The 101,123-nt window shown below is 44.7% G+C and overlaps 2 protein-coding genes and 1 long non-coding RNA gene across 4 annotated transcripts; 2 read left to right on the forward strand and 1 right to left on the reverse strand.

The window, feature by feature from the left end:
- Nucleotides 1–6,286: 6,286 nt before the first annotated feature.
- LOC135898466 (transmembrane protein 248-like) lies at nt 6,287–38,194 on the forward strand. 2 transcript variants are annotated; one of them, XM_065427394.1, is made up of 8 exons: nt 6,287–6,499; nt 8,541–8,706; nt 12,032–12,368; nt 14,281–14,431; nt 17,101–17,266; nt 18,444–18,566; nt 35,354–35,391; nt 37,546–38,194. In XM_065427394.1, exons 2-7 carry the CDS (start codon nt 8,551–8,553, stop codon nt 35,372–35,374), a joined length of 954 nt encoding a protein of 317 aa, XP_065283466.1. In that variant the 5' UTR covers nt 6,287–6,499; nt 8,541–8,550; the 3' UTR covers nt 35,375–35,391; nt 37,546–38,194. The 2 variants fall into 2 exon arrangements, with proteins under 2 accessions (XP_065283466.1, XP_065283467.1); XM_065427395.1 differs by lacking the exon at nt 35,354–35,391.
- LOC135898467 (uncharacterized) lies at nt 14,450–38,850 on the reverse strand. Its single transcript, XR_010563340.1, has 3 exons — nt 38,788–38,850; nt 32,917–33,015; nt 14,450–15,230 (listed from the first exon to the last, which is right to left on the reverse strand). It is a non-coding gene; the product is annotated as an uncharacterized lncRNA (long non-coding RNA).
- A 475-nt stretch (nt 38,851–39,325) lies between these two features.
- On the forward strand, nt 39,326–95,141 carry LOC135898468 (max-binding protein MNT-like). Its single transcript, XM_065427396.1, has 9 exons — nt 39,326–39,578; nt 41,103–41,280; nt 54,244–54,285; nt 61,575–61,686; nt 62,493–62,670; nt 64,152–64,271; nt 74,151–74,518; nt 83,726–84,308; nt 91,669–95,141. Exons 1-9 carry the CDS (start codon nt 39,512–39,514, stop codon nt 92,007–92,009), a joined length of 1,989 nt encoding a protein of 662 aa, XP_065283468.1. The 5' UTR covers nt 39,326–39,511; the 3' UTR covers nt 92,010–95,141.
- Nucleotides 95,142–101,123: the final 5,982 nt, after the last annotated feature.

A 101,123-nucleotide genomic window follows, 5' to 3' on the forward strand; every position in this document is an offset into this window, starting at 1 on the left:
TCGTGTTAGTCATATTTGGTGCGCTTGATCGTTTTGAACGCCAACCGGCTTGAGTTCGCGGGCACGCGAGGTTGCGCGCGATAACGTGATTACGAAATTTGTAAGATTCAGCGCAGTCCTTTTGATAAAATTTCAGTCTCGATCATGAAAGCGCCTCAGGAGAGCAACTCTCTGCCTTTGGTGGTTACTTACTAGCCTTCTTTAGATAGACTAGCTTTGTTTGCCACATTTGTTCGTGTTCCTCGTTGGCGGTCGCCCGGTGGATTTGCGATACAGAGGCACCGATGAAAAGCGTGCGTGCTCTCCCGAAACAGTGTTACGCGGTGCGTTCGTCGTCGAGCGACCGCATCATAGGTAACTGAGACGTATGTGCTAATTCGCGTGAGCTTTAAAGTGTGCGAGGCTGAAGATGCGGCGGTGCAGCACTCGCAAAGAAAACGTGCGGTCGCCCGCCCGTTCCCTGGCTGATTTAGTCGTCGTTCGTGCTTAGTTGTTTGCTCGTTCGTTCGCACGCTCGTTTAGTCGTTTGCTCGCTCGTTAGTTCGCGCGCTCATATAGTCGTTCGCTTGCTCGTCTATGCTACTATTAGTTTCTACAGTCACTATGCCTTATTGAGACGCGCTTGCTGTAGGACTCTTAGGCTGGTGCGTTTATTTACGCAATGAGACAATAAATGGTGCACATGGACTTGTGACTGCAAAGGCAAATCTGTAATGCATCTATGTAAAAATAAACTGTTAACTTGCAACTCGAATGCCGTTTCATATCATTTTAACCTATGGATAAAACCATTTCACTTGCCGCAATTTCGGCCGCGTCATGGCGGGGGGATTCTTTGCGCGATCATGACTTCACTAATAAAGTCATATCTCGCAAATGTTACTTCGAAGGGAGTTCAACCGTCCTCAATGCATGCACCTCAGTGCAACTCGGTTCGCGACAAGTACGTCACTTAGTAAACGGACGAACCAACGCAAGATGAAGTGTTATTCGTGATAAGTCATTAACCTCAAAAAATTACTGAAGGCCACAGTAGTCTTGTTTGAGATTGGGTCAAGCATTGTTATCGCGCTCCCGCTTCGCGCACGAATGCTAAAAACTCATTTTATTTTCTTGTGTACGCACAGTCCCGACTCGATGATCGGCCGCGGTATTTCTGTCGGCGTTGAGACACGAGAAACATAATAGCACCAGCGCCCACCTCTGAGGCTTTGCGCGCGCTTAGATTGGCAAGCACGCACGTTGGCGGCACTGTAGCTTGTAATACACTTTCGAGCCTCCAGAGCAGTGATCTCCGTCAGCCTTTGTACGTCATAGCTGATACGCGCCGCGAATTCACATGGTAAGGGCGGCGCGGATTCTTTAGGCTGAGGGCTTGCTGGAAGCCAAGAGGTTGTCATTCGATGGTAAACGTGTTATTTACAACCATTCGCAACAATATCTTGCGACACGCCCTTGACAAATGTTGCGTACCTAACTGTAGGGCACGCTATACATTCGCAGTCGTCAACGCACAGCGTTAACACTCCGTCAGATACTTTTTAAAGAAATTGTTATCAAAAATGAAACAAAAGCTGCCGTTACCGAATTTGTATAAGCATCCGACTAAAGATTCTATGCTGTACACGAAGTTACGCGGAGCTGGAAAGCCAACGTGAACGCCTAAAGAGCACTACCTTGCTATGCGTGCATTCACTCTGCGAAAGGTCGTCTGCTGCGCTCGAGCAAGTAGGCGGTGCCATGGTCGAGGAGGGAGCGTGAAAGAGAGGGGAAACGAGGAGAAGTGAAGGCGGAGGAGGAGAGTGGCACTACTTTACGAAGTTTCAGGGGCTTTAAGCATGAGCAGCCCCCTCCTTCTCCAGCCTAGAAGTGGATTGCCAGTCTGCGAGGCAAGACCGCAGAGAGCCGCCAGGTGCGACACCGCGACACGGGCGCCTACCATTGGCAGAAAGTGGCGTCATCGGAGCGGACTCTCCCATTGGTGAAACATGACGTGACTTACAGTGCTCGAAGGGTTTATAAGAAGCCTTCCAGAGAGACCTGAGGATTCTGGGATATTCCCTGATTCCCTGATTCACCTCTCTCGAACTTCTTGCCGCGGGCCGCAGCGTCCGAGTTGCTGCTGGCCCGTAATGACTGCACAAATGTTACTTGTCGCTCACCTCCCTGTACATAATGTAGAATAAACCCTCCCAAGTTTGGGTTTTCATCCCGGAGTCCGTCCCTCAACCCCTACAGCTGTAGCTGCCAGCTATAGGTTGCTGTTTCTTCAACTGTTAACGTTGGTTTCTGCTGTGCACAACGGCCAACATGCGCGTCGAATGGTGTCCCATAGGGAGACAACTTTGTTGGAACACTGTCCGATAGATGCGAGCTTCGGTGAAAGAAATAAAAAAATGAAACAAAGAAAAGCGGGTTGCTATATTTGTTTCAATGCTTCACTTTCTTTCTTTTCTTTTTAAAGCTTTCACGTAAATTTAATTACTACGTACCACACGCTTTCGAGTTTCGGTGCTACATACCTTACATACGGGCGGAAACAACACGGACTAATATAATGTAAGGATTATTTTCGCTAGATCTTATAGTTTCATCTCCATACACCGTGCACGGCCTGTCGACTACGGTGAAAACGTTGGGCGAATATTTATAACAGATCTGTTATAACGATCTATTCATCGCCTTTTACGCTGTTTCGCAACTACGCGGTTAATTGATTCGGGTTAGCAACTAATATATATATATATATATATATATATATATATATATATATATATATATATATATATATATATATATATATATATATATATCAGACACGCACCGAAAGGGGGGCCCGGGGAAAATAGGGCCCCCCCCCCCCCCCGAGATTAAAATGCATACCCCCCCCCCCCTCCCCACCCACGCCACAGCTTCTCCCACACATTCCTAAAGTGCTGCCAAATTAATGTTGACACTTGACAGCTATTCGGTGGTCAACATTCTGCTGCCTTTTTCACTCCTTTTGGATGGCGGTAGTCATCGGCATCTCCTGGGGTGTGAAGGCCAGTTTCCTCATCGATTTGGTGCCCACGCGATCAACTCGAGCTGCATTCAGTTGTCACCGTCTTTTCGACAGACAGACAGACAAAGAACTTTTATTTTGGTCCTGAGAAGACGATGAGTGTCCCCGTTAGGGGTCAGCGTCTGCGGGCCGCACCCACGACGGAGCCGGGAGGTTGAAAATCTTGGCGATATCGCGGGCTCTCTGGACAGCCCTGAGTTGCTCTTCCTTGGCGGAGCTGGTGACGAGCCGGAGCCAGTCTTCCTCCGTAGAGGGAGACCCTGAGCCCCCGCACAAGTCGGGGCACTGCCAGAGCATGTGCTTAAGAATGCATCTGGGATGTCCACAGCGCGGACAGCCCGGGTTGATGCCACCTAGGAACTTTGAGCAAATAAATGGAGACGGATACGTCTCCGTCTGCAGCATCCACAGGGTGATTGCCTGTGGTCAATCACGTGCTTATGGTAGAAATCCCAGCATGCCCTTGTGGGGTCTGAGGTGGGATTCTCACCCCGTACTCTTGGGACAAAGGAACGTCAACACAGTAGTGCAAACAATCACAAGGGCATTTATTGCACCTTTCATACATCAATGCCTGCTAGCCGAGTTGCTATCCACAAAACATGCCGATGGGCGCGCGACAAATCTAGAAGTCCGACTTACCGCGACCGCAAGCGAGCGAATGTGTTCGCCCCATGCTGGATCCCAACGCCTGGTCGTTCGCGTGTATAGTCACGCGAATCGCGGCGCGTTCGAAGGCGGCCAAGCGAGACGGTCTCGCCGAAGCATCGGTCGGCGCGCACGCGGGAGACGTCCCCCGCCGTGCGCCGACCCGCCGGGAAAGAGGGCCGCTGCACGTGCGGCACGGCACGTCCGTCCCGCTGGCTGTCTGGAACCCAAGAAAGCAAGCGCCTTCCTTTCGGCGCCCAAGTAACCTCGCGGCCCCGCTCACCCAGGCGCTTCCTCCTCCACCCCTCCTATCGCCCCAGCCTCCTCCGCTCCCCCATTGGCCAATCTGTGTCACGTGAAAGGATGCCCCGCGCTTTTGTATATTTTTTTCTTTCCGGCGCAAAGCAGGCGCCGTGCTTTTGTATATCTTTTCTTTCCAGCGCGCTGCGACCCCCATTCTTGGGCCTACGCGACGAAAGTACGGCAGGCGGTTTGAAGGAGCGCGGTAGTTTTATACAATGTGTTAGGGCCGAGTGCTTAATTGCGATGCTGTGCTGCTGCGTCTACGGTTGCCACAACAGACCCAGTGACGGCAAAAAGCTTTTTGCTTTACCATCCGTCGGGCGCAACGCAAAACGAAGAAAAGTGTGGATTCACAAGATCGGGCGGGCTGACTTCGAGCAAGTGGCAAAGAACGCGCGGCTTTGTGAAGTAAGTGCCACGGCTCCTCCAACCTCTTCCTTTGACGCCCGTGTCAAAACGGGCCCGTGTCCAGTGCACTGGGGGCGCGTTAAAGAACCCCAGCTGGAAAAAAATTAATCCGGAGCCCCCATTATGGCGTGTCTTATGAGATCGTGGTGTTGGGATGTAAAACCCAAGAATCAACTTTTTTTCTGTCTTGTGTGCCTTGACTGTTCCAGTTAACGCAACACTGCTTCCTTGTGAAAACTTACAACGCAAAAGAATACAGACGCACGTAGTATACAGAGATAAAATTAGCACTTCAACAAAAGTGTTGCTGGTGCCAATGAGGGGAGGGGGATAATTATTTTTTGAACCTCTTTCCAGTTGTCCCATCAAGTTCCTTCTTTTTTTTCTATCAAATTCTAACCATTTGCACTGTAATAAATAAATAACGATTTCATATGCTGGTACGTTGTTCAAATTATCTATACCGCCTATGTGTGAAAACGTTGCTCATGGCCACCACAACCTGTGCATGAGCTAAGTACATTTGTAAAAGGCGCGGAACAGAAACGGCCCTGCTGCCAGGCATTGCTGACCGCAGACAGTCGGAATCTCTCACGCGCCGGCCGAACAAAAGCATCCTGCAGGTACGTAAATTAACCTACGAAACCACGTGCACATACTTTCGCGCTGTCAAAACCTGAAACTCTGGTAATTACTCGCGTGTCTGAGCACACCGCGTGCTTGTGTCGTGCTTCAGCAACACGAACTTTCAACGTGCGCGCGCTTTACGCCTTAAATACGCCTTGAATAATGGTGCTTTTCTCTATTTCTTCCGCAAATCCGACACGACATTCTTAAGGCCAGTTACCGACGGACAAAGAAAGATCTAGATTGAAAAAAATGCTCCGCAGGACTCGAACGAACTTTTCCGCGGATTTCCTCCCGTAGCGTGTTAGCCGTCGTCTGCTACGGCAGGCCCACCGCCGGCGGCGCCACCGTCGAGGCCGCGCCGAGCGGAGGAGGAGGGAAGTGAATGGCGCTACTTTGGGAGATTGAGGGGCTTTATTAGCAGCGCAACACCCGCGCCATCTCTCGGAGTGCGCTTCAACCACATCGACCGCGCTGACGTCACGCAGGCCACGCGGCGAAGCGGGACCACAGGAGACGCGCTATGCGGGAAAAACATCAGGGGAGGCGCGAGGGTCGCGCATCCCCACACTCTTTGAATTTCATCATTTCTTCTACCTTTATTTCTTTCTTTTTTTTCGTGGCTTTCGACTTATATTGTTACATGACGCTCCCTCGTATTTCTTTACTCCATGCATGTGCTAAAACTTCGTTTTGTACTAAGAGGTTATATATACTTAAACCTTCTTGGTTTTGTACCATTGCGTACTCAGCATCGTCTTCTAGCTTTATTAATTACAGTTAATATGTGATCGACTTTTGCGATGCTACATGCGCGCTCTCCAGAAGCGACGTGCGCGGCACCAAGCACGCTCAGGAAGGAGTTCGCTCAGCTTCAGGGCGGGTATTATAGGTGATGTGTGGTGCGTAATGCTGCAATTTGATATTGCATGTGCGTGCGACGCATGCAGTACTGTGGATCGACGCTTTGGGCGCCCTGTCGAGATTCAAATACCGCGCTGCATCGATAACGGTGACGGCAACGCTGGTTCACTGCAAGATACCATGCAAGAGACAATCGTCGGCTACGGGCATTGGTTGACTTTGCTAAACAGCATTCGGGATAAGCGTGCCTAGAAATATAATACCATATGTTGGACAGTATTGTATTTATCCAAATCTACACAGCCATACACAGCACAAACGAAAGCTCGAGAGCCCCGAGACTTGAGAGTCCAAATTTACATGAGCCATTATGAGCCATTCCAGTGTGAAGTTGTAGCCGATTGCATCCAGATCAGCATCGTAACAGTTCGCTTTCTGTTTTCGTTGTAGCGTAGTTTCGGGCTTGCTTCCCACCTTTATTGCTTTCGAGAAGTTGTGAACCAACTTTCTGGGCCTAGCACGTGAATTAAAACGAGCATGTGAGACCGTGACATTTCTGTTTGTGCTTGGAAAACTGCTCGCGAGGTAAGCCCTTGCGCGAAATCATATAGCGCGCTTTGGTTATCTGAGATCTCGGTTGTGTCCAGCAGCGTAATATGCTTTTAAATTAAGCTTATGTAAACTCTGTTGTATAAAAACTCTGCGACACGGCATCTGTACTAGCAACGAACCTGTCGAGACGAGATGCAATCGCGAAACTTCATCCGTTTGATTTACACAATGAATATTTGCACTTTAGTGATCAAAATGTCGCGACAAGTTTCATTGCACTTTCCTTCACCATCAAACAGTTTTGTCTTACCAGCAACGCAACGTTGCTCTTTGTGGTAAATTCAATAGCACATAGGCGCAGCTCTGGGTTACATTTCGTTCACTTTGCATGTGAGCACTGAATGCATGGCGTGCGGGCTCAATACTGAACTTAACAGACTCGTCTACCATGTGTTTATTGGGAAAGTGCGCAGTTGTGCTCATTCTCAAGTGTGCTGGATTCGTTACCACGTCGGAATGGAAGGCATCCTGCAGATAATTTGCCCATGGCGTGGCCTGACTATGAACATATTGTAGTATTCGTAACATAATTGCACAATTCAAGCTAAAGCCATCTTGTTGATCGGCGTACCGTTATTGACGTGTTTTGAATTTTTAAATTTTCTTTGACATTTTATTAGAGGCTTCTTTCCCACATGACAAACCCACAACTGCTTTTTTCAATGTACAGAATGCAACACCGGCAACTAAATTCAGTTATATCTTTACTCTCTATGCAAGCGTATGTGCTGCATGAGCATGGGAATACAACTGATGCTCAAACACATGCTTCTAACTGAGTTTTGAGGATATTAGGTAGCATTGCCAAGATTCAGTGAAAGAAATCCACATTCTTATTATCATAACATATGCACCTTCCTAGCACCGACGACCGCATAGTTACTGCATGCACTCAGCTTGGCTTTCGCCTTTTTGTGAAAGGAGGTAGCAGAGAGACGAAATTACGTTCGTTTGTATTTCCCTTAAAAATATACTTATAGAAGTGCCACAGCTTATGTGAGTTGTGTTGAAGTCCTGTACACACAACATATCTTTTGTAAACAGGCTTCTTATACCGAATTATTTCAGTTTCCCATGCTCCAGAGCTCCCAATGCAGATATTTAGTGTACTGAACAATGGATTTGCAGAAGTTGTAGCAGCTGCCAATATTATATGGTTTAATTATCAAATAGTGATGTATGGTTCTATATTGACCTACCTTCCCCTGGTTGTGGAAAGTACACCATAGTCTAGTATTACAGTTAACGTTTGTGTGTTTGTTTACATTTCTGCCGCCAGTTTTTGGTTTCATATTGTTGTCTACTTGGTGAGTTCTACCACCACAAGGTACAGAGCAGACAGGGTATGCAGCATTCATGGTAAATACCCAACTGCAGCATTTGCATTCACAGTCTTCACGAGTGCAAATTACACACCTGTAGACTTTCAACTGCTTGGTCTAGCTCACATTATGCTCACATCATCAATTGCAAATGGGGGCGGGGGGCTTCTTAGTGGCATATTTCACACCCCAATTTACATTAAATAATTATGTACTCAATATTACCAGCAGAACATTGCAGTCTGCATTTTGGTGCATCTGCTATATGTTAAAGTTTTTCAACACCTTAATCAATTACCAGTCCCGTTAACTAAGTCGCAGTTGTGTTCCACTGCTGAGCATGAGGTCCTAACTTCATTTCTTGGCTGCCACAGCCACATTTTAATGAAAGCATGCTTGTATGCATATAATTATGTGCACGCTAACTCCAACATAGTCAAAATTAATCTGAAACAGGCCACTGTAGGCATGTTTCATAGCATAGGTGTAGCTGTGGGATGTTATATTCAAATCAGTCATCTCCTTGCACAAAGTATTTTTGTAAAGCAGTTACTCAGCTTTCTCCCACTGATTATGATTACTGCAAATCTTATCTGGACTTTTCTAGAATATAGGTTTTGGCCATTTGTATAATGATGAAATGCTGGCATCATTTGTGACAGTTCTTTCCCTTTTATTTTATTTTCTTCCAGCTTTTCAGCTATGACTGTAGGAGTAGTACAAAACCTGCGGGGCTTTGCCCAAAGTCATCCACCACTGCTGGTGTTCAGCTCGTGTCTTTTGGCCTTTGGAGTCACAATGATTGTCCTGGCCTACATTATTGGAGGCACAGAGCTGCCCAATCCAGACATCGACATGGTGACCAGTATTATATATATATATATATTTTCTAAGAGTCAACTCGACCATGCAAAGAGCTCGGGTCTCTTAGTAAAAACACAGTTGTGCATGCACAGCAGCGCCTTATGTGCATTTTCTCAACAACTGCTTGTACAGTTTGCAAGCTTATATGCTGCAGGCACTGTGGCTCAGGGTGCATTCCATTTGGGCTTGGAAGAGATGTGCTGCATCACCAGAGCTATGCCACTAAGCTGTTGGAATACCAGTAGAGCTAATTTAACTCCTTCACTGCCCATGACAAGGTACCTCAGCATCACAATGAGCATACTCTGGCGCCAATGACAAATTCACTCGTCGTGAACTTTCCATAATTTTTGCACACATGCGTATGAGCAGTTTCTTGTAATTTTGACAAATAAATAATGCGCTATGACTTTTGCTATTTTTTCAACTATACCAGTAAAAATGCAATAAGCATTACTCGTACCATATTTTAGAAAAAAAAATTATATCAATATGAGCAGGTCTAAAAAAAGAAGCTCTGCACTTTCAAATGCTTTTTTTTTTCAGAATTTGGCACAGCAGTTAAGGAGTTAAAGAGATTTTGTTGTCATGAGTGCTCATGCAGCAGTCTTGATGCAGTCGTTTTTGTTAAGCTAAGGATTTTGCTGAGTAGTATGTTTTCCTGTGAAATTTTGTTGTGTAGTGTGCTTTGTAGTAATCGCCAAAAGTCTGAATTACTTCCATTATACCTCCAATTCTTTTCATTCAGCCTTGTTTTAGGCTATGTTCACACTTGTTGTCGAAGCAGGCGAAAGAGAAAAAAAGCCCCTAGAAATCTAAAAAGCGTTTCTACCTGAACAGGTGAAAAACTAGGCGGTTAGCCAGATCACTCTGGAACCAAATTTGTTGCCTGGGTGAAAGCGTTTCCACATCACCGGAAGCTGGACCAGCATGTAAACATTTAACATGGCACCCAAAGTGTCAGCGGCAATGCTAATCGGTGCAATCATAAATTACCCTGCGCTGTGCGATAAAACACACAGCCTCTACAAGAACACCTTCCACAATAGTGACATTTGAGCAAAAATTGCTGAGGAGCTGGGGATTAGCAGAAGGTGCATCAGCAAAGCGCAGCATTGCCCCGACTTCTTGAGCTTTTGCAGAGCCGAGCAAATCTATAACCACCACTTTCTGGGCTTCTGCTTCTTCAGCTGCTCCTTACGCATATCTGAAAACAACAGGCTAAGTGGATTAAAACTATTTATTTGTCTTCTATATTCATCATTAGAATCAGCGTGGGTGAAGTTGCATGCAATCACTCCTTTTGATAACCAATGGATCAGTGGATGAACATATTGTCTGAAATGGCATAGTGTCTGGTGTTGCACTTCTAAGCCTGAGGGCACAGGATCGAATCCCCGTCCAGCCATATTTTGATGGGGGTGAAATGCAATAACACCTGTGTACCATGCATTTGGTGCATGTTAAGAACCCCAGGTGGTCAAAATTAATACAGAGTCCCCCATTACAATGTACCTCATTATCATATCGTGGTTTTGGCACACAAAGCCCCACAATTTAAAAAAATTAAATAAAAAACGGTGTGGTGACAAGTGCCGCCAAGTGGACAAGTGTGCTCACAGTAGGTGGATTTGGGGAAACAAATGTGGACATGTTGGACATGTGTGGAAAACAATGTCCACCCGCTTTCGCATTTTCACTCTCTTTTTGCTTACCAAGTGTGAATGAAGCCTTACACAAACTTGTGCACTCCCTTTTGGAAATATTCGCATAACGTGAGGGTTGCCACGGAGTCAGATTTTCTGCTTACAAAGCACGGCTGGAGATAAGATGGAGTCAAATGGATCAAATTAAGGAGCAGCATTTTACCATGCTAGTGACAATCCAACACCATGGTGACCATGATAGTATGTATAGGAGGGTAGAGTTTATTTGTAGTAAAAAATAAACCAAAGTGTAAATTAATTTTATACATAATTTCCCAACTTATAAATGCATATCTTCCTGTGGATTGGCACCTTTCTAATACCGTTCTCGTAAATAGAAGTAGGTTGTGTCAGTAGCCGGTTGCTCACTTACTCCACTGCATTGTTGTCGTCGAATTACTGCCCTCTCAAAGCTTCTTTGAGTGGCCCAAAGAGATTAAAGTCATAGGGCGATAAGTTAGGGCTCTTGGGAGGATGTTCCAGTCATTTCCAATACATCTCTCATAATTTTACACATGTGACAGTGGCAATGTGGGGTCTAGTGTTGTAATATAGAAGAATCACTTTATGTATTGGTTAATCACACCTTTTATAGTGATAAGCAGCTTAACCTCACTCAAAAGTTCACAGCATTTATGGTGCAGTGATTGTGCAAGAACTAAATATGCAAAACGCTTCGCTGGTCCTAAAAAACAGTTGCAGACACCTTGCCAGCTGACAGCCGAGTCTTGGCTTTGACAAGGGCTACATCACCTTCTTTCTCCACTCCATGCTTGCTTGTTTCGAATCAAGCATGTAGTCATGTACCCAAGTTTCATCATAGGTAATCATGCTATTCCAAAAACGCATTCCTTTTTGCTCAAATCGCGCTGGGAGCTGCGGACACATGTGCAAACATGCCAACTTGTGTTCTGCTGTCAAAAGACATGGTGCACACTGGGCTCTCGCTTTCTGGAGTCCTAGGTCCTTTGTGATAATGTATAAAGTGCTTTCATAATTTATGCCTATCTTAGAAGAAATTTTGGAAACATTCAAATGTTGGTCACCCTTCAGAATATCATGAACGACTCGAATGTACTGCTCCATAATGCTTGTCTGGGGTGATGATTATGGTCCTTGTTTTCAACCTCTTCAAGGGCTTTCATGAATTCCTTATGCCAGGTGAACACACGTGGCTTTGACAATGTTTGATCCGTGCTGTCAATTGTACAGTTTCGGTTGGTTTTACATCCTCATGACAAGAAACTTCATAATATATGTTGCGCAGTCAACAAATACTTCTTTGTCAGACATCGTATGATTGACTACTGAAGGTGTGTACGAGACCGGCCAGCTGCTCACGTAATTCCTCACTCGCCTACCTAACACGTCATCAAGCAGCAGCGCACGTAAATCGATAGAATGCGCTCTGCAATAAAAGTCTCATTTATATTTGATCCACCCTTGTATGCCATCACTGCATCTTGTGCTTCTCTTCTTCGTGTATCTGTGCTGTTGCTAAAGTAGACCTATGACAGGGGTCTTCATTACTGCTGGAAAAATATGCAAGATATAAATTGTTCTTCACTGGTGTTGTCAGAGCTTTTTGTTTATTTATTTCTTGTCCTTTCTAGGATTGGAATGTGTTTCTTACACATCTCTCCGAGTTGCACTACTGTGTCGGACCTCAATCAAACCCTGGGAATGAAGGGCTACAGTTTGGAGGTGGAAAGCGCTCTGTGCCACCACTTGCTGCTTCTAATGTAACTGCTGATGTGCCCGGTGTAAAGGCTGTGGACAGGGCGAAGAGCCTGAGCGCACTGCTTCCAGACTTGGGCTCTGGTGACCCCAAAGATGACAGCCCCAATGTCACAGTCGCCGTGGCAGTGCCAGCGACTTTCTTTCGGGAGGCCCTGTCCAGCCCCGTGTTTTGGCATGGCAATGCTCGGGGGTACATGCTAGGTTTTTCAGGTGAGAATTTATTTTTCAGGTCAGTGGAGTAATCAGTTTTAATTTTCACATTTCAGGTAGCTGTAGTAAAGAGCTTTTGTTATTTTTAGCTTTGTTTTGGTGAATAGCGTAGGTGCGTAAGTGTATCACAGACTCCCACCATAGTGTGTCTGTGCAATACGGGGAAGCAGAACCTCAGGAGAATCGAGGGTCATACAGGGAATGCTAGTGTTAGTGGATGCAAGTGAGTCAAGTTTCCCCACACCGTGCACGAACACATTATTTTTTAGTAAACACCGCAAGCACAAATATGGGAGAGAATAAATATAACTCACAGTTTGGTACTCCTAGATAAACTGTTTGTTTACACCTTGCAAACGTGCAAAACTATTTCACTATAAATTTTTTTTTACATAACCTTGTATACTTAGTTTCTACTGTCTCTAGAAGTGAAGTTTTCGAGTGAATGCGAATATGTAACCAGATTCCAACCTTATGGCAATGAAATGCACTTTGCAGTGTCATGAAGATAAATTAATGATATTATGTTGAGAAAAACAAAAATACATGAACGAAATCAACATATTTGCATTAAACTTGATGCAGAACTACAATATAGCTGGAATGTGAAATTTTTTTTCTTAAAATGCTCCCATCAGTTGTCACACACTCCTAAAGCCTGAATCCAAAACTTCGCACACATTCTGCTGTTTCGTTATGAATTCAGGTTATCACCTGATTTTGGAGGCCTTGAGGTTGTTCGTGGTCATGCAGTATTCTTTAAAGCAAACCTTTTTTTGCATATCTCCCCAAGATTTGTCATGTCGTTGTAATCATAAAGGTGGTGGTTGTTGTTGGCTGTCTCTCATAGTAGAAGCTGTCGCTATCATGGATATAATCACTTTTGCAAGGTTTTACATGACTCAGCACTGGACACTTCGATGTATAGAGCCGAGAGCATTTTTGGAGCTCTGCTAAGCTCTCTGGCTTCGCACAGTGTCATTCCTAGAACTCTTTAGCCGAGTCATACGAAATCTTGTGAAAATGATAGTATCACCGAAAGGGATCACTTGAGAATATTGCCCTAATTTTGCCTGGCAAAGTGCGCCACTATGACTGATGGACGCATTCATCATCCAAATCTGCTGTGCATTTCTTATCATGATGTACCATATTGTGTTTCCAGCTCATGAAAGCTTCATGCATACTGATTTTAACAATGCATGGGTTCTACATGACTTAAAAAAATCATTTTTTCCCTGTCTTCTCTGCACCCCAGTTGTATTACACGAAGAACATGCAGTGATACTCAATGGTATCCTCTTGTCAGAAGATATGTAGTAGAGCACATTCTCATAAAACCAGGCTTGAGACTTAATGGCCCTGTAGATGGGAACCAAATCATAAACTTAGACATACTGCTTTACAGCATTCGCACTGTTGTTGTACAAGAGGCCAGTCTTTGAATACAGGTTCATTTGCAAATCAGCACTGTGCATATGTGTATGTCTCTTCTTTTTTCCTGTTGTTCTGCACTGCAAGTTACTGAGCATTAACATTCAGCCAAGGCTTCAGAACAGTCACCAACATTTTATCAAATACACAGTACTCATTTTCACTGTTTTCTGCATTTTCTTCAATAATGTCTTTAGTGCTTCTGCAAAAAATTTTTCTACTGTGCTCTGTTGTTTGTTTATTTTTTTTAGATTCTTTGGGTTTATCCGAAATGCTACAAATATTGCATTATCTCATAGCCAAACCAACCTGAAACACACACACATGTATCTACATTCACTTCAGTAAAAACTAAATCACTCAACAATCAGCTCTACTTTAGTCTATTTTCTTGTTCTTTCTGCACTTTTGAAAGGGAACTGACTTGCTCAATTTTACAATTCTTCTACGCCTGTGATGTCGCTCTCTCCTTGTGCAGGGAAACGAGCGAAGGAGCAGCTCCTGCTCACCATGATCCTGTGGCCTCGCATCAACGACACCATGGCAGCCTGTGCTGGGAAGCACTGCCATGTGGATACAGACACCTGCATTATTCTGCAGGGACCTTCGCACCTCCTGCCCAAGACTAAGTAAGCTCAGTAGCTAAGTGAGGTCTTCTACCATTAGTTCCCTTAGCACATTGAGCAATTGAGCACATTCTGTGATTCTCATAAACAGGCCTGAGAAGATGGCACAAATATACAAGGGCAGATGAAGAGGACAAATAAAACGCCGTGTCGGCACTTCGTTCGTCCATCTGGTTTGTTTTGCTTTTGCGCTGTTTTCTTGTGTATGCAAGATGTGCCAATTAATCTTTTACAGATTATCTTCATAAATATAGTCAAACCTTCTGTAACTATCTTTTATCTTTTTGCATGTACCATCTGCCCTGTGTATAACCTGCACATGCGCTTACAACTCTTGGATAAAAAACACTAGTCATTGAATATGATTGTTAAAGTAAGCAAAGCTTTTTCTGCATTATATTACTGTGCTCTTCTTGGTGTCCTTTATTTTCTTGTCTGGGTGAAGTGTTGCCGTTCTGTGTGGTCGTTGCTTGGCTGCACCTTGCAGTCTAGCATAAGCTTGACAGCACATATAAGTTATACAAACAGCCGCGTACAGCATTGAAATCAGCACAAAAGCAACTCGGCACTGTTGTTGGCAGGAAACAAAACATCAAAAGCGCTCTGATTTTGCATGTTATGTACCACTCTCACTACTGCTTTTGAAGCATGATGCACCTTCACAACAGTGCCACTTGTATTCTGATGGAAATGTCTTCATGGTTCAACTGCAGTGATGATCTTGTCTGTTTATGTGGCTTGCGGCAATTCAAGTTGCATTGCCTGCATGTCGTCTTTAAGGTGGGATCATTGTACTGATGCACTGAAAACGAGAAAAATTCAAAGAAAAAAAATTCAGGACGACTTGTGTTCTGTGTTTGCGTTTCGTATGCACTGATAAAATGTACATGCTCCGATGTACCTGATTTGCCCTACTTCTACAACTGAAGGCAAAAGTTATGGATAACTTCGATTCTAAGATAGAACTTAAATTCTCAACACACTTTTATGCACTCAGAAGTATGTATCATTTATCATAGTTTCAGTTGGCTTATGTGGGGTCTCTCACCCGTACTCTTGGGACAAAGGAACGACAACACAGTAGTGCAAACAATCACAACGGCATTTGTTGCACCTTTCATAGATCAATGCTTGCTAGCCGAGTTGCTATCCACAAAACATGCCGATGGGCGCGCAACAAATCTAGAAGTCCGACTCGCCACGACCGGATAACGAGCGAATATGTTCGCCCCATGCTGGATCCCAACGCCTGGATCCCAACGCCTGGTCGTTCGTGTGTACGTTCACGCGAACGGTGGTGTGTTCGAAGGCGGCCATGTGAGACGGTCTCGCAGATGCATGGATTGGTGCACGCGCGGCATGTCCGTGCTGCTTGCCGTCTCGAACCAAAGAGAAAGCATGTTCTCCCTTGCGCCCCCAAGTAACCCTGCCATGAGGCGGCGATAGCAGCGCAACACTCACGCCATCTCTCGTACTGTGCTTCAACCACGCCAGCCGCCGCGGGTGCCAGGCCATGCGGCGAAGCCGCACTGCAGGAGACGGAAGCTTTGCGGGAAAAATGACATATCAGGGGACTCGTGAGAGTCGCGCATCCCCACACTTACTACTAGTATATTGTGGTCCTGCTGCCTCATTTCCACTGAGTGCGAACTGGTTAAGCAAAGTGGGTTGTCTCTGCAGCACCATGAAAGTCACGTGGATAGCAGATTTTCTTTTTTGAATATTTCTTGAGCTTGTCAATGTGTGTAAAAATTATTTGTTTAACCATTGATACAGTTCTCAGCATTCTGAGTTAACTAACCAACCGCTGCGCTGCCAACTATTGGCTTTATTATTCTTACATCGCTTAGCTACGAAGTGCAGTAGCGAGTTGGGCCGCGGGTACATGTTTCAGCAAATCGCACTCATGACAATGAGCCATCATACTGAGTAGTGGTATGTCAGAAGCAAAAATGTTCAAATTCAGTCATAAGTACTTGTTTCAAAACTATTACGTACAGGAGGTTGTTCAAGACTTGATGGGGACGCCTCATATATATTGAAAGCGTTATTTGACATAACATTGGTCAAGAAGTGTACAACTAGAAAGAAATTCAAGACAATGTAAGCGAAGTAGCTAACGAAAACTTCGAAGGTTATGAGACTGATGAGGAAAATATAGAATTTTTAAGAAAGTGTGTTGATTTCACTTTTGAACAGGTTGCCTGAAAAATTGTACTTTATGAAAGCACTGGAATTCACATTTTATTTACCTATTTATTTATTTAGTATATACTGCAGTCCAAAGACAAAGCAGGAGAGGCGTAAAATGAATATAGTGTAAGAAAAAAGTGTAAAGTTATGCGGCTAAATATAGCAACATTTCTGCAAAAATAAAAGCTGACATTTGCTCATGATGGAGCGAGAGGAAATGTAGTGAAGGAAATCAAATGAGTTTGGCTTTTACAATTCGATTTTAAATTTGAGGATACGGTGCTGCATCAATAGAAGTAAATTCAGTCAACGTAGAATTAGCCTTTATTGCTTTGGACATGGAGCTATTGGAGCCAAAAAAATTTGTGCTAGCAGCTCCAAAGTATGTGTCTTGGGTTTGCAGCACTTTAAGTACTGGGCATTCTCGCACTATTCCTCCAAGCCTGATGTAATATTTGCGTTTTGTCCCATACCCACAGGCGGCCCCCTAAATGCTTTCTGGAGGCTGTGCCGCCATCAGTGAGCCGGCAGGTGTTTCTGCAGCGCTCAGCTGCTGACACGGGAGGCCGAATCAACTGCAGTGGTGGCATCTGGACTAGCTTCTTGTACAAGCCTAATCCTGAGCTCACTGTCATGCTCTCTTATGTAAGCAATCACTGTGGCCCAAGAAATGCTTAGACAGTTTGAGTTGGTGCAGTTTCTTTTGACTTACATCACTTTTGAACTGTTAATATCAAGCTGAATATGCTCAAAATGAAACACTGAATATACTCTCATGGCAGCTTATACTGTTTCTTACATCTTAGATAATGTGATGAGCTTTTTACTCGTAGAGTTATTGTAGTTATAAATGTAAAGCATAGTGCATGTTTCCATGCTAGGACTTGCCATAAAGAATGGTGAAACTTGTTAGTTGGGAAGATTTGCCATGGTTGTCTTTTCTGCCACCTGTAAGGACCCCACTACAAAGCACACTGTAAGGAATTGAAGACATCCCAATAATTCCACAATAAAAAAACGAAAATTTTTGTTAAAGATAAGGTAAGAACACTATTTTAACACTATAATCTTATGTGGCCCACACCACAATTATTACAGTTGCAAAAGGACAAAGAAACCTACACATATAGCCTGCTCACTGCTTATATAACTGCATGCAGCTATGTTCAGATATTGATAAAACTAAACCACCCGCATTCTTGACGTAAAACGAAAAATATTGACAACCATTTTTGCTGCTGCTTCCTGTTGGTGCACAGTGAGATTCCATGACAATGGGAAGCTGATTTTGCCTCAAGTATTGCTTCACAGCACTTCGACACGTTGCGATCTGCCCCGGCAGGTGCCGTATCAAAATGATCATTTTGTGTCTTGTGGGAAAGAAAAAGAAATGAAGGAAATGTGTGTAGTAGCTTACTCTTGCGCACAGGCTTGAAACGAAGGCCTCAAAGAAGGTCACCTTGAGCGGTTGCATCATGAGCAGTCTTGCCATAAAGTCATACCTAAAGGCAGTGTTTGCATATAATTTGCGCTCCCAAATTTTATTGAAAATTTCAAAATTTTTGCTACAGGTTATATGCAGAAGCGTTCGATGTTCCTTTGGCGGTACTGTAGGCAGAAAAAAGTGTTTAGTCATCGTACTAAAAATAAATGTTGCATTTTATCTTTGCACTGGTCTTGGCAAAATGTCCACTGCAGCTTAGAGGAATTAAAGAGATACCAAAGACTGCACAACATTTGAGATACATATATAAGCTTTTATGTTGATTAGTGGTGGCCACTATTTTGTTTTTTCCATTTTTCTCTCCCTTTCTTTTAACAGGGTGATCGCTCTCTAGTGAACCTACATTTGATCCACACCAGCTACTTCCTTTTCTTCGTGGTGATGACACTGGCCTGCTATGCCATAATTCGTGGCCGCTTCCACAAGGTGACCATGGAGAAGGTGGGAGGACTTCCTTAGCATCTTGTTCTGTGTGCTCTGCTTAAATTGTTGTCCCTGATAGAGAAACTTTAGTGTTGAACAACTTTTGGGCTGAGTCATTGCTATTGAATAGTGCTGAGCCTATTTGCATGTCTGGGTCCATTGACATGTTGTAAGAAGGCCACCATTATTGGCAATACTCTAGGGCATGGCCCTTGCTGCAGAGCGGTCCAGTTCTTTCACGTATAGGAAAGAAGGGAGGGTGGGATGCTTGAGTGAGTTAAATAGTGTAGAGAGTAGAGTTCCACAGGAAAGCCCAGCTCATATTGCTGGGGGAATACGAAGAGAGATGCATCATTTGGTTACCAGCCCACACCTTCTGTGAGTCCACCGCTCCCAACCTCAATGAGGAAGCCCACTGCGTCAGCGAGGCCTCACTTATCACGCTCGCAAGGAAGCTTCCCCTGAAGGAACGGGAGGGAAGGCCTTAAAGGAGAGGGACAGAATGTTCAGATTCTGTGATGTCACCTGCTTCTACCAAAAGTCGAGGTGCAGATTCCCACATCCTAGCTCCAAATTGGACAGATCTCAGGCAGTTGACTGGAGGCGACTTCAAACCAGAACCTTCACCAACCTGGTACATCTACATTGCATCTACCCCGAACTGTATCCAGATGACCTGTGTAAACTATGGAAGACAGAACATGCCACCCTAGAACATATTTTATGGGAATGTGCACATGTACAGGATAAAAATGCAGTCTCCTCAGAACAGCTTGGGGCGTGGTGGAAAGCCATGCTGATCAGCTCAGATAAGCAAGACCAACTATAGGCCATGTAGTGAGCTCGAAAGGCGGCTGCGAGACAGGGTCTTTCTACTGCTCCTGGCATGGCCTAGACCTCAATCTGCTGGTTTCTTCAATAAATTTGCTTCATTCACTCACTCACTAGAGTGCATCAGCAGTAAGTATGGAGTGCGTCAGTTTACCTTGTCTGTTTTCAGTGCGGTGTTAGCATTGTTGGGTAGTGCCTGGCTTTAGTGCCTGGCAGATCAGTACAGTGTCCTCTATAGTATGTGTTTGTAATGGGGATGGTAAGATGATTCTGTTGTGTTTGGAGTGCTTGAGCGTATTACGGTGTTGTTCTGAAGGCAATAGGTCTCTGGCCACTTCATGGGGCTGCTTACCCCCACCCTCACCTCCCTCATATAATAGAACATTGCACCACTCAACCCTCCACCTCGACTCAAGGGAGTGGATGGCAGCACCGCTTCTCGACAGAAGTGGTCACTGCTGTTCATTGACGCTCCACAGCGATTTTTGAGGAGCGAAGAGTTTTTTTCAGTCAATACGCGATGCTGTGCTCAAGTTGTTTGAGTGGAGGATCATATAAGAATACTGTGGTTAGTGTCGCACAGCTTGGAGTGTGCACCACCAGTTTTTTAAGATGGACATAGCGCAGCTTCTGCACTTTTGTGCCCTGTCAGTGCATTTTACTCTCAATTTTACTTATTTCTTCTGTGCCTCTTGGAAGCAGTTGCACCTGAACTTTATGCAAGTTACAGAAGAAAAAAAAAAAGAACTTTTGCACCATTTCACAGGGCCCCATGTTTGGCTCACTTCACAGTGTGTGCACACTTGTATGGGCACTTGGAAATGCTGCTTCTTTATGTGAGGTGCAGGAAAATATTTTGTACTAGTTTATAATGCAGTATAGTGTACAAGGTGCAATGGCTGTGAGGAAAAACTTGCCAAGCTTGGAAAAGAATTCATGGTTTTCGAGAAGTAATTGTGTAAATGCAAGGTACATGGATTAAAAATTTTGTTTTAATGCATGTTTTGTTTAATTTCCCTTTGCTACAATCTGACTTCATGAGTCACACATTTTAGGGGCCAGTCCACAAACGTCAGGATTAGCCACCGATTATGCCTCAAGAGCTGTTGTGTTTCCCACATTGTGAGGGGAAGGATTGCGGGTAGTGCCCTTGACGTGCGATGGTGCTCACTTTTGTTGAGATTTGTGCTTCCATTCTTCGTTCACCTTTACCATACCAAAACATTGCCTTGCAGTTTGCCATCTTTTTAGCAATCTTTGCTTTCTGTTGGAGGCTTTTCTCTCTGTGCTCTTGTATTTGGTTATGGCGGGCACATGCGTCACACTTACTCGTATTGTTTTTAAAAGTGCCCTAAGTTATACTATGTGAAAATCCATTACATGCATGTGATTACATGGCACTGTTTAGTGAACATCCTTCTGCAGGGTTTCTTGGTATACAAGAAGTGATAGCAGAACTATAGCACTTTCTTGTAATTGGGTGCAGCACTGCATTCACCAACAGTACCTCTTGTAATGTGTATCCCTCTACCAATCTGACTGCACTTGTTAGCCACTGAAAGTGAATGGAGAGGTGCGAGTGCATGCGATAATTTGTGCTATTGTACTGAGCCTTTTCTTTCTCTTTTCTTGTTGTGTGTTGAATTACTCTGCTGGTTGTAATAAGTTTCTGAATTGGCATTGTCCTTTCACTTCCCACAAGTAGTTACCATGTAAGAAGAGATACGAGGCGAGATGCAGAGCATACAGGAATACTTTGCTCATAAAAGACAAAGTAGATCCCATGGACGTCCACGGGTCACATTGATTGCTTCACCAAGGATAAAATAAAAGCATACACTGTAAGGATCTGCTATATTCAACCAGTGGAATGTGCTCAAGGCCTGGAAATCTTACAACTGTTTGTTTTTGTAGATCTTATCTTTCTATATTTAAATTCTGGGTGTAGAAGTGTGCTATAAAGAAGACAGTACACAAAGTTGAGATTTAGTTAAATCTGCTACATTCTGGTGGTTGAACTTTTGGTGCATGGAGGACACAAACACTGTGAAAACACGGCAGATGCCACCTTGATTCATAAAGAAAAGACTAGTGCTGGTACCAACGGGAGTGAACAGTCTTTCTTTTTAAGTTTGTGTGCTCATCATAACCTCCGAAGTTAGAGTATTCAGCAAGTATATGCTTCTGTGCTTCTTAATTAAAATATACCATTATGTCGAGGGTCCTTTTGGGAAAGTACACATTGGGAGAAGAACTTGTGCTGAGCAGTGCCGCTCGATCCCTACAGCAATAGCCGAACATTTTGTGGATCGAACATTTGCTTTCTTGCATTGATGTAAATGCATTTTCTTGCCTTCTATAAACAGGGGCTGTGTTTGTAAACTAAGTGCAGGCAAAAAGTGCAGACAGATACGTTGGCATTTTTCTTCCTGTTTGTTCTTTGCTGATTTAAACAATAATATTTGTTAACTAACTCTTAAAAACATGGCTATGTGTGTTGATCTAGTCGTCAGAGAAAATTGACACCAGTAAAGCTTGTGTGATGTTTTTTTTTTTTTGCATGGAATGCTGCATTGTCACAATTTCTGACAATATGCTTGGCAGTGTGTCTATATGAATAGAGTTTAGCTGCTGGGAGGGTTTAGAAACACGACTGGTTCATGACAGAAGCAGGTTGTGTTCATGGAGCAATATGTTGTATGCGGACCAAGAAAAGTATGCTGGTGTCTTTCTTTTCTTTGTTTGCATGTCTTACATTCACATTTACCAATATTGATGCACACGACACTGGCAGTGGCATGACACTTTGGGCACGAAGCCATGCTGCACTGTTTTACGTAACATCTTTGAAGCACCCAACACTGCTCTGCGTTAGTGCACCTGGCTGGCAAGCAGTGGATCCAGTATTAAATATTGAGGCTGGCCTGTATTCGTTTTCAGCCTGCAGATGGTTGGCTTCATTATATATAATTCTGTATATAATTCTAGTCCATAACAGCCAGTGGCGTTGCCAAAAAATTATTTCAGGGGGAGGGTTCCGCCGACAACTACCTCTCCTTCCCTTCCTTACTATCTGTCTGTGTGTGTGTGTGTATTGTACTGCAAAATAAGGAGCAGTGGGGCTGTGGCTGTGAGAGAGACGACGACGAGAGAGAAGAAACCTTATTTCGGTGCTCGATCGGCGGTACTACCTCTTGCTACTCTATCGTTCTAGTCGCGAAAGCTTACTGCCCAAATAGCTTCGCAACATTTGGTGGAGGTACTGGACCTTTTGCAAGCCTGGAACTCCGAAGCCGGACGATCCCTGTCACATCTCCCGTGCCTGAGGAGACTAGTCCTACCGAGCCACCCATGGCACCGCCTCTGGTCATCTGTCCTGGTGCACCACGCCAATGGGATCCTCCCATATTCAATGCCACTGACGATCATGACGTAGAGGACTGGCTGTCATCATACAACCAAGTGGCTGCCCACAACAAATGGACTGAAGCTGACAAGCTTGGTTACGTACCATTCTACCTTTCCGGGGTCGCCCATCTTTGATTCCGCAACCATGAGGCTGACTTTTCCACCTGGACAGCATTCCGAATGACACTTCAAGAAGTCTTCGGTCGCCCTACTGTGCGAAAACTTTGGGCTGAACAACAGCTTCGCTGTTGCGCCCAACAAAAGGGCGAAACCTTTACCAGCTACATTGAAGGTGTAGTTGACATTTGCCGGCGTATCAACCCAGATATGACCGAAGATGACAAGGTCAAGAACATATTGAAAGGCATAGAAGATGACACCTTCCAAATGCTCTTGGCAAAGAATCCTCAGATGGTCAACCACCTCATAACGCTTTGCCAGAGCTATGAGGAGTACGAAAACAACGGCTTTCTACGGCTCGCTCCGGACGCCATGCTTTCAGCTCTGAGTGATGGTGTCAGTGCTACTCCTTGCATTTCAGCAATCTTCGAGCAGAACAAGCAGTTTGTACGAGATGTGGCACACCAACTCTCTCATCTGCCAGTCAGTCCAGCCTCAGAGTCGCCCTTGTCTCCTGATCTCAGTCAGGTGATACAAGAACAAGTCACTAGCTGAGTACCGCTTGCTCATCAACCGCCTCTTACGTCTGTTCCACTTACGTACGCTGCCATTGTCGCGAATCCAAGGCAGCTATTCAATCCAGTCTTACCAATGCCTTTCCCTCACCTTTGCAAGCAGCTGCAACATATGCGCCTACCAGCAGCTACTGGCCGCCACAGCAGCCCGTGCGCCCACCTCGCCAATATTTCCATCAATCTCCACCCGCTGTTCTCAATCCATGGCGCACCCATGACAACTGGCCTATCTGTTATTTGTGCGGCCTGCCTGGGCATGTAGCATGGTTTTGCCGCCGGCATGGATGGTATCCTTCGGATTCTCCGAGGGCACAAAGCAATGGTTTCGACTCTCCTCCCCGTTCCGCTACTGCCGCTCAGCCCTTCGAAACACCGTCTCCTGCTTCCCGAGCCTTCAATACCCGTCGGTCTTCGTCTCTTTGTCGGCGTTCTCTATCGCCGCTTATCCGTTGCCCTGAAGCTATCCGAGAGGAAAACTAAGGACCACAGTTCTGGAGGCAAGAACTGTGATCTCAACGAACTCCTCAAGACCTCATTTATTTCCTGCGAACGTCCATGAAGTTTATGCAGAAGACATTGCCGTTCATGCGCTTGTACACACGGGAGCAGCAATATCAGTGATTTTGAACCAGCTTCGTCTTAACCCTAGAAAAGTCGCGATGCCATATTCTGCCATTTCATTACGTACAGCAAGCGCTGCGCCAATTGAACCCTTAGGGAAGTATACTGTGCGTGTTGTTATAAGCGGCACTTTATACGCTGCTCCCATACCTCCCATCCATCGCTGCTCCCATGCCATGATTTTAGGATGGGACTTTCTGTCCTCTCATCATGCCATTATAGATTGTGCCTGTGCTGAACTCGTGCTATCGATATTCGACCACAACGTTTTTGGAGATACTGATGACGCTTCTGGTCATGTGTTTGTCACCGCCGACGCCGAGATTCCTCCATACTCTGCCGCACTTGTACCCGTTTCCTGCGTTGGGTTTTCCGACTCCACAGTTCTTTTCACGCCGTCTAAGCTCGTTAGTCGCCGACATCTCTTCTTGCTTCCTTTTTCCCTTCTTGCCATTCGACAAGGTTCCAGTTGTGGTGTTCTCGTCCGCTACGCTCACAGCGCGCACGCTCCGATTCCGCGCGCGCCGGACGACCACCGCGGGTTCGAGCACTCCGAGCCGCCATGCGTGCAGGGCACCGTGCGCCCGCGCCTGCTCCGGCCCGCTCCGTGTGCCGACGCGCAGCTGCGCGCGTACGCACCCCGCCGGCCCCACAGCTTAGGGGAAGGTGAGACCGCGCGCGCAGCAAGGGAGACCCTAGGCAAATCTCTCGATAAGTCACAAAGAACATTTATTACGGTTGGATTCAATACAGACACACGTTTTAACATAACACAAAACATAGCCGAATGGTCGCCGGTGGCCGCTAGAATGGCGCACCGCGACAGAGAGAGAAACAAAGAACAAAGAACCCCCAGCAGTAAGAATTTGCCTATCCTTCGGTCAGCGCCTGCCATCGTGCGCCCCCACAGCAGAGAAAAGGGAAATAGAGAGAAACGACAGACGAACAGACGGGGGCACGATCGGCAGACGCTGCCTCAGGACATCGAGACGACGGAAGAGTACGCGCACGCCCGCGAGGCCGGGACCCCGACGAGCCGAAGTAACCATCGGCCGGCGGCGGACAAAGGGGGCCGCCGCCGGCAGAGAGGAACACGTACGCACCTTCCGACGCCCCGATGTGGTCTCCCCGGGCCCCGTCTTGCGCGCGCTTCCCCGGAGCGCGCGCAAGCTGGGCCCGAATCCCGCCAAAATGTCGGCCAATGGGGAAAGCCTGTTGACCTTCCCGTGGGCGGGATGACAGCAGAGTGACAGTGTTTTATGACCCTCTGCCACCCCGTCCAGGCAAGGGGGAAAGGGACACGGAGCCCCCGGCAACACAACACAACGGCTTTACACAACCACCGCGAGAACCGAAAACCCCACACAGTGCACTTTACGTATCGAACCTGTTTCCTTGCCCTGCTAGCCTGCTCCACGATGAGTGTCTTGGTTATGCTGACGAAATCGAACCAAACTTCCTTTACGATGTGCCTGACGATCCGGCTTCTCGTCTGGTTGATGCTCTGGGCCTTCATGTTTCTCCTCCCACGCCGCCGTGTGAACCAACATTTTCCCAGTATATCGATCCCAACCTCACTCCAACACAGCACGCCCAGATCGTTGATCTCCTAGACCGCTTTCGCACGTCATTCGACCTCCAACAGTCTTGCTTAGGCCGTACTTCCACTGTTGTCCATCACATTGACACCGGCAACCATGTGCCTTTACGCCACAGGCCGTATCGTGTATCCGCCACGGAGTGTAGCGTCATCGCCGAGCAAATCAGAGACATGCTCCAACGCGGCGTTATACAACCTTCGCACAGTCCCTGGGCTTCTCCTGTAGTGCTGGTCAAAAAGAAAGATGGCACAACCCGCTTTTGCATGGACTAGCGGCAACTCAATAAGATCACCCGCAAGGACATTTATTCGCTACCCCGTATTGACAGCACGCTAGACTGCCTCCAAGGCGCTGAATTCTTGTCATCTTTAGACTTACGATCCTGGTACTGGCAAGTGCCAGTGGCTGAGTCACATCGTCCAAAAACTGCCTTCATCACTCTTGACAGTTTATTTGAATTCACCATGATGCCATTTGGCCTGTGTAATGCGCCTGCCACATTTGAAAGAATGATGGACAACATCTAGCACGGCCTCAAATGGCAGATATGCCTGTGTTATCTGGACGACATCGTTATCTTTTCACCGGACTTTCCTTCCCATTTACTTTGACTTGAACATGTCCTCAAGTGCATCGCAAATGCTGGCCTCCAGCTTAACCTGAAGAAGTGTCACTTCGCTGCCTGGCAGCTGGTCATCCTCGGCCTTGTCGTGGCGAAAGAAGGTGTACTCCCTGATCCGGTGAAACTATAAGCTGTTGCCCAGTTTCTGCGACCAACGACCTTGAAAGAACTGCACAGCTTCATTGTGTTAGCGTCATACTTCCGCCGCAATTTCACCACCATAATAGCACCTTTAACGCAGCTTATTCGTGGTGGCCGCAACCTCGTGACCGGGTCACCGGACTGCGATGCCGCATTCACAAAGCGGCGTCATCTCTTGACGTCCCCACCAATCCTTCGCCATTTGGACCCAAGCGCTCCAACTGAAATACACACGGATGCCAGTGGCATCGGCCTTGGTGCTGTTCTCGCTCAGAGAAAGGCTGGCTTCGATGAGTACGTCGTTGCCTTCGCCATTCGTGCACTCATTAAACCTGAATCGAACTATTCTGTAAGAGAAAAAGAATGCCTGGCTATAATTTGGACCATAACTAAATTCCGTCCGTATTTCTATGGCCGCCCATTTGCCATGATAACTGATGACGATTCGCTGTGCTGGCTGTCTTCTTTAAAAGAACCATCTGGTCGTCTTGCTCGATGGACCCTTCGACTGCAGGAGTACGACATTCAAGTGCTATACCGTTTTGGCCGAAAACACTTGCATGCGGATGCCTTGTCTCGTTCGCCACTAACAGACGAAGTTAGCTTCCCAAAGGCCTCATTGTCCAAGTCTTCCCTTGCTGCCACAGACATTCTTGAGCAGAAGAAAGACCCATGGATTGTGTCCATGCTGAGTTTCTTGTCCACCCCATTGACACCCACTACCACTGGTGCATTACGTTGCCAAGCACATCACTTCTCTATTTGCGACGGGCTCTTGTACCATCGTAACTACCGCCCGGACGGCTGCAAATGGTTGCTTGTCATCCCCCGGCATCTGCGTTCAGATATTTGTGTGGCGTTCCACGACAATCCCCAGTGCGCACATGCAGGTGTACTGAAGACATACGCGCATCTACGCCTTCGTTACTACTGGTGGGGGATGTATCAATTCATCCATCATTATGTCCGCTCCTGTCTCGTTTGCCAAAGCCGCAAAGATCCCCCTCATCGTGCAACCGCCCCATTGCAGCCTTTGCCTTGCCCAGTATGTGTTTTTGATCGAGTAGGCATCGACATTTATGGACCTCTGCCAACCACATCAGACAGCAATCGCTGGGTAATCGTGGCCATCGACCATCTTACGCACTATGCGGAAACTTCCCCTTTGTCCAGTGCTTCTGCACGTGACGTCGCCTGGTTTCTCCTGCGCCACATCATATTTTGCCACGGAGCTCCCAGGGAATTACTCAGTGACAGAGGCTGCGTGTTCCTCTCCTACGTCATTGAGGCTCTCCTCAAATAATGCCGCATCATTCATCTCACCACTACTGCGTATCATCCGCAAACTAATGGCATGACCGAGCGCTTAAATCTCACTTTTAGTGACATGCTCGCCATGTACATTGTATCTGACCAAACCAAATGGGACCATGTTCTACCTTTTCTGACCTACGCTTACAATACCGCCACGCAGACTACTACGGGATTTTCGCTCTTCTTTCTACGGTCTCTAGAAGGTACGGTCGCGAACCTTTTTCCACAATGGGTACTTTCCTTCCATACCGCCCTGACACCACAGAAACGACTACATTATTCGAAGCTGCTGCACACGCAGAAGAGTGTCGCAAGCTTTCCCGTATATTTACGTCACAAGGCCAGCAATGCCAGAAGCACCATCGAGAAACTTCCCATGCTCCTATATCCTATGCTCCTAGATCGCTAGCGTGACTTTTGGTTCCAGCTCCTTCGCCTGGACTGTCACCAAAACTTGCGTCAAAGCACCAGGGCCCATACCACATGATCAATCAAATGTCTCTAGTCAACTATATCGTGGAACCCCTCGAGCTACCTTTGGATCATTGCCGTTGAGGACGCGAAATTGTGCATGTCCAGCGTCTCAAGCCGTAGCATGATCCGCCTGTGTTGTCCTACGCTTAGGTCGCCGGGACAGTTTCCTTTTCCGCGGGGGAGATAACTGTACTGTAAAATAAGGAGCAGTGGGGCTGTGGCTATGAGAGAGACAACGACGACGAGAGAGAAGAAATCTTATTTTGGTGCTCGATCGGCGGTACTACCTCTCGCTGCTCTATCGTTCTAGTCGCGAACGCTTACTGCCCAAAGAGCTTCGCGACAATATATATATATATATATATATATATATATCATCAGCCTGTTTTATGTCCACTGCAGTATGAAGGCGATCTCCAATTACCCCTGTCCTGTGCCAACCGATTCCAACTAGCGCCCGGAAATTTCCTAATCTCACCGCTCCACCTAGTCTTCTGTCATCCTCAGTTGCGCCTTTGTTCTCTTGGTACCCATTCTGTAACCCTAATGGTCCAACAGTTATCTAACCTGCGCATTACATGACCTGCCCAGCTCCATTTTCTTGATACCAATTAGGATATCGTCTATACCTGTTTGCTCTCTGATCCAAACCACTCTCTTTCTATCTCTTAATGTTATGCCTAGCCATCTTTGTTCTGTTGCTCTTTGCGTGGTCCTTAACTTATTCTCAAGCTTCTTTGTCATTCTCCAAGCCTCTGCTCCATATGTCAGCACTGGTGAAATGCACCGATTGTACACCTTCCTTTTCAATGATAATGGTAAGCTTCCAGTCAGGAGCTGGCAATGTCTGCCATGTGCGATCCAACCCATTTTTATTCTTTTGTGAATTTCATTCTCATGATCAGGGTTCCCTGTGATTAATTGACTTAGGTAGACGTACTCCTTAGAGGCCGACTGGTGATCCTGAACTTTTGTTCCTTTGCCCGGCTATTCATCATTATTTTTGTCTTCTGCATATTAATCTTCAATTCCACCTTGTCTGATCCCTTTCTTTATAGGTATTTTCCTGCTTTTCTTGTGTAGAATTAAGGTAGCTGTAGAACCTCTGTAGATATTTTTGAAGTTAATCTACATAAGCGTTGTATACTCCTAGATTACGTAATGCCTCTATGACTGCTGGTATTTCTACTGAATCAAATGCCTTTTATTAATCTATGAAAGCCATGTAGAGAGGCTTATTGTACTCTGTGGATTTCTCGATAACCTGATTATAATGACATGGATGTGATCCATTGTAGAGTATTCCTTCCTGAAGCCAGCCTGTTCCCTTGGTTGACTAAAGTCCAGCATTGCCCTTATTCTATTGGAGATTATCTTGGTAAATATTTTATATAATACTGGGAGTAAGCTAATGGGCCCATAATTTTTCAATTCTTTAACATCTCCCTTTTTGTGGTTTACTTCACATAAAGAGCCGGCAGTTTTCCAAGCATTATGTCTTCTCCATCTTTGATTAAATCGACTGTTATTCCATCTTCTCCTGCCACTCTTCCTCATTTCATGTCTTGCAAGGCCCTTCTGACCTCATTGCCCGTTATAGGAGGAGTTTCTTTATATATTGTGGGGATGCGCGACTCTCACGTGTGCCCTGATATGTTGTTTTCCTGCATAGCTCCTGTCTCCTGTAATCCGGCTTTACCGCATGGCTTAGTGCCATCAGCAGTCGGCCTGGTTGAAGCGCAGTACGAGAGATGGCGCGAGTGTTGCTCTGCTAACGCCACCTAACGGCAGGGTCACCTGCGCGCAAAAAGAAGACTCTTCCTCTTTGGCTCGGGCTTGGCAAGCGGCGCGGACGTTCTGCGTTGTGGGGTCCTCCTCCGTGCTCTTGGGACAAAGGAACGACAACACACTAGTGCAAACAATCATCATCATCATCATCATCAGCCTGGTTACGCCCACTGCAGGGCAAAGGCCTCTCCCATATTTCTCCAACAACCCCGGTCATGTACTAATTGTGGCCACGCCGTCCCTGCAAACTTCTTAATCTCATCCGCCCACCTAACTTTCTGCCGCCCCCTGCTACGCTTCCCTTCCCTTGGGATCCAGTCCGTAACCCTTAATGACCATCGGTTATCTTCCCTCCTCATTACACGTCCTGCCCATGCCCATTTCTTTTTCTTGATTTCAACTAAGATGTCATTAACTCGCGTTTGTTCCCTGACCCAATCTGCTCTCTTCTTATCCCTTAACGTTACACCTGTCATTCTTCTTTCCATAGCTCGTTGCATCGTCCTCAATTTGAGTAGAACTCTTTTCGTAAGCCTCCAGGTTTCTGCCCCATAGGTGAGTACTGGTAAGACACAGCTATTATATACTTTTCTCTTGAGGGATAATGGCAACCTGCTGTTCATGATCTGAGAATGCCTGCCAAACGCACCCCAGCCCATTCTTATTCTCCTAATTATTTCCGTCTCATGATCCTGGTATCAGCGACCTCGCGAGCGAATATGTTCGCCCCATGCTGGATCACAACGCCTGGTCGTTCGCGTGTACGGTCACGCCAACGGTGGCGCGTTCCAAGGCGGCCACGCGAGACGGTCTCACAGAAGCATGGGTTGGCACACACGCGGCACGGCACGTCCGTACCGCTTGCTGATCTCGAACCCAAGAGAGAGCGCCTTGTCTTCCGGCGCCCAAGTAGCCCCGCCTGTCGGTGGCGTTAGCAGCGCAACACTCGCGCCATCTCTCGCACTGCCCTCAACCACATCGACCGCCGCGGGCATCACGCAGGCCACGCGGCGAAGCCGCACTACAGGAGACGCACTATGCGGGAAAAACATCAGGGGACGCGCGAGAGTCGCGCATCCCCACAGCGTGTGCACCGATCCATGCTTATGCGAGACCGTCTGCGAAGCCTACCCCGGGATGGACGAACACAATCGTTCGAATGCGCCACCGTTCGCGTGACCGTACATGCGAACGACCAGGCGTTGGTGTCCAGCATGGGGCGAACATATTCGCTCGTTATCCGGTCGCGGTGAGTCGGACTTCTAGATTTGTCGCGCACCCATCGGCATGTTTTGTGGATAGCAACTCGGCTAGTAGGTGCAATAAATGCCCTTGTGATTGTTTGCACTACTGTGTTGTCGTTCCTTTGTCCCAAGAGCACGGGTGAGAACACCACAATATATATATGGAAGTTGTACACCATGCAATGACAAACTCCTAGCACTCCCCCGACAGGAATGCCTTAAAAATGTGAATGCATGTTTTGCAGCCACTTCACATCAAATTATGCTATCATCCTTACGCTATTTTTAAAAACGATGATATTAAAGAAATGAAAATTCTGTTTACGAATTGATGCATTCATGAATGTATGTCGATGACTTAGCTGGCTCATGACTTGGAAAAATGAACAGTGCTGATAATGGGGCCATTCAAGAACAAGACAGCACACTATCGTGTGTCTTTTCGTTTGCAGCCCAGACTTCTCGTAGCCCGGCTAACAGTGGAGATCCCCGTTTCTTTCCGGCCAGACCATCTAGTACGTGGTATGGCCACGGCTACATACGGGGGAGGGTGGGCACTATTTTGCAAGTTTTCTATCACGTAATCTCGCTTTTTGTGTTGTGGGCATGCGATATTATTCTAGGTTTAAAAATGAAGGAATGAAGCCTTGCACTAGAATTTTGATAGTATCAAATGATGCAAGCTTCATTCACTTTTGATGACCTGGTGTCCGACTTGTTTGAAGAAATGTTTGGTAGTAACTTGCGATCATGGTATTGTAATCATCACGCGATGCATATTGTTATTTGATCACACTCAGGAACTGATGAGGCAGACAGTCCGAAGCAAAGCTACTTCTCGTTTAGAAGCCATCGTGAAAATTACAGCATCCGTTGTTCGCAGTAAGATAAGGGCTAGTAGCTCCAAGATATTTGAAAGCATTGTGCCTCCTGACACCCTTCTATTATGAAAATTACTGGGACGTTTAGTTAGGATAGGCTCTCCACAGCAAGTCGCACATGTTACAACGTGGTAGGTGAGCCTCAGCTAGGCGACTGGCCATGGCCGTCTGCTGCTGAACGATCGGGCATTGATGAAACGCTCTCCCTACGTCCATAATTATCTGCCAACTTCATTCTTGACGCCTCTTATGCATCTCCCCCCACTCCTCGTATTCATTACACCACTCCATTCCTTGACATTCTTTTCCATAAGATACTGTCACATTCTTGAATATTCACCGGTTTGTTGAACAGCGCAGCAGCCACTAACATTCCTATGTTTCTGTTTCTGTATGGACTTTGAGGCCATTCCCCTACCTGCCCTGCCATCTGTTAGTTCCCTGGCCTAGCACTCCCGTCCTTGATATATTTTGCCATGCGCAAATCGGCATTCTTCTAAAGCGAAGCTTTTTCTTCTTCTTTCTCGAATGTTTTCCTGCATCAGGAGTGGTGCAGTGCGTGTATATACATGGAAAGAGCGTGGCAGATAGGAAAGAAGACACCCGAAACTCATTTGGACCTGTACATAGCGTTGAATGTGCGCAATGCCCTCTGGAGCTCCCCTAACATTGATCGCCACATTAGCCTCTTGGCAGCTGTAATTATCTGTAACCCCCACAAAACTACCGCATAAATTGCAGCACTTACCTTTTTACAATACCCAAGCCCAGAAGGGCGCTAGATATAATGGGGGGCAGAGAATGGGTAGAACCAACGTAGCCTTGCCACTCTTCGCTCGCAGTTTTTCTACAGGGGGGGGGGGGGGGGGGGGTAGGGTAGAAAGAAGGTGATGGGAGAAGGTAAGGAAACACTAATACTATAGACATAACAGTGATCTCGGAAAAACTGGATAAACTTTTCTAAGCACGGTAACATGACAACCCCCTCCTCCCCCTTCTGACTGCCACAAGCCGTCGCCTTGCTTTCACATTCAAGCTTTCCCTTCATACATGTCACCCTTTCGGAGCCCATCTCCTGAAACTTTCTGTTCCATGGGAAAGGTGGAGGGAAAGTTTCATCAGAAAAGTTTGGGGGCAGCTTCGACCCCCTCTCCCCTGGCTACGCCAGTGATAACAGCTATCACTGTAATATGACTAGCATTAATGGTATAGTGGCTTGCTTAGCAAAGCTGCACTGCAGTGCAGAACATTATGAACTGAACTTGAATCAAATTTTTGCATTGAATGCACAAACCCAATTTCAGGCAGAAGTGAATGGTGTAAATACCAAAATTTATGTTTCTCGTATTATATGCCAGATCTATTATGGGTAAATTGTGTCTGTCTCTTTTAGCTTTTAGTTGGAGAAGTGCAGCTGTTACAACAGGTGCTCGGGATTTTAAGGGTGTGCGAATTTTGATTTTCAACATTGAATTGAACAATGATGACCTCAGATCGAGTGCAAGTGAAATAACTTTTCAGTCCACTTCTCAGTCATACATGAATCTTTACAAATTCCTTGAAAACTTCAAAATTGCAAATGTACCTGCAAATTTATTCAGACTAACTAAATCTAGTGAAATATTTTATTCTATATTTGTAATTTTCATCTGTTTGTGCCATATGTTGGATGTTTTTCATTCACATGTTAAATTTCTGCCTCAATAATGGTCTGTCTGTGAGATCGGATGTTACACAAACTTCTTGCACCATGGTATCTTCAAGGCATTTGTCATTGTAAGATCTTAAAGGGGCCCTGAACCACTTTTTACCGAAGTCAAGAAATGCATGTGAAGTTAGATTATTTCAAAAATACTTTGCCGCAGAAAGTTCTTCAATGTTTTCAGCAGACGCGGATGGTGGAGCAGGGTGTGCCCACAGCACTGCACCTACTGGACTTCATCACGGCATGCAGTTCAAAGTAGATTTTGGATGTTTACATAGATGCCATTATTTCCGATTTTGGCGCCTACGACACGCCAAACGCAGTTGTCCTCAGTGAGCCACAGTGCACTCAACCAGTGAACTCGTCACGACACCTCGCGGTGGCCACAGTATGTACTCTACGTAGCAGACCGCAACTACATGTAACTGCAGCATTTGCTTGTCCTGCACCAGCTTGACTGACGGATAGTAGCCACATATAACTTGCACATTTTGAAGCGCTATCAACAGCTCGATCATTATGAAGCAAAGTCTGCCAAGGTGTCTAACCAAAAGTGGCGAGGAGCGAGCATGCTGGCAAGCGTGCATGTGGTCAGACCTTAAGGTTTGCATGGTTTGAAGCTTGTTTAGTGTTCAAAACTAGTCAAAATCGGTGAGACCCGATGGCTATGACACCGATAAGCAAGGTGGCCAAGGTATAATTTCTATGCGGGTGGCCGCTGCATAGCGCGAGAAGACGATAGTCGACCTATTCCAGAAGTACGTAGTTATTATCAAAATTCGAAAGCAGATTTGTGCTTACTTCAGCCTGTTTATTAAACTGCATCAATAAATGCATGCAGTAACAGTAGGAAGAAGTGCACTGATCTAAACATGCTTCTCAATTGATGTAAGCTGTTGGCCAATAGCAGCTGCGTATAGGAATCTGCTGTATTATGAAGTAAAGTGTCCAGGAAAGAGTGAGGAGCAGACTTCTGTTGAAAATAGAGCGTTTGAGAGAAGGGTGACTTAGCACTCCACTTTCAAGATCCACACATCATGCACGACTGCAACATATGGCTGAGATGTTCCAAGATTCACGTACTATGTTTTTTCACCATGCCTGGGGGTGTTGGTTCAGGGGCCCTTTAAATGTACATGAAAACATTAGCGTTTTATGAATCATCGGTGCACTGCACAGACTCCACTCTATAAAATACATTAATTATGCATTTGCAAGGTAGCCTTAAGAGCTTGGTTCGTGTGCTATGTCTAAATTCCTACTTTGTCTTTTGCAATCTCACTAAGATCACAGCACCTCTACACAATCTACATAACATCTAACAATCAATCAAAATGACAACAGCTAATCAGCTTTGAAAAAAAAGAAAAAAAAAACAGTTAGTCCCTTGCTTTATTTAAAGTTTCATATAGAAGCAACAATTTTTGTGTCTGCTGTGCTGTCTGATTAGTGTTTACTGTCTGAACATTTCTCTTTTCAGCAAAAGGTTCTTCACTTTTAGGTACCTATCCAAGACATGTTAGTACACTTCTCTTTTTGTAAGAGCAGATAATGCATGCCATGTGTAAGGGTTCATACTTTCATACATTTTTTAACTCCTGATAAATTTCATAAAGAATGTAACGATGCTGTGTTTATATCATGCTAAAACACCCTTGCCTTCGAGTGTTCAAAACATCTTAAATGTTAAAAGTTTATGATGAATTGATCAAGCATCACGAAACTATATCGCCACTTTCCCTGTTCTTATGTACAAGAATGCACATTTGATGGTCTGCAGTTAAATTCAACACATCTGCAGCAGAGAACATAATTGTTTATTGCTTTATGATGTAGAAATGTTTTGTGCAACCTAAATTTTGGTCTCAAGAATCTTGCTTGAAAATGCATCATGTGCACCTGCCCATCATCCCCCCATGTGCAACTGCCAAAAATCTACAAAACTTTATGGCCTTAGTGTGAGGACTCATTAGAGTACTTCTTAATTCCATGTTGCATCCATAGACTGTAAATTGTTTCAGCTTTTAGTGGCAATAGCCATTCTACAGATCACTGAATAACTGCTGTGGTGGGGGTCGTATAATGCATGATCTAAAAAAAAAAACGATGTTTAGAAAAAAAAAAAAACTCATCTCTGGCAGTGTGATGTTCCAGCATGTAGAGATGCAAACACTTAGAAAAAATAAATGTACAGGACTACGCTAGATTTGCTGGACTACCTGCTGGAACCATCGCACTGTCATTGTTCTCCAACTAGACCAGAAAACCACTTTACTCATCTTTGGGCGGGGTTCAAACTCGGCTTCGTTTGTGAGCACAGGCATTCTAACCATTACACCATGCAACTCTGTTGAAGCGACAGAAAGATGGGAGCATGTTATGCAGCTCGACGCATGTTTGGCAAGGCATATAAATCACCATTTCCACATGCTTTGCAGATGACTGTAGCTTCACTAAAAAACACTCAATCATATGTGAAGATACTTCCCCTAATGTGCATGCTTTGGAGAGAATGAAAATCTGTAGTTTCAAGTATCAGTATGCTTAGTGTGACAAGAAGAAAGACTGCTTGGAGCATGCAGACAGGTTTTTGATGTGGTGATTGACAATCCTGAACACATGTCAGATGGAATACCAGTGAATAAGCAGCCTCTACTCTTTTTAATATGGTGTTGGCATGTTGTAAGTGACATGGTTGGCGGTGTGCTTGTGTAAATGCATTTGAAAGAGGAAGCATGGGTCCCCATTACATCTCATTTGCTCTCAAAAAAAAGGGTTTACTAGCTTTTGCAGTTTTCACATTCAAAATTTTTTTATAGGCAAGTGTAGTTTTAATTGTACCTTTAAGTGATTTTTATTGAAAAGTGAACATTTACAAGGTGCCTTTAAAGAGCACAGAGGATGTACGTACACTAGTGACTGTGTTCATTGCATAGCATTAATGTGAGTGATGCGATATTAAACCATAACGTAGTCATGCCTAATGCTAACAGTGAGACACGGAGGCTAAAAACTGACTGGTAGATCTTTTCATATATCAGATTATCAGTCTTGCATTATCAACCAAGCAAGAGTTTATCAGCTCTAATAACTTGGTGGGATCATCTGTTAGTGCTTTTCTTTTTTATTTGTACTTTTGTTGGTGTTGCTCTCCATTTATTTTTTATGCTTACGTGAAGGAAATCTGTAAATAAATATAATTAGGACTATTGCACAGTTTTGGGCTCTTTAATTGGAAGAATTGTTCACAGCTGGGTAAGGATTTAGTATGTGATGGAAATGCAGCAAGGACACGCTTGCAAATAGGATAGGTGTTTATTTGCAACTCATATAATTTTAAATATTGCACCTAAGAGAACATATGTGCCAACAGCAGAAAGATGAGGGAAATTGACTTTTTGAATGACTGTATTACTGGAGCACTAACAAGAAACCATGACGATAGAGATATGAATTTGTCTGCGGTTTCTAGCTGCTCTGCTCAGTGCATGCCATTACACCTGATGTTCTGACAGCAGAAGCGTCTGCCATGTGTGTTCCTGTTTTAATGAGCAGGATAACTTAATCCCATTGGCTACAACATGGCAAAACTCTCATATTAACAGCCCATTATGTTGATGTAGGTAGTGCCTATATGAAAACTAAAATGGTATGTATGCTGCTTGCCTGCAGGTTGTACATGCTTGACACACGCTTCACCTACCAAGACACAACTTGCAACATTCCAAGGAGCAGTGGAGCACTACGGCTACTGAAAGATTATCGAGTGCTGCACCGGTGAAAGCCGCACACCTCGCCATGCACCAAGTTGGCTTGTCTGTCAACGGTAGCATCGCAGAACTGTGGATATCATTGCTTTGAGGTGTCATCTTTACTGAAACTACCTAATCATCACATGTGGTTGCTGCACACAAATGCAATTTGGGCATATTGCTGAGCTGGTCATTTTATTTGTGAATAAAGAAAGCAAGAAGCCAGCCCAGCACGTAAATTTTCGTTTGCCGACAAAATGGTGCTGTGTTAAAGTTATGTGCTACTTGCATGGTGCTGAGGACACTTTGGACTCCTGTGGATGATTGCAGACATTGTTTTCTCAGTCGTCATGAGAAATGTGGCATGCTTAATTGGCATGCCCTTAGAGAGCCACTGTGTAACATGATTGACAGAAAATGCTGCATCAGCCTGGCTCTGCACTGCACCGGTTTCCAAAAGCTAAGAAAAATAAATCCTGTAAATAACTTCATAAATCGTTGCCTTTTCTGGTCTGTATGCTGTCAAATGTTTGTTCATGCGCCAGAAAATAAATCAAATAAAAGCAGTGGTACTGTTGCCCGAGTCCTTGTTTGGCGAATAAAGCCCTGCTATATGGCTTGCAATGTAACGAGAAAAAAATGAATAATAAATCGCACGGCTGACGTAACGGGTACTATGGGTTGTGCGACCGCAAAAGCAGTAGACTGATTCACAGGCAGAAAAAATAATAAAAAAGACGTGCTACGTTTGCCTCCGTTACAAAAAATATCCGGCATGACTCCGTCCGGACGATACGAATTGCCACGACATCGAACATCTAGCCCTAAGCAGCTGAGGACGCCCCTATTTTATCGCAAAGCTGTTGCACTAGGAGCACTAAACAGGGCAACAAATCGGATGCATGAGCTTACACAAGTGGCCACATAAAGTGCTAACGCGCTAACTTGGACGTGTTCTCTATCCCGTCCTGAATCTAATTACAGCTGCAGCCTGCGTGTCATATCCCAAGCGCAACTTTCCGGTTAGGGTTCATGACCCCATTTAAGGCGAGCTTTTCACGCCGTGGACTCACTCCTACGCTCGTATGGCCTTACACGCTCCGTTCGCCCTTATCCGCGGGTACACTGAATTTGTTTGATAGCCAAAAAACCGATTACTGACGGGCCGACAGGAGAAATAACTTCTGTTGAGTAAAGGTCGGCCAGTTGTCATGCTCGTACCGCGGAAAAAACATCCACAACAACACGTGATTTTGTAGCTCCACCCACTAGCTATGTTTTCTCGGTACACGATTGGTCAACACGTGACGTATCAAATGTTTCATTTCAAGTGTCCTAATACCTATATCTAAAGAGCATGCACACTTTGGCTGAATATGGGGCAGTAAAATTATATGCGTGTTATTTTTCACGTGAATTGTACAATGTTTTTCTTTTCGTGTGCGCAAAAAAGTTATGTCGACACTTTGCAGCTTTTAAACGCAGAAGTCAGAGATAAATCGTAAATTAGACATTGTTATAACCTTAGTCTATAAATTCTCTTTTTTAACTCACCACTCTTCTCTAAAAACATTGCAGACCACATAAATCTACCAGAAACTAGCAAACAATGCGTTTATTGTTTCACACGCGCAAAACAATACATATTTGCGACTCGTGAACTGCGATCGCGACATAAGGCCGCGCTCGAGTGGCACGTCAATCACAGTTACCACGTGGTGCGTCGGCATACTACAGGAGTGTTCTGCGAGTGTTTTGATGAGCTCCCGCCATCTTGGGAGGAAAGTGTTCTACTTTGGTGCAGAAAAAAGACGTGTAGCTCGCCAAATCCACCTCCGAGATTGTCGCCAAAGGTGTGCGGGATTCATCGGGAACTGCTCTACGACATGAGTTTAGATACCCTGCTTGAAGCCGCCAAATACATCGAATATAGATCAGAAGCAAAAGCACGTGGTAAGGATATTTCGTTCCGGATTACCATCGCTAGCCTCGGATGTGTGCCTCGATGATCGCGAACGGGTGCCCCTCCGGCGTTTCTCGTTCCGTGGGCGATCGCGCTGGACCCTGGCCTCGAATCAGGCACCGGGTGTGTCCGCGATCGGGCCAGGAAGCGAGCGGATGGGAGCTCGTCTGCGAACAATGTCGCTCCTTGTCTGCTGTCGCGGCGTCGATCTAATACGCGGTCGGCCGAATAAGGGTCGCATCGGGTACGCATGTGTCAGTGGACTCGAAAACAACGTCCTCTAAGCTCTCGCGGTCGTATCGGCTTTGCTCGGACCCGCTCGGGCATTCGTAGGCTGCGAAAACAGTGGCCGTGTGCAGGGCGAAGGTTGAAGATGGCTTCGGCGCACTTTAATGTAAATAACCGGATGAGAGAGCCGTCAGTGACTATTGGGTGGGGTGGTGTTTGCTGCTCAGCGCCGTCGTCAAATGCCTCGGCTGTTTCAGGACAGCCTCGCAGATGCTTTCGTGTGTGCTACGAGCCAGTTACCGTGGTAATTATCGCTGTGCCTTTTTCTGTTTGCAGCTCTTATGTGTATATTCTTTTATTTGTGGCCCTACGTGTGCGCTGCAGCGCGGTGCGGTTTGTGACCGCTCGAGCACAACGCGTATACGCCTGGCGGCCCCGGGCTGCGGCTTTTGTCTTATTCTAGATTTAACGTTTTCGTTCTGCTGCCCGTTAGCACACCCGATGACGCAGACGCATCATTCCTGCGTGCAGTGCAGTAGTAATAAAAAAAGATGTTGCGAAAATGTGGAGCGTTTGCGAGCCCGCCTGCGCAGGCCGTTGGTACTAGTTGTGCGCTGCCTATCACGTATCTTTTGCAGTGCATTGCCTCAATCGTCATCTCTGGCATACGCGTGGTCGACGTGCGTGCTTCAGGAGGGCACCTCCCCCTCTCGCGAGCGTGACGCATTGAGAGGTCCACCTGACACTCCTCATTGGGCTACAGCGACCGCCGTGGCCGCTGTTTTTGTTTCCTCCCTCCCCGCGCGAGCGTTGGCGGGCGTCGTGCGCGTGTGCCATGCGCGGCGCACATGCGTGAGAAGAACGCATGCGGCCCCTCCGGTTGGGCGTGCGTGTGTGACGGGGTGCCCTCCCTCTCATCCTCCGCTCCTCCTCCCCATCCGAGAAAGAGAGAGAGAAATAAAAAAAACGCGTGGGGTGTCAAAAAAATCTGCGCGCATGGGTTTCATGAACGGGCAGCGATAATTCCGTTGTGTCGGGGTAGCTGCACTGTAGCGCTTTGCGCACGTAGTTGTCGACTGTCGGTCCAAACGCTAGTGCGAATGCGCGGTGCGGTTGCCGCTCATTCGGCCACGTAGCGCTCTGTGAGCCGCCGGCCCCACGCGCGTGTTCTGTTGTTGTTAAACACGCTGTTCGGCCTCCTCTCCCTCTGCTCCTGACTCGCGCCTTGTCTCTCTCCCGCACCCTCCTCTGTCCTGTGTGCCGGCCACCGTGCGGGGAATTCCCAGGCGAGATCCCGCAGGATTACCAGACGTTCGCTCTGCAGAGCAAAGCCATCGCAGCGGCGGACGAGTTTCGGATCCAGGCGAGGCAGCAGCTGCACAACGCATCTCGGTGTGACAATTCTTCGGACTCCTACTCGTCGAATCACTGCGACGATGGCCGAGAGAAGAGGCGGTCGGGCGGGTGCGTAAACCGTCCGCCTCCTCCTCTTTTGTTTCAGTTTTAATAAAACGCGAAGCTCCTTACTAGGTTGGACTGCGATGCAAGTGAAATTTTATTCCGCGCGCCTGGAACTGCCATTATACGCATGTTCCCGGAAAAAGTGGCCATAGATTTAGCAGAAGAAAATAAAGAAAGTTTGATGTATTGTAAGCTCTCTCGTGATTATTATTGGCGGCGCATGAAGTAAAACGTGCTCTTGAGAAGCCTCAAATGGCTGGAGCCATGAGAATAAGGCGAACCCAGGATCTCAAGTTTTAGCGAAGTCAGCATGCATCAAATCTAGGGAAAGTGTAATGTTGTAGTTGACAAGACATTACTAGCTCACATTACAATGCAAGTGTTGGTTGATTGTCACAGTCAACACTTGAGAAAACAAATGAAAAAAAAAACACCTTCGTTGGTTATTTGACTCGGGAACAAAAAAGGGCCTCTCGAAGAGGTTAACAAGCTAGTATAAGTGCTCATATGGAGTTAATACAGTCAAAGATGCTTATTACCTTGCAAGTCGATGACATTGTTTGAAAAATTCAGCCTGCAATTTTATTTGCGTGCTCAAGCACTTTGATTGATGGCTGCAGTAATCTGTGGCATGGGAGCATATTGTTTAAATGCAGTGGGAAGGTTAGGATGTATAGAAAATTGCTACACAACTTCCAAATCTGATTTGACTCCGACTTAGTCGTTTGGAGAAACTATAGTTCTGCATCTCTGTCCCTTGCCTGGGTGAGGTGGCCAGGCCAGACTACTGCAACCACAAATTTGTGGCGAATATTCTTAACAAGTCTCATTGATGAATATTTGATTAATGTTACAATTAATGTAATGGTTCATGAGGAGACTTGTTTCTTAGACAAGGGTCGTGAAACTAGATCATGGGTGGCAGCATTATATCTAAGCAGTTGCCAGCGCATAATTGACTCACTCAAGTCTAGGTTGTAGGTAAGGTATCAGTAACTTGCAATTTAGCTGAAAGACAAAAGTTACATATGGTGAATAAAAATTCCCTGTGATGTCTGTCTGAAATAGTAACTTAATGGGTGACTGTGAAAAAGTGCACATATTTCCTTTCGCTGCCTGCTGTTGCATTTGAATGTACGCAATAAAATAGTAAAATGGAGGAAATTTATTTTGATAGGAGCTAATGTGTTACCAGTGCTATGTAAATCAATTGATGGTGTAATGTAAAGACATCTGGAGTTCCATCTATCGTTAAAGAAAAGCTGCACTATTCATGGAGTATCATCTAGAACTTCAGAGTAAGCTTCAGTTTGATTTCTATTACAAAAACATATTTATTAGCAGTTTCAATTGGTTTCTTGATAGGTTGTGCACATCACAAAAGAGCAACCAAACATGCAGTTTATTTTAGATGCATCAGATTTTTAAAAATTGCCTGTGGCAGATAGCAGAATTCTAACCCTCGAACTAAATTATTTCATGAAGCGGTCATTAGTTCCATGAGAAATCGAAACGTTTAATTGGATAATTAACAAAATTACATTAATTACTTTTAAATTTATTTACTTCATGGTGCATGTTTCAATCTACAAATCGTAGCAACTGAGCTTGCAAGGCGTATTAATTTGAAATGAATTCTGAAGCTGGCACTAGTTTTGAGATATGCACTGTGAAAGTTGCAGTAAAAACGCACTGGTTCCACTTATTTTTTTTTAAAAATGCTGATTTATGCATTGAAGCAATGCTTCCATACATAAACTGAAAAATGACTGGAACTCCAATTCATTTCATCAGACACTTTGAAAATGAATATCTCAAGACTGGTGTACTCCCGAGAATTAGCTCATTAGTTCCAAGTGGATATATTGCCTTGCGAACTCGCTGGCTATAATTCTTAAATTGAAATATGTACGTACAGTAATTAATTAAACGGTTAATTCATGTAACTGTGTCAATTATTCAATTAAGAATTTTGATTTCACAGATGTAATGGGTCGTCTCATCATGAAATTTAGATCTAGGGATAGAATTGTGCTTTCTGCAACAGGTAATTTCTCGAAATATGGGGTAGCTAGGGAAGAAGAAAAAAACTGGTATAATAGTATGCAGTTGCTCGCAAAAAGCACTGTTTTGTTCGACTTGCAGCAAACGGTTGATGAATTCAAAGACTTCGCATATGCAGGGTAAAATAATTCTCCCTGCTTCACTTGCCTCTGCTATATACACTTGGAGAAATCCAAAAGATTGATTAGCTCAAACACAGAATCTGGAAGTAATTACATCTTGCCTCATACATAGCAGCACACTTATAACACTATTGACAAAACACAAGTATGTGTTCACTATAATTGATTGTCATTAGAGAGTTTTAGTTTAGGGGACGCAAGGCATTGGGGCCCTTAGCGCTTGGGTACGTTTGCTTACGCAAGCAGAAACACGTTATATGTTAGTGGCCCCAAACACAAACCGCAGTGAGGTCGCATGCGCTCGCAGTGCCTTCAACGTCTGATCGATGCTGCGTTATCACTTTTTAAAATATGAAATCAAGCATATGAAGTAAGGTACATAAAACTATTCTTAATAAAATCAGTTAATAGAGAGGTTTAGCGTGTCCGGTATTTGGGTAAATGCAGGCGGACGTAGGTTGGGGTGTTGTGGCGGAGCCGTAAATGGTGAGCGGCCTGCATGGTGCAGCCACCTGGTAGCGCAAAGCTCAAACAGAAAAAAAAAACAGCTAATATTGCAGTAACCAAGTTTATTTTACTTTGCTGCAGGTGTAAATTTTTGGCAGCAGCACTATTATGCCAGTGCCAAAGATTTATACAAGCAGCGAAGTAGTATAGACTTGGTTACAGCAATATTAGCTGTTTTTGTCTGTTTGAGCTGTGCGCCACCAGGTGGATGCAACGTGCAGGCCGTACCCGTTTACTCCCCCGCCCCAACGCCCCGGGGCGTCCGCCTGCATTTGCCCGAATACTGGACACACTTGGAAAAACGCTAACATAATCCTAATCCATAAGAAAGGGGACGCTAAAGACTTGAAAAATTATAGACCGATCAGCTTACTGTCCGTTGCCTACAAACTATTTACTAAGGTAATCGCAAATAGAATCAGGAACACCTTAGACTTCTGTCAAGCAAAGGACCAGGCAGGATTCCGTAAAGGCTACTCAACAATAGATCACATTCACACTATCAATCAGGTGATAGAGAAATGTGCAGAATATAACCAACCCTTATATATAGCTTTCATTGATTACGAGAAAGCATTTGATTCTGTCGAAACCCCAGCAGTCATGGAGGCATTACGGAATCAGGGTGTAGACGAGCCGTATGTAAAAATACTGAAAGATATCTATAGCGGCTCCACAGCCACCGTAGTCCTCCATAAAGAAAGTAACAAAATCCCAATAAAGAAAGGCGTCAGGCAGGGGGATACGATCTCTCCAATGCTATTCACAGCGTGTTTACAGGAGGTATTCAGAGACTTGGATTGGGATGAAATGGGGATAAAAGTTAATGGAGAATACCTTAGTAACTTGCGATTCGCTGATGATATTGCCTTGCTTAGTAACTCAGGTGACCAACTGCAATGCATGCTCACTGACCTGGAGAGGCAAAGCAGAAGAGTGGGTCTAAAAATTAATCTGCAGAAAACTAAAATAATGTTTAACAGTCTCGGAAGAGAACAGTAATTTACAATAGGCAGCGAGGCACTGGAAGTCGTAAGGGAATACATCTTCTCAGGGCAGGTAGTGACTGCGGATCCGGATCATGAGATGGAAATAATCAGAAGAATAAGAATGGGCTGGGGTGCGTTTGGCAGGCATTCTCAGATCATGAACAGCAGGTTGCCATTATCCCTCAAGAGAAAAGTGTGTAATAGCTGTGTCTTACCAGTACTCACCTACGGGCCAGAAACCTGGAGGCTTACGAAAAGGGTTCTACTTAAATTAAGGACGACGCAACGAGCTATGGAAAGAAGAATGATAGGTGTAACGTTAAGGGATAAGAAAAGAGCAGATTGGGTGAGGGAACAAACGCGAGTTAATGACATCTTAGTTGAAATCAAGAAAAAGAAATGGGCATGGGCAGGACGTGTAATGAGGAGGGAAGATAACCGATGGTCATTAAGAGTTACAGAATGGATTCCAAGGGAAGGGAAGCGTAGCAGAGGGCGGCAGAAAGTTAGGTGGGCGGATGAGATTAAGAAGTTTGCAGGGACGGCATGGCCACAATTAGTACATGACCGGGGTTGTTGGAGAAATATGGGAGAGGCCTTTGCCCTGCAGTGGGCGTAACCAGGCTGATGATGATGATGATGATGATGATGGACACACTAAACCTCTCTAATATATATAAAAACGATGTCTGTTGACCTTGGTGAAAGATTTATCAGATTATTTACTCTCTAGCTACTCGTAAGTTCTTGTACATAGCGAGAGTCACGTGGGTAACGTGACCGCTTAGGGGCAGCAATGTTTTCGGCCGCCCCAACAACCCCAAGGACGCAAGTAGATGTAGTGGTCTGCTCGTGCGCAGTACCGTCGCCACTAGTTATTGCGTATGCAAGCCGCTTGCGTCCTCTAAACTAAAACTCTCTAGTATACCTGAACTGACCATAAAGCTGCTGCCCATGGATACCAGCACACTTGTGTAAGGGCAGCAGTCCGCTAACCTAGCATCACACAATATCTAATAAGTATATTTTTTGTGATCTCCGAGTACTATACCAATCTGCTGCTTTGTGGAACTCAAAAAAAGAAACATTGCAATCTTTAAAAAAAAATAAAATTGTGCGATCAGTGTTAAGCAAGCTCAGCCTTACTTAAAATCAGGAGTTGCTTTGGTAGCAGGCAGGATGTGATCGTACATACTATGTAGCAAATATGTGTTTTATGTGCACTAATGGTTGATGTTGGGTCTCTATACCATTGCTTGGCTATAACATCGTCCTTGATAACCCTAGCCCATGTTGGCTATTGACCCAATATGTATGATGAGAATATAATTAAATCTAGATTATTTTTTGTATGCATCCAGTGCAGAAGTTGGTAATGTTTGTTAGTCATTTTGAGCAGCGCATCATTATATGCGGTATCATTGTATCTATTTTACATTGTCCTTTTGCCCACTGGTCTGCATACTTTGCAGGCTTCTTTACATCTGCTGCAAAGTATCATGTACAAACTTTGAACGAGAAGAAAGGGGGGTTAACCGAGGGGCCTGATTTTTGTTAGTCATATAAGAAGCCAACAAACACTGACACAAAGGACAACTTAGGGGAAATTACTTGTGCTTAATAAATGAAATAAAGAAACAATAAATTAATGGAAATGAAAGTGGATGCAAAAAAAAAAAGCTTGCCGTAGGTGGGGAACGATCTCACAACCTTTGCATTTCTCGTGCAATGCTCTACCAATTGAGCTACTGCGGCGTAGTTTCCCCATCCACTTTCTTGGGTATTTATGTTTCCTCGTAGAACCCTGGGAGTGTTAGCCAGCGCCACCACTCACAGACCTTGGCGGCGGACATGGAACGTCCTTTCTGCCGCAGGCTTCACGAGAATGTGACATGATGCATGCTCACGTGACGTAACGTTTCTGCCGCAGGCGTCACATTCTCATGACATTCACATGACATATCCCGCCTCCCTTACTACTATTATTTTTTCCCTTCTCTTTCTTTACTGCTGTATGGTGCATTTCCAGTAGCATCATTGTGCATTCAGCATTGGACGAATAATCGAATCTTTACTTACAGCGCGAACGAACCAACAAGGACAAAAAAGAAAGAAGTAACACGAGTGCAGACTCACTACAGAAAACTTATTTTTTACAAACACCACATAAATAGGAAAACTAATGCATGCGTAAAGATGCAATTGTACCGACTCACCCAGCTAGCTGATCAACCGAAGTCACGTGCCATGGTCAATGACATTGCAAGCAGTGCGTCTTGTGCAGAGGCATCTGTGCATGTGACCTTGGCTCCCTTGAGATTGAAGGCGCGCATCCTTCTGTTTGACATTTTAATCATTTTCATGCCATGCAACCGTTTCATACTTTACAGACACGGTCACCAATGCACAATTTACACATTGCGCTTTTTTGTTTGCAACGCAATGCCCAAACCTGCTGAGGGGTCCTTTAAACTGTGACATTATTACAGGAAGACTGGGTTATCATGCAGCCATCACCTGCAATAGATTAAAACATGCTAAATGAGAAGCTAAAAGTGCAGTGTGTACATATATATATTTTAAAATGTGCCCTAAATTATCACATTTATGTGTGTAAAATCGGTACAAAATTTGAAGCCTTTTTCTAAATTGTAATGCTAGCTTTGCCATGATGCAGTTTGTCAAGCTAATGTAGACATGGCTAACGTGATGAAACAATGTGCAAGCGGTAAGCCCCCGCATGTGCAGCTTGCGTATCACCTGCATTTGAACCATGACCGCTGCCATCATTAGTTGGGCAAATGTGCAGTGCAGAGAAACACTTGCGAATGAGTAAATGCATCTGATTTTGCCTTCAGGTGTGGCTTTACAGCAGCACACTCCAAAATGGCGTGAAGCTGCGCCTCACAAAATTATTGTTCATATCCGGGCTCTGCTTCAGGCTTAGGCAGTGGGGAGGTGACAGCTGACACTTGTAATAAAGCAGACATGATATAATCAAACCTTATTACACACTGCAGCAGGGGATGACATCGTCACTTTTTATTCTTGTCTTTCCAAGGACTGACTAAGCCCATTGCTGCTTAGTTTCAATAATCTGACAAGAACCGGCATATTTAGCATTGCATTTAATGTGCTGCACTTTTCTGTGAAGCTGTGTCATACTTCAAAAGAGAAGAATAGTTAGCTGATTTCTGAATGTATAAAATAAGACCACCTTTGGAGCTCTGCCCTGTTGTGCCAAGTTGATTTTATAAAGATTTTAATACTGTTGAATGCAGTGCAATAATTATTTCTGGAATTTACAAGCAGAGATTGGTTGTACACACGAAACTGGTAATGCACTGTGTTTACTCACACACTGATAGTTCAGTTAAATAGCTGTGGAAATGCTCACGTTCTTGTGCAGTTTCTTTGTTTCTGGCTCTTCTGTCCTCGGAATGTAACAGTGCTTAAAGGGACCCTGAAACGCTTTTGACGATTTTCTACAAACGTACTGAGTCGTTAGAGTAGGTCCTTCTGATCATTAATTGACACGTCTAAGTGCTCTGCGTAAAGCGTGTAATTTATTATAGGGTTTTAAAAATGCACATCGCTGCCGATCGCAGCGCACCGCTCGGCGGAATTTTAAGCCGCCCCTACCCATATGACCGAAATCACCCATATGACGTCAGTGGGGCGAGCTATCCGATTGGCTGACCAGGGTGCGTGATCGATAATTTTTCCACCCTTATGGTAAACAAATGATCTTCGTAATAGTTGGAATGTTAGTTAATTTGTTTTTATAAAGAGAAAGTAGCAGAAAGAGAATGCACAAGAACAATTTTTCAGTACACTTAAGCACTTCCGGCACACACCAAGTGTCGTATGCTTGTGTTACAACGTACTCCATTTTGACGAGAGCTCCGCGGTCAGAGTTGGTCTCAGTCTCTTCGCGAGCACTATGATTCGACTTTGTTGCCTTGTGGACTGCAAACGTAGCGACTGGCAATATGTCAAGCTGCGACATAGTGTCCCTCTGCAGGGCAGCGTACGAGCGAACTGGCTGCTGCGCATCGGACTGCCGCTATCCGATCGGCGCCAGGATTTGTGCGTTTGTGGCCGTCACTTTACACCGGCAGATTACTAACGCACTAGAGTTTCGCGAGTCCCGTATTAGGCAAACGTAAGCGCAAGGGGACAGGGTGTGGCCGCTTGACTGTGCCGTAATGGGATGAGCCGAGATGAGCAGAAGGGCAAATGCGAATAGTCTGCACGGTGCAGCCACCTGGTGGCATAGAGCTCAACCATACACAGTAGCAGCAACGAAGCGTATTCTTCTTTGCTGCTGGTGCGTATTTTTCGCAGGAGTGTAATCATCAACACGTTGTTTTTATAAATGTTTAAAATGTTTTAAACTTGGTTAGAACAATATTAGCGCTTTGTTTGGCTAGTTAAGCGCTGCGCCAACAAGTGTCTGGACTGTGCAGACCGATCAGGCCGCTCACGTACGTCTACGCCAAAGTTCCTTCATCAGCTTGAGTTTATGCCTCCAGTCATTTGCCGATATGACCAGCTTGCCTTTGGCTAACGGAATACCAGACACGTTCGGCGCTACGACAGAATGCTCGCAACGCACGCTGCTTCGATAGCTCTCGCTTGGGGTCGACAGCCAAGCGGCTAGCGGAGTGGTTTCGCGCGGGCGGGGGCAGGCGTCAAAACAACCGGAAGTGGACGATGTGACGTCGCATCGTGACGCAGGAGCAGTGAAGGCGGAGCTTAGCCCCGCTCGCTCGGCGAACGAGTTGAGGAGAAAAAGCATGGCTGGGGAGGAGGGTAACTTCTAATCGCTTGTAGCTCCATTAATACGTAACGCTTCACTTAAATTGTGGTGCAAATGTTCTACTTAAGCTGTACCCTACGCGTCTACAAAATTTGTCCGAACCGTTTCAGGGGCCCTTTAAAGGGACACCAAAGAGAGGGAAAAAATATGCAAGTGCCCCCTCCTTTTTTATGATTTTCTAAATGATAGCCAAAGTTAAAGAAGTATGCTTAGATCTCACGCAAGTTTGCATCAACAGGCTTCTCCTGTGCACTTAACATGCAGCCAAGATTGGCAATCCTCCACTGATAAGCACTCTCGAAGCTAATAGATGTGTTTCGAAAGATTGGACCGTGCGAGGAATGAAGGACAGCAGGGATGGCAGCACCAGTCCACATATTTCTAGCCTGAGGTCCTCCATGTTGCCTAGCTCCCGTGAGGTGTGCAGAGAAGAGCACTTGCAGGTTTTGCATATTGTTAAGATGCTATTGTCATGCACATAGCTCATATTTAGTCTGGACGCTTTAACATCAAAAATAAATATAGCTGCGTCTTTAAGTTACTGCTTAGCAACATGGCACTCACTATGACCACTCTGTCACTCTGTACAGAAACTTTCGTGCTGCTTTCTCAGCTTCTACCCTTGCTGGCCCAAATCTAAAACTACTTGTCCTCCTGTTCTGTTGATTGATTTATTAAGTTTAATGTCCTGAAGTTAATGTCCTGTGAGAGACGTAATGGGAGACTCTCAATTGATTTTGACAACCTGAAATTCTTTATGTGCAACCATAGTACAGTACACAAGCATCTTGCATTCTACCCCTATTAAATTGAAGCCACTGCGGTGAGAAATTCAACTCGTGGCTTTGGACTTCAGCAGCGGAATGCGATAGCCACTGAGTCACTGCTGTAGGTTAAGTCTACTTGTGACACTGCGCTTCTTGAAAGAGACCTTGCCTTGCCACACACTGATAGTCCAGTTAAATAGCTGTGGAAATGCTCAGGTTCTTGTACAGTTTCTTTGTTTCTGGCTCTTCTGTCCTCGGAATGTAACGGTGCTTAAAGGGACACCAAAGAGAGGGAAACAAATATGCAAGCCGTGTCAGTAAATTACCCTTCTACACCGCCAAAAAAGCCACTTATGGCCTTGCAAGCAAAAAAATAAAATAAATGCAAGCACAAAATATCTGTGGCAACGCGTCCTTGATGTTCCCATACCAGCTTGCTGTGATGACATGGATTTCGACACCATCCACTTCAGCCTAGTTACGTTTTTGTTGACAAATATTGACTGCACTGTGTTCTAGGATAGTGAAAAGCTGAACTTCACAGGTTGTGAGAACCTTTACTGAGCCACAATTCCAAATACAAAAATACATTAACTAGCACCAGGGTTCTGACATGAAATTTTAAAAATTGTAGTGTGACCTTCATTTTCAGTTTTAATAATTGACCTATTAATGCAAAATGATCAAATCTAGATGTTAGAGAGAATACCTTATCAGTCTACACTGATTTAGTGTTTCTGTTTAGTGTCCCTTTAAATGAGGAAAAATATAGTTGTTGCAAAGTAGATTGTACTTTGTCAGCTAAATCTGGATGTGGAAGAGATGTTGGCCCCGACTTTGATATAGAAAAATGCTAGAGTCAACCCTCACAGAATTTTTAAAAAGGAAGCTTTGTAGTTGAATAAAAATTTGTCCTGGTCACTGAATTAAAAGACGTCATCCATGTTTCCTATCTGATCTGAGAATAATACCCCCCCATCGCCTGTTTTTTTTTATTCTTAGTTGCTTACACTGCTTGAAACTGTATCTGATTTTGCTGTTTTCTGACATTGAAGAAGATTGAGTTATGTGGTGCAATCTTGTCAACTACTGTCCACATTAAATTATTAGCTCAGCAAATGGAGTTCCATGTTTTAATGCATATTTGCTGTTGTTTTAATTAAAGGTGCACAAACATTGAACTGTTACAGTACTATACGAATACATTTTGTTAATTTATGTTCATAAAAATTGATATTTAAGTTTCTAATATTTCCCTTTGGCCAAAACATAAGGGCGTACTGTACTATAATTACTTGAGCAGGTGTTGGGCAAAGACTTTAAGCTAGTGGTGAATGGGTATTGGTCACTCTGTATAACAGCTGCTTAAACAAAGCAAATGTTTTTTGTGGACTCGTACTGAGTAGGGAAGTCTGATGCTTAGTATTTTGCCCATTACACTGTCGCAAGCAAATGCATTGGCATATGCTGTAGCAATTGAAACTGGCACAGAGTGAAGCACCCTGTTAGTGGCAGCTGTCTAATACGATGTGAAAAAGTACCGTACCCTGAATCTTGCTGCTTAATCTGACTGCTCTAAATACCGGCTGCCTAGTATGAGTATTTTTTTCTAAATTTATGCTCAATAAGTCTGATACACTGTATCTTTATTTGAAAGCCGCTGAATAAGGGAAGGTATTATACTTGTATGGGGTAGAGACTTGTGAATGGAGGCTGTTTACTTAAAGGGCCCCTGAAACGGTTCGGACAAATTTTGTAGGCGCGTAGGGTACAGCTTAAGTAGAACATTCGCACCACAATTTAAGTGAAGCGTTACGTATTAATGGAGCTGCAAGCGATTAGAAGTTGCCCTCCTCCCTAGCTATGCTTTTCCTCCTCAACTCGCTCGCCGAGCGAGCGGCGCTAAGCTCCGCCTTCACTGATTCAGCGTCACGATGCGACGTCACATCGCTCACTTCTGGTTGTTTAGGAGCACGCCCCCTCCCGCGCGAGACCTCTCCGCTAGCCGCTTGGCCGTCGACCGAGAGCTATCGAAGCAGCGTGCGTTGCGAGCATTCTGTCGTAGCGCCGAACGTGTCCGGTACTCCGCTAAAAACAGGCAAGCTGGTCATTTCGGCAAATGACCGGAGGCATAAACTCAAGCTGATGAAGGAAGTTTAGCGTAGACGTACGTGAGCAGCCTGATCGGTCTGCACGGTCCAGACACTTGCTGGCGCAGCGCTTAACCAGTCAAACAAAGCGCTAATATTGCTCTAACCAAGTGTAAAGCATTTTAAACATTTTTAAATCAATGTGTTGATGATTACACTCCTGCGAAAAATACACACCAGCAGCAAAGAATACACTTCGTTGCTGCTACTGTGTATGGTTGAGCTCTGTGCCACCAGGTGGCTGCACCGTGCAGACCGTTTGTAACACAAGCAGACGACACTTGCTGTGTGCCGGAAGTGCTGAAGTGTACTAAAAAACTATTCTTGTGTATTCTCTTTAAGTTATTTTCTTTTTACAAAAACAAAGTAACTAACATTCCAGCTATTACGAGCATCATTTGTTCACCATAAAGTTGGAAAAATTATCGACCACGCGCCCTGGTCAGCCAATCAGATAGCTCGCCCATGTGACGTAATATGGGTTATTTGCATCATATGGGTAGGGGCGGCTTAAAATTCCGCCGAGCAGTGCGCTGCGATCGGCAGCGATGGGTATTTTTAAAACCTTATAATAAATTACACGCTTTACGCAGAGCACTTAGATGCATCAATTAATGATCAGAAGGACCTACTCTAACGACTCAGTACGTTTGTAGAAAATCGCCAAAATCGTTTCAGGGTCCCTTTAATTCAATGCGTACCTGTCATTAAGCAAGCCCTACCAGGGATATTTCGATAATTCTTTAATATCTTTCCAAATGAAGCGTACATTCTGATGCACAAAGGCATAGTCCCTGCGTGTTTACTGAACAACCACGTGGAAAGAGAGAATTTTATTACGTGGTAGATAGCCTGACTAAAGAATGAGAAATCTTGACTTGTGCCTCTCTGCAGACTTAATTTGTGCATTTATGGATATTCACATTTGATTTTCGTGGCTCACATTATTTCTGTAACAAGATGCTTGTGTGTGGCATTTAGATTATTATAATTTCTTTTTTGTCACAGTAACTTTCAATTTTGTTCTAGATATTAAGAACTGCACTTCCTTTGCACATCTATTCGTGTGCAGTTCTTCTGTTTCATTGCTAATTGTGTTCATTGCACACCCTTGTGGCTTGCTTAGTACATCCAGTTTACTGCACCTTTATTTGACTACATTTGCACATGTGGAATGCCATATTTTGAAACAAACATTTTTTTTCTTTTTTCACTTGTTTGCCTATTCTTTCTTTGCCTACATTATTCAAACAGCAAAAGTTTAGTGCTGCATGACACTATAGTGTTAACTGATGTGCTAAAGGGATCATCATTGGGAGTAGAAATATCTGTATATTATATAGCCTCAATTTAATAACTTTTAACCTTGTGCTTAACGTAGTTGTCCATGTAGCGAGATGTGAAAATTAAATTCTCATTAGATTATTGTTTGCTGCTTTTAAGTCTTAATTCATTCACAATGCCTTGCCAAACTGATTTGAACATGCCAGTGACCTTGCATTATTCATTTTTTCTTCTTTGCTCTTTGTTCCTTTTCTCACTCAGGGCGGGCACACGTGAAGTCCACAATAAGCTTGAAAAAAATAGGTGAGTGCTATTTTTGCAAGCTTTTTTCTTTTCATTTGCTTTTCCATTGTTAGGACTACACTCACTTTATACGAAAGCAGCGCACATGCTGCAATGCCCTTCTAATGCTAACAATAAACCTACAAATATTTTTTTATGCAAGGCTACCCCTTTCTCCCCTCTTTTCTTTCCCCCTTTACAATGTTCAACTGCTATAGGGTTGTCGTCTTCTGTCGATAGGAGCTTCAAACAGTGTGATCTCAACTAACACATTTTCACTGTTCTCAGAGGCAGGGTTCGTAGTGGTTGTTGAAACCATTTAAAACCCTTGAATGTGAAACTGACATTTTCAAAAGCCTTTAAGTTTTACGGAGCTTTTAAAAATGCTTGAATAAGTTGTGTACAAATTCAGCGTCCAGCATCAGCGTTCTTGGAGTAACAGAAGCTAATCGCGAAGGCGATGCTTTCATGGATTAGATGAGCTGGAAGCAATTGCAGAGCCGGGAACATGTCATGGACGCCACATTTTAGAAATTGCCTAGTTTGCTTGCTTTCTGCTGAGCTTAGTGAATATTATTTGTCTATTTGATCACAAGGTCTATATAAAGCCAAAAGTAAATCCAATCCAATCCATTCAGCCTTTGTGTGGTAGGGAGCTATTTGGTTTGTGGCGGCAGGTGATTGTCCATGCAAAAAAAAAAAAGAAAGTAACATAGTGAGCATCCATGTGCAATAAAAAAGATTTGCTCTTTTTGCCGTAAGGCGGCATCGTGGTGCTTCATTCATTGAAAATGCCTTGTCAAAGCCTTCTGAGCCCTCAAAAGCCCTTGAATTTTTTTCCCAAAAGCTGCACTGAACCTGCACAGAGGCAATTGTAAAGTAGATTTGTATATTGTGAATAAGTGAGGGTATTGATGATCACATACAAGCAAAACAATTTGCAAGAGTATGCAGGTATACACATCATGATCAGTGTGAGCATGATCGAGGTCTACACCCGTGAATTCAATGATAAAGAGAGAAGTAGACACCAGAGGTGCGAATGCGTTAGTGTGTCAGAGTCAGCTATTTGCAGTGACACAGGGTAACATGTCTACAGCCTGAATGGACAGTTTTAGTTTAGTGTGCGCTATAACATAGCGGTTCATCACTGCTCATGCGCAGAACGCTAAATGACGCATAGCATATAGCGTACACGTGCTATTTCTCAGATTTAGCGCTACAATCTTTGCATTGTTTACATAGTTTACGTAAAACGTGGTGGTGGTCCCGGCTGCCTGCTAGGAATTGAATTTGGCATTGCTTTTGTAAAATTCACTTCTTTCGAAGCAAATGACTGTGTAATCTGCTTTAGCTTAGTCAACATCACCTCGCTTATGTTGACATGTCTGCAATGCTTTTGCATTCATCCATGTAGGGATAACTAAGTGTCCCTTGAATTCTTTTCTTCAGAATTTCCACTGCTGAATGCTTGTTTGTTGTTTTGCTGGCAACATATTTAAACAAAGGCAGCGGCCAGCCTAGCTGTGAAAAATTATTGCCATCAAAACAAAAATATTTTGACATTGTAACACATCTTTCTTTTGCTTCGGTAGGCTGGTAGTAGCAGGCAACTAAAAGCCTATTATACTGCTACTGCCAACTAGCCTGCCAATTATGCAGCCTATAGATGGCATAGTGAATTATCATGCATCTTTCAAATTTGCAATTTTCCGGCAGGTGGCAGATAATGCAGCCTAACACCAATGTCTTTGCTTGCGTGGCTGGTATACATTTAGCCGTTTTGCAATGACACAGAACTTATAAATATTATTTAACAAATTTTGGTGATGAGTCTTTTAGCTGGGTTGGTGCAGTGCAGTAGTTTTGCCTACTTTCTCTTTAACATATACAGTCGAACCCACTTATAATGATACCAGTTTTAACAATATATTGTCACATGGTGGTGATGTTGAAGAACACAGTAGTAATACTGTGAACGACAAAACTAACTTTTATTGGGTGAACCTGTGCCCACAAGACAGGCTACACTTAATAGCACAACGATAGCGGCGAACACGGTCGGTGATCATCGAAAATCTGATCAATGGGTCAAGCACGTCGGCTTTTATACAGTAGTCGTCGAATGTTCCAGACTAATTGTTGGGACCCGCCGTGCCTTCCAGAAAGTTCTACACCATTCGCGTCACGCGATGAAATTAGATAACACAAGGTTTGGCGACAACAGACAGCGGATAGAAGCATCGATAACTTTCCAGAAACTTCGAATACATGCAGGCGCGTCCCGCGCTGTGCGATAACATTCGGTAGGCGGCGAAACGTGGTTGCCCGATAAAGATAAGTACACGTGTCAATATCAGGTATAACAATGAAAGTTGCTGCACCGTCAACTTTTGTATGCTTTTTATGGGGAAATAACCCGCTTACTACAATGCCCCCATGGCACATTATTGGTTATAACGATGAAGTCTGGCTGCTGGGTGTCCATGCTGAAAGGTGATGGAATGCGAAATCCTTGAAAAGAAGCAAGAAAAAGTGAAATACGAGCCACTGCAAGATTGCCCGCCATCCCAACTGCTACCGCGCGCTTCTCTCCATAAGAGATGCATGCCAGCCTCGCATGCATCTCTCTTGTCACTGTTCCATCCCTCCGAACACGAATGGGCTGCGCCCATAGCTTTGTGCTGTGCCACCTTCTGAAACATGAATGGACCGTGCCACTGCGCTTACAGCGCTGCTGGCGCTGTAAGCTCGCTGCTCGCTGGGCCCTCATTCTGCGCAATTCTGCTAACGGATGAAGTCATTTGTGCTTGTCTTTGTTCGTTGCATCAAAGTCGCTCCTTACCGCCTGGTTTCTCTGCCTCGTTTGACTCGCCACCGAAATGGAAGATGGCTGATCCACCCAATAATCATCGGCATTGCATGACGTTGCCGGTAAAACGAAAACGCATTGCTATAGATTTGGAAACAAAGTGCTTCTAACTGATAAGACAATCATCGCAAATGTGCTGGCATCGGATAGTGACAGTGACGGCCACAATGGCAGCGCTGACGCGGTAGGGCAGGCTGCCTCAATTTTGTTCCCACAGGAAGCCCTGTCGATGATTCAGTCCCTCAGAGGCTTGTTTTCGCAAAGGACCTTTTGCTGCACTACGTGGAGTATTTGGATGTCTTGGAGAAGGATGTTGGCAAGCTTCGTGTAAAGCAAGCAAGGCTGCTGCACACAGGGTTTTCTCATACAACCCAGTGGGAAGTATGTGGCAAGACGCTTGTGGTGATCTCGTCCCAGCCTTTCTTTTGGATTTCTCAAGCAGAGACGCTGCTGCGGCAACATTCCCACATTCTTTAAAAGGTGCTTTTTGGAGCCTTCAAAGCCATGCCTCGGTGGAGCTAGTATGTCATTTGCCGCCCGTGACCGCTCTTTGCAGTTGTTATAGCAGTGCCATTCTTGAATGCCGACAGCAGCGGCTTGTTAACGACATGAGATCAGAGTGCGCAGGAAGGAGAGTTAGACAGTTAAATGAGTCTAAACAATCAGAAGCTGGATGGAGGGAGGTGGTGGCTAGAACTGGCCTCCCCGCCATTATAGTTTTCTCGGAACAGCTACGCCGTCCCCCATTTTGATTTCTTTTTTCGTGCAACCCAGTTATAACAATTACTGGTTATAACAATGGAATGGAATGGAAAACTTTAATCACTCTTTAAAGGTTTTAGCGGGTCGAGGCCGAAGTCTTCGTTCTTGAAGCTTGAGTCCTCTTCAGCCATGGATGGGCCCCTAGTCCAGGGCTCCACTGAGCCGGGCCGCCTCGCACGCGTGCGCTATTAGAGCTCTTTGAGTCTCTAGCTCGCGGCTGGTGAGCCAGCTCTCCCATTGCTCCGCACTTGGTGTTTTGTGTTTGTGGAATGCCTGGTTTCTTGTACACTCCCATGTAATGTGGTATAATGTTGGCTTAGCTCCACACCACGGACAGGTTGCGCTATACTGCGTGGGGAACATCCTACTTAGTATGTGTAAGTTTGGAAAGGTGCCCGTTTGCAGTCTCCGCCATCCTGCGGCCTCCTCCTTTGTTAATGCTTTATGTGGTGGCGGATATTGATATCTTAGACCCTTATAGATGTTTAATAGCTCTGAATAGCTGTTCCCGCAGTTGATCTGTGGCCCCTCTGGGGCGGTTGACGTTCCTGCTCGGCTGGTCATCCCTCGAGCTAGGCAGTCCGCCCCTTCGTTGCCCCTGATCCCTGCGTGGCTTGGTATCCAGATAATGTTATGTGTGGGTTGTCCCTCAGCGATTGGAACTCTGCTGAGGATCTTGAGCGCCGTGTTACTTATTTTGCCTCTTATATAGCTCCGGCACGTCTCTTGTGAATCTGTTAGAATATCGAGCGATATTCCTGTTCTATAACCTTCTTCCGCTGCCAGTGCGACAGCAATTTCCTCTGCCTCGGTTATGTTAGCCACCTCGGCCGTGAGTCCTGTGATTAATTCTCCTTGATTATTTACTACTACCGCTGCCGCGTTGTTTTTGTGTGCGTGTGAGTATAGGGACGCATCGGTATAGACTGTATTGTCCCGATGTCCCATCGTCTTTTCGTAAAACTCTGCCCTAGCCTGTCTCCTACTCGCATGGAGGTTTGGGTCCATGTTGCGAGGGATAGGTTGTATGCGTAGTTTCTTTCTTAGTGGGTCTGGTATTGTGGCCCTGCTACTTTGTGATTTTTCTACTTCCCGACCTAGCTTTGTCAGGAGCGCCCTTCCCGTCGTTGTATTGCTGAGTCTTCGTACTTGTGCGTTGAGCTGGCATTCCCTGAGTTCTTCAAAAGTGTTGCTGATTCCAAGTTGCATGAGTTTGTCGTTGGATGTGTTCCTTGGGAGGTGGAGAGCTGTTTTATACGCTTTCCGGAGGATGGTCTCCACTTGCTCTTTTTCGGTTTTGGTGATTGCATGGTACGGCAGTGAGTATGTGACCCGGCTGACTATCAGGCTGTTGACCAACCTGAGTGTGTCCTCCTCTTTCATGCCATATCGCTTGTGTGCCACTCTGCTAATCATTCGGCCCACCTGTCCTGCTGCTTTGTTTAGCAGGCAAATTGTGTGGCTGCATTTCCGGCTTCCTTGCAACCACATGCCGAGGATTCTAATCATCTTTTGTTCCGGGATGTTCTGTCCTTCTAGCCTTACTTCGAGCGGGGCATCAGTGGGGTGTCTGCCCACCCTGAGGAGTTCAGATTTCTCCGTGGAGCATCTGAGGCCTCTTTGCTTTGTGTATTCTTCGATGCAGGTGGCAGCTTCTTGTAGTGCCTCTTGTTTATCCCCTAGTGAGCCTTGAGTAGTCCAGATCGTTATGTCGTCCGCGTATATTGCGTGACTGATTCCTTGGATCTTGCTAAGTTTCTTGGTAAGGTTGACCATCGCTATGTTGAAGAGTACTGGCGAGATTACTGAGCCCTGCGGAGTGCCCTTGCATGGCGTTTGAAAGGCGTCACTCCGTAGGTCTCCTAGGCCTACTGTCGCTGTTCTGTCGGTTAGGAAGCTTCTGATATAGTCATGGACTTTCTTCCCGCAATTAGTGGTGTTAATCCCCTCCATAATGGCGGCGTGGGAGACGTTGTCAAAGGCTCCCTTGATGTCGATGGCCATGACCACGTTTTCCCCGTGTTTCGGCATTGTCTCGAGTACCTCTTCTTTTAGCTGTAGCAAGATATCTTGGGTAGACAAGTTTGCCCTGAAGCCGAACATGGTGTTGGGGTACCATCCTCCGTCTTCAAGATGCGTTTGGATTCTTCGGGTCACTATTCTTTCGTACAGCTTGCCTAGGCATGATGTAAGCGAAATTGGTCTGAGATTTTCAATTTGGAGTTTTTTGCCAGGTTTGGGAATCATCACCACTACGGCGTGTTTCCACTCCGCTGGTACTTTGCCATCCTCCCATAGTTTGTTGAGGTAGAGGGTGAGCTGATCAATTGTTTCGTCGCTGAGGTTTCGAATTAGCGAGTTTCGGATTTTGTCCGCCCCTGCTGCTGTGTTCTTTGTTGCAGCCCTTACAGCCTCGACGACCTCTTCTCTTGTGATGGGTCGGTCCGTAGTTGAGTTTTCATCACCCTGGTAGTCGCCTCGGTAGCCTTCTATCGAGATCTTTCCGTAGCATTTTTCCCGTACTGCTTGGAGCAGTTGTTCTTCTGTTCCTTCATACTGGTGGATTAACCTCTGAATGGATTTGCTGCTTTCCGCTTTGCTCTTGCTCGGATCCATGAGTGTTCTGAGGATATGCCATGTTCTGGCTGTGCTTAGGGTGCCATTCAGTGAGGTACTAAACTGCTGCCACCCCTGCCTTGCCAGCTGCGTTGCATACTCCTCTGCTTGGTGAGTTATTTCGGCAATTTTCTTCTTAAGCTTTCTATTTAGCTTCTGACGCTTCCACCGCTTGGTTAGGCCTCGTCGTGCCTCCCATAACCTGAGGAGTCGTTTGTCCACTTCTGGCGCTTGTTCTGTTCGTTCCACTTCTTTTGTGTAGAGATCTCTTATTTGTCTGAGTTGATGGCTCCAATCCTCTGCCGACGTTATGTCCCCTTTTAGCTGTTTACAGTGGACTCTAAAGGCATCCCAGTCTGTTAGACTTGCCTTGCCAATCTTCCTCCTGATGATTTCTGCCTCTGTGCTGACCCTGATGATGTAGTGGTCGCTGCCGAGGTTTTCTTGCAAGTTCTGGTTATAACAATACAATTTTCGTGGCACTTTAATATTGTTATAAGTGGGTTTGACTGTACTCAAATCCTTTTATAAGGGGTTTTTAATGTTTAGCCATATTGCATTCAGCATTTTACATGGTGAGCATATGGCTACAGTAAGTTTCCACTACTGTGTTGTATGCATTGGTCAAAGCAGATGTCACAGGTTAGCTGAGACATAGTTACAGCGCTAACAACACTAGCTTTCTAGTACAGCGGGCCCTTTCCTAATGTCCGTTCACTAGTGCTCTGTCCTGCCCCAATTTTTTTTTCTGTTAGTGTTGTTAGTGGTAGTAACTATGTCCTAGCAAATGCATCAACACCAACTAGCCCAACTTTCTGCGTTAATCAGAGGTTATTGTTCCTGCATGTATGTTTCGTAATTATGTATGGAACAGAGCTGCCACATGCTTGGCAAGCCAAGGTGGTTTGAAGATTTTAGAGGCTGTAATAGACTAATACTTGCATTCTTTTGTGGCGTTTCGTGGCCTGTCATTTTATTACCTTCACAGTATCCACAGCTGTGTATTCATGTTAGTTAGGTTGCAAGCTTTACAATTTAGGTGTTTCCTCTTTCCTTGCAGGAGAGCCCACCTAAAGGAGTGCTTTGAAACACTGAAAAGACAGCTTCCTAACATGGATGATCGAAAAACGTCCAACTTGACCATTCTCAGGGGTGCCCTGCGCTACATACAGGTAAACCTTGACTCAATTCTTTTCTTTTTTGACAAACAAGGATGGCATTCTTGTGAACTGGGGTAATCAAAGTGCAATGTTTTAACTGTGAAGCAAACTATTACAGTCAAACTACAGCTGTTTCATTGGAACAACATTGTTTAAATGTGTAACCTTGGGATGATTGCTTATAACCTGGAAGCAGTACGAAGTGTTGAAAGCTGCTTTCACATTGTTTTGATTTATAGCTGGGTTCATCGTCCATTTTCAAAACATGATAGTTCTTTCCAATTTCCTAGTTTCTTTCACCAACAATATGAAATAAACATTTCAGTTCTGGTAGCACTGGTGGTATGTGAATGTTTGTTGAATATATTGTGTTGAGTGTACTTGAATGCGTGCATTGGCTGTACTTAAGTATATGGCACCCCACACAATGTTTGGCGAAAAAGCAACTGCTCTGAAAACCTCATGCCTGCTAGCTGGCAGCAATGCACATAATAAATAATTCCCTCATAGCAACAGAGTGTTGGAAGCTCTTTAAGACAGTAGCGGTTGGGGAGTGTATCTGTAGTTCTATTATTGTGTTTGTGCCTCCAGCTGCCACAGGAGAGCTTCAAGGTTACCATCTATTGTTTCGTTCATTCTAATTCTATTCATGCCCCAATGTGTGAAATGTAAACTGTTGTAGGCCATACGGTTAACTTCAGCGAGCCGTGGCCTCAACTTCAACTTTCTCAGTAGTTGATACTCAAGTGATGTACATTCATGGGTGCCTGGAACCTGTCGCTGGAAAAGCTGATGAGTTGGAATTTCTGCATATGCAGAGCCTGAAGCGGCGTGAGCGGGAGTATGAGCACGAGATGGAACGCCTGGCTCGAGAAAAGATAGCAGCACAGCAGCGGCTGGCCACACTCAAGAAGGATCTATCCTTGCAGCTTGACTACCTCGACATGAGTGCTCTGCTGCCCGAGAAGGACAATGAGACTACCACAACTGCCTCTGGTATGCTACTGCTTATCATGTCTCACAGCTCTCAAAGGATTCATCTAATCCTTTTTGAAGTATTAATGCAGTTTTGTCATTTTTTGCAATATCTCACACTTTCAAGTAAACCTCTCCCTTGATAAAAACCTAAGCCCTGGTAGTGATCGGATGGGGCAAAAGACAGCTATGTGAACCAAGACCTGATGTGTTTTTCACGAGACCGCACTAGCAGAACTTAGTAGCAGGGAGCCCTCTTGCACGAACCTGCTTTTTTAACTAGTGCAGTGAAACTGAAAGCTTGTATGTCTGCTGTCACTTTTTACCACACTATCTTGGAATAGGTAGTGCCTGTTCTGCCCTGGTTACATAGGCACAGTAACCACAGTTACACTGAATCTCACTTCCTCCCTACTGCAGTCGTGCAGTGTTACATGAGAAAGTAACTCACATTTGTTCCATTAACTGCAGTGGTGGTAGATGTAAATGTGTTGAGATTTTCCCTACAACTGCATATGACTGCATTGGCCATAACATTGTGTAGCTCAATTGCGGTTAGCATGGCTGTGTAACTAGGGCATTAAAATGCTTCAAGAAGTGCCGCCAGCTTTCACCAGAGAAAACATGACGAATGCGGGAGATGAAATTCAAGGCGGTGAGCAAAACGTGAAGAAGGTGAAAACAGGAGCCAGCTTTTCAACATGTGGACTTGTCCTTTTCAAGGTGGAAAGAGAAAAAGACAAGTAAAGAAGACAAAGAAAAAGACCACTTGTTGAAATGTTAGCTCCTGCTTTCGCCTTGTTAACGTTTTGCTCATTAGATTTCACTAGGTGATTTATAAAAACCTAAAAAGTTCACTGTACAGCAACAATCATAGTACAGAAATGAAAACCAAGGGGACTTTTACTCAGACAGTATGGGTCTTGCCATGTGTACTTTTTCTTTTGCTTATATGATCCTTGAATGCTTGATCTGCCTTTCTCAACTTTCTTATTTAATTGTCTGGCCTGTAAAGCCTGTGCACTGTGCTGCATGGGGAGGATTATTGTCAGATGCACACATGTACCATGTCTTGAAAATGCTGGTTTTGTGACATTGCATCGTGAGATGTTACACATGTTCTGAGCTAGGTTTGAAGGAGCAATTAGTCACAGCACGCATGACATAATCTCGCTGATCTCTGTCAGTGCAGTGAGCTGAAGGTAATGGTACAGACATGCACATGCATTGTCAAAAGATCAGAGATCTCCCCTCTGGCTATAGCCATCACTAATCTGCACAAATAAGATCAGAGTTGTCTCTGTTGTTATATCGTGGTCCTAGGTTAATGTCATAGTTACCAGAATAACATACAGCTGGGAAAGCAAAAAAGGAAAGCGAGACAAGGTACCCATAGAATTTGATTTCACTAGTACTTTTTAAGCATGAGGCGGTGAAAAATTTTGAAGGCATGGCATGGTGCCACCTTGGTAAGCACAGGGTTTCTTCTGTTTGAAATGCAGAGTGTGGCAACTACAGCGACCTGGATGAGGACCTGGACGAGAAGCCTCGTCTTCAGCCGCCGTCGGTGTCCCCCACCAGCTCACCCAAGCCAGCGCTATCTTTTCTATGTGACGTAGCAGGTGGGTAGGCAGTCATTTGGAGCGTTGTGTACTCTTATTTTTATTGTGATAGCAATTATATTGACACTCCAGGCGCATTTCTGCCATTGCCGTGATGTTCCGTATAAAGACCAAGGGCGATAAGGTCGTTGCTGCGCGCCCTATGCTGTATGTGCGATTGAAAGCGTGCGAGGGGAGCCGACGATCGGCGGCTCAGTGTGTGAAAGGGAGGAAAGTGGGGAGGAAGTCATGCACGAGGCACCCAACATTGCCAGGCACTGAGGAGGGGAGGGGGGGTGGGGAGCAGTGTTCTACTGCTTCTGCAACTACACATTTGGCGGCTGTGCATGGTCGTGTGGCCGTATCTTGAGAGCAATCTGCATTTGGTGCAGAGTCTTGGTACGGCAGTGGCTTGTAGCTTTGTGTGCGCTGTGTGTTCTCGGTGCTCAGTTTACATTGAAGCGATACACAGCATAATGGTTACTTCACTTGTTGCTATTTATGTGTTTCCTCATGTCACCGTTTTGACAGTGAGTGCCCATGGTCATCAAGTGTGATGTGTTAATGTTGGCTGTGCATGCTGACACCATTCTTGTTATGTTTAGAAGTTGATACGGCCAGTAAAAGTACTATCCTTACTTCGTATGGCTGTCTGCTAATTTGCTATCGCAGTCGATACTGTGCCTCTTGGGTGAAACTGATTTTTTTCTTTCCCCCTTTTTTTTACACCTTTCTTTGTACAGTAGACTTCTGTTAATACGACTCCACTTAATTTGAACACAACCGGAGGTCTCGGTCAGCACCTGCGCATTTCTATGGCACAAAATGTTTGTTTTGATCATAAAATTGGCTTTCACCGGGACACACATGTTTGGCCCGAACAAGGACCTAAATGAATTAGGAAGGAATAGCGCCAACTAAGACGAACATAAGTGGGGGAACGACACAGGACAAGCGCCAACTTCATCTATCTTTATTCGCCGAAAAATCAGCAAATATAAGGAAAATCACAGACATGCGCACAGTGACCATAATGCATCATCTGCCAAACCGTTCCAGATAGGACATTTCGCTTTTGAAGAGGGTCACGGAGGTATCATTAACACAGTTTTTTCCTATCTTCTTTATATGGAATGCTTTCAAAACCTCACGCGCCTTTGTTTCCCTGCTTCTGCCAAACATTTTTATTTCTCTAAACCGTGGTTCACACTTCTTGCAGTACAGGTATTGTTTCTGTGGCGAATCTTCTGCCGCTCGGTCACACGCAGTGCAAGTTGCACAATGTTGCGAAGGATGCACACCTTCTTTCAGCGACCGCACATGTTCAGCTGCACGGTCGTTCACGCATCTGCCCGTTTGGCCCACATAGGCTTTCCCGCAGGTCAAAGTTATTTCGTATACAGTCGCCGACCGTTTATTCGGACCTCACGGGGACTGCGGAAATGTCCGAATAAACAGGTGTCCGAAAAAGCAGATTAAGAAAAAAAAATGAAGTCCTTTATTTCCACGCACTTATTCGGGCTCGGCAGTAGGCTTGAAGAAATCGTGAATGCGCCGTTGCACGCTGTTCCGTTTACGCGCAATCAGATAAGCCTGAATCTCAGAGAGGGTCGTACGGGCTGAAAGCACAGTCACTGCTAGTACACGCTCTGCATGCGACGGCAGCGTAGCACATGGTGCGTCAACTTCCAACTCGGTCATCGTCCGGCGGTGCAGCAGAAACCTGACGAATGATCTCGCCGTCGTCGAGTTCTGCGCATGTCAGTACAGCAGTGTCAGCACCTGTGAAACTGTCAATGAGACGGTGTCCGGAATCGCAATGCAACCACTGCGCAAAGCAGAACATTTTCCGCGTCGGTAGGGAGCACATCAGAGCACCCGCTTGCCGGCATTCCGTAGCGCAGTCTGCGCGGGCACTGTCGGCGCCACGAGAGACTTGACGCGATGTTTCCGTATGTCGCGTTGGATCACCGAAACCTCGACAAAGCAAACACCACCGTGCCGACACCAGTCACACAAACGAAAAAACGCGCCCGCTGCGTCCTGCCAACGCCTCCTATAACTATATTATTATATTATTATATATTATTAATATTATAGGAGGCATTGGTCCTGCGCGAAGAAACATATCAGCTGCTGGATTGTCTTGACATGGCTTACTTAACTGAAACCGGAACTGCTGCAGAGCCACTCTATCGAACTAGGCAGAAACGATGATGATAAGCGGGGATTTCCAGTAGCGCCACTTCGTGGGGCAGCAAGGAAGCTCCGTTCAAAACAAAAATGGCGTTCAGCAAGTCGAATCATGCACCGGTCAGAGTCGGTGCATGGTGCTCTCGACCGAGTTGGCTCAAGGAGTGTCCGAAAAATCAGACGACAGGTTGCAAGGTGTCCGAACTTTCGGCAGTTGTTATACATTATGGTCTATGGGGAGAATGGCGGTGCCGCGAAGCTGACCGAATAATCGGGCATGTCCGAATTTTTGGAGTCCGGAAAATCGGTCGGCGACTGTACCACACCGGTGCAGCACTTTAAAAACTGCTTTCCATGTTTTTTGGTGCAGCTGCTCCTCGTACCCTTGCTCGCTACGCGGGCGCAGAGCTGTGCTTGTTTTCGAGGAGCCGAAAACACGACTGGGACGCCATGTTTGTTTGCCACCTTTTTCATATTGTGGGCTAACCTATGTACATACGGAACCACTTCCGGCTTCGCAGCTTGCTTTTCTTGTGCGCACGGTTTCTTGACCATGGCACCTTTGATTTTTTGCAAGATCGCTTCAGCCACTGCTGTGATAACCGTGCTTGGGAACCCCGCTGAAACTAACCTATCAACTTGCTTGTTAAAGCTCGCACGTATTGCATGGTGACACGATTTCACGAGAGCAGACTTAAGACAAAGTTTAGCAATGGAACGTTTTACTGCGCCGACGCATAAGGAAGAAGCTCCTTTTGTGCTCGAAGTGCGTACTGCCAACATACAGGAGCTTCACCCAAGGTAATGTTAATGTCTAAAAACTGTAATTGCCCCTCCAAGGGTAGTCCATGCGTGAATACCAACCCCTGTCCCTCCTCTATAAAACTGTCTAGGACAGTGCTTACACCATCTGTGTAAGTCAAAACGTTCAGTTTGTTAAAAACTATTATAAAATCGTCAACATTTCTAAACACATTTAGTACACCCTTTCCTGTTAAAATTGGCTCCAAGGCGCTGTCAATACAGGTTAAGAAAATGTTAGTAAGCACCGGGGCTACGCAGGATCCAATACAAATCCCTTGTCTTTGTCAATAAAACTTGTTCTCAAAAGAGAGAAATGTCACACCAAAGTAAAATTCTAGCATTTTCATAAAATTGTCTATTGACACGCCAGAGGAGTTTTGGAACTCTACTGCACCGTTACATTCTGTAGCATCCCTGACAGAACTAAATAAGGGATCGTGGGGCACAGAGTAAAACAAGTCCAATGTCTACTGAAATCACATAACCAATGGAAGTACCTTCCTCAAGAAACCTAACATCTTTTGAACTCTTTGTGGCATACGGATCTTGAACTTTAAGGGGTGTAAGGTGCTTTGGAAGAAGTTTCTTCAAAAGCACCTTACATCCCTTAAAGTTCAAGATAGTGCTCAGATATCAGTGCTCATACTATGATAGGAGACGGTGGGTGCATGCGTGTATAGTTAAGAAACATACTATGTCCCTTCGCAATTGCCCCCTTTGAACTTTTGGTATGCTTCTCCGCTTAAAAATTCTGCATTGGGGCAAAGTTGACTTTCGGGAGCTGGCATTATGCAACGCACCATGCTTTCCGCAATCCGAAGCCATTGGTGAGAGTTATAAAGGCAGAGGCAGCACCATTGCTAACAGCAAGAAGCTTGGTAGCGAACGTTGAAGTAGCTAGGCCTAGTCTTGCCACGGTGTGCCTACGGCTGCCAGCGGATCTGCGTGCGAGAGCACCAGCTCGAGGCGGCGTGATAATCAAAATGAAGGTAGTGGTGGCTTCAAATAATGCCGTTTTGGATCCACGGTCATGGCAAAAAGTTTGGAAAGTCGTACGGCGAAAGCCTTTGCGTCTGAAATTTCAGAAATTCTTATACGGTGAAACCTTGTTAAACCGTAGTTGGCTGGAGCTTGAAAATAGTACGTACTAAACGGTAGTACTGCTTAACCGAAATAGCATGAGATCGCCCACTTGCCTGTCAAAAACGGAACTACGAGAGAGTGCGATGAAAGAGTAAAAAACATGTATTTATTCACTTCGCACAACAAAAGTAGGTTATTTTCGTTTGATGCCACCACAGGCTAGCAGCGACAACGGCGGCCTCAAACTTGCTCAAGCTCCGAGCCAGCTTTTCTGCCAGCCCCCTCTTCTTGGCAAACACCCGCATGAGGCTGACGTAACGTGCAGCGTCTACCAATGTCTGGCCTGAATTGCCCGTGCTGTCACTTTCCTAGTAGTCCTCATCACTGTCGTTACGCGACATTTCGGCAATACAGTTGAAATCCGCGGTAACGAAATCCCGAGGGAACGAAATTCTCGCTGCAACGAAATATTTTCGAATCCCCGGCGAACAGCCATAGGAGTCAATGCATTTCCTATCTCGCGACAACGAAACTTTTTTCTATAGCAATCCCTCATCAACAAAATTTTCTGAAACGACAGTCCGCAAATAATCTACTCATGTAACACTAGTTGTGTCTGGAAACTGCTCAAATGCATTCGTTGTGCGCTTAAATTGCATTAAGTACCGCCACAGCACATTTGCGTGGCCGCCGCCATCATTGTTTACAACAAAAAAAGCCTCGCACCACCTCTCGTGACAGACAACAGCGATGATGATGGTGGTGGTCGTTCGCCCGTTGCAACGGGTGACTGCGCAGTGTCAGGGCCAAAAATGCAATTAGCATTTAAATGATACAAATAAAAAAAGACAAGAACCGTAGGCGATCTTGCAGTGAGCACATTTTATTTAATCCTGTGTGCCATTACAGCTTGTGCTAAATGCGGAGCGAAATGCTTGCGTGCGTGGCAGCCAAATCGACATCTACTACATGTGAAGGCTCCGATAACCCGGATGCCGCTTTAGTATCAGTGGGCTTTGTGTACCGCTGCACATGGTCGTGTGCTCAGTGTCGTTGGTGCTAGAGTGGCGTCAATTGTGTGTCTCTGTACCAATCGGACCATTTGCTTTGACAGCCTGCTAAGATGCCGCCTCCAGCCAAAAAGAGGAAATTTATGACGCTGCAGGATAAGGGTGCAATTATTGCCCAAGCTGAAAAGGGCAGGAAGAAAATGGATATCGCCGAAGAATTTGGAATTGCGTGCAGTTTGACATCGACGACTCTGAAAAACAAGGCCTCCATTCTCGGCGCGCTCGGAAATGGTTTGAGTGCGAAAAACAAAACGGTGAGCGCTGCGGCTTTTCCAGACGTTGACAAGGTGGTGTTTGCATGGTTTTGTGAACAGTGTGCCAACAAAGTGCCGCTGTCTGGCACAGTTCTTCAGCAGAAAGCGCTGGACTTCGCATGCATTCTCGGGCACGCTGATTTTAAGGCTAGCCCTGGCTGGTTGAGCCGTTTCAAAGCCTGCCACGACATAGTGGCCAAAGTCATTTCCGGGGAGGCAGCAGCCGTCGACCCTTTGACAACGTCGTCGTGGCTGGTGACCAACAAAGAGGTATTGGACCAGTACAAGGCCTCGGACATTTATCACGCAGATGAGACGGCCTTATTCTACGAGATGTTGCCATCGAAGACCCTGGACTTAAAAGGCCAGAAATGCCGCGGGGGGAAACACAGCAAGCGGCGTGTAACAATTTTGTTGTGCACAAACATGGACAGCACAGATAAACGGCCACTGCTTGTAATGGGCAGAAGTAAGAAGCCCCGCTGCTTCAAGGGAAATCGTCGGCTGCCCGTACAGTACACCGCGAACCTGAAGGCATGGATGACCCGGGCCATATTTGGCAGCTGGCTCGAGGCCTTCGAGACGGACATGCGGAAGGCAGGCAGATCGGTCTGCCTTTTTTTGGACAATTGCAGTGCCCATCATGTCGATGACGTGGAACTGGGAAACGTACGCTTGGTTTTTTTTCCACCGAACTGCACTTCCGTGCTGCAGCCGCTTGATCAAGGCGTCATTCGTAGCGTCAAGTGCGCCTACAAGGAGAAGCTGATTCAGCTTCTGCTGCTGAACCTCCAGTTGAAGCGTCCCACCACAGTGGACATGTTCATGGCGCTTGAGATGATGGCTGTCGCATGGGTTGCGACGTCGCCAGTCGTGATAGCTAATTGTTTTAATCATGCCGGCTTCATTGCCACTCGGCAAGCATCATGCGCTCATCCAGTGGCATCGCAAGAAGATTCGCCTGAAGGTGCACTAGTTGACAGTGCTGACGGCGCAGTGCCGTCATCGCTGGCCCACGCATGGGATGAATTTTCTGCTGTGACAGATGGTGTTCCGGATGGCCTCAGCATCGATGAGATTGTTCGTGTGGATGAAGGTGTTGTCGTCCATGAAGAGATGACTGATGAGGTCATCATAAGTAGCGTTTGCCAAGGTGCCGATGACGTCGACGACCACCAGACACCAAATCAAGAGAGGACTGCGAACCCGCGGGATGTGTTGAATGCCTTTGATGTAATTCGATCATTTTTCGGTGAGCATGATGACGACGTGGCAATGGACCACTTCTTGCAGTGCGAGTCGAGAGCAGTAAAATTGCTGCAAGGCAAGGCTCGGCAAAGTAAGCTGACTGACTTTTGGCATTGATTTTTTTTCTTTTTTCTTTTTTTGCAAGCCAATTTCCTTTCCTGTCTTTTCCGCCTTCATTCTCGCGCTAACGAAATTCCCGCAAAAGCGAAATGTTTTGCTTTCCCCGGTGATTTCGTTATTGCGGGTTTTGACTGTAACGGAGGCAATGATGGCGAAAAGTCGAACCTCGTAACCGTCAATTATTTCACGGTCACAGCAGCATTGCTGACCAACTTCTCCTTCACATTCCCATTGCCACACACTGTAGCCAATGGTTGATTCCTCTCGCATGCCAGCACCATGCGGCACCATGCACCATGCGGTACATGGCAGTGCCGCAACACTTACAGAAGTCACTAACCCTTCACTAACAAAAGTAATTGATGATGCCTGCCTGCACATGCCTACGCACAAATTTCCGCTACAGTTTTTTTTTTTTTCTTCCACGCGGCATTGAGGAGCCCCTCCTACGCTCTTCTTCTGTGGCTAGGTCAGTGGAATGCTAGTCGGAGGCGCGGCCATGTGATTTGGCACGCTGCTGAGAGCATTGTTGGAGCACAATACATTCAAATTAACCGTCGCGAATGCTGCTTGCGCTTTCGAATTACCTGGCGCTTTCGCCAATTGGAATACGCATAACTTTGATTGGACCACAGCGTCAGTTAGAATAAACCAAAAGTTTGAATTAAGCGTGTTCAAATTAACGAGGTTTGTGTGTATTTGATATTCAACTTGATATTCAGCATTTTTTTTTCTTGATTCTATTCAGTATTCTATTCGAAATCTACTATTTGGTATTCGCATACCCCTAGTTATCTTCCACTGAGAACACAGATTTTTTTGCTGCCTTCAACAGATCTTTGAAGCAGTGTGACAGCTCACAATGGATTCTTGTTGTATTTACCAAATTCTAATGCACACCATTTTATTATTTTTTTTAATTGCTCTGAATATTACCTGCATGTTACGATCATATGCGAAACCAAAAATTCATAAGTGGCATTATATGCCATTTCATATGTAATTGCATGCAACACTGTGGAGGCTAGAAACTTTCTGCAGGGGCTGCATTTGCACCAACAAATAGTTCAGTGTTCTTGCCACCAGTGTGGTGAAATTCTTTTCAGTGAATAAAAATAAAAAGTAATCCTTAAGAAAGGGACAAACCGTGTATTTGTGCGGCTGCTAATACGTTGTTTTAGGGTTTTTCTTTTTTAGGTTTTTTATTTGCAGCCTTGTGTCCACTCTTGGGTGAGAAAACGCCATTGGTGTGCGGTGAAGCCTAGACAGAACGCGCGTAATGGTCAGTTTTGGTGACCAAGCTTCTTGCGTAGCTTCCAGTGCGTTGCATGCTAAGTATGAAAAGGAGTATGAAACGGAGCAACAGCCACTGTCACAGCCTGTCGTCACAGCCAATGTCATCGTCACTGTCATTGCAAGATGACATAAAACAAGTTTTTGCATAGGATGGGAACAACTATGCATGGCTTTCAGGCTTTATGAAAGCTTATTCAAAAAAGTTATTTTCCATGCTAAGCTAATGACAACAGAGTCGTGTCATGTGTTTTTCATGTTCTGGAAACTTGCATGTGTTGCTTGGTGAACTGATGAACGAGTTAATCTAGAAGTGATCCAATATCCCATTTGCCATTGTGTCTGATGGAGTGGTTTGAGAAATGCTGAATATCAAACGCTGTGGACTGCAAGAAAGGTCTACATGTTGTGACCCGTTGTGATAAAAATCTGTCTAAGATTGACAATGATAGGCATTATGTGCAAATAAGTTTTCATTCTTTGAAGGTAAAAAGCTGTGCGCAGTTGGTCACATTTCTGATTGCCAGAATCAGAAGCATGCTACATTTATGTTTTATAAAATCAGGCATGTATTAAGTGTGGCTGCACATTGCTTTTTCCTATAAACAAATAAAAACTGGGTGTGTTTTATATTTTGGGGCACATTAGAATCATTTAAGTTCTGGCAAATAGAACAGCAGTTCAATTGGATTGTGGCGAAATCTGGACACAGAATGCGTGGTGCTGACAAAAGAAGAAGAGGCAGGAGAGGCATGAGCTTGGCCAGACTTTGCCACAGGGGCCACTGCCTGTAGAGATATAGTCTGTTTCCCAGTAAACGCGCTTGTAACATTGAGGGGCTAGAGACAGTGATGGCGAAGATGTAGAAAGTGGAGAAATCGGAGCAACGTTAAAACTGCGAATGGCGGTGTTTCCAATGACAGACTGAAACCTGGTTTCATTGACAACACCGTCATTCACAGTTTTACCCCATTTTCTCCACTCCCTACTTCCTCACCATCACTGTCTCCAGCCCCTCGATGTTACAAGCATCTTCACTGGCAAACAGACTACATCTCTCCGGGCGGGAGCCCCTGGGGCGAAGTCTGGCCACAGAATGTGCAATGTCAGCAAAAGAAGAAGCAGGAGAGGCACGAGCTTGGCATTCGAAAGAAAATAAAAATCAGTCTGAAGGGTCAGCCTTGCTAGAAGGTCGCATCTTGAGTCTTTCCTGTTCTCGCGACATTGGGAAAGACTTCGTCACAGACTGTGGCCAGACGTTGCCACAGGATGTTTCTTTCCGCCTCTTCCTTTAATTTGCACCACAGAATAATTCATTTAGTTACGTTCATCCTGTCAAGGTCTAATTAACAGAAGCTAACTGTATTGTAGCACAGTGTGCATGGCAGGTCTGTCCAGCAAAAGCCTAATTGGGACCAAACAGTCCTGCTATCCATGTGAAAATGGCAGGCAGTGTCTGTAATAACTTTAACCTGTAAAGGCCGACTGATTAACCATGATGCTAGCATATAATTTCTCAGTTGTGCTAGTCTGGGTTCCTTTAGGCTAAATGAGCAGGAGTGTATGCCCTTACCTTATATTTGAAAACACAGTATTATATTGCCTTGTTGATTGTCTTTATATGCACAGTTGTACAACACTGCATGTGCTCCAGCTAGCATGTCCTTATGTTCATCCATTCTTGGCAGATGCTTAGAGATACCATGAAAAGAGGTACCATGAGCGCTGCCTAGAAGCTAGCTCCTTTTCCTCCCCCCTCCCCCCTTCTTTTTTCTTTTTCTCTTTTGGCAAGGCTCGATTTTTAGGCTAACTAAATGTAGTTTTTTCATTTGCAGGTAACTCTGAAAATGGCAAGCCTCCCATTTTTCCCACAAACCACAAGTTGATTGACACGCTAAATGGTGCTGCAAATAGCAACATTGTCAATGTCAGCAGTAACAGTGCTGCCAACAACATTGGCACCAACATTGCCACTGTGTTCACCTCCTCGACTGGCCACATTGTGACCAATAGCAGCTGTGGTGCCACCCCTGTGGTGGTCACTGGTGCCCGGGTCACTGCACCCAGGGCATCCCCAGGGAAAGGTATAGCCCCTATGGCAACACCGCTGCTGTCGATGGCTAACAGCAGCAAGATGGTTGCCACCCCAGCTACCTCTCTGGCCACGAGCACCAGTTTGGCCAGCCTGGTTTCACAGCAACAGGTGTGTAGATTGCGTTTGCATTTGTTGTTGCAATGTTGAATAAATAGTGCCAACAGGCATACAAAAGTGCTTTGCTTTTGTTCTTGTTTCCCTGATGACAACCTGGACGTGGCATCACAAAAATTGCTGGAGCTCTTTGCCAGTGGTCAAATTCCATCCTCACTATTGAAAAAAAGAAAAGTAGTTTCCTTCTTTTTTTCTATTGCGAACCAAAAAATATGAGCGTCCTTTTGTTTGTGCAGTCTTTGTCATGGAACGTTAGCTTATCCTTAAGCATTTATGACCATATTGTGATGAACTTCGTAAAGTACAGTTGAAAGACTTGCATTAGTGTGTTGAGTGAATAGTATATATATATATATATATGTACACACACACTGGGTGCGTGAGGTATTTGAGAACACTATTCCTGAATGCATTAGACACCTGCAGGCTCATCATATCTATCTAGACGTGCGGCTTCTTGTTAGTTGACTGCTTATCATTCGCATTGCGCAATTTGTTCAAAGATGGAAGCGTACAGGTTGATGCAGGAAATGAAATTCCATGCAGTCCTTGTCGCCCTGGCTGCACACCACAGCAACGTGGAAATTGCCACTTTTCTGAACGTAGCAAAGTCTTTCGTTTACAAGGTGCGGACAGTACTGATGTGTTCTGGCGGTGACATGGCATCTGTGGCAAAAAGGAAAAATACAGTCAGTGGTCAGCGGCTGCAAGTCATCGTGAGTGACGAGCGAGGAAAGACAATGCAGGCCATTGCAAAGGAGCTCCAAGTCGCAGAGTTGTCTGTCAGGCTCGCTGTACATGAGGACTTGAGATACCATTCCTGTGTCATGAGGAGGGGGCAATTCATGTCTGATAAAACTCCGGAGAGTCGCCTGCTCTGGTCCAAGCACTTGCTAAGGAAGCTGAAGAGCCTGGAATGCTCTGCTTTTTTTACGCGGCAGCATTAAGGAGCTCGTGTCGCAGAAAAGTCGGCGGCGTTGGCCGTGAGTGAAAAATTGCGGAAGGCAATTCATAAATTAAAACAACTTGCAAGATGGGCTGGGTGCGAATCGAACGAAGGTCTCCGGAATTTGAGATGGAGATGCTTCCACTCAGCCATGAGTTCGATGCTTCAAAGTGGGACAAAAGCACCTCTAGTGAATCTGGTGTTGCCTTAGAAACGTGCTGTAGAAAGTTATACTGCGGTGTATATCAGTAATTATGAGCATGTAAATTACAGAAGTCGCAGTTAAACGCGTAGCAAAGTACGTTTCCGCTACATTTCTTCTGCGCTTGGCGCACACGCAGAGCCATCTTGCGGCAAACACAGAAGACCCCCTCCTCGCAATGTACGGCGCTGCCCCGACAGGTGGTGTGCCACTCGCTCTCTTCTCCCCTTTGTCTCGTTAGAGCGCATTGGGGCCGTGTGGGGACTGGTGCTAGGATGCCCCAATACCCTTGTGTTTAATCAGTTTTCTCGCTCTCTCCCCGTCTAACTTCCAGCGTGCGTCACTCGAACCCTCGTATTTAGGCAACGCGGCTCCTCTTTCCGCTCACAGCACGATTCCTAGGTTCAGCGTCCGATGCGGGACGCCTCTGACGTGGTCGCTGCGCCGTAGCGTGTCTGGTGGGAAAGCGTCCCCTGCTATGTGTGCCGTGCTGCTGGCGAGTAGTCGTGCATCTGCGTGGCGCTCCCAAGCGAGATAGAGGACGATCCCATCGAGGCGTCAGTCCCATGATCGCGTCCGCATTCATGACGCGTCGCGGCCAGGCTGTCCGTGTCGATCACAACTTTTGGCTCGCGTCGATCATTTCTCCCTCCGAGACACCGAGTTCTTTGGTTCGATCCGCTTGCTCAGGTGCACGTTTCGTCTTTGTGTGACTCAAGAGCATGCCGAGCGAATGAGTGGGCAGTGCGAACAGGGTGCGATAATGCTATCGCGTTCCATTCTTGAAGGCGAAGCTTTAAGCGTCTTCCCAGTTTTTCTTTTTTTTTTTTTTCAGATGAAAATAACTTTCACCAAGACCAAGAAGTTAACTGCCATAATGACAGGTGGCTTCGCGCGAGTGCTGATGAGATGCCTACAGTGATGCACACAAAATTTCTGTCATTGTGATGGTGTTAGCCATTGTCAGCAACGAGAGTGACGTCATGTCGCCACACTTTTTTGCAGAAAAATTCTGCATTACAGCTGCCGTGTACGTGGAAGTGCTTGCCACCCTTAAAGCCCTGGGTAGAGACTGTTTTGAAAGGAAGACCTTATGTCTTTCAGCAAGATTTGGCTCCCGCCCACACCGCCTGCATCACCCAGGAGTGGCTGGCTGACGAGTTCTACAATCACATCACTCACAACTTGTGGCCTCCTAGTTCTCGAGATTTAAATCCGCTCAACTACCATATTTGGGGCATCGCTGAGACAGAGGCCAATAAACAGCCACATAATACAAAAGACTCACTGAAGGTCACCATTGCTGACTCAGTGGCCAACATCTCTAATCCTGATCCGTGCATGCAGCTGTTTCCGAAGCCAAATTTAATCGGGTATTGCTGCAGATGGCGGATTCATTGAGTAATCGTGGAAATAAACCGTAAGAGAAGTATTTCCCAAAGTTTGGTGAAAATATGTCTATTTTTGCTGGAGATATTCTTCTCTGCCTGAAGCCAACACTGTTTTCTCAAATACCTCACGCGTCCGGTAGTGCTCGCATATTGCTGAAGCCCGTATCTCCACCACTTATAGGATGTCGGCCGATGCAATGTCTTTATGTTTGAGCAGCTGCACCAGACAATCCTCAAGATGATGAGTATATTCAGATGACGACAACGAAGTGCACACATAGCACTTGCAATACAGTAGAACCTTGTTCATATGTTTTGAAAAAAAAACGTAATAAAGAATATATTCATCGGGAAAATGCACCATTCAAAGTCACTAAAAAGAAGTGGCATACTCAACTGTAGATGACATCTATATAAGGCGAAGTGTTGCGTGAGTTGTTGCAGCATGAGACACTGGCACGCGCTGAGTTGGTGGGCTGCGATAGGCTCACGACTCACGTTGTCATTTTTGTGGGTTCGGAAAGCTCATGTTTGTGCTCCTCGAGTTCAGCCTGGGTCAGGAACTTTATTGAGTTGGGAATTTTGGCAGCAAGTTTTGACCTGCCCACTCAGCATGAATTGTTGCGACACGAGACTCCTACATGCGTCGAGCTGGTAAGGCCCTAGTGACCTAAAACGCACACTTTCATTTTCCTATTGTGTAGTGTTTTATGATGGCGACAAGAAACTGAAATGAAATCAAGCTAGTGAGAAATGCTGGAAAATGGTGCCTACAGTGCCACCAGAGAGAAACATTATGCTCATTTCATGCCGCCTGCAGCAAGGAACGATGGCGTAATTAGGTTATTGCCTGTAAAAGCATCCAGTACACTTCCAACGGCCCTACACCTCATGCACTGTGAAACAGATAAGTGAAGGCGCTTATCAAAATACGGTTTGCAGTGGTAGCTGAGAGAGATTTGTTGGTACTGGAATAGGAAACTGAGTGCGCGCTGGCGTTCTCGTGCGAGATGAGCTGGAAGCTGCTGCATTGGGCCGCTACTATTCTTGATCACGCACCTCGCGCTGTTTCTTGTTTACATGGGAACTGGTGGCCTAAAAATACATTACTGTATAATTGAAATTTGGCGATGTACTGAAAGATAGCTTTTTCCGGGAACGTATGAGCTGGTAAGAAAGAAGTGCAACTGTATTGGTTCATTTTTTGTGATCTTGATTGTTAACACAGAAGTACGTATATATTTACACAGACCCCCGAAAGTTCAGCTTAGCAAGTCCCAGGGTAATGTCAGTCATCGCCTTGCGTAATCTAGCGTGCCATTGTGCAGCGGCATGTGTGGTCGGCCTCCAAATGGCACCAAGCATTATGCAACGAGAAATACAGTATTGCCCAAGTTAAAAAAAAGATAGGTTTCGGTTTCACTTTTAATTTATTTATTTCATAAGTGGTGTACTCCATGCCTTCATAAGTATACTTAAGGAGGTCCCAGAGCATGTAGCTGAAAGTGGACCTGCTGTCAGAAAACATACACAATTGTGCAAATATATAGCATAAAACAAGTAGTAGTCACTAAGTGAAATATTGTACAATGTAAATGAAGTGCAAAAGCAAATATTACAAAGTCAATAAGTAGCAGTAAAATTAAAGCACTAAATGCATTCACAACAGAACAAACCAAAATCGTTATAAAGTGTACAATTGAAAGACCTATAAAAAATGAAAAATGAAAGAGAAATGAACAGGAGTGAAGTGATTAGATTAGATATGTGGATAATTTTGGTTAATTCGTAGGAAAGTGAGTGACCTTTTCTTGATGAGAACTAAAGAATAAGAGCGCTTGACATCTAGTGGGAAACTGTTCCAGATGGATAATGCTGTGAAATATCCAGGTTGTTTTACATAATTAGTATGTATTAGTGGCAATAAGAAATTGTTAGTTGCAAATCGTGTGCAGTGTAAATTAACCAACGTAGCATCAGAAAATATATTTACTTGTAGAGAATCACTTGTTATATTAAGCTACATTGCGGCTAAATTATATTTAACAAAATTATTTACTGAAAGCATTCTGTGATTGGTGAAGCATATCAGAAGCACTGCAGGAGAATGAGCTGAACGAATACATCCGGATGGCCTGATTCTGTAAATGCTGTAGCGGTGCTATCTGTGTTGGATATGTGTTACCCCACACTGTAATACAATAATTGAGGTGGCTGTGAATAAAAGGATACAGGGTTAGCAATGTTGGTTTTCTAAAATAATACCTAGCTTTAAGTTTTAATACCTTGCTTTAAGCTGTAACTAGAAGTCTAATACTGGGAGCAGGCTTATACTTCAAATAGGCGATATGCCTTGTAAATTTGAAGTTTAAGTCTAGAATTATACAAAAAAATGGGCATTCATTTACTGCACTGATGACAAGAGAGTTTGGGTTAATAATGACCCGGCCATGATTGCTCAGTGGCTATGGTGTTAGGCTGCTGAGCACGAGGTCGCGGGATCGAATCCCGGCCACTGCGGCCACATTTCAGTGGGGGCGAAATGCGAAAACACCCGTGTACTTAGATTTAGGTGCACGTTAAAGAACCCGAGGTGGTCGAAATTTCTGGAGTCCTCCACTACGGCATGCCTCATAATCAGAAAGTGGTTTTGGCATGTAAAATTCCATAATTTAATTTTCGGTTGATAGTGGGAATGGATTCCGGTGTCCTATGATTCGAATGAAAAATCATAAAAGACGCTTTGGTAGGATTTATTAGTAGCAAGTTAAGATAGCGCCAAGGTAAAGTTAGTTTTAGCTTAGTAGCCAGAGAAGTTAGTGAACGACCAGCTAGAAGTAATCTCATGTCATCAGCGTAAAAGAAGGCCTCAGTTTCTGATAGACAACCATGTAAATCATTTATATAAAGTAGGAATAGTAGTGGGCTAAGTATTGAACCCTGCAGGGCACCTTTATTGGTTGTTCTGAAATTAGAAAGTGAGGAACTAAAGTAAACAGGCTGTTGTCTATCTGTTAGATAACTGTTTATAAGTGCGAATGCTGGGCCATCGACGCCTGCTGCCCATTGTTAAGCAAGCAAGATGACGGGGTGTATGGAATCAACTGCTTTGTATAGATCAACAAAAGCTGATCCTGCGTAGAACCCATCATCTATAGCACTTTTTATTTTATCTGTGAAAGAAAGTATAGCACAGTCAGTTGAGAAACTTACCCTGAGGCCAAATTGATTTGGCCAAAGAATGTTAAATTTTGAGAAATATTTAGTTAAGCACTTTTCAATACACTTTTTGATAACTTTGCTACAAAAAAAAGAATAGCAACGGGGTGATAATTAGAAATGCAGGAGCATTCACCCTTTTTAAATATTGGAATAATTTTTCCTTTGTTTGTTTGACTTGGAAATAGTCCAGTCTTAAGGACCAAATTCGTAACATGAGATAACAGGTGGGCGATAAGATGAGCTACTAATTTTGTATTAATTGAACTGATTTTGTCCGGACCTGCTCCTGTAAGCTTTAAATCATGTATGACATTGATTATTTAATCTGGGCCAGTTAGAAATATGTAAATGATTGTAAGCAATGCTCAAATGTTAGTTGAGTATCATTGGTATGATCGAAAGTATGGTCTCAGAAAAACTCATTAAATGCAGTTAATTTGCATTTACCGACACCTGACACTGTATAATGTCTGATCCCGGTGCCACGGGAAGTAAAGGCTCCCACGCTGAGGGCTAGAACACGGAAAGGGCCTCGTAAGTTCATCGCTGTGGGAGCATGGCTCCACGTGGCTATGCTGCATAGTTTCGCACTGTCTAATAAGCTTGATCCTAAAAGAAATGGGCAGTCTCCGTTCACTTGAGCCTTCGATGTGTGTGGCTCGGCGTAGTATAGCCATGCATGGGCATGAGGCACTACTCTTTGTCTTAGTGTTTGAAAAGGAGCAACACAAAGTACGCACAACATAGACGAGTCCGACTAGTACCCAAAGGGGCTACTGGATGAGAGCAGAAACATCTATGCACTTCGCGCCATCCAGGAGAAAGCTCTCCCACGCTTGGTCTGACAGTTGTGGCAGTTGCGCTGCCACAGCTTGTAGTGCAAGGCCGTTGTTCCCATCAACAACGGACTACACTACACTACACTACACTACACAGTGTACATCAGTGCAGACTGACAAAAGGGTATTAGTTATTTTTCTATGCACAATACTGCCAACAAGCTGATATAGAAGGAATAGTTTTTTGATAAAACTATGCTGAAAAATTGATGAAGTTTGACTTGTTACGTGGTGTTATCAGGTGAACATTTTTCGATGCCAAACTCTGAGGCCAAAGTCGTTTGTGGGTGAAGTTTTCGGAACTGAAGCACATATAAACAGTCATATTTCCCATGTCAATGCCACACTCTGAAGCTGAATGGAGAGCCTTTCGATTACCCTGGAGTTTGCACCTATAGGCAAAGCATGCCGACGTCCACAAGGCAAAGAAGGGGCTACATTACATGTAGATACGACCCCGTTTCGTACGATTTCCTGGTGCCAACGTTCATGATCGAGAACACAAGAAATTACCCCGTACAGTTACACTTCATTTTTTTACCAACTGATACATTCCCAGAAAACAGTCGTCACCGATGTTCAGTACTTTGCCAAACTGCAATCGTATGATACGTTTTCCAGCTGCTAAATCTCATGTGACCGGCACAACAGGTGCACCAATTGTGGCATTTTAATACAATTGCATACTTCTGTGCCAAGCTGCGCCAAAAGTGTGAAATTTGATGAAATCGCGCCTGCTGTGCCAAATTGCTCTGACTTGCTGCAAAAGTTATGTCACACTAGTTTTAGCAGAAAATAAGAGCTGTGTTAGCAATCTGCAGTTTTGCCATCTTAATTCATGGGACAGGTGTTGTTTATCTAATCCAGTCATGAAGACGCAGCAACGGAGAGGTGCAAGTGTGCTTGGTGTTGGGTGTGTTTGGTGTTGGGTGTGCTTGGTGTTGGGTGCCCTTTCTGCTGCTTTCTGGTAGCAACGCTGCTAATTGCAATGCAGTTTTTAAAGCGAATAGCTTTCTTTGGCTCTTTCGGAACAAGTGCACATTCTTGGGCAACCAAGTTGTGAAGAAGGGCGGGTGGTTATTGGAGAAGAAGTGGGGGTGCACTGTCACTCGTTAGCTTGCTCGCTTGTTGAGAGCGCATGTGGCATGGAGGAACTGGAGGAACAGTGGCAGGGAGGAACTAGAGGGAGGAGGAGGAGAGGCTGCTGCTCGCTTTTTTGTCACGTCTCGCGGGCTGTCTGACGGTGGCCGGCCCATCGTGGATGATGCGGCAGAGGAGAATCCACAGGGGAATCTTGTCCACAAAGAATACACTGCCAGCATAGGCGAGCGTTCTGCCAAATGCTGATGGCATTTACTCCGACACACCAAAGAGAGCAAGAAGTAGACACATTTGCTTCCCACGGCTGCAACGAAGGAACTCTGGGAAGGCGGGGAAGGCACCGAGGGTGTTATATAATAACACCAAATGTTCAGTGTTGTTATCATAAGGTGCCCTTACACGGGTGCGACAATGAGGCTTCGCTTCATCATCAGCCTTCTTGGCAATTCTTTGCCGCCTCCTCAGCCAGTAGTAAATGCTCATCCGTACCGCATCATCTGCTTGGCTTTGGCTCACCACCATCATCACATATCATACTGAAGCGGGGTAGGTAGTAAGTTAATGATGCAGTGAACAGTTAGGCCTTTACGGCATTCCACATTGTCAATGCATCACTAGTGCTAATGTTGTGATGCGATCTGCTTAACTGAAAATCAAACCACCTTTATGGCTTGGCACTGGCTCTGCACTCCTAGCACCATCAAAACAAACAGCTGATCTGAACACTGACAAAATGTAACTGATGCTTTGCCCACAATGTGAGATGAGACTAAGCAATCATAAATTTTACCATTTCATTTCTTGATGTCAGGACAGAGAGCCAGTAACAAGCGCAAATCGAGATTGAAGCAGGCAGTCTGGGCTATATGGACCATGTTGTTACGTAATCGCAGTTATGTGGCTATTAGTGTTGCCAGCAGTAACTGCCACAGTAATTTGCAGTATATCACATGCATGCAAAGGGTCTAAGAAGTCGTGTATCGCTGTAATGTATCATGTACCAAGGAAAAATAAAACTCTTATCCTACCAATAATCTGACAAATGTGCCCAGAACTATATTCCACTGTGCATGGACATTCCTGTGTATACCTTGTACCTTCAGCACTGCTGCAAGTTAGTTGTGAGATAAAGTAATGATGTTAACTATAGTTGAGCCTGCCAACTCTTTTAGTGACTTCTGGCCATTTGTTTTCCTGGTCAGTATGTTTTTTCTAACGTTTCTTTTTCTTCCCCAACATGTAGGAATCAGGTTCTACTGTACCTAGGTTATCAGGTTGCACTAGAATAAGAGTGCTTGTGCCATCTCTTATTGTGGCTGTGGGACTGTGGTGCTGGCTCCCGCCATTGCATGTGTCATGTGGGGAAATTGAGCATCAGGGCACAATTTTAACTGATTTTATTATAGAGAAGAGTCTCTCCTAAAACTATTTGAGTTTTTCATGTGTCATTTGAAGGTTGTTGAACTTCACACACATTTTTGATGTCTTCTGCATTACCAGTCGCAGGTGACCACACCAGCAAGTCTAGGCCTTGTCTCAGCAAGCCCTACCTCTGTAAGCGGTACTCCTGTCACGGGACCGAGCATCCCAGCAGGTGCAGTGCAAGTGGTGGCCAGCCCCAGTGGCACAGTGAAAGTGATTGGTGTGGCAACAGCCGCAAGTGGGCCCACAGCAACTGCATCCACTCCTGGTGCCGGTTCCGCTCAGGGTATAGGTGGTGGTCCCCTTGTGGCTTTGGCTGTGGCAGCTTCTACAGCAGCAGGGCCTGCAGCACAGCCATCTGCAGCCAAGTCACTGGTGCGCGTGGCAACCAGTGCAGCAACATCCAGTGTCGGTCGGCCAGCACCTGCAGCAGGCCCTGCTCCTGTCACCTTGGTCACGGCAGCAAAGTCTCTCTTCCTTGGTGGGCCACAGGGTGGGGTGGCTGCAACAGTGGCGGCTGTGGGTTCAAACCCCCAACCCATTGTGGCAGTGGCTGGGCCGCCCACAGCCACTGTGGTGACAACTCCCACCGTACGACGAGGCCTGCCACAAATCCTGACACCGCGAGTGACTGGTGCAACAGTGCTGTCCAACTCTACAGGTGAGTTCAACATATGCAGCAGCACTAGTGCGGTTCATGGTAACGTTTTAGAAATGGCATTACAGGCACTTTCCAGCTGCGCCTGCGCTGCTGCGATTGCCATCATTACAGTAATGTCCTAGAAGCAATTCTTTTTATTCTGTACAGCGCAGTCCACTTATAGCGATACCACATATAACTATGTATCGGTTATAATGATGGGTCAAGGTAACAGTGTCATTTTATGCATTAGGTCTATGGGGGAAAATATGTTTTTTCCCCCATACTGACATATCCATACTGACAACATCTCATACTGACAAAATTCCGCCATACTGACAAAATTTTGCCATCAGGACAGTGTTTGCCATGCAAAATAATCCTGACATTTGCATTACTTGGTTTCCCTGAAACAAACAATGTCGAGACGGGGCGACGTTCACCTACGCGAGTTTGTATGTGGCGCTATTACCGCGCAGCGCGCCCTGCCTCGCTCGTACCGCCCACGCACTGGAGAGCATCGTGAGTTGGTGCAGCGCGCCACTAGATGGCGCCAGCTGCTTCACATTTTTGCACCTCTCACCTCGCCTACAATCGCACCAAAAAAGAGAGAGAAAACGAGAAAAGAAAAAAGGTGAAAAGCAATGCGGTGCAGTGGCGCCCGTCCCCCAACTCAGTCCCTCTCGCAGCGAGCTCGACAGTAGCTTTACAGCTGAAGCCACCGAAGCAGCAGAGAGCCCAGTTCGAAAATGGCGCCGACAAAGCGCAAAGCAGTGTCGCTTTACAGGAAGATGCAACACATTTTGCAGGATTTTAGATGTGGCTTCAAGGTGAGCGCCTCAAGAAGATATATGAGCTCACTCAGTAAACAATATCTGCAATTCGTAAAACCGGGAGCACCGCGGTTGTAATGGCAGGAAATATTAGTGGCCACGCCGATCAGCGGTTAGGGACCCTTTTTACGCCGATGTGGAAGAGTCTCTTTACCAGTGGTTTATCACAACCCGCGTGCATATTGTGCCAATCACTGGGCCAACTTGCTGCCAAAGTGAAAAACTTCGCTTTTCTTCTGGGACAACTAAATTTTGAGCCTGGAGGAGGCTGGATTCAGTGTTTTAAAAAGTGGCATGGCATTGTTTATAAAAACATGGTAGGGGAAGCAGCGTCCCTGGATACACAAGCGAAGCAGCAGTGGCTACTGACAAAGCTGCCTGGCGTGCTACAACTGTGACGAAACATTTTTTTTTTTTTTTTTTCAAATGTTGCTGTAGAAGACGTGCGCTTTTAAAGGAGATACATGCCCCAGCAGGAAGCACTCTAAACTTAGGGTGACTGTGTTGCTGTGCATTAGCATGGACGGGAGCCATCGCCTCAAGCCTTTTATTATCAGGCAATTTAAGAAGCCAGCATGCTTAAAGAATCTGCACATCCCCGTCCGCTATCACAGCAATAAGAAGGCGTGGATGACCCGCGACTTGTTCGAGGAGTGGCCGCTCGAGTTGGACAGCATAATTGAAAGTCAAGAAAGAAGAGCAGTATCGCTACTGGACAACTGTAGCTCACACATTGTTAACCCGAAGCTGACATCGGTCAAATTAGTGTTTCTGCCTCCCAACATGATGGCAGGCCTGCAGCCGTTGGACACCAGCGTGACAGCCAACTTGAAGGCTTTATATCAGCGGTGCATACTGAAGTGGCTAATCTTAGTCATTGACTTCACAGCGCCTGGCACGTCGGGCCGTGCAGACGGCCCCCATGACCTGAAAATCAGCCTTTTGAAGGCTGTGCGCTTTGTCTATGGTGCGTGGTATGAGGTGAAGCAGTTTATCATACAAAACTGCTTCATAAAGGTGGGCTTTGTGCCCGCCTAACTCGCCTACCCCTCCGCCTCCCCCCCCCCTGCCCCCACCCACTGTTAGTGAGACCAACACGGTGGATGCTACCGACTTAACCGAGCTCTGGGAACACGTCGCTACTGGTGACAGAGGTGTGTTGATGGAGGAGTTCTTGACTGCTGACAGTGCTGCCTCGTTCTGCGATGAGATCACCGATGAGACAATTGCTGAAGGTGTGCTGTCACGACAGATGGCAATGTTGTGCAATGGTGGCGATGGCAGCAGCGACAGTGACAACGAGATTGACAGTAGCTCTTTGACTCCGACCTCAATGTCCATGTACAGTGCATTGTCGTCGATTGACTCCTTCATTGATTTTATCTGTTCCAAAGGATTGCTGCCAGTGTTCGCGTAGCAGGTGGAAGCTATGAATACCGTGGTTGTGAAGCTGAAACTGTTGCGAAAGCAAGTGCAGATTTCAGATTATTTCAGCGCACCTAACGCTTGACAGGATCTTTGGTGCTAGAACTAAAGTGTTGTTTCGCAGCTTACTTTCTACAACATCTATTCTTTAGTGCAAGTGGCGAATTCGGCTTTGAAGCTACAAAGGTACATTTGGCGGCTTTTTTTTTATGGCACTCCAGATATAGTGATTATCGGTTATAATGATCACATTTTTCGTACTTCTCAATTTCATTATAAGTGGACTGCACTGTATTTCAAGCCAGAAAAAAAAAAAAGCATATCTTGTAGTTTTCACTTCCCTATGTTGTTAGCCAAGATAGGATAAAAGGCATGTGTGAAAGAGGAAATAATTTGTCAGACCGTCAGGTCCTCCTCAATTACCACATTTCGCGAAAAACTATTCCAACAGGGCATGCAGAGAAATTTGAATAGCAATGATAATTGTTCAGGATGGCATATAGTAAGCACTTTGCCACAGGATGCCCATGCAGCCATTGTTTAATGTATGCACCAGTCTTGGGAGCATGTATTTGCTCTTACAATGCCCACTTGCCCTTGGGCTCTGGCTGACCCAAAATTATTTATGCATATCAGGCCTGTGCCACCTGACTTCCTTGTCTTGGGTTCAAGGTAGCCTTGGATCAGAGTACAGTAAATCTTCACTACAACCAAATCACCTGAACAAGAAATAATCTTCGTTATAAGCAGTATTTGATTAAAAGCAGAGTGGCCCTTAAAAAGACATAACACTCCAACAGCTCTGAGACTTGTAAAATTTTTATTGAAACAAAGCTGTGCTCGACAGTGGCGACATCCTGTGGCTATCTTGTCTCTGGGTTATCATTATGTAATACAGCCACATTCCAGGGCAGCTAACATCATGAAGTGTAATGGCCTTTGTAATGCTCTGTCCATCTCCAGGTTAACATGAAGAAAAGCCAAGAGTCGCTGTCTATGTGGCCCTGCAGTGGTGCTGTGTGCATTTCACATTTTATGCTAAGCGGAGTTTGACAACACGCCTTTTTAAGTAATCCACTGTAAAATTTGCCCACTACAGTAGGAACCAAGGCAGTTTTCTTATAGCAAAACTTTACTTAAATAAAACTTGAAGCAGTGCAAAGATGAGAAGGACAGGAATCGAAAACAAACGCAACAGGATGAGTGCTGTTGGTTGTTGCTACTACAAAATTTCACTGTACTGTCCTCATAAATTCAAAAGAAAGCAAGTTGAAAAGGACTAGAGTGTATAGTTTTGTTTCCAGGTTTGTCTGCGTTTGTAACCATGGCTTAGTTTAGGCTCCAAAACATTAATCTTATACTGTACCACGCTTAGGAAACGGTTCTGGAGTGATTGCATGCCGCACTTTCGCATAATTGTGCATAACATGTGTTCTGAAAAGTATGTTTCTGTTCGCATTTCAATTTGTGCTGATGGCATGTCATGTTAGATTGCATAAAATTGCAGGCTGCATAAAAAGTTCCAGAAGCACAGTGATTTGTTGTTCTTCACTATAAATCTTTTACTGCAGTTGATATTGCACAACACACCTTTAGTTTTTCTGGATGCAATTGTGCCACAGCTGTTGGTGTTATTGCTTTGCACATTGCATGATACTGTGAAATGCTTTTCTCTTTCACTAAGTGTAGTGCTTATCACTTATCACATACTGCAGAAACGACACATGAAAGAGTATTTAAAACTACTTCAGTTGACTCACTTGCTTGTACATTTGTCACTAAAGCACATCACATCGTAAAACTGAAAAAGCAATTCAAGAGACCACACCTTGTCAGCATGTGCTTCATTGCATCATCATGGACCTACTGTCATTCTGAGCAGTGTTATGCACACTTCCTTTCTATAACTTGATGCAACTTATATGTGTAGTCATCTAGCTTTAAGGTTAAAAGGTTAACTTTCCTTGTTCCTAAATAGAAGAAAACAGGGGTGTTTGACTAGCGAAATTCTCAAATCGAATCAGATGTGAATGTTTGAAAAAAAGAAAACTCACATATTGAATTTTCAAACAATTGAAATATAACACTTGTGTGTGGCCTGTCTGGTAAAAGTTTACTTACATTATTTGATACATGCATGTAATGTTGTTTGCAACTGGGCATCCGGTCAACTGAGGAGCTTGTAAATGATTAACAACTTCTTTAAATTATTTGTTGCACCTTGACACAGTAACGAGGCAAGAGAACAGCATGTCACCACATGTATCTGTATTTTGTGTATTGAGCCAAGCGTACTACAGCACTGCATATCAGTTTTAAAGAAATGCAACCATGATGAGAGTGCCTGAATAAAAAAATTTACCAATGATTAAGATACTCACTAATGTGAATTTTGAGCACAGCTGTTTAGGTATTTTGAAGACACGATATATTGTGGCAAAGAATTGATTCTGAATGACAGGGTCCTCTTGGCAGCGGCGCTGAGCCTCTGCTCAGGCAGCTGGTTTAGCAGCTATGGTAGACGAAGCACTTCCACTGGTTGCGTCGCTCATTGTTCAGAAAGAACTGACCGACGCTATTTTGTATTATGATTATAATGTCATGTAGTAGTGACAGTGAAGAACAACAGTGTTGAAACTGTGAGTTACAAATTTAACTCTTTATTGGGCGAACTTGTGCCAAGCAAAACAATTAACACTCAAGCACAACGATAGCGGCAAGCAGAGTTGCTAATTGTTAGAAGTCTGATCTGCGGGTCAAGCGCGTCGGCTTTTATACATGACTTGTCAGACGTTCTAGTGAAATTGCTGGTGCCCACGTGGATTCCAGAAAGTACTAAATAATTCGCCTTGCGCGTACAATCAGATTACAAAAATCGCAAACCATGACAGTCAAAACAAGCGCAAACAATACTAAACCAAGCGAACCAAACAAGTGCGAATAAGAGCTGACGCTAGCACACGATAGTACGAAACGAGCAGTTGGGCAGGTCCGCATGACACCATTTTTCTGCGCGCACGTCACTGAAGGGGATGTTCTCATTGGTTTCTGCCGTTTGTGACTTGCGTCTTTCATTTTCCACTCCGCATTCACTCTTTCATCTTTCGCTGTGCTCGTTTGCTTGAATATGCCACCGTCGCCACTTGCCGTAGAAACGGGCACCTAAGTGCTGCACTCTAGAGATTGCTTTGCCTAAATAGAGACAACAAATTTACATGCTGCCTAAACATAAGGCATTGTCAGCAGTGTTTCTCTTCTTCAGCATCCACAACTATCCAGCTGCAGAAGCCCTTAGAGCAGTCCACACTTTCACCATTAAGTGCTTCTAACCCTCGTATTCAAACAGAAACAAAAATTCGACAATATTGAATAGGGAATTGTTTATTCAAATATGAATTGAATAGCAAAGGCCATTTAATTCTTTTCCAAATATCTTATATTTGTACACCCTTGAAAGTAAAATGAAGTTAGAATGCATATTTATTTATTGAACTTGTCACCTTGTGTGGTTCATGGAATGTTATGTGCAACCTCCTCACATTTACTACTTTATCTAAAATGCTCTATTTTTAGCACTCATGTATGATTGTTGTATTGACATAAATATCTTACAATCTTTTATTTGCTTATAATGTCCGCAGCACAGAACACAGTCTCCAAATCTTTAATAAGCAGTAAACATTTTGAATAACCAAATAATTTTTCGAAAACAAGAAAGGGGCTGACAGATGGAATAGCACACTGTGGTATAAAGTTTGTAAACAGGGATAAGGTGCCTCAGAAAGGCTGGCCAACGTTTCGATAGGAGGACCTATCTTCGTCAAAGGCGGCCTCGTCATCCTCGGCGTGTTAGTTTTAAAGGGTTAGTGCAGTGCAATTTTTGGTATTTTTCAGTGAACATTACTATTTTCTGCCTTCCACTGTAGTGTCTTTGGAATCCCAGATTTGGCATGTCTGTATGTGCCTCATTTCAGATAACCCTTCATTTTCTTATGATTGTTTGTATCGTGGCATCAAAGTACTTAGAAGTGCAAAATTCTTTTCAAATTCTAGAGCAGCTGGTAGTGTAGTGGTTTTTTACTTGTTCTGGGGGGGTGGCACATGTCACCGCTACTGGGGAGATTACCCTACTCTCTTTTCATAGATGAAAGAAGAGTCATGGCAGTGAAATTATTCCTATTGTACAAGTTACAGCACTGTCTTTTTGTTAAGGTATTCAATGCGGCTGTTTCATTTACCACATCAGAGAAGGCCGTATTTTCACATGTATAACCTACACGACAGAAAGCACCACATTTGCAGCAGAACTCGTATGCATAGCATAGATCAAAAACACAAGAAATAAAAAACTAAGGTGTGGAGGTGCAGGCTGTGCACAAATATTGAGCTTAGATGCAGCTTTGTGGCAATGCACTGCACATTGTTATGAAGCTGCACCTGGAGATGAAATTTACATATATGTAAATGTTATTGCTGTGAAACTGCACCATGATGTGAAAGTTTCGATGATTGCTTATGGAGTTCAGCTTTCTGCTGCCAGTGGTGCCGGTGCCGTGTTGCTTTTGTAAATACTTAAGTATTGTCAACATTGTCACAGCAGTTATTTGTGTGGAGATTAATATATATGTGCATGTGCCTTTTTTGTTTCTTTCCCTTATCCACATACACTCATAGCACAAATGTTTGTACTATCACGGCGACTGGATAAAAAAGAAAGTTGCCGCATGCCACTTCAGGCGGGCTGCAATGGGAGCAAATGTCTCGGCCGTAGTTACTATCTCGGCCGCTTGGCTGGGCCAAAAGGTGCTAGCTCTCGGGGACAGGATGCATTGGTTTCCATGGGCGACGGCGTTCAAAGCGTGTTCCTCGTGCATTTTTCATGCTGATCCCAGACAACAGTCCCTGACTGGTGGCACCGCAGTGGATGATAGCACTTTCGATGCATGCGGCAGGCCACACATTTATTTTTCCTCCAGCGGCCGTGGTATTATCACTGATTCATAGATCATCATGCTTCATTTGCCAATCGACGTTAATTTTACCTTCCTCATGTTGCTTTACATAATCAGTGTGTTGGTGGCACTAATCTGTACCTTCTTTTTGTACTCTTCCTGGAAATGCAGTGGGCACCCTAAAACCAGTGCGGGGTAGCAGTCCAGCCCTCTCCCAGCTGGCAGCTCATGTGACCCATGTGGCCGCAGCTACTGCGCCCACGGGACAGATTCCTCTGATGGCCCCCATCTCAGTTGTGGGGCACCTGCCCACATTGCTGAGTCAGCAGTTCCTCTCTCCGGGCCTCGGTTCCCTGGCAGCAGCTGCAGCTTCTGCTGGTGGCAATGCGCACCACCACCACCACCACCATCACACCGGCGCCACTGCAGTTGTCAAGCCCCTCGTTGTCGTCAGCCTTCCCAACGTGGTTGCCCAACCAGCAACCTCGTCTAGCGTTGGCACAGCCCAGTGACACCCCCTCCCTCCTGTTTGGCGATGACTTCTTGCAGTGGTGCCGTGCAGTTTTGTTCCTCCCCCCCCCCATTTCCCCCCCACATGTGTTGCCTTCTTACGAGCACCCCACCGCCTCTGTTGTGTTGCCTGCCCAAAGAAAGTTCTGTGTTGTGCTTAAAGCTGCAGCACAGAGCTGTAGCAGACCCTCTTGCCTCTGTTTCTTCGTTATTTGTACAAGACAACTTATTCACCAACAATGCATGCATGCATGGCAACAGAAAAACTTGCATAACTTCTCCATTGCAGCATATTTTCCTGTCGTGGTTGTTGTCTTTGTTTTGGCCAGCTTCTTCATTCTCTTGAGTATCACAGGCCTACAAGGAAGGGTCTACCATGCTTGACTTTATCCTGGCTGGTGTGGTAGATGTTCCATTCCGCACTGAACAGCTCTACTTGTCACGGATGCAAGAAAGTGAAAGCAAGTATGCTTCTAAACGCCCTGTTCTCCTACGTTGACGGTGCTTACCAACTGATTCATGCCTTTTTCCTCGACTGCTTGTGATTCATGAAAAGGTGTATGTAAAGATTTCACATAATTCCCACAGTGAAGAAAGAGCATGATGTTGTTAGGCTCTGCAAGAATGGCAGTGCTTTTTCTGTCTTTTTTCTCGTCTGTGTTCTTTGCTTGTTCTGTCCCTTTCATTTCATTTATCAGTAACACATTTCTCAATGTAGAGTTTGCTTGACAAGAAAGGAAAAGATCTGTGGCAAGGTCTATCTTTCTCTACTCTGCAGTGGCATTCACTACAAAACATGCTGGTTTGTAATGCCACTTATACTGCACACGGTAATGATGTCTAAGTTGTTGCACTTATTGCTTTATGTAGTCATCGCTATGCATTCTTTGTCAGTACCTATAACATTGCAGCAGACTGTCGGAATATATTACATTTCAGTCCAGGCTTTTTTATTATTATTATTATGTTTTTTTGTGCACCTCTCCTAAGCTGCCCTATGAATTAAAGTCAGTCATAGCCGCACTTACCCCCTTTAGTTCTTTTTTTCTTGGTGTTCATTAACACTCCCTGAGTTAAGCACTGATTTAAGTTCAGAGACTTTCTCATGTGCATTTAGTACTAATTGAATCTACACCTGCCATTTCATTGTCTGAACTGTTATAACCTGCATACAAACAAGCCTTTGGCATGGCCGTAACATCCGCCTTGTTCCCTAACAGGAGATGCAAAAAATTTGCAGTTCTGTTATATGAAATACACCATTCAAAACTTAGTGTCCTCCTTCTCCACAGTCACTGTGCTTTGCAGTCTTTGGTCTGCTTGTGAAATGACAAGAGCCTTGTTGCTGCTCTTCTTAGCTGTACTTGTGCTCCCTATCTATCATTTCGATGAACACATTGACAAAGGAGCTTCTCATGGTGTGGTGAGTTGAGCATCCTGAGCATCCTGGGACATCGCATGTCTTCCTTACTGTTGCAAAGAAGTGTGCCCATGTTTTCTGCTGCCTTTGACAATTCATTCCATTGCTGAAGCTTCAGAGAGAGTGGCCTGCTATTTATGTGTTCTGTGCGCGAACTGTTCTTGTTATGTTGCTGTTGTCCTTTTGTCCTTGTTTTCTTTTCACGTTGTGGAACCCTGTCACTTGTGAATGTTGTGGCATGTTGCACCTGCTCGGTGATTTCTGTTTTCTGTGTTTTGTTATTCAGTGAGGAGAATTGAGGTGTGTGTGTGTGTGTGTTTGGGGGGGGGGTGCAGTTTTTGTGCTTCAAGAACTAGACAGACGCACCTTTCTGGCCTCATGAGCTATGCCACCTTTCAAATGCTCCAACTTCACTTTTGCGTGTTGTGCTTTCTAAACACTTTACTAGCTTCCCAAGTGTAAAGGAGTGACGCCACTTTTTAAGCCTGGGCACATTTTACTGAGCATGTTAGCTATGCTTATTTTGCAATTGTGAAACAGTTTTCCGGCTTGGAAATGGAGAAGGGCGAACTGTGAGCTCTCTCGTAAAGCTCAGTGTCACTAAGCATAACTGAAGCCATCTTTGAAGTGTTCCCACACCATTCATTGTGATGGGATCGTGTTTGCCACGTGCGAAATGCAGAAGCAGCGCTCCTAAGTGAAGATCTCCTCCGGGGTCCAAAGAGAATTTACAAGTGGTGATGGCGTTTACACATGTGCGCAGAGACAGCAAGAACCTGATGTAGCTTTTGTGTACGTCTGTTCACATAAGTGCTTGGACATGTGATCTCCATCAACCCCATGCAAAGGTGGCTCTCAATAGGCCATTGTAATGCGACTTGCAAGTGTATGCAAGGACATTTGCTAGAAAATGTTGGCATTTGAGAAATGAAAGCTCAGCTTTGCCTTTTTTATTTTTCTCTGTGTGATTTGTTTGGGCACTGTTTGTTTGACTTTACTTCTGCCCTTTCAGCTTTTTGCACTTGTGGTACCTGACAGATGGAAGGCTTAAATAGTTGTTTTCTGGTTTTGTCCTGGAGGAACTTATTGATTTATTGTCTTTCTTTTTGAATTTTTTTTTTAAGGAACAAAGTGTGTGATTCCCAGCTCAAATCTTTATACTTACATCCCTCCCCTTTTTTCTCTGGGTTTTGTAAGATCTGTAAATGTAAAAAGGAAATAGCACATTATTTTACAAAACTTTGGAGTGCTTAAAGATGGCTGTTCTTGCTTTGTGAGAGCTCACCATTTGGCATACGTGCATTTTTATGTAGTGGGAGTTTTGTATTTTATCTTAGTGCAAACATTTCCACTTAACTTTTTCTCAATATAATCCTATCTTAATCAGCTGTAGCTGCTGTGACACCAAAATGTGACATTGGTGTGTTGCAGAAATATTAGTGCTCATTCTCTGTGGTTTGCAACAGAAGCCAGAGCAAATTACCATTTCGGAGAAAGAAAAAGTAGTGAATTAAATCAGGCACCGCAATTTTCATACGTTGCTGCAACTATGCCTCTGAAATGTTCATTTCCTTGCATGCTTTCTCGAGGCTTTATAGAGTGCTATGGTAAAGATTTGAAGCCAGCAGTTCTCCGTAAAAACGTATTTTCTGTTTTTCACCAACATTGGTTTAAACCTACACTGAACACTGAAACGTGCAGCATTTTTCTTCAACCTTCGATTGCTGTGACACTTGAGACGATTGGGCCTCGAGTCACCATAGCATCTGTGCACCTCTGTAATTCACTTTAATTGGTGCCTGCAACATCTGCCGGTCTGCCTTTGCCTCTTAATTGCCTCTTGAACGAAACAAGCAGCTTCACGGGGCATAGACTGACTGTTCATTCAAAGTCCAGGTTTAAATGTGCGCATGTGTGAGTTGTGGAGATGATGTGATTGATTGTAGAGTCATGTTCCTCCCCATACCTAGTGCATATATTAAAATGGTTGTCATTTTTTTTTAACTGTTTCCTAACCAGGTAGCCATCGCACTGTTTCTCAAATTGGAATTCAAGTACCCCTGAGGTTAGCCAAAGAGTTCCAAGGTGTTTTTTGAAAACTGCTCTGCAGTGTGCACCAAAAGTTCTGTGAGAAATTGATCAGTAAGTGGAGATGGCAAATCTGCTCTGAAAAGCTGTACAGAGAACATTATATGGACTGTACATTTCAAAGTTTTCACTGCTAGCTACAGTGCAAGCACTTGTATGCAAGATTAGGGTAGCCGAAATTATGGTACATTTGGCTGGTTTCTAACGCACTCTGAACCAGTTTGCAGCGATGTGGAGACATCTTGACATTGGAGGTAGAGAAAGCATGCGTGAGCCGAGCATTCAGCTGCTCCCAGAGCATTCATAAGAGCCCCAAAATAGGAATTATGTTAAATCTTGGTCGCAATGTTAATGCTCCCAGCTTGATAGCGAGATCACCCTGAAGCACTGAAACAAAGTGCGGTGCTCTGAATGAACCAGTTGATTGTAAACCGCATTGCAAGGGCACTTGAAAACGACCAGTAAATGTACTGTTAGTTTCATACCATATTTTTACCCCGAGGTGAAATTTGTTGGCTAGTTTGTAAAAATTAGGGGCGGGGGCACGCATTAAGCATGCCAGAATGCCTTTGTATCAACACGTTTCCTCCCTGTGCATCTTATGACTTGAAAGGCAAACTGTCTCGTATCTTATAGCCGTCTATAAAGCAGACAATATTGCAGAGATGACAACTTGAAGTTGTGCAACTGAATGGAGGCAGTCGCACCTGTTTTTTGGAGTATTCAGTCTCGCTGGAAACTTGTGTGTGCAGAGTTACATTGTTTTCTAAGTGAAATATGGTGTCAAGCCAACAGGTTTTGTTGGACTAAACATCATGTCAGAATCTGGATTTCTCTTGCTTAAGTGTCTCGTTCCAATTTCGAGAAGAAAGGGGGTTAACCGAGGGGCCTGATTTTTATTAATCATAAGAAGCCAGCAAACAAAGACACCAAGGACAACACAGGAGAAATTACTTGTACTTACTAATTGAATTAAAGAAATGATAAATTAATGGCAATGAAAGTGGAGGAAAACAACTTGCCGCAGGTGAGGAACGATCCCACGTCTTCGCATTATGCATGCGGTGCTCTAACCGATAAAGCTACCGCGACGCCATTTCCCCATCCACTTTCTTGGGTATTTATGTTTTTGCTACTAGAACTAACCTAGGATGCGTTAGCCTGCGCACCACTCACAGGCGTCATGTGACGCCTGCGGCAGAACATCCGCCGCCAAGGTTTGTGAGTGGTAGCGCTGGCTAATGCACCCAAGGTTAGTTCTAGTAGTAAAACATAAATACTCAAGAAAGTGGATGGGCAAATGGTGCCGCGGTAGCTCACTTGGTTAGAGCACCACATGCATAATGCGAAGACGTGAAATCATTCCCCACCTGCAGCAAGTTGTGTTTTTCCTCCACTTTCATTGCCATTAATTTATCATTTCTTTAATTCAATTAGTAAGTGCAAGTAATTTCCCCTGTGTTGTTCTTGGTGTCTTTGTTTGTTGGCTTCTTATGATATCATTCCAATTTCATAGCTCAGAACCGGTATGTCGCAAGGTTGTGACAACTGGCTAGAATAGATAAAAGCATGAACTTGTTCAACGCCTAATGTTTGTTTGATGAGTAGTTGAGGACTTGCTATTTTAATGTTTGTAAATGACTATTGAAACTAATGATACTAGGTGGATACGATGGGACAGCTATAGTACTTCAATGATGGGTGTATGAGTATTTCTACATGGTAACTTGAGCACTTGTGTGTATGAAGTTCTTTTATGATGTGATTAGTTGGGTCCGGTAAAACCATTCTCTGTTATAATTGCCCATGTGTCAATTTCTGTGGTCATTCACCTATATTTTGATAAAGAAAAATGAAATTTAATTTTTCATAGCCCTGGGTCATTGGTAAGAGCATCATTTTCTTTGTGTCATTGGACCCTAACCGACTCTCTTGCCCCTGATTTATCTCTGGGGATTTTGGCGCAAATATCTTGATGTTATCAATGTTACAGCATGCCGTACTTGTGACGAGTTTGATCTCTAAAAAAAAAATCTTGTATTGATGGTTTGCATCACTGAATGCTGCATCGTTTGCTGAAATTTATGCAAAATTATGTAGAAAAAATATTCATTAGGCTCTTGGCATAGAAAATAGAGTGAACATGGAAAGGCAGTAAAAGACTAAAAATTATTTCTGAAAATATTGTAGTATAGGTCTACAAACTTTTGGTGCACCCTGTAAATTACAGGCATACTATTGACGAGCGTTGATGATAAAGAGAGCAGCAAAACATTGGGTGAAGCAATAGCAATCATCCATCTCTGTTAAGCAACATGTTAGGTACTGATTGAGGTCAAGTCAAATGCAAGCAACAAAGTTGCCGTTGAACCAAACTTGAATCTCTCCAAAATGTAACTCTTGCACATTTAGACATAAAATATTTTCACTTGGTTGTAGCACCAACGCTGTCTAGTTATGATGCTTTTCTCTCTTCTTTTATTAATTAATGATTATTATTTTTATTATTATTATTATTATTTTGAAAGTTTTCAAACGTACTAGAAGCAGCTGCTGCAGTAGCAGTGATTCGGTCAAAAGGTTCATGACAGATAAAGGTTTGGGAACTACCAGGCTATGGTATTAACTGATCACAGCAGTTCTGGTAAGCATTGGAGACTATAGCAGTGCAAAAATCAAATGAAGAAAATAAAGAAATGCAGAAACAAACAGTTAGTCATTATTCTTACATATGCCTCTTCTTTTACTCTTTGGTTATGCTTTGCTTTGGTCTTAAATGCATGCCAACTTCAGTGCTCTGATTTTCGCAAGAAGACGCCTTTGTCTGTGTTTTGTCTTCACATAGAAGTATCTTCCTCCAATGTGTTACCTCAACTTTAGAATCTTTTTCCTTTTCTCCTTGAGATGCTGTAGGAAAGGTAAAAATGTTTTTGAAGTATTGTAAGGCTGTTAGAGACGCATGTGTATTGAGCGTACATTGAACCTGTGATGGGCAAATGTCCTTGAATGAGTTCAATTTCTCTTGTGTCAGACTCGTGGACTGGACCAAGTGGCCGATTAGTGTCCATTTGGTGAGCTGAAACATTCATTGTTGAGTGTTTTTAATTCCCTCAAATATGCAAGCTCAGGCAAGCGATGAATTTTTTATGAAGTGGTGCGTTATGCTGACATTTTGGCACCACCTGAGCAGTGACGCCTGACATCTAAAATTTTTTTTTTTTTTGTAACTGCACTGATGGAAAAAAGAAAAGAAGGGAGGAAGCAAGGAAACAAGAAAGTTAGAAAGCAGAAAAATGTCTCTATGTTGTCTGCTGTTTTCTGAAGCACTCGCAAGTCAAGATGTACTAATGTCAAGATTCACTGTTTTGTTTGAACGTCTGGGGATGCCTTCAGAATTTCTTGATGGCTCTAGAAGGAAGGCATTCAGCAATATTTTGTACACTTTTGAGGTATTGTGCTCCTCTACACTCGCGCAGGATGGCCTCTTGTTTTCTTTCACTGTGCATGACGAACACTGAACAACAGATGTGAGGTTGAGAACAGTCGAGACAACTTTGCTATGCTGAAGTCTTTTTCTTTTTTTGCACAGCATGCTTTCTAAATGCATGATGGGTTTCAACTGCAATTTCACCTCTCATGTATTGTATAACTTATTGTATGCACCTATTTTTCTATATTTTTTTCTTTGGCACATATACATATGTATGTAGATAACGCATAATTTATTTGTGTGGATGTGAAACAGTGGCTGCAAACTGCTTAATCCAAGGAGACACCGTGATGTGAATGAAGCGCTGCTGCCTGACATGTTGGTTACCCTCCTTGTGTAGCACGTTAAGGAAATGGATCTGCCTGCAACAGTCGCCTTGCTTTTTGTATCTTGTTATTGGCTGGCCAGGTGTGTTTTTGTAAACAGCATGAGAGTTCCCCCTCCTCCTTGAGTTTTCTTGTCACTTCTGTCTGCTAATTTCTGAGACCCATTCTATTCATGGCACTAAGCTTTGTGGAGGCGATCAGTTGCTATGCGAATACATTTAATGGTTCTGCTATTCAGGTCGGGCACCAATCTTTTGACACTGTTGTCTGTCATGGTTTCTTGTGCATGCAAGCACTGATTCCTCATTGTGATGGTTTTTACATTTCACTTCTGTGCTGAAACGACCTCCACTTTTATGCCAAGGATAGTCTGGTGTTTTGTATTGTGCGCATTGGTGGGAGTCCAAAGCTTTGTGCAGAGAATGCGCAACTCACATTGTGGTTTTCAAATCATCATCAGCTGTTGATGTTGCACTGCAAGAAAAAAGAAAAAAAAAAGCTAATGTGAGAGGGAACTGAGGAGGAGAGAAGGCCGGCTGTTTTCAAGTCAATTAAATGAATTGCTGCCTGAGCATGCTTATAGATATGTGCAGATTTGCCAACACTGACAAGGCATTGTAATATACTGTGTGGTTTCATGAATGTGCTAAAGTTCAGTACATTTTGTATAGTGTTTGTTGGACAATAACTGGCGACATTCGGGTCTCTGCTAACTAGCTGATTTCTTTTTTCTTTTGTTTTTAATCTTTAAAAGACAATGTGAATGTTTTCCAGCTCTTGTTTGTTGTGTGTTACTTTCACACTGAACTGTTATTTTCAGCTGTTTTCCTTTTTCATTCTTTAAGGGATATGCCAACATGCATTCTGTGTAGCCTTGGCCATTCATTCTCTTAGTGATAATCTTGGATTCATACCTTACTGTTAATGCTTTATACATACATGTTTATGTTGCTGTGATCTGAGAGACTCATTTGTGAAAATGGAATTTGTAGGTTGTACGGAACTTGCATGTTATGATGCAGAAGTCTTATATTACTATGCAGTCAGTCATTTGAAATAAAATCAAATGCGTCAAAGACAATTGCGCAACCTCAGACAAATTATTGGACATCTGGTCACGGGTATCTGAGCATTGATGTGTGTGCAGCGTCTTATTTATGTTCAAGGAGACTGGAAATGCAAGTTTAGTGCAAGAATGGATGTAAAAAGCTACAGTGACATTCAGTGTGTTGTGCTAGTTTTTCCTGCTTGTCTGGCCTTCACAGACAGAGTCGAGAGACCCAATATGTGTGGCTTAGTGACAGAAGCTTTAAGTTTGTCCCGCCCTCCTGTCAAGTAGTGAGTGTGTACATTACTTCTCTTCATTGACTACTGTCAGGCCTCCTTTGGTGGGGAGGGGGGGGAGGGGGACATTGTTGAAAACTTAAAAAAAAGTGTCATCCTCATCTCCATCCCATACAAACACATACACCTCCTTTTCATATGTCCAAAGGAGCAATATTAAGTTATTGCAACTCTGCTGTAAGATATATTTCTGCATTGTGTGTGCATGCTTGAAGTAACCAGTGCGTGTGTTTGTTGTGACATGTATACATTTGTTGCATGAGTGCAAACTTCTTCTCAACTTTTTTTTTTAATGGCTGAAAGCGTAACTTATTTTTCACTGTTCTACTGCCTGACCTTTCTTCTTTTTTATTAGTATTAGAAGATGGCATGCATTGTTAGGTTATTTATGTATGCAAGCCTAGTTTGGTTGATTATACATTTTTTTCTTCTTCGTTTGTGAATGGCG

This window comes from Dermacentor albipictus, chromosome 2 (assembly GCF_038994185.2).
Source record: "Dermacentor albipictus isolate Rhodes 1998 colony chromosome 2, USDA_Dalb.pri_finalv2, whole genome shotgun sequence".
In the NCBI taxonomy this organism is placed as follows: domain Eukaryota; kingdom Metazoa; phylum Arthropoda; class Arachnida; order Ixodida; family Ixodidae; genus Dermacentor; species Dermacentor albipictus.

Excerpts from the sequence above, each read along its gene's own strand:
- LOC135898468 (XM_065427396.1), top strand. The coding sequence starts at position 39,512 with ATGAGTTTAGATACCCTGCTTGAAGCCGCCAAATACATCGAATATAGA. Across the intron at positions 61,687-62,492 it reads GTGCCCTGCGCTACATACAG|AGCCTGAAGCGGCGTGAGCG; the intron begins GTAAACCTTGAC and ends CTGCATATGCAG. Across the intron at positions 64,272-74,150 it reads TTTTCTATGTGACGTAGCAG|GTAACTCTGAAAATGGCAAG; the intron begins GTGGGTAGGCAG and ends TTTCATTTGCAG.
- LOC135898466 (XM_065427394.1), top strand. The coding sequence starts at position 8,551 with ATGACTGTAGGAGTAGTACAAAACCTGCGGGGCTTTGCCCAAAGTCAT. Across the intron at positions 14,432-17,100 it reads CACCTCCTGCCCAAGACTAA|GCGGCCCCCTAAATGCTTTC; the intron begins GTAAGCTCAGTA and ends CCATACCCACAG. Across the intron at positions 18,567-35,353 it reads ACAAGGTGACCATGGAGAAG|CAAAAGGTTCTTCACTTTTA; the intron begins GTGGGAGGACTT and ends TTCTCTTTTCAG.